General features: G+C 51.9%; 46 protein-coding genes across 46 annotated transcripts in view; 21 read left to right on the forward strand and 25 right to left on the reverse strand.

The window, feature by feature from the left end:
- Positions 1 to 1,563: 1,563 nt before the first annotated feature.
- On the reverse strand, positions 1,564 to 2,601 carry AYO20_02368 (hypothetical protein; the record flags this gene model as incomplete). Its single annotated transcript, XM_022640672.1, has 3 exons — positions 1,564 to 1,910; positions 2,003 to 2,183; positions 2,263 to 2,601. The coding sequence occupies 3 exons, from the start codon at positions 2,599 to 2,601 to the stop codon at positions 1,564 to 1,566; spliced, it is 867 nt and encodes a 288-aa protein (XP_022503321.1).
- Positions 2,602 to 4,639: 2,038 nt separating this feature from the next.
- On the reverse strand, positions 4,640 to 5,686 carry AYO20_02369 (hypothetical protein; the record flags this gene model as incomplete). The annotated part of the gene is made up of 1 exon (XM_022640673.1): positions 4,640 to 5,686. The coding sequence occupies one exon, from the start codon at positions 5,684 to 5,686 to the stop codon at positions 4,640 to 4,642; it is 1,047 nt and encodes a 348-aa protein (XP_022503322.1).
- An 8,501-nt stretch (positions 5,687 to 14,187) lies between these two features.
- AYO20_02370 (hypothetical protein) lies at positions 14,188 to 15,201 on the reverse strand (the record flags this gene model as incomplete). Its single annotated transcript, XM_022640674.1, has 2 exons — positions 14,188 to 14,489; positions 14,592 to 15,201. The coding sequence occupies 2 exons, from the start codon at positions 15,199 to 15,201 to the stop codon at positions 14,188 to 14,190; spliced, it is 912 nt and encodes a 303-aa protein (XP_022503323.1).
- Positions 15,202 to 15,962: 761 nt separating this feature from the next.
- On the forward strand, positions 15,963 to 16,400 carry AYO20_02371 (hypothetical protein; the record flags this gene model as incomplete). The annotated part of the gene is made up of 1 exon (XM_022640675.1): positions 15,963 to 16,400. One exon carries the CDS (start codon positions 15,963 to 15,965, stop codon positions 16,398 to 16,400), a length of 438 nt encoding a protein of 145 aa, XP_022503324.1.
- Positions 16,401 to 16,790: 390 nt separating this feature from the next.
- AYO20_02372 (hypothetical protein) lies at positions 16,791 to 19,000 on the forward strand (the record flags this gene model as incomplete). The annotated part of the gene is made up of 3 exons (XM_022640676.1): positions 16,791 to 17,469; positions 17,520 to 18,289; positions 18,362 to 19,000. 3 exons carry the CDS (start codon positions 16,791 to 16,793, stop codon positions 18,998 to 19,000), a joined length of 2,088 nt encoding a protein of 695 aa, XP_022503325.1.
- A 1,311-nt stretch (positions 19,001 to 20,311) lies between these two features.
- On the reverse strand, positions 20,312 to 22,611 carry AYO20_02373 (ATP-dependent RNA helicase DBP2; the record flags this gene model as incomplete). Its single annotated transcript, XM_022640677.1, has 5 exons — positions 20,312 to 20,511; positions 20,569 to 20,697; positions 21,172 to 21,279; positions 21,333 to 22,432; positions 22,562 to 22,611. 5 exons carry the CDS (start codon positions 22,609 to 22,611, stop codon positions 20,312 to 20,314), a joined length of 1,587 nt encoding a protein of 528 aa, XP_022503326.1.
- A 1,182-nt stretch (positions 22,612 to 23,793) lies between these two features.
- Positions 23,794 to 24,258, reverse strand: AYO20_02374 (hypothetical protein; the record flags this gene model as incomplete). Its single annotated transcript, XM_022640678.1, has 1 exon — positions 23,794 to 24,258. One exon carries the CDS (start codon positions 24,256 to 24,258, stop codon positions 23,794 to 23,796), a length of 465 nt encoding a protein of 154 aa, XP_022503327.1.
- A 522-nt stretch (positions 24,259 to 24,780) lies between these two features.
- Positions 24,781 to 26,654, reverse strand: AYO20_02375 (hypothetical protein; the record flags this gene model as incomplete). The annotated part of the gene is made up of 7 exons (XM_022640679.1): positions 24,781 to 24,816; positions 24,867 to 24,956; positions 25,024 to 25,129; positions 25,271 to 25,527; positions 25,589 to 25,864; positions 25,932 to 26,034; positions 26,086 to 26,654. The coding sequence occupies 7 exons, from the start codon at positions 26,652 to 26,654 to the stop codon at positions 24,781 to 24,783; spliced, it is 1,437 nt and encodes a 478-aa protein (XP_022503328.1).
- A 1,338-nt stretch (positions 26,655 to 27,992) lies between these two features.
- AYO20_02376 (60S ribosomal protein L7) lies at positions 27,993 to 28,732 on the reverse strand (the record flags this gene model as incomplete). Its single annotated transcript, XM_022640680.1, has 3 exons — positions 27,993 to 28,452; positions 28,502 to 28,668; positions 28,715 to 28,732. The coding sequence occupies 3 exons, from the start codon at positions 28,730 to 28,732 to the stop codon at positions 27,993 to 27,995; spliced, it is 645 nt and encodes a 214-aa protein (XP_022503329.1).
- A 974-nt stretch (positions 28,733 to 29,706) lies between these two features.
- Positions 29,707 to 30,474, forward strand: AYO20_02377 (hypothetical protein; the record flags this gene model as incomplete). Its single annotated transcript, XM_022640681.1, has 1 exon — positions 29,707 to 30,474. One exon carries the CDS (start codon positions 29,707 to 29,709, stop codon positions 30,472 to 30,474), a length of 768 nt encoding a protein of 255 aa, XP_022503330.1.
- A 78-nt stretch (positions 30,475 to 30,552) lies between these two features.
- Positions 30,553 to 34,140, reverse strand: AYO20_02378 (hypothetical protein; the record flags this gene model as incomplete). The annotated part of the gene is made up of 1 exon (XM_022640682.1): positions 30,553 to 34,140. The coding sequence occupies one exon, from the start codon at positions 34,138 to 34,140 to the stop codon at positions 30,553 to 30,555; it is 3,588 nt and encodes a 1,195-aa protein (XP_022503331.1).
- Positions 34,141 to 35,478: 1,338 nt separating this feature from the next.
- AYO20_02379 (hypothetical protein) lies at positions 35,479 to 37,996 on the forward strand (the record flags this gene model as incomplete). Its single annotated transcript, XM_022640683.1, has 2 exons — positions 35,479 to 37,159; positions 37,209 to 37,996. The coding sequence occupies 2 exons, from the start codon at positions 35,479 to 35,481 to the stop codon at positions 37,994 to 37,996; spliced, it is 2,469 nt and encodes an 822-aa protein (XP_022503332.1).
- Positions 37,997 to 39,133: 1,137 nt separating this feature from the next.
- On the forward strand, positions 39,134 to 41,795 carry AYO20_02380 (eukaryotic translation initiation factor 3 subunit C; the record flags this gene model as incomplete). The annotated part of the gene is made up of 2 exons (XM_022640684.1): positions 39,134 to 39,482; positions 39,538 to 41,795. 2 exons carry the CDS (start codon positions 39,134 to 39,136, stop codon positions 41,793 to 41,795), a joined length of 2,607 nt encoding a protein of 868 aa, XP_022503333.1.
- A 1,034-nt stretch (positions 41,796 to 42,829) lies between these two features.
- AYO20_02381 (hypothetical protein) lies at positions 42,830 to 44,232 on the reverse strand (the record flags this gene model as incomplete). The annotated part of the gene is made up of 2 exons (XM_022640685.1): positions 42,830 to 43,961; positions 44,081 to 44,232. The coding sequence occupies 2 exons, from the start codon at positions 44,230 to 44,232 to the stop codon at positions 42,830 to 42,832; spliced, it is 1,284 nt and encodes a 427-aa protein (XP_022503334.1).
- A 1,540-nt stretch (positions 44,233 to 45,772) lies between these two features.
- Positions 45,773 to 47,301, forward strand: AYO20_02382 (hypothetical protein; the record flags this gene model as incomplete). Its single annotated transcript, XM_022640686.1, has 2 exons — positions 45,773 to 45,887; positions 45,953 to 47,301. 2 exons carry the CDS (start codon positions 45,773 to 45,775, stop codon positions 47,299 to 47,301), a joined length of 1,464 nt encoding a protein of 487 aa, XP_022503335.1.
- A 1,244-nt stretch (positions 47,302 to 48,545) lies between these two features.
- On the reverse strand, positions 48,546 to 50,603 carry AYO20_02383 (hypothetical protein; the record flags this gene model as incomplete). Its single annotated transcript, XM_022640687.1, has 3 exons — positions 48,546 to 48,983; positions 49,033 to 50,188; positions 50,416 to 50,603. 3 exons carry the CDS (start codon positions 50,601 to 50,603, stop codon positions 48,546 to 48,548), a joined length of 1,782 nt encoding a protein of 593 aa, XP_022503336.1.
- A 1,537-nt stretch (positions 50,604 to 52,140) lies between these two features.
- AYO20_02384 (hypothetical protein) lies at positions 52,141 to 53,175 on the forward strand (the record flags this gene model as incomplete). The annotated part of the gene is made up of 1 exon (XM_022640688.1): positions 52,141 to 53,175. One exon carries the CDS (start codon positions 52,141 to 52,143, stop codon positions 53,173 to 53,175), a length of 1,035 nt encoding a protein of 344 aa, XP_022503337.1.
- Positions 53,176 to 53,872: 697 nt separating this feature from the next.
- On the reverse strand, positions 53,873 to 54,693 carry AYO20_02385 (hypothetical protein; the record flags this gene model as incomplete). Its single annotated transcript, XM_022640689.1, has 2 exons — positions 53,873 to 54,615; positions 54,681 to 54,693. 2 exons carry the CDS (start codon positions 54,691 to 54,693, stop codon positions 53,873 to 53,875), a joined length of 756 nt encoding a protein of 251 aa, XP_022503338.1.
- A 582-nt stretch (positions 54,694 to 55,275) lies between these two features.
- On the reverse strand, positions 55,276 to 56,388 carry AYO20_02386 (hypothetical protein; the record flags this gene model as incomplete). Its single annotated transcript, XM_022640690.1, has 1 exon — positions 55,276 to 56,388. The coding sequence occupies one exon, from the start codon at positions 56,386 to 56,388 to the stop codon at positions 55,276 to 55,278; it is 1,113 nt and encodes a 370-aa protein (XP_022503339.1).
- A 3,508-nt stretch (positions 56,389 to 59,896) lies between these two features.
- AYO20_02387 (hypothetical protein) lies at positions 59,897 to 61,890 on the forward strand (the record flags this gene model as incomplete). The annotated part of the gene is made up of 3 exons (XM_022640691.1): positions 59,897 to 60,169; positions 60,222 to 60,298; positions 60,351 to 61,890. The coding sequence occupies 3 exons, from the start codon at positions 59,897 to 59,899 to the stop codon at positions 61,888 to 61,890; spliced, it is 1,890 nt and encodes a 629-aa protein (XP_022503340.1).
- Positions 61,891 to 63,155: 1,265 nt separating this feature from the next.
- AYO20_02388 (hypothetical protein) lies at positions 63,156 to 63,992 on the forward strand (the record flags this gene model as incomplete). Its single annotated transcript, XM_022640692.1, has 2 exons — positions 63,156 to 63,372; positions 63,466 to 63,992. The coding sequence occupies 2 exons, from the start codon at positions 63,156 to 63,158 to the stop codon at positions 63,990 to 63,992; spliced, it is 744 nt and encodes a 247-aa protein (XP_022503341.1).
- A 728-nt stretch (positions 63,993 to 64,720) lies between these two features.
- AYO20_02389 (glucose-6-phosphate isomerase) lies at positions 64,721 to 66,436 on the forward strand (the record flags this gene model as incomplete). Its single annotated transcript, XM_022640693.1, has 2 exons — positions 64,721 to 65,220; positions 65,278 to 66,436. The coding sequence occupies 2 exons, from the start codon at positions 64,721 to 64,723 to the stop codon at positions 66,434 to 66,436; spliced, it is 1,659 nt and encodes a 552-aa protein (XP_022503342.1).
- A 902-nt stretch (positions 66,437 to 67,338) lies between these two features.
- AYO20_02390 (hypothetical protein) lies at positions 67,339 to 68,925 on the forward strand (the record flags this gene model as incomplete). Its single annotated transcript, XM_022640694.1, has 3 exons — positions 67,339 to 67,564; positions 67,687 to 67,931; positions 68,008 to 68,925. The coding sequence occupies 3 exons, from the start codon at positions 67,339 to 67,341 to the stop codon at positions 68,923 to 68,925; spliced, it is 1,389 nt and encodes a 462-aa protein (XP_022503343.1).
- Positions 68,926 to 68,991: 66 nt separating this feature from the next.
- On the reverse strand, positions 68,992 to 74,208 carry AYO20_02391 (hypothetical protein; the record flags this gene model as incomplete). Its single annotated transcript, XM_022640695.1, has 3 exons — positions 68,992 to 69,597; positions 69,674 to 73,119; positions 73,284 to 74,208. The coding sequence occupies 3 exons, from the start codon at positions 74,206 to 74,208 to the stop codon at positions 68,992 to 68,994; spliced, it is 4,977 nt and encodes a 1,658-aa protein (XP_022503344.1).
- An 817-nt stretch (positions 74,209 to 75,025) lies between these two features.
- On the forward strand, positions 75,026 to 78,162 carry AYO20_02392 (hypothetical protein; the record flags this gene model as incomplete). The annotated part of the gene is made up of 2 exons (XM_022640696.1): positions 75,026 to 75,133; positions 75,202 to 78,162. The coding sequence occupies 2 exons, from the start codon at positions 75,026 to 75,028 to the stop codon at positions 78,160 to 78,162; spliced, it is 3,069 nt and encodes a 1,022-aa protein (XP_022503345.1).
- Positions 78,163 to 79,377: 1,215 nt separating this feature from the next.
- AYO20_02393 (hypothetical protein) lies at positions 79,378 to 81,197 on the reverse strand (the record flags this gene model as incomplete). Its single annotated transcript, XM_022640697.1, has 2 exons — positions 79,378 to 81,027; positions 81,141 to 81,197. 2 exons carry the CDS (start codon positions 81,195 to 81,197, stop codon positions 79,378 to 79,380), a joined length of 1,707 nt encoding a protein of 568 aa, XP_022503346.1.
- A 1,251-nt stretch (positions 81,198 to 82,448) lies between these two features.
- On the reverse strand, positions 82,449 to 83,618 carry AYO20_02394 (hypothetical protein; the record flags this gene model as incomplete). The annotated part of the gene is made up of 1 exon (XM_022640698.1): positions 82,449 to 83,618. One exon carries the CDS (start codon positions 83,616 to 83,618, stop codon positions 82,449 to 82,451), a length of 1,170 nt encoding a protein of 389 aa, XP_022503347.1.
- A 721-nt stretch (positions 83,619 to 84,339) lies between these two features.
- AYO20_02395 (hypothetical protein) lies at positions 84,340 to 85,563 on the forward strand (the record flags this gene model as incomplete). Its single annotated transcript, XM_022640699.1, has 2 exons — positions 84,340 to 84,374; positions 84,555 to 85,563. 2 exons carry the CDS (start codon positions 84,340 to 84,342, stop codon positions 85,561 to 85,563), a joined length of 1,044 nt encoding a protein of 347 aa, XP_022503348.1.
- Positions 85,564 to 86,149: 586 nt separating this feature from the next.
- On the reverse strand, positions 86,150 to 87,203 carry AYO20_02396 (hypothetical protein; the record flags this gene model as incomplete). The annotated part of the gene is made up of 5 exons (XM_022640700.1): positions 86,150 to 86,160; positions 86,223 to 86,428; positions 86,503 to 86,585; positions 86,642 to 86,677; positions 86,736 to 87,203. The coding sequence occupies 5 exons, from the start codon at positions 87,201 to 87,203 to the stop codon at positions 86,150 to 86,152; spliced, it is 804 nt and encodes a 267-aa protein (XP_022503349.1).
- A 763-nt stretch (positions 87,204 to 87,966) lies between these two features.
- Positions 87,967 to 89,614, forward strand: AYO20_02397 (hypothetical protein; the record flags this gene model as incomplete). The annotated part of the gene is made up of 2 exons (XM_022640701.1): positions 87,967 to 88,823; positions 88,924 to 89,614. The coding sequence occupies 2 exons, from the start codon at positions 87,967 to 87,969 to the stop codon at positions 89,612 to 89,614; spliced, it is 1,548 nt and encodes a 515-aa protein (XP_022503350.1).
- A 1,567-nt stretch (positions 89,615 to 91,181) lies between these two features.
- On the forward strand, positions 91,182 to 91,821 carry AYO20_02398 (hypothetical protein; the record flags this gene model as incomplete). Its single annotated transcript, XM_022640702.1, has 4 exons — positions 91,182 to 91,194; positions 91,272 to 91,335; positions 91,370 to 91,598; positions 91,687 to 91,821. The coding sequence occupies 4 exons, from the start codon at positions 91,182 to 91,184 to the stop codon at positions 91,819 to 91,821; spliced, it is 441 nt and encodes a 146-aa protein (XP_022503351.1).
- Positions 91,822 to 92,748: 927 nt separating this feature from the next.
- Positions 92,749 to 93,532, reverse strand: AYO20_02399 (GTP-binding protein ypt2; the record flags this gene model as incomplete). The annotated part of the gene is made up of 3 exons (XM_022640703.1): positions 92,749 to 93,086; positions 93,149 to 93,416; positions 93,503 to 93,532. 3 exons carry the CDS (start codon positions 93,530 to 93,532, stop codon positions 92,749 to 92,751), a joined length of 636 nt encoding a protein of 211 aa, XP_022503352.1.
- Positions 93,533 to 94,716: 1,184 nt separating this feature from the next.
- Positions 94,717 to 96,800, forward strand: AYO20_02400 (hypothetical protein; the record flags this gene model as incomplete). The annotated part of the gene is made up of 3 exons (XM_022640704.1): positions 94,717 to 94,733; positions 94,787 to 96,448; positions 96,551 to 96,800. The coding sequence occupies 3 exons, from the start codon at positions 94,717 to 94,719 to the stop codon at positions 96,798 to 96,800; spliced, it is 1,929 nt and encodes a 642-aa protein (XP_022503353.1).
- A 1,193-nt stretch (positions 96,801 to 97,993) lies between these two features.
- On the reverse strand, positions 97,994 to 100,939 carry AYO20_02401 (hypothetical protein; the record flags this gene model as incomplete). Its single annotated transcript, XM_022640705.1, has 1 exon — positions 97,994 to 100,939. One exon carries the CDS (start codon positions 100,937 to 100,939, stop codon positions 97,994 to 97,996), a length of 2,946 nt encoding a protein of 981 aa, XP_022503354.1.
- A 3,996-nt stretch (positions 100,940 to 104,935) lies between these two features.
- AYO20_02402 (hypothetical protein) lies at positions 104,936 to 107,455 on the forward strand (the record flags this gene model as incomplete). Its single annotated transcript, XM_022640706.1, has 5 exons — positions 104,936 to 104,957; positions 105,009 to 105,071; positions 105,134 to 105,723; positions 105,776 to 107,308; positions 107,363 to 107,455. 5 exons carry the CDS (start codon positions 104,936 to 104,938, stop codon positions 107,453 to 107,455), a joined length of 2,301 nt encoding a protein of 766 aa, XP_022503355.1.
- Positions 107,456 to 108,139: 684 nt separating this feature from the next.
- AYO20_02403 (hypothetical protein) lies at positions 108,140 to 109,431 on the reverse strand (the record flags this gene model as incomplete). Its single annotated transcript, XM_022640707.1, has 3 exons — positions 108,140 to 108,629; positions 108,816 to 109,066; positions 109,324 to 109,431. 3 exons carry the CDS (start codon positions 109,429 to 109,431, stop codon positions 108,140 to 108,142), a joined length of 849 nt encoding a protein of 282 aa, XP_022503356.1.
- Positions 109,432 to 112,231: 2,800 nt separating this feature from the next.
- AYO20_02404 (hypothetical protein) lies at positions 112,232 to 113,839 on the forward strand (the record flags this gene model as incomplete). Its single annotated transcript, XM_022640708.1, has 2 exons — positions 112,232 to 112,376; positions 112,443 to 113,839. The coding sequence occupies 2 exons, from the start codon at positions 112,232 to 112,234 to the stop codon at positions 113,837 to 113,839; spliced, it is 1,542 nt and encodes a 513-aa protein (XP_022503357.1).
- A 396-nt stretch (positions 113,840 to 114,235) lies between these two features.
- AYO20_02405 (hypothetical protein) lies at positions 114,236 to 116,556 on the reverse strand (the record flags this gene model as incomplete). The annotated part of the gene is made up of 10 exons (XM_022640709.1): positions 114,236 to 114,399; positions 114,499 to 114,690; positions 114,836 to 114,955; positions 115,036 to 115,162; positions 115,243 to 115,632; positions 115,695 to 115,797; positions 115,847 to 115,863; positions 115,915 to 115,959; positions 116,020 to 116,121; positions 116,176 to 116,556. The coding sequence occupies 10 exons, from the start codon at positions 116,554 to 116,556 to the stop codon at positions 114,236 to 114,238; spliced, it is 1,641 nt and encodes a 546-aa protein (XP_022503358.1).
- An 849-nt stretch (positions 116,557 to 117,405) lies between these two features.
- Positions 117,406 to 118,880, reverse strand: AYO20_02406 (hypothetical protein; the record flags this gene model as incomplete). Its single annotated transcript, XM_022640710.1, has 3 exons — positions 117,406 to 117,613; positions 117,679 to 118,424; positions 118,605 to 118,880. The coding sequence occupies 3 exons, from the start codon at positions 118,878 to 118,880 to the stop codon at positions 117,406 to 117,408; spliced, it is 1,230 nt and encodes a 409-aa protein (XP_022503359.1).
- A 1,916-nt stretch (positions 118,881 to 120,796) lies between these two features.
- Positions 120,797 to 124,747, reverse strand: AYO20_02407 (hypothetical protein; the record flags this gene model as incomplete). Its single annotated transcript, XM_022640711.1, has 2 exons — positions 120,797 to 121,153; positions 121,199 to 124,747. 2 exons carry the CDS (start codon positions 124,745 to 124,747, stop codon positions 120,797 to 120,799), a joined length of 3,906 nt encoding a protein of 1,301 aa, XP_022503360.1.
- Positions 124,748 to 126,155: 1,408 nt separating this feature from the next.
- AYO20_02408 (uricase) lies at positions 126,156 to 127,123 on the forward strand (the record flags this gene model as incomplete). The annotated part of the gene is made up of 2 exons (XM_022640712.1): positions 126,156 to 126,292; positions 126,346 to 127,123. 2 exons carry the CDS (start codon positions 126,156 to 126,158, stop codon positions 127,121 to 127,123), a joined length of 915 nt encoding a protein of 304 aa, XP_022503361.1.
- Positions 127,124 to 127,306: 183 nt separating this feature from the next.
- Positions 127,307 to 127,896, reverse strand: AYO20_02409 (ribosomal protein L13; the record flags this gene model as incomplete). Its single annotated transcript, XM_022640713.1, has 2 exons — positions 127,307 to 127,798; positions 127,876 to 127,896. The coding sequence occupies 2 exons, from the start codon at positions 127,894 to 127,896 to the stop codon at positions 127,307 to 127,309; spliced, it is 513 nt and encodes a 170-aa protein (XP_022503362.1).
- A 332-nt stretch (positions 127,897 to 128,228) lies between these two features.
- Positions 128,229 to 128,841, forward strand: AYO20_02410 (40S ribosomal protein S16; the record flags this gene model as incomplete). Its single annotated transcript, XM_022640714.1, has 3 exons — positions 128,229 to 128,297; positions 128,367 to 128,438; positions 128,551 to 128,841. 3 exons carry the CDS (start codon positions 128,229 to 128,231, stop codon positions 128,839 to 128,841), a joined length of 432 nt encoding a protein of 143 aa, XP_022503363.1.
- A 393-nt stretch (positions 128,842 to 129,234) lies between these two features.
- AYO20_02411 (hypothetical protein) lies at positions 129,235 to 130,455 on the reverse strand (the record flags this gene model as incomplete). The annotated part of the gene is made up of 1 exon (XM_022640715.1): positions 129,235 to 130,455. One exon carries the CDS (start codon positions 130,453 to 130,455, stop codon positions 129,235 to 129,237), a length of 1,221 nt encoding a protein of 406 aa, XP_022503364.1.
- A 344-nt stretch (positions 130,456 to 130,799) lies between these two features.
- Positions 130,800 to 131,398, reverse strand: AYO20_02412 (40S ribosomal protein S14; the record flags this gene model as incomplete). The annotated part of the gene is made up of 3 exons (XM_022640716.1): positions 130,800 to 131,112; positions 131,200 to 131,272; positions 131,329 to 131,398. 3 exons carry the CDS (start codon positions 131,396 to 131,398, stop codon positions 130,800 to 130,802), a joined length of 456 nt encoding a protein of 151 aa, XP_022503365.1.
- An 802-nt stretch (positions 131,399 to 132,200) lies between these two features.
- The window catches only part of AYO20_02413 (hypothetical protein), a gene marked incomplete at both ends in the record, with an annotated part of 1,620 nt that continues 31 nt past the window's right edge, over positions 132,201 to 133,789 (forward strand). The window contains 3 exons of the mRNA XM_022640717.1: positions 132,201 to 132,250; positions 132,817 to 133,609; positions 133,665 to 133,789. The exon at positions 133,665 to 133,789 is cut by the window's right edge and continues 31 nt beyond it. Of these exons, the coding sequence (XP_022503366.1) occupies positions 132,201 to 132,250; positions 132,817 to 133,609; positions 133,665 to 133,789 (968 nt within the window). The remainder of the gene's footprint in view (positions 132,251 to 132,816; positions 133,610 to 133,664) is intronic.

Genomic DNA, 133,789 nt, shown 5'->3' on the forward strand with positions numbered 1-133,789 from the left:
AAAACAATAGCGGGGAATAAGGTCTTTTGGGATTCGGCGGAGGATGAGGGAGCACAGAGTAGCGATGAACCACAGGGTCGGAATCTAGATGCAGATGCAGATGATGGCATTGTGCTTGGTGAGTAGTTTGTGCTTGACCTGTGACACATCAAAGGCCGGGGAAACTAAGCCGTAGTGTTGCCCACTATTGAACCATTGAGCTAGCTTCTCCAGTTAACAACATAAGGATCCCTAGGGGCCTGAAGCAGGGTCCCCTCACCCCCATCACGCACCCCCTCCAGGCTCCAACTCTGAAGCTTCTAAGCCCTAGTCCGGGCGCCGTCGCGGGCGTTGGCGGTTGCGCCGGTGCTTGGAAAGCGAAGAGACTTCAGTGGTTGCGCAACCCTCACACCAGTGAATTTCGTGCATGTTGTTGGCCTCAGTCTAGACTTCAACAGCGAGCCCATTTCGGACGCCATCTTAGTTCCCTCACAATCGGCCGTCCCCCGCCAACGTTGTGTAACCCTCTGACTGCGTACTAAAAATCGAACCAGGGAATTCCCCAGGTTTTTGTCCTCACCTTGCCATGTGTTTGTTAGCCACGCCTTGAGAAATCCACTGGGTGGTAGGACAGCCTAAAATCGCGCCAGCAACACCATTCGAGATCCCTTGGCCCAACTTAATTCCTACGACACTCACCTGTATCTCTCTACAAAACATGATCATGCGAACATTTTTCTGCAAGACCAGGAACCAAGAACAGAATCGAAATGTTACCCAAGGAAAATCTCTGTTTATTCGCCATAATCACTTCATGCTCAAATAGATCTCTGATCTGCTTCCTGTCTGAACACGAACAGCAAGACCATCTCCTTGTTCTAATAACGAGTTGCGGAGCGCAAGTCATATCCAGCCTGAGCCTGGGTACCATCAAATGTACAATAACGGCGTCTCAGGGCACCGGTTTCCCCAACCCAATAGCAACTGGACAGATCCCCTTGATTCTCCCAACTTCGTTGGACTCGCTCGCATTGACAACCCATGCTGTTGATCGTTTTATCTTTGTCCCTCCCCTTCCAAAAGCTCTTCAGAGTCCGGGGAAGCCTGTGCAGATAGGAACAATTCCCCTGGTTTCTCATAATGCACTGGGTCCTCTTCAACAAAATGCATGCAGTCGGCCGATCTGTCATAATGTTCATCACCTCTCTCGAGAGAAACGCGTGGCGCTGTGCAAATGGTGATAAACCCATCAAACCGAAAAAAAAAACTGGTAATAGGAAAACGAGAACGAAAACAAGGAAACTCATGAGTATCGGAACCCGCCAGCCTATGTGACAAACTCCTCCCAGCATGCTTCCTCATCACGATACTTTTGACTTTGTCCGCATTTGCTCTTCCATTATCTCCTCCACTCCCACCTAGGGGTATCTTGGGTAAAAATGAGGTGCTGCATCATTCCGTGAAAAGCATGCAGCTCTTGGCATAAGCATTCTTGCGCCGCTCATCATCAAAAGCTGACTGATCACCGAGGGCTGAGGACACACCAGCCAGGCAGGAGCCAAGCTGCCTTGCCCGGGATGCGTTCTAGTATTGGCGTTGTTGGTAAACCTGGCCTTGTTGGGCATAAGGCGAATTCGGATAATTGGGATAGCTGTTCATCTGGGTGCTTCCTTGTGGATAGACCATACCGCCTTGCGGCTGTCCATATTGCCCTTGAGCATGTCCGTCGGCGGATTGGTAGCCAATGGGTGGAAGCGACGGTCGAGCTCCATTTTGTTGATAGCCTTGTCCAGGGACGGGATGCGCATCGCCTGGTGGACCGTCCACCTGGTTAGCCTGAGCAGCGACTCTCTGGCGCTCTTCTTCGGCCTTGCGCGCGTTTTCTTCTTCCTTCTTACGAGCTTTCCACTCCTTGCGGATCTCCTTGAACTCTGGGTCAAAAAGTCAGCCAAGCTCGATTCAAAACCACATGGTCTTGACAAAGCTGTAGGGAATCTGGTATTTCTCCGAGTGTGGAGCTCACCTTCCGGAGTTCTCTTGGTTCCATGCGACTGCATCGTCACGTGCGCGTTCAGATGATTGAGTGTCCCATATGCTTTTTCGCACCCATTCCAGCCACATTTGTACATGCGCTCAATTTCCTCGTACCTACGGCGCGGACGCTTATGTTGCTGCGCACCCGGGATAGGGACGAACGAGTACACCTGCACACATACACATTAGTTAGACCAAGAATCCTCAGTTTCGGGGATGTCGAGAACAGGAAAACAATGCGCGACGTACCTGACCAGAGCGGGATGCAGCTGATGTTTGAGGCGGGCCTTGGACGCCTGGTCCAGGATGAGGATACGGCGCGGGCATGCCATGCTGTGGTGGATAGCCACCCCACTGCTCATGCGGTGGTCGCTGGGGCATGTAGGGCGGGTGCTGAGGCTGGTACGCATGTTGCATGTCCTGTCCTTGCGGATAGGGCGAGTAGGGAGGGTAGGTCGGACTGGCTTGCGAAATCGAGGGATCTATAGGCACATCCGAGTTAGACCTCACATGGTGGGAGTTTGCGGTTGGAGTGCCATTGGGTGCCCCCTCTGGCAGGGACTTTGACGGACTTGTTGGTTGAGCCATTGTTCCAACAGCGCCTGGATGGTGCGACGCTTGGGGATATTGGCTGTAGCGCAAATGCTCTGGAGGAAACCCCGATGAACGCGCCGACGACGGAGTCAGACCGTAATCCGACTGCGGTGTGTTGTTGCTCGAGATGGTGCCAGAGCGCGGGTCTTGAGTGGCGTAGGTCGCGACAGACGACTGATCTATTGACAAAGAGATGGTTCTCAGAGTTTGCTCTCGCGGCAAAGATGATGGCTCGTTGCTGCTAACCTGACTGCGCGTATTCTGATCCACCTCTGTCCATCAAAGGTGTTTCTCGTTACCTGCCTCCCACGTGAAGAAACGCGGTTGATAGGTAAGGTAGCAATATGGTAGGAACCTCGAGGGTCGCCGGCGTATAATGTGACTGACCCAAAAGAAAGGTTGTGGATGACAGTTGGTCGCTCAAAAAAACAAAGGGCCAGTCCACACGTTAGAGGGACAGGGCGGACGATACGATTGAAGCAATCTTTAGATCAAAGACCGGCGTATTCTTTATTTTGAAGGCTTTCTAGACGAGGGTGCTCGAGAAAGTGACCAACCCTCAAAAGGCTGCGGTGGGGAGCAAGTTGTAACAGATGCTCTTGGATGGGGTTGGGTCGGGAGCGACAAGCGCCTTTTTGCACGAGAGACGGGCACCAGAAAGGTGCTTCCTCCCAGCGCTCAAGCAACAAAAAGAGACGGGTTGATCTGGACCAGGGGCGCTGTACCCTATCGTCGAACCGAGGGGGCGAGGATGGGTCGGAAAAGAGGGCTTTTAGCACGATCCTCACAGCGCTAGTTGCAAGCTTGAACTGAATGAAGAGTAGCCGTTACTTTGCTCGAGATGGTGCGGACCCCCAAGGACTAATAAAGAATTGAGATCAAAGTGCAGACGGGCCAAACTCTTGCAAAGAGTCGGCGAGGTTCTGATAGGTTTTGCCTTTGGACCCAGGGACCCTCCCCTGTTCTACGTAGCAGTTGAGTGGGTGGGCTCTTCTTTTTTGCCTTTGAACGTTGTGTCTGTTTTTGTTCTCCAACCACGGCGTGTAGACTTCACAGGTGACGTGACAGGGTAGTTGTCCCTCTTTTTTCGTTTTTTTCCTGTTCGTTGACGACTTGCGCCGGACAACCGTCTCAACTGGGACCTTGTGTCCGTGGAGGGAGTATGATCAGAGCTGCGGGTGGGTGACCGCTTCCCTGGAGTGGAACCAAGTGGCCCGGGTTGGCAGGCTTTTCACTAGAGGGTCCCACCAATAACAATGCGCTTGATAATGGGCGAAAGGAGCCTGCAGGAATTGGGGGGGGTTGTGTCTTGACTCGCACTCTCTTCTCTCGAACGTTGTCGCGCAGGGGGGTAGGGGATGCTGACCCTGGTCGATAGCGAGCAGGCTGCACCCAGCGCAGTGGCAGGTCTGAACCCACCGGCAGAAGGCGAGGCCGAGAAGGAAACAAAGTTTTGGAAGTCGACTTAAAGTGGAGTTTAGAGGGAAATTTCGGTGATAGTGTGAAGCTTCGAGCGTCCACTAGTGTCAAGTCGTGATGGCGCGAGGTGCGGTAACTAGCTCTTGAGGCAGGGGAAACAGTGGAGTGTTGACCTGTTGTTTTGAGGACAGGCCCACAAGTCTGTTCGAAGCGTCCAATGGCTCAGTTGAAGAGGGCGGGATGACTCTTATTGTTATTTTTCGGCCCTGCTATTTTTCTTCTGCTGCGGTGGCTGGGCGACGCGTGACATAAGGAAAGAGGGCTACAGGTATGAAAGCACAGGCGTCGTGGCGCTGAACAAGAGTCGGGTGAAGTGGCTTCTGGGGGGTGGGAGGGAGATGAGAGGTCAGATGTTGTTGGTTCCCAAGGTTGGGGGTCTGGCGGGTTGGCTGCTGAGTGGCTTCTTGATGCGCTTGAGACTGGGGTTCGCGTCGAGCTTGTAGCGAAAGAGGCAACGAGCGTGCGTCGGTGGACTCGTACCCTCCTCCAGGGTAATTTTCGTTAGTTCGCCACCAAGTGTATATACCTAACTAGGCTTTAATTGGCTTAGCTTCTACCACTTGGTGTGCATGCCATTCGCGTTTATCACGTCCTGACAGCGTTGTGGTATCTCGTCTACCAGTTGTTGTAGAAGGTCCTGTCCTATCGCGTTCCAGGCTTCATTCACTCGCTGGCGAAGTTGGTCGTACGAGGTAGGTGGCTGTGGGTAGTGCTGAGCTAGCCAATCCTTCATCTCGTTCCATACCGTCTCAATGGGGTTGAGATCTGGCGAAAAGGCAGGCCAGAAGATGCAGTTAATACCACGCTCTTGTAGCTCGTCTATAGTAAGTCTCGCGGCGTGGGCAGGAGCGTTATCCTGCATATATAGAAGCCCTGGATTTAGACGAATCCAACCCTGAATCAACGGAACTATTCGTTCACAGTAGGTCTCGGAGGTGATTGAACCCCATTCCTTCTCCCAGAAGAGAGAAGGACCCTTTATATTGGCGTTGAAAGAGCCCCAGAACATCCATCCTCTTGGACGTGGAACTCGCTCGACTATACAGTCTGAGTTTAGTTCCTCGCCAGCCTTTCGAGTAACGAACGTCCGTCGATGTCTATAGCCTGTTATCCACGTTTCATCGCTCCAGAGAATCTGATTCCACTGCTCTTTTGTCCAGGAACGATGTTCGAGTGCCCATTCGAGTCGTGCTTGTCGATTAGCCTCAGAGAGAGGTGGCTTTCGGAGAGCGATTCGGCGTCGATAGCCTCGTTGATGAAGAGCGTATCGGATCGATTCGGCGCTAACTTCTCCCTCAGGCCATAGTGCTTCTGCTACTTGTAAATAGGACATTCTTCTAGTCTTTCTTGACTGTATAACGAACTGTTCAACGTAATCCGCCTCTTCCTTAGTAAGCCGTGGAGGCCTACCTGCGTTGGAATGCTGTGGAGTAGCCCGTTGCTTTTGACAGGTATATTGAACTGCGCGTTGAGAAACCTTTAGAAATGAGGCAATAAACTCGTACGAATAGCCAAGTCGACGCATTAACAGAATCTCTCGACGTTGATCTCGTGTTAGACGCTTTCGAGGTGGTGTAGAAGGTGGTGTAGAAGGTGCCATATTGGCTGAAAATCTGTGGTATTACCTGGTATTCGAGAGTGAAATGCGCAGTCTGAGATAGAAAGGATGGACGCGTCTACACTAGTCCATAGATGGACTAGTGTAGAATTAGTGGATTGGTGGCGAACTAACGAAAATTACCCTGGAGGAGGGTAGGTAGGTTTGGGAGTTTCTCGTAAACTTTCAATTGGTGGAACAAAGGAGAGGCGGAAGAGATGTGGGAATCCTGCTCAAGTGATGGCGGATGGCGAGCATCTGAGTCCCCAAGCGTCCCAAGATTGAGTGAGAGTGCAGTCACGCTGCGGTCACTGCATGCTGATGGTGAATAATAATGCAGAACGGGTCAGGCGTGGCAACCACCGTGATTGGGTCGAGTGAAGTTGTGGAGGGGGCAGAAATGCAGTATGCAGATGGCTGGTCGCCGACCGGGGACACTTCCTGCGGTGGCCAGACAGTTTGACTGCAAAGGAAGGTTTATGGGTGGAGTAACATTACGGAGAAAGACGGGTCAGGATAGGCTACCATGGCAGGATCAAAGGGTTGAAGGATGGGGTCGATGATGTGGTTAGGTGGAGAGCAATGAGGTCGTGATGGCTAGCAACCCCCCCCCAAGGTTAATTATTGACTGACGAGATTGCCTCGTGCTTTGCCGTTGGAGCAAATTAGCTGGCGTTGTGATTGGCAGAAGGAACGAAGTGTGGGAGCAGTGGTGATTTGCAGCAGCTCCAACACTAGCCGACAACCCGACCGCATACCGAGGGACGAACAAAGGAAACCTGGAAAGAGGAAAAGGAAAGAGAGCCAAGGAGCCAGCAGTCTGGGAGCGGCGCACAGACCTGTGTGTGCCTCGTACGAGCCTACGAGGTACCTAGATACATGTCTAGGTACCTGTGAGTACTCGCTCCTAGGCCTAAAAATCTAAGCACTTACCTAACTGAAGCCTACTTGACACCCGGAGACCCAGAGAGCCGTCCCCAAACCCCAAGGCCTGCGAGTATAAATGGTGCCAACACTTTGTTAACTACTCTGTCCATATTTTTCCATTCTTCGTTAACAGCTGAAAAGTCTCAGCCTCTTCTCTGGCTGCAACTTGTCTCTTGCGGTTCTCCATGTTTCACACACGCACACAGTCAAGTCTGTTGTCACCGGAGTATTTCTCCAACTTGGAAGGGGTGAGGTGTGAGTAACAATCGGCGTTGTACCGCCAGTACTAGAAGGGCGTAGCTCACCATGCCACCCAACGCACAGGTTGCATGGATTCTAGTCCTATTATAGACTAGAGCTCTCTTGGCATAAATGACCCTTCCCTTGCTATCTCGATTCCTGGTGCAATGCAAATGAGACTCGCTTCTCCAAAGTGCCACATTGTTCACACAGCCCTTCAACCTTTTGGAATGTGTCTTTGTTTCTCGTTCCTTTGCCCCAAGGCGGTCTGTCCATGCCAATCATAATTCTCCCGCAGACCTAAACCTCCGATACCACGCCCCCCGAGTCCCAGGGTCATGCATTGCTAAATTTATTGTTCGTCACTATCGGACCCGATTCGTTCGCCCACCGAGTCAGGGTGTCCTGCTCCTCCTCCACTACACCGAATCAGAATGTCACCAGTGACCTCCTGTACTCCGTACAAGGACGAGAAGGATGTCAACCTGGGTAACAAATGATGGGACTGCAGGGTTGATCTTGTCGCAGCCATGAGTTTTCACACCCACCTTCCAGACTGAGCCCCTCCGAGTACATCACAGCGCTGTCGAGAAAACTGCCTAGTGACCAGATTCTCTTCCAATACCACCCTCGAGCGCGAGTAGCTCGTCAGGAGCCAAAATGCATAGACCCTTGCCTGCGCCACGCGTGTCCTTGTGATCCCTTGTCTTGCAATCGCAAATAGAAGGCTGTGATGATAGTTGGTTAAAGATGTGTAGGGACATTCAGTCTGATAGGCCAAGGTTTGCTACCTAACGGTTGAACCTCGCAAATTCGGTATTCCTTGTGGTTTGGATCTCGGTGTCAAGAGACTAACTACCACTGGAGCTAGACAAGTCCAACTGTGGCGCGTCTCCTCCCTTAGATAGAGAGCGAATTCTCTAGGTTGTTTAGCTTCAAGTTCCCCAGGATGCCTAAAATGCCTCCAGTCTGGCGCCAATCATGCCTGGATAGCCTGCTACTCTCTACCGTTTAGCGTGACGATCGAGGCCGGACTTCTTCAGTATTGCACATTGACAACCACAATTCAATATTGAGCAATAATGTCAATCGAGTTCACCAATACAAAAGCTAGCCTACAACTTGGTGATTTGAGGGGGCGATCCGCACACCGCCCGTTCTAGCGATCTTTTCTTCAGGACGACATTCGCAATGCTCCCGTGTCTGTGGTGGACCCATTTATGGGCACATTGCAGACCCGGTGTCGGCACACTCGACCCCCCCTTGTCATGCATGTCGGAGGTCCCTTGAAGTATGCCGTTGACGTTGGATGCCGCCACGCTTCACTTGCTGCATGCCTCCTGACATTTGAGTTTGATCAATTATCTTCCTGGTGGAACTTTTCGTCTGGAACTGCCTGTTGTCGTTGACGAACATAGACGATCCCAGTGTCAGGGTGACATACGTCCCCAGCGAAGTTGGAAAAAGTTTGGCGAACCTTCCTGCTCTCTGGCAAACGATCGTGATCCATCTGAGTTCGTCTCAGCATCAAGAGCCCGCAACGGAGATCTCAATGTTGTCACTACCCCAGTACTTTACGCAAGTATCGACCCTGTCTGCTGTGGCACTAGTTCAATGATATTCTGGCTGTGGATTTTGTAGACACTCACGTTCGGATGAAACGGATCAACAGGTGAATGTTCATGGATTTGGCACAGAAAGGACCCTCCCCCTTGACCATACCGTTTCGGAAGGGTCAGTCGTCCTGTATTTCATTTTCTGCGCTTTCAAAAGGGGCAGGAGGTCCTCTGGATGGCACCTTACTGGCGATGTTGGGGGTGGACGAGATTGGGTCAGCCTTGTGGAGGCCACATCTCCCCAAGTCAACGTCATGAGAGACTTCGATATGTACGAACTCGGCACAGCGCCTGCACGAACGCAGACACGGATCGGTGGTCGGTTCTGCTTCTCCTCATTACTTGGCAGATAGACAGTCATGGAACGGTACCGGTCCAGGCGTTTGAAAGCAAACGATGAGGTGGGAGGTCGATACTGGTACTGGCGGCTGTTTTTCAGATTGAGGCCACTAAACGTGACCAACAACACTTGAATTCGTTACCATGGCCTGCAGGGATGGTTTACAACTCGGTACATGACAGGGAAGAAAAAGGTTAGTCTCCAATGTCAAGTGCACCATCAACCTCAACCGACGGGTTAGTATACAGGATGATTCGTGGGAAGGACATTGAGAGACCTTCTAGGCCCCAACCTCTTGCATATGCAGGTTACGGCGCTACCACTGCAATCACCCCAAACCAGAGGCCAACATGGTCATTCCCATGCAACAGGGAAGGGCAAAAACAAGCGAGGGAGACGGGCCTTGCTCTGGGTACGGGCACGGGTACGGGGGACTGAGGACATACATGCAAGCGACATTGTGTCTTTGTTTTCCGAGACTTTGAGCTTTCGAGTCTCTACAATGGCTTCTACAATGTATGTTATTGGCACTCGAATTGATATCCCGCTAGATGGTCCAACTCTGGGGAGAGCCACGAGACGGCTTCTTTACCTAGGCTCTCTTTACCTAGACTCCTTCAGGGCACCTGTTTCGGGACCCACCACCAAATTATCCAAGACTCGTGGGGTGCAAGATTATGTGCTGGTGGGACAGTTCCAAGCTTCCCAGCTAGTTGCAAACTCAAGCCAGAGCTGGCGAGCTGACCACCAGGCGAGCAGCCGTGGGCTCCGATTTTCGGCTAGCATTTCTGATAGCGTCTTGGTGAGGCATCTGTTGGTCTCTTGCGTACCTGCATGACAATCACTAGGTGTCGCTGGCTACAACCACCGGCGTCCTCTGTCCACGAGGGAGAACAACAAGCCCGACAGAAGTGAGCCTAGCCACCCCACGCCGACTATTCGTACTACGGGGCAAAGGGGGGAACTTCCCAGGTCCCTCGACATGGGTTGTCTCGGGATAAGCTTTTGGTTGCTTCTGGTTGAGCAGGCCAAGGGGGAGGAAGTCGGGCAAGGCGGCACCATAGCGCTGGAACCTCCCAGACAAAATCACCAAGGATTATTATTGAAAGGTAACAAGGAGTTGAGGCCCGTGCTTCTGGAAAGCTAAAGGGAAAGCTCGGCTTCGATGGCAGGGGATTCTGACGCCAATGCAGACCCGTTTACCCACTTTGGTTCGGCAAACAGAAAACTGATACTTGGTACCTTCTTGATGCTGTCAACAAGACCTGACGTTTCGACATGAGATGAGAATGCCAGAAGAAGATGATGATGATGATGGGGAAAGGAGAGCGGCACTTTTGTGAGAGATGCTAGTGGCCCACACCAGACTAGGCCATCCATTTCTCGGGGACCAGCATCGGAGCTTGTCATCCTTCCCACGCTCTACTTGGTCCCTGCGAGGAGGTTTAGATGCGTTGTCACCTTGCAACCTGCGACCTGCGAGGGCCTCCATGACCATCCTCGGCGGAACAAGGTACCAAGGATACTGTTTGACCATGTTGCCCGTCACCTGGACCCTTGGTTCTTTGGAGTGGGAGGCCAGGACGCTTATCGACGACATGATGATACCATAACACCCCGCGAGCAACTTTGAGGGTGACTCGATATAGTAATGGCACCACCGTCCAGAGAAAAGCGTCTGTGTCTGGTGGTGGTATGCTCAACTACCGCCAGTCTACAAGGATGATGAGTACGAGACACTACTTGTACCAGTACTCGATACACCGCCCATCTCTAACAAATACGAGTACCTAACAATACCCACCAAAGTCCCCTTGGCATGCGCATTCTCCTCGGAATCAGCCAGGCTTCCAGTACTTGGTACCAGTACCTACTTTGGCAGAGCGATCCCAAGAAGCCTGCGTCGCTTTGCTCGGGTGCTCTCCGATTTCTCAAATGGTTTCATTTTTCCCTTATTCTTGTTAACCCAAAAGGCCTCAACCAAGGAGCTGGAGGCTGGAGGAGGGGGTTGATTCATTTCCATGACCCCATTATTTGGTTCACCAAGAAATTGGAATTGTTCATCAATGTACCCAGTACCTCGTATGGTACCCACACCTTGCAGAAAGTGGAAAACTTTCTTTCCAGTCCAACTTCTGTTAAAGGGGTGTGGATAAGCAAAAGGTAACGAGAACCGGGTTGCTCCGCAATCGTCAAGCCAGAGATACGAGATACTCGGCACCAACATGTGTGTTGACTCGATGGCCACTGAGAGGGACGGAGGGAGAGAGGGACCGTGTACACACTCCCTGTTTCGGTATAGCTTTCGCGAATTTCCTTGCTCCCTTCTTACGGAATAGGTACTCGTTCCTACTCGGTAGGTATACAGCCCCTACCTCTCTCTCTCGCATGCATCCCACAGGACTACTCGTGACTCGGTACTCGGGAGCTACATGACGGAGCAACGCCTTGTGTTGGAGATGTACGCATTTTATGAACAGCGCCGAAGTCGCATCAACGAGTATTTGCACAAGTACAAATACTGGCAACATGCATTGTGCATCATACACCGTGTATCTCGTACCCCATGTGGGACCTACGAGTCACTCACAAGCCACTACTACTACGAGCATCACTACTGCCTCTTCTTCATCACTTGTCCATCCCCCACAGCGAAGGCCGAGATATTGGCTACGCTACTCATCTAAGAGTATGAGTACGAGGTACCTACAGTACCTCCCGAGTCCCTAGTGTCTCGTCTCCCACTAGGCACGAACCTGCCCCCATTCTCAACGGCTTGCCTACCTACCTGCTTGCCTACGTACTAGGCGGATTTAGGCGCCCACCATCGACTCTTTCGAAACGGCTGGGGTGCGTGGGTGCTTTGTTTCAAAAAAGTTTAATGGGCCTCAAACCCTGAGACGCCGTCATGATGAGACGTGGTGCAGTGCCAGTGCCAGTGCCAGTACCGATGATTATTCTTGATTTGCAAGTCCGGCCTGCAATTTAAGCGAACGAAAAAAAGGGGCCGTTGGCGCCGGTGCCGGCACAAGAGCGACCAAGTCGTGGACAGCTCCCTCTCTCCCCGGGTTTGCACTACTACGATTAATTTATTACTGAGATGCGCTGATTCCCCATACGAGGACCTACATACCTACTCTAGGAAAGTACAGGATGATGCGACTGAGCTGAATTCTCAGCCTCATCCTTTCACAGAACGCCATTGTCAAACTACTCGGTACAGTAGGTACACTACCCCCTACGACACCCAGGCCCCAGAAGCCTTGTATTGTGCCTGAGCTTGCCAACCCAAACCCAATCCAATCCAATCTTAAATCACTCATGCAGTTCTCTAGTCGGTACTCGGTACGCGAACGCTGATCATTTTGGAAGAAAAACTGTTGAGCTCTCAAGCCCAAGAGGTGCCAGTGACAGATCAAGAGATCAACCAGAAGTGGAACCTCGCTCAAGATAAGGGCGGCATCACTGTGCCCAGTGCCCACTACATTCTACTCCTTAGGTACAAGGTACTACAACCAAGTAATGGGATGTCCTGCTGGGACGGGGACATGGGAGTCGTAGGTACCCATCATATCATGCCATCATGACAATCTCCTCGTCGAGGGATCGGCGGGTTGGTGTCTTTGTGCTAACTAGTTCCCTCTCCTGCCTACGAACGGTTCCGGCGATCTGGTGGGGAGCCCTCAGTACCTACCAACTACGTACTAGGTAGGTAACTGCAATTGAGAACCTCAACCCCCAGCTAGAGACAGCTACATACAGCCTCCAGCTCATGCTAGGAACCAAGAAGAACCCGCGTCAAACATGACCTGGTCTGGCCGTGAGGATTTTCTTTGGAAATAGGGCAGCAGACACATGCCTCGCCATACTATACAGTGCTATTATTAGGGAGGTGAAGGATCTGTTCTCGAGCTCGTGACCTATAGATGAGCAAAGAAGCCTATCCACCTAGTAGGCGGATAGGTACACAGGTCAGTAGGTAGATGATAAGAATGCTCTGTTCGAATCCTCTTCTCGTGGTTCGTGGTTCGTGGTTCGTGGTTCGTTTGTGATGGCTGCTTTCCAGGGGCTCTAGGTACTCAACCCCAGGGTACGGCGTTACATTCAACACCCAACCCTCAATCAGCAGAGGAAATCCAATAGCGAAGAGAAATTCGAGAATTTGAGACTCGAGACTGGGAAAAGTAAGAAAGACATTGGTTGTCGTGCAGTTTCTCTTCACCACATCACCACAGCACCATCTCATCTCGTTCGAGTATTTCGCATTGTGACATGGACATGGATATGGCTTCTACGGGGACTCTGCTTCAGGACTCTACCAGTACTCCGTGATATTTACGATAGCGCATGTTCGTATGTATGTATATATATATATAGATGGATAGACCCTCCGTCCGTCCCTCCTCGGACATCATCCTACGGGCAGGTAGGTCTGTAGGTGCATATGTAGGTGACTGCGCTTCACATATGTATCATCCCCTGACGACAAAAGGGGACATTTTGCTTTCCCATCTCCCTAGGTATTTACGTACAGTAAGTATCTATCAAAACCTTGAGCGACCAGCGACCAGCGACCAGCGTGGCCAGCCAACCGTCCCTGGGAAGAGCGAGTCAGTGAATCCATTACAACATACGTACGAGGGACAAGGTCATGCGAGGTCAAGATCAACAGCAATGGCAATGGCAATGGCGATAGCAATAGAAAAAGTCCATCCATCACACCTTTAAGTTTTAAAAATCGGGCAAGAAAAGAAAAGGAGAAGGAAGAAAAATATAACAGAACTGTTGCCAATGCATACCACCTACCTACCTACATAAATGTACCTAGTACCGTATCACACTCAATCTATTTTGTTTGTCATCTATTTTACCCATTCATTCATTCATTCATTCATTTGCCTCTCCTTCCATTCCCATTCCCATTCCCATTCCGATTATCTCTCAGCCTTCCTCGGCCTTACACAACCTCCCTCGCTTTCCTGGCTTCGCTCTCCGTCAAATACACAGGCGATCCCGGACCGCAAACATATGCAAACACAGGTCTACTCGAAGCGAAAGGGTCTCGAGCAGAAATAACTGAATTTCATCCAAACCAAACCGAACAAAAAAAGAAAGTGGAAAAAAGAACCAAAAAAAACTCTTGTTTACTACCTTTGGCGTACTTTAGCGCTAATTGTATAAAATACTATTATAACGCATGCGGTCAACGTTCAGTAACGTTCAATTTGATTTGGTTTGATTGCCGCTTGGGCCACGTGCGAGGTATATATAACATATATCATATATATCATGTGTGATTTACACGGCATGGTTCCGCGGAGATGCATCGTCTGCATCATCTTGCCCTTGCCTGGGTTCGCCTCTGATCCACAGTGTGCCAGCTATTCCACATCTTCCGCGTCCACAGGGAGCACAAACTCGATGCTCTCGCCGGCACGGCTCTCGCGACTTACCTGCGCCTCAACGGCCGCAAACTCGAACTCGTCCGGGCCAGCCACGCTGTCTTCAAGACCAAGGAATTGAGCCTCTGCCGTCTGGTCCTCGTCCACCTCCTCCAAAGGCAGGGGCGGTCGATCGTTGTCAAGGACTGTGCCGGAATAGACATCTCTCATGTCTTTCACGCTCTGGGTCTTCAGGTATTGGATTTTCCTAAGTTTGTAGGCTTTGAAGCTGTTAGCACCCCCTGAATTAATCGAGCAGGGGCCCACACGATGTTAACGAGGGAATGTGTAAAGTGTGCTTTTGTTTTCCCACGCGAACATTCAGGGAGAGGCTTGTGGCCTACCCAAGATGAAATCCGATTTCCCAAAGGACGCCTGCTTGCCACGGTCTCCAGAAATCGAGCCACTGACATGCGCTTCGACTGGCACACCCGCAGCTACGGGCGCAAGGTTCGCGCCCAGTTTCGCGGAGAAGAGGTGCCTCTGGCCGATCTCGCTGCTCACCGTCGCGCTCGACACGGCCATGATCCCAGTGACCATGTATAGCTCCTTGCGGAACTTGGTCTTCCGCAAGAAGTTCTGCACCTCCGGGTGCTTGAAGCATGTTTCGACCCACGAAGCCTTGGGGTTGATTTCCTGCGTCGCAAGCTGGTCGGCCTCGATGGTCCAGGTCAGCGTCTTGGTCCGTTCTGCGGTCAGATCCGCCGAGAAACCGAAGAGTTGGAGCAACGAGGAGCCAATCCCGGCCGACTTGGCTTTGTTGTCGGTGATGGTGACTGCGAAGTGGGATTTTGTGTCGTCGATGAAGAGCTTTGGCAGTGGCTGCCTGTCTTCGTCGTTGAGAGCATATTGAGGTGTTTTAGGGTCATGGAGGATGTTGCCCAGGCTGATTGGGCCGCCGACGTGGAAAGTCCACCGGGGCGGGAAGAAGTACGAGGTCTGGACGTTGGCCATCGACGACAGCGAGTTAGATCGAGAGTTCCTGCAAAGGCCTGCAATTTATCTGCTGTAGATAAATATTGACCTTGACATGAGTCACTAAAGGCCATGTCATGCCCGAAACGAGAAGCAACGCATAAGGCGGCCCATGGCATGGCTGCATCCAAGTCTTGTGACTTCCCCTCGAGCCACTGAACGAGCGTAGCGCCCGACTGATATACGTGAGGAGCTGCAGGTGAAGCGATGGCATCGATAGCGTTATCGTCTTACACCACTTCTAGACCTTCGCAAACGGAGGCGACTGAGGCTGAAGAGCGGGGTAGCTAGCTAGGCCGGTCGGTCAGTCGGTTGGTCGTTCGTTCTCTCTTTCGCGAGGCTGAACTTGGTGCTCACATACTCGGATAATCTCTCCAAGAGGATATAATAGACAGCCCATATCAAGGACAGGCCGACAAATCCTGAAGTTGCCCAGACTTCCGGTTCCGGCTCGGATCGTCCCCGTCGAGTCCAGTGTCGCAATACTCCTCGTATACAACCTGTGCGCGCACAGGCTCAACTTGCACAAGAGACACGGCCGAGCCTGGACAATATCGCCGACTACTTCAGCACCCGCCTGCTCGCTTCAACGACTTTAACCCGATGTTGACAATTTAGTGGTCGGCGTCGTTGTAAGGGCCTCAGCCGCTGTGACATTTCTTCCACAAGGCTAACTCCTGGTAGAATACTTCTCCCGGAAAAAGGCGATTGAGATACCGAAGCCATGATGTAGGAACTTTATGGCAGATCGATCCCACTACACTTACCGTGCCAATATAGCCCGGCGCCGCACGAGGGAATTTGTCGTGAGAAGCGACTCGGGCCCCAATGGGCAGCACCGAACTGCGTCCGGGCGACATGCTGGGGACGACTATCACGGCGAAACACACGCTCGAAGGACGGTCTATGAGGAGCGTATTGTGATTGACCCTGTGCCGAAGAAGCCGCCGGTCCCACCAAAGAAACCACATCTGATTAAGAAACCGGCCGTTGTGAAGGCTGGAACTTCTGGTGTTCCTGTCGCGCTAAAGTTGTCTGGACTTTGGGGCTCGGGAGAGGAACTTACGGTTGGCAGATTTCCTTCAGGTGGGCTCTTCCTGGATAGAAAGGTGACACGGTATGGGAAACCGCCTCCAGTTCGGCTGCCGCCATCAGATTCGAGTTCTGATAGCAATTGAGAGGATTTCATGACTGTGGCCTCACAACTAGACATCTTATTGTATGTAGAGGGGGGATTGAACCCTTCGATGATCAGTGATCAGACCCATTTAGAAGACACAGCATTCACCTTGCCTTGTATAGCTACGTGCAACTTTGTTAATATGATATGGATATCTTCGTAAGAGACGTTGATGCCCAAAGACGCAAATGACTCGTCGCTTCAGCCAAGAGACCGTCTTGGCATCCCTCCATGACTCGGCCTTATTGTCGGACTTCACGTTCTTTATGGTGACCAGCGTATCTCTTCATATATCCCGCTGATTGATGCCGTACCGGTCTTGACTGGAGAGGGATTCTATGCTTTTCTCGACGCGATTTATCGACAACACCTAATGAGGATGGAGACCATGAACCGAGGAGACGTGGACACTGAGGTTGACCTGACAAGGATCGAGAAACTGCGCCGAATTGAAAAGAAGGCCATCGACGCGATCGACATTCCAGACTGGGAGACTGTCAAGAAACATTACAGTGAGATGGACCGGCTTGTAAAGGGGTGGCTCGCACCGGGCGATCCCAATGTGCTGCTTATACAAACCCATCTCGCCGAAGCATTGACAAATCAGGGCATGATTGACGAGGCGATCGACATTCAGCATGACCTGCTCGATCGAATAGAAGCTGACACAGAGGTCGAAAAGGCTATCCTAAATCACGTTCTACATCTCCAAATTGCAGTCGTGGAAATGCTTCTTCTCCGGAATCGCGGCAAGGATGCATTGGACATCCTCCAGAACGCACTCGAGGTTAGTGTAGAAGGCCTTGGCCGTAAACACGAAACTACCGACTCGATACGAGAAAATCACAGCCGTGTACTTGAGTGGGAGCGGAGGAACATCCAGAAGCGGGTGGATCGGTTGAAAGCAAAGGCAAACAGACGCGACAAGACTGTGCCCGTCACCGCAGCTACTGGATCTCCGATCTACAGCCCTCAGACGACGCCAGAGATTCGACTCCCATCTTCTACAGCTGATACCTTCGACAACGAGGCCGTGGGCCTGGGAATATGCATTGCAGGTGATACAAGTGAGTATAGAACTCGACGTCTGTTCAGAAGGTCTCATCATTGAATCAAGGCTCCAACACGAGCTTCCCTCGGCCAAGAAGCTCTTCTGCACAGCTGCCCGAAGGAACTTCGCAGCCTGTTGCTTTCAGAGGACGGCCGATCCAGTCGCCGAGAACGCGACCCGAACCGCCTGCGAAACCGCTCGGCTTGCAAAGGGATCAACAGCCAAACGATCTATCGAAGTTCGCCAGCTTGCGTGGCTCCCAGACTCCCTCACTACGCGCTGGCGACCCATCGAGGCCTGTGGCAAATGCATCCCCTTTGGCCCCTCCTCAGCAGACAATGCGGGCGAGGTCTGCTGATCATGGTGGTCCGGAGACTTCGTCTAGCAGAGCTGTGATCCGTTCCGACACCATTGATCCCGACTTCTCAGATGCGGCTCTTCTAGCTTGTGATGAGACTGAATCTAAAGAGCAAGTCCCTCCCCGTCCCCGATTGACGTCGCTAAGCGGGAACAGCACCGATGAATGGTTCTCGGTACACTTGAAAGAAACCCATTCTTTTCTCGAAGGCTTCAGAGTCCTCAACTCAGGAGCGGGTCTCCGACCACGTATTGCTTTCCTTGACACAGGGCTCAACACGGAGCACCCGGAAGTGCAGAAACTTAAACAGAGAACTGCCAAAGAACGACGTCTGCGAGGCTTCTGGGCCCCTCCGTCGACGGACTGGCGGGCGGACCAGGACGAAGACGGCCACGGAACAACCTGTGCTATGGTTGCGCACAAGGTGGCGCCCAACGCCGACATTTACATCGCGCGTGTCTTCAAAGATCGGAAACATGTCAATGGAGACTACATCATAGAGGCCAGTCCTCTCTTCTTTCCCAAAAGAGCATTGCTAATCGACACTTAGGCCCTCGACCACGCAGTGAACGTCTGGCAAGTCGACATCATCAGCATGTCGTTCGCCATATCAAAAATTGACAAAAGGACGAAAGAGGCCATGTCTGCCAAATTTGAAGAAATCAAAGACAAGGTGTTGCTGTTCGCCGCCGCGTCCAATTCAGGCCGGAACGACGGCAGAGCGTACCCGGCCAAGCGTCCAGAGGTCATGGCGATCCACGCCGCGTACGGGGGAGGCGGCCCGTGGAAGAACAATCCCTTGCCCTCCAGCGACGACGCCCACAATTTCAGCACCCTGGGCATGTACGTGGAAACGCCCTACACGGGACAAGCGACCAAAAGGGTTTCCGGCACGTCGGTCGCTTGCCCCGTCGCTGCCGGCATCGCGGCGCTCGTTTTGGAGTTCTGCCGACAGCCACTCGTGAAGATCAAGAAGCCCGAGAGATTGAAGCACAAAAAGGGCATGGCAGCCATCTTCTCTCAGATGTACAACCGGTTCGAAGCCTCCAAGGCCGGCAAGGAGGAGGATTATTTCTACCTGCGCCCGTGGAAGTTGATGGTCGTCAAAGACACGGACGACGACACCGCCGCAGCGTGGCACCGGGTTGCCAGCCTCATCAACGAAGCATTTGGCGAGGACTACTACTAAAACTCAAGAAAATTTTCCTGCCTTGTTTGATCAAAGCGCAATCCTCCCCCAAGCCACGGGCCATCTTTTTGGCGCGGTGAGATCACATTTCTCCCGGTCCAGAGGAGACAACTCTCCCGGCCGTGGGAAGCGCTACTCTCGAGCCATGAACGCACCTCGAGGGTTCGACTGGAGCCAGTCACGGCTTCCTGCTTCTTCTGGCCTGACAGACACCCATAGACGAAACTAACTACATACCTCTTACAGGCCGAAATACGTTTCTAGGAAACCTCCCTCGCATTGGCCCCGAAAGGCGAGGAGGGTACAGCATCTATTCACCCATCTATCTGTCTACCAAGCAGGCTTCTTGGCTAGCTCAATCAATACCTCCATTAAAACGAAAGGACGGGAACAGGGATGATGATGATGCTTTGTGTTGTCGAATTCACCAGGGAGAATAGCCCTGAAAGTTTGTTCTGTGTGACTACTGAATACGACTGTACATATCTCATATCTACGGTCACTATACACTATACATCATACGCCATATTACACCATTGAATGCATGTCGAGTTTGTCCCCCCGAGTAGGAGCAAATGCGTGCCCTCGTGAGTTTCACTTTCCTAACCATTTAACGCCAATGTGAGACACATAACCAATTCGAAACTTCCCTACACCTTCGCGCGTTGGGCGGCTTCGGCAGCGTCCATATGCCTCGTGGTTATATGCCGCCGCCGAGGTGCCATGTATACTAAACATCCTCGCCTTTCCCCGCCTTCTACACAACTTACTGACCACGTGAATACAAAATCTCATCCATGGCAATGCACGTCTCTGATTTTACACTCAAGCTATGTAGCAAATACTTCTATCTCTATTGTTCTTTTGATCGATCATCACAATGCTGCACCGCTGGTGGGAAATCATGCCTTCCGTATCACAACTGTCTCTCTCCCTGTTCCAAATACGGTTGAGCCATGTGAGTCGTCATTGATACCAGCTCTATCCCCATTTTGCTCAACTCTTCTCAAGTGAGGAGCCCCAACTGCTCCCGTAACCCATCAAAATCCCATGAATGCATGAAACCTGCCGCCAGGGGTGAACAAGGGTCTCCCCCAGCTAATGGAAAATAGACGCAATCTATCTTTCCCCTCCCCGTGCTTCCTGACGCCTGAGCCTGATATGGCAGTAATGCACAAAACAAGTCTAGAGTCTCTTTGAACGATGAAGGAAAGGTGCGATGTCGGCAACTTGCGAGGTGAGCGCAACGACTTGTGTTCGTTCTCACCGTTTGCGTGTCGCTGCGAGCAGTTGACTCGTTCGACCTATCGTTTACCACCTGGACCGGCCAAGGGGCGCAGCGTTGGAAGCAGTGAAACCGCCACGGCCTCCACGATGACCGCCACGACCACCATAGCCACGGCCGCCGCCGCCACCGCCGCCAGAGTAGCGTGCCATTTCTGCGAGGCGAGGTTCGATGCTTTGCTTCGACTCCTGGAGGACCGAAAGTAGGTCACGAGCTTGCTTGGCATCTAGAAGGGAACAAGGTCAGCAATTTATATCCTGTGTGAGGGTGCACGAATACGTACTTTCTGTAGTGAAGAGCGTGATGGCTGTGCCCTTTTTGCCAGCTCGACCTGTTCTGCCGATTCGGTGAACATAGTCCTCCGAGTTGTTGGGGTAGTCATAGTTCAACACATGAGTGATATCTCGAACATCTTCAAGTAAAGGTTAGCAACTCAGCCATTGGTGGTCTTACGGGGCGCTGGGGACCATGTGTGGTCGTGTGAGCGGAGGTGCATGTCACTCTCTGAAGCTCGGAGCATTATCCTTGTGGTGACAAATGTCCATGTCCGGGAGATCGGCAAGCGTCTACGGTCCTTGGGGGCGAAAGATCCTGGATTTGCAGTTTGATCTGGTCAAAGTAAATGTGTCCCACAACCTACTCGTGTTGGACAAAGCAGATATAGAGATGTCAGGAACAAGAGTCCCGGCAAACTGCAAGAGAATCCAGGATTTCCAGAAAAGGACCGACGAGAACACAAAAGCCTGGACAAGTTACGCAACGCAAGAGCGTAACAAGCGGAAAGAGAGCGCGGCACCATTCCACACGACGGCAATGGTAAGAGGTACAAGATAGACAATATAATAGGGAAAAGGGACGGGGGAAGGGGATTGCTGTTTGTTCATACCGATACCACGGGATGCGACATCCGTAGCGACCATGATTGGGCTCTTGCCAGTTTTGAATTCGTTCAGGACCCAGTCACGTTCATTCTGTTGCTTGTCACCGTGAATAGCTGTCGACCGTTAGCTCATAATCAAAACAGAGGATAAAAGGGAGAAATCATACAGAGGGCGGGCCATCCGTCTTGACGCAAGAATCGAGTGATTTCGTCAGCCACACGTTTGGTGCCAGTGAATATGAGGACTTTGTTGTTGCGATCTTCCATGATCTGCTCAAGGTGCTTGATCATACGATCTCTCTTCTCGAATTCGGACACAACTTCGACGATTTGGGTAATTCGGTGATTGGCCGACAAATCCATCGAGCCGATATTGACCTGGATGAAGTCATTGAGATAGTCGGAGGCCAGCTGTCGGACTTCTTTGGGCCACGTTGCAGACCACATGCAGGTTTGTCGATCGGGACGGATTTGGCCAATAATCTTGCGGATCTGAGGCTCGAAGCCCATGTCCAGCATACGGTCAGCTTCATCGAGAACCAAGTAAGTGACGCGGCGCAGGTTCGTCTTTCCAGACTCGAGCATGTCAATGAGACGGCCCGGAGTAGCGATGCACACTTCCACACCCCTAGTAAGGTCGCGGATCTGCCCACCCTTAGGAACACCTCCATAGACGCAAGTGTTCCTAATCCGGGAAGATTTGCCAAATTTGGTGATTTCTTGCTGGATTTGAACGGCGAGTTCTCGAGTCGGGGCAAGAACAAGCACAATGGGACCATCACCGGGGGCAAGGAGTGGCTGAGCATTGATGTGAACGATTGCGGGAAGGCAGTAGGTCAAGGTCTTGCCTGATCCGGTCTCGGCAATACCGACGACATCACGACCAGAAAGAGCCATAGGCCAACCTTGAGATTGAATCGGAGTGGGTTTTGTGAAGCCTTGGGCCTTGACTTCAGACATGACATAGCTGGGGAACCCGGCTTCATCGAAGGTTTCGACTGGTCGTGGGACATTGCGACCTTGAACTGTGATCTCATTTTTTCTGCGGAACTCATCGACATCGCGTTGTGACCTAGCCGTAACTATGGGATCCTCCTTGTAGAATGACTTTTCGAATTTTGGTAGATTGTTCAGATCCCAAGTTTGCTGCTTCAGGCCGGCGCCCAGGTTGGACATCTTGTCGCCGCCGCCGCCGCCAGAGTATCCGTTGGATCCGCCGTAGCCGTTGGTGTATCCGTTGGAATAGCCGCCATGGCCGCCGCCGTAACTGCGGAATTGTTAGTTACGATCCAGAAAAAGTGAAAAATCAACCTGCGCCAGGCGATCCGAGACCTGCAAGTCGGGCGCGGGACATTGATGACGCAGACAACGATGAATTTGAGAGATTTTCACATACCCATTAGAATAACCGCCGTCTCTTGATGAACCGTAGCCACCGTAAGACATGATGGGCACCGAAATTTGTCGATTCTCTGTAAAGTCGGAAATGAGAGGGAAGGAGGGTAAGAATCAATTGGACGGAGTCAATTCTTCGTCTAAATGGAATGAGAGCGTGAGGGACTGTGTGAGAGAGGGAAAAAAGGGTTAAAGTGAACAAAGAGGTGAGAGAAGATTGTTGTGTAAAGAAGGGGGCGGAGGGTTGAAATTTTACAAATACAGCGAAGGCGAAAAGGCGAAAGGCAGCCGCAGCCGCCGCTAGCAATTGGCTATACCACAAGAGGAAAGTGAACCGATATATCTCTTGGCATGAAAAACCGACGTCAACGAGCGCTGATCTGACCCTGATTCTGCCTCTGACCGTGGCGTCTTTCAGTTCCTCAGAGACGAGGTCCAAGTCAATAGTGGTTCCAGTGATCAAATCATCATCTCCTCCTCTCTGTGCCATACTACGCCCCTCACCAAAATTAGTCGTGCCGATTGAAATCTCCTACTACCACTCGTCCAACCACGGTATTCGCTTTCCATCTCACCCCTCGCAAGTGGTCCTTTACATGGTAGTACATGTGTCTCGCAGTGCCTGGGCGTCAAGGCCCGAGACCAAAATAAGTCAGGTCGATCACTCAGGCATTCGGATGATTGCTACTGTTATGTCTGAAGCTTGTATCATAATCATCACCTACTCCGCTTCCACAGCCTAGTTTGTCCAGAACATGGTCCCAACAGGCACTCTACCTGCTACTGGTTTGATTGAATCACACGGACTACTCAACTCATGATGAGCCGAATAGAGCTTCCTTCGGCACCGAGACATCACAGAATACGAGCGGCTTCCATCCCAGTCTGAGGTCGACAATCCTCGTTTTCGCCATTGGAGATGAGTTGTGCGATGAGCTTTTGCACGTGCTGGAAGGAGCGAAGAGAGAACATGACTGCGTTGGCTTGATAGACCCAGACAGTGGAAGTTTTGAAGCACCAGCTATTCAGTGAAGCTTTTGGGGAGAAGGCCCATCCTGGGTGTAGCTTATGACTGTAGGAACATAGCCATGAATCAGTTCAGTGAAGCGGACTAGAAAACTCACTCCGTTCCAGAATGAAAGAGAACCCTGGCACTTGACTCATCCCCCCTCTGCCTACCATTAGTCCTCCTGTATGTTTCCCTATGGCCTGCCCTTTCTTCATGATTCAGACTCAGACAATCCCCCCCGGCCAGGGCACATCCCTGGCGCCCGCGCCCCAATTATCATGCCTCCCGTCGACATATGAGATCTTGAATTTACTCAGCTCGAGCCCCTCCTGGGGCTGGTCGAGGGTGACGGCGTTGATGGAGAAGAAGTCGTGGATGGTGCCCGAGCCGGCGGGGAACTCGAAGCGGCCCTCGCCGCAGACGTGAACGCCGCAAGTGCCGCAAAAGTACTTGTGCACGTCGCGCGAGCGAAACTGGTAGTCGCGCGCCTCGGACAGCGACGCGGGCGAGACCAACACAAAGTCCGAGCGCGGGAGGCGGATGCCCGTGAAGCCTTGTTTCAGGCAGATGGTGCAGTTGCACCGGCCCGCGGCGGGAGGGTCGCTCAGCGCAAAGGTCGCTTTGTACTTGATGAAGCCGCAGTGGCAGGAGCCTGTGAAGGTCTTTTTCTCCTCTTTTGGTCCGCTCATCTTTTTTCTTTGTCGGTCGTGGGGGACTCGAACGCTTGTGATGAGGAGGAGGTAGAGAAAGAGTTGTGGGATGCTGATGTGGTAAGTCCAAATTCAAGAGAAAGTCAAGATCGGAGACACAATACAAGCACCCTGTTATCACACAGGTTGATGAATATCTTATAAGTCTCCAACAAGCGGCCCCATGCAGATCTCCAAAGCTCCGTCTTATTTGAATCTGGTTTGGTGCAAGGCAGAAATGCATCTTAGCTCGCTGGTGCCTGAGACCCTGACTCGAAGCAGAATAATGTCCCCAACTGTTGGGCAACGAATACGATGAACTCTATATTTTCTCCATCAGACATGTTGAGAGATATCAGCCATGATTGGAAACTCCAGAGTCTCACTGACTGCCCCGTACTCGGTTCTCATTTCCCTCTACACAAGACCTCAACCTAGTCTGATCCTTGGTTGCGTTTCCTGAGAACAACTTCAACACCATCTTGCCGTACCATCCAGCCGCCACGAACCTTCCACTCCAAATCAGGACGCGCCAATGAGAACTAGTCCATAATTGAACTGTGAGTACAAACCAGAACCCGACAAACGCATCATGAGAACGAACATACCGTGTGGCGACGAAGCAGCTGCGGCACCAGCTTAGAAATCTCCAACATGGCAATATTCTTACCCAAGCATCCACGCTTTCCATAACCAAACTGTGAGCATAGTCAGTGTCTCCAGCATGCGCCAACGGGTTGTGTAAGGGATCGAGGAACTTCATACCGCAAAGTTGGCCCTTTCCATAGCCGCAAGTCGTTCCTCTGACTCTTCAAGCCATCGCTCTGGCCTGAAACTATCGCAGTCCTCGCTGTACACTTCCTTATTTCGTCTGTGGCTTGCCGGTCAGCAATTTCGAGAGGACTTGAAAGGGGTCGAAGATGAAGCAATAGAGATCTGACTGACGCCGTAACCCATGGGTTTACTCCCACAGTCGTGCCTTCGGGGAAATAATGACCCTCCAGGAAAGTACCTCCGCTTGGGACGTATCGTTCGAGGATAAGGCCAATAGGGGGATGCATGCCTGTAATTGTCAGAACAAGTCTCTGGGAGGATTCGGAAGAAGTGGAACTTGCGTATTGCTTCCTTGATGCAGGCCTGCAGGTAGGGTAGCTTGCTCGCCTCGTTCCACGTAATGTATTCGCTTAGCCGGCACTCTTTCTCTGCACAATCGAGCTCCGCGACGGCCTTTTGCAGAGTTTCCGGATTCTTGAGAAGATAATACATGACCTAGAAAAATGAGAACGCCATTGTCAGATGAATAGAAGACCAAGTGAACACGAAATCTCACCGCAGTCAATGCCAATGCGGTCGTATCAGACCCGGCTGCAATGTTGTCAAAGTTGTACAGCATGATCATCCTGTCCGTTACAGCCTCGGGGTATTTGGCTTGAGCTTCGAAACATCTCTCGAGAAAGTCGCGCTCTGTCTGACCCTCATTTGCCCTGCAAGCCACCCTGTCTCTTATTCGATTGAGTGTGAAAGTGACTATTGGATTGGCTGGCCCGTATTTCAGCATCAGAGGATTCTTCAAGAGAAACCGGTCCACGATTGGGATTTGTCCAGCCTGTAGAGTGTAAAAACGGTCAGTCTATCGCAAAAGAAATCGTGATGACAAACTGGCAATGATTTACCAACTGAAAATACTTGGTAAAGGCGCGAATGCCAATCATGATACTTTCAACGTCAGCTTCTGATTCGAGGAAGCCGATTTTCTTGCTGAACAGGATCTCGCCTCTACCAAACCATGTGAGCAAAAGCCTTGTGCCTAGGACGAGCACAACTTACATGACATCAAAGGCGAAACGGTACAGCCACAATCCCAGGTTTAGGGGCCTTCCGGAAGCAGCAAGGTGGTCCAGTTTAGATATAAGCAACGCAACAGTCGAGTTGACCGCCGGCTCAAACTCGAGGATTGTAGACATACTGTATGCATTCACGATAGGCTTCCTGATTTGCGCGTGGTAGGCTTCATCGCGGCTCTCAAACAGACCCGGCGTGCATCTACCTTCGTACCACAGTTCGGCGAGGGAATAAAACTTGGTCTTTTTGAAGTCTGACTTGATCCCATAGATGGTCGGTATGAGGTTTGGGTCAGAAATGGACACAACACGAGGACCAATCCTCACAAAACGTGAGTTGTGCTTTCGGTGCAACGAGATTTGTGTCTCGGCTGGGTTGGAAAGGAGGGTGTTTAGCACACGCCAAAGGTTCGAGAAGCCTGCAATGAAAGGCCCTGGGATTGAATTCAGATTTCCTCCATATTTGTTGATCAAAAGTCTGGCAATGAGAAATCCTAGGAGCAGGACTGTCCACGAAGGTTGAAAGAATTCGAGGATCTGCCCAGGCAGGGCCATTGAATCGGCGGAAACTGTTTGGAGAACCAATGTAAGGCGCTTTTTGTCCACAGGCTGCCTAACCTGGTAATATGCTGGCAGTATGGACAACACTCACAGACCGGGGTGCATATGAGCTTTGCGAATGAATTGAAGATCCCGGATCGTAGGATCCCGCAGGTCGTGGAGGCCAGCGCGCATCAAATACCCAAATCCTCCAATCAATGTTTCTGTCAAGGAATTTCAGACCTAGCATATAGTGCGAGGAGAACCGTGTGTAGTGCGTACACCGTAGTCAGTAGTAGTACATAACAAGATACAATCATTGTCAGTCGTCCCCAGGGTAGATATACCACAACGTCCAACAACGTTTGATGCATGTGCAGGTGTTGCTGAGAGGGCCCAACGTATTGAGTGATTGACACATGTCATCCAGACAGGGTGATATCACCCTCCATTGCATGGGTTGCGCATCCCTACCTCATTGCGGCTGAAGGCCCTGTTTGCCATCTGTAGACACTGTGTGAGTGGCCTTCTTACTTACATCGAGAAATTGTTTCTGCAAGTCAACTCGTCGCGCTTGCGACTGTAGCTGCAACGCATGGTGGCTTGACATGAGAACTCGTATTGAGGGTGACTCGTGACAAGTTGGAAATCGGGTTAGTGATGTGTCACAACGTCGAGCTGGGCACCTGGAATGTGTCCTGGAAACAAAGACCTATCAGTTTGCTGGACTCCTCGAGTCCAACGGCGTGATCTATTGCCTGTCAACCGCTACCTCAACTTCCGAGTAAAACATATCAATGGGCGGAGAAGAAAGCGTGGAACAGTGATGCTGTGATGCATGGCTTTTCGTCGCGCTGCTATGTGATGGAAGCATTAAAACCTGGGTTGAAGGCCATTGTAGAGGGTGGTAGGAGGAAGTAGCCCTTGGTTAGGCAGCACTGCAATACGAGGTCGCGTGTGGCAGCTTAGGATGATGTTCTAACATGCTCTTATGTATTGCTTATTGTGGTGGGACAACATCGTGATCCCTGCATCTACGCCCCGTGACGTTTCCCAAGACCTGGTCTCGGATTTCACGCTACTTGACGCTACTCCGCACATACAAGGACGACTAGTTCGAACGATGGAACAAAAATTGAAACAACAATTATCATGGAAAACTTGTCTCATCTCGTTTTTCACTGGCTTTCAGTGATACTAACGCCTAAACTGGCATGGCAAAAGCTAGCGCCGGTACCCTTTTCATGCATCGATTCATCGATCCATTGATGCTCAGAAGCCTACAAGCTTCAGACGCTGATCGCAACTAGAGGCCAGGAATCCGGGCCACGACTCGAAGCCCAGCTGTCAAATCTAGTTCATCTGCTTGATCAGAGCATTGATAGCCTCCTCTCGGTTACCCAGATCACCACCCTCGATGTAATGCTTGAATTTCCTGGCACGGAAACCACCGTTGGGGTTGGACAGCTTGAAGGGCCACAAGAAGTTGCTGGCCTGCTTGAAGTTCGGTCCAACAGTGAAGATCTCGTGGATCAAGTCTTCCATGCACACAATGCCGTATTTGCCCAGGTTGTCCTCGATAAGTTGGTTGTCAGTGAGCGCAATGCGTTGCTTGTTGATCTTTCCATATCCGCGCTTGTAGATGAGCTCGCGAACGGTCTTGAGGTTGGGATAGCCGTAGGCAATGTAGGGGTTGACAATGGTAAGCATCTCTTGCGTGGCTTTGGTCAACTTGACGAAGACACCATTGTTGATCTGGAGCAGGCGGAGGAGCTGGAGAATTTTGCGAGGCTTGGGGGCGATCTTGTTGATACTGACGACAGTTAGCAGTTGCTTTGCGAAGGCGAGAATGAAAAACTCACCCCTTGATTCTGACGACGAAAACCAATTTGGGTTGTTCATCAACAAAGAAGTTTCCCTGTTGCCGGCTCAGGCGAGCGACCCTGATCTTCTCTCGCTCGGCATCACGGTACTCTTTGACGTATGTCTCCGCACGCTTGAAGATGACGCCACGTTTCTCCTTGTTGGCCTTATCAAGACATGTTAGCCGATGTACGCCATCTCCAGATGATCACATATTGTGGAGGCGGCATGAATGTTCAGCCCCGAAAGATGGTATAACAAAGCGACAACATTGACCTGAGGTCTAGCCGCGCAGTGGTATTTATCATCACCACATTATTTTCCAGGCAAAAAGTGGACAATGGACCAACCTTTTTTCTCTTCTCGAGCGTTGCGGCACGCTGTTCTCTGGCCTTCTCCTGGCTCTTCCTCTTCTTCAACAGGGTCTCAGGTACCAGGACCTGGTCCTGCGTCGGCACAGATCTGTACGGGAGGGAATCGAATCAGTATAGTCCGCAGGTGGTGTAATCGCCGAGTCGGAACTGCAGCTATGGCGCGGCATTCTCAAACTGGATGTTTTGGCGTGAACTCGACGAAATGAATTTGATCAGTGAGAAAAGATGGGACTCAAAAAGTCCAAATCTTAAAACTCTCAACTGACAATGCCCCGATCGGAGATCAGGAAAGATTGTAGCTCCATAACAGGTACTCAGGTCTTGCGACCAAGCGAGCATGTCATACGAGCTCAATGTATTTCAAGGAAGAAGGGTTGATTCCTCTAACCTCAAAGCCCCGGTTGTTCCAAGCCGTGATTTCTCACAAGTCGGATAGGCATCGGGATGATCGAGCTGGAACAGCGGCAGCGAAACCAGCGAAAGAGGTGCGGACCATATCTGAGGATACCAACTGTCAGCAGAATGGTAAGAGAGACTCACGACTTCACAATTGGCTTCGTCATCGTGTTTGAAGGATGTGGTTGAACGACGGCAAGGTTGTGATGAAGAGTTGCTGAGGAGTAGGAACATCAAAAAGTTTCAACTGCGCCGGAATCAAATTCGAGTTGTGGGCGATTCCAAGTCTAAACCAAAAGCAGAAAGGTCACCTTTGGGTTCTTGGCATGTTTGCCCAACCATACACCCTTTACCCTTTTCCGTCTGCTGCTAGAGTGGTGACAACCAAGACAACCTATGCTCAGACTGATGCTATTCAACCTCAGATATCAGCAATGTCGACCAGGAGAGGGGTCGGCTTGGGTGCCTTCACGAATAGAAATGCCACTGCTCAATCCTACGCTACGCATGGCTCGAACTTGAAATCCGCCAACGCAGCCTCGCTTCAGGCACAGCTGGAGGTTTTCCAGTCTCTCCTCCATAACTTCGCACTCGAACATGCGGCGACAATCAAAACCAACCCAACATTCCGCGCAGAGTTCGCGCGAATGTGCAATGCCATCGGTGTCGACCCTCTAGCCGGCTCCAACATCAAAGGTAAAAAGGCGGATTCGCTCTGGGCCAAGGTCCTGGGGCATGATGTCAACGACTTCTACTTTTCAGTTGCCGTGAGAGTTGTGGAGTTATGCCAGGCGACGAGGGCAGAAAATGGCGGGTTGATTGGACTGAAGGAGTGCTGTGAGAGTGTGGCCAGGGGAAAAGCCATTGGCGGTGGTCTGCAAGTGTCAGAGGATGATATCGAGAGGGCTGTTAAGTCGCTGGAACCCCTTGGGTCGGGATTTGTTATTCTCACCATCGCCAACAAGCGGTTCATCCGATCGGTGCCAAAAGAATTCAACACAGATCAATCCACCGTTTTGGAAGTTTTACAACTACTTGGCAGTGTGACAGTGTCCCTGCTTCAGGTCAACCTGGGCTGGGAACGGGCTCGTGCCGAGACAGCCGTGCAAGATCTACTAGCCGATTCTTTGGTATGGGTGGACTACCAGTGTCCAGAGCCGGAATACTGGTCACCCCAAGGACTTCTAGACGAGAGTGATTGATGGAACTCCGGAGAAAGAGCCAAACAAATGCTTTGAAGTAGGTGATCTTAACGCTTTGATCGTGGGAGGTCTCTAGCTCTACTTCTTATATTCATCCTTCAGCACCCAGCGTCCGCGCCCTCGGCTCCCCTTTTCCAGCTTGGCAATCAGCTTCAAGGTCTCCTTGAACTCCAGCGTCGCCTGAGGAGTGGTGCAGAAGCGATTGAAATGGTCGATCAGCATCTGGGTGTATACACTCCCACCATGGGTGGTGAGGTAATCCCGGATGAGTTTTCCAAAGTCCTTGCCTTGAGGCAAAGTCGGTGTTGCACCTCTAGAAACTGAAGCAGTCGAGTCTGTCGATCTGGCAGGACTCGCTGTTCTTGGAGTGCTGTCTCTGCTCGGTGCAAGTCCTTGGCGCTGCTGCAAGTTTGCCAGGAGACTGGACGATTGAACTCCGCCACCTCTGTTCCGGGTATTGGAGCTGAATGCTCTCTGTGCCGTCGTCTCTTGAGGACGGCCAGAAATACCAAACTGTCCGGTCCAGGTGGGTGTCCCGATGGGAACCGTACGAGCAACCTCACCAGCACGTCGCAATTCTCTGGCCGCTTCGGCAGCCACCTTTCGTGCCTCGTGCTCAACCAAAACCGGATCAGCTGCGACCCTCTTTCCAGATTTTCCGTCGATAATTGCATCATGCTCTACCGCTGAGTGAATACCTGCTCGCGAAAAGATGCCTTCCATCATCTTGTCTTCGGAGTTGTTGGCACCCTCCTTGTTTGCCTGCTCCTCTTCCTCAATTTCTCCGACATATTGCTCCATGGAAGATATACCTGGCAAAGCCCCGATCGTGGTGTCACCTGCGATGCTTGTTGGCTCGCTTTTGTTGGTCATGCTACTGGTGGCGGGAGCATCGGGCGAGGTAGAAGGATGCTGGACCTGTGCATCCTTAAACAGGATGCTTGTTTCGGTTGGTTCTCCTTCATTCCCTAGACTGAAGAGATCATGCAGATCACTCAGATGGAATGTCTGCCGCTGTTTCGGATCCTTGAGAATCTTGTTCGTCAGGAATTGCTTGAATATCTGGCGATGATAGATCTTCTCTTCGATGGTACCTGCAGTCATGAGACGGTAAATAGCTACTTCGCGTTTCTGTCCCAGTCGCCAGGCTCTTTCTCGGGCTTGCAGATCGGTTGAAGGGTTCCAATCAGGATCGTAGATAATGACTCTGTCTGCACCTGTCAGATTTATCCCGAGTCCGCCGACCTTGGTTGTTAAGAGAAAGACATGCAGGCCTGGGTCCGTGTTGAACTCGTCAACCATGCTTTGTCGAAGTTGGATAGGCGTGTTTCCGTCCATACGCCTGTACTTGAAACCTGAAAGCGATCTTACATACTTCTCCAAAATGTCAAGCATGATGCGATGCTGAGCGAACAGAAGTGTCTTGTGACCAGTTTCCTTCCACAGTTCTAGGAGCGAGCCAACAACCTTCATTTTGCCAGACTTGGAGGGGTCGCCATAGTTATATCCCGCTTTGATCGACAGACGCTTGTGATCGGTCAGATCTGGGTGGTTGCAGATTTTACGCAGGATATCGACCCCGTAGAGAACTTGACGCTTGCCATTCATAATTGCATCCATCTCACCCGAGCCAATGAATCTCTTATATTCATCGCGCTGCAAAGGCGTCAGCTTGCAAAACAAAACCTGTTCGCTTTTTTTGGGCAAATCTGAGGCAACATCGATCTTGAAACGTTGCAACAAGTATGGACTAATCGCATCTTTGAGTGTTTCTGCGCATTTGAAGGCGGTCTGGACCTGTAAGTTGGACGCATTTGCGTATCCACCTTGTCGAATTGGTATCTCGAACTGGTTGCGAAAATTGACCAAAGTGCCCAATCGCATTGGGAACACAAAGTCAAAGAGAGACCACAACTCAATGAGATTATTCTGCATAGGCGTCCCGGATAGAATGATTCGGTTCGGAGTGCGTAACTCTTTGCAGTAGATGGTGATGGCAGTGTTTGGATTTCGAATTTTGTGTCCTTCATCCAGGATAGCATACTGCCAGTCGACTGGGATTAATAGAGGAGCGTAAGTCTGTAGACCAGAGTATGTTGTCACGAGCACACCTCCTTCCTCTAAAATTGGCCGTAGGACTTTTCGAGCGGCCTTCTGGGCCGCGTTGAGTGGTTGTTGTCTCCGAGTTGGATCCCATTCAATATCCAACAGTCTGTCTTCTTTGCTGGATTCGTTCCGCAAGTTGACCATACCGCTGCCGGAGGAATGCAGAATAGTGACTCGAAAAGGGGGCCACCAGCGATGAAATTCGTTGACCCATTGTTTCATGACGGTAGCTGGGCAGACGACAATGATGGGCTTGTCCAGCTTCTTGCTGTAGTGCAGGCCGGCGAGGAAGGCGATGATCTGGATCGTCTTGCCTAAGCCCATCTCATCGCCGATAATTCCTCCAACTTGTTGGGTGTACAGCTCATAGAGCCATTGCACCCCAGTTTTTTGATAATCGAACAAGCTGGGAAAGATGTCTCCCGGAAGCTTGTAGCCGTCATCAAAAAGAGTGTCTGGTATTTCAGGATGTGGGAGATATGCTTCTTCCTCTGCGAGAGTCTCTGCATCCTCCTCCTCTGTTTCACCCTGTTCATGACCATTTCCCGCAGTATTTCGCATTGCATGCCTACGAGCTCTCCGTCTCCGCACGGCCCACTTCTGCAACCTGGACTTATAGACAGATTCGTTGCCATCGTCGACCCCACGAAAGTCTTCGATCTCATCCTCGACGTGAGCAACCGTTTTTCGACTCTTTCTCTGTCGTTTTCCCGAGGTCGTCGGCATTTGGTCATCAGATTCATCTTCAGATTCCGAATAGACCTGGTCTTCGACTTCACCATCGTCATAAGACGATGAGTCTTCGTCCTTTGTGGGCAATTGATTGATGAGACGTCTCCGCTTTCGTGGCTGATCGGCTTGAATGTCGTCTTCCGTGCTTGAATCAGTGAAACCAGTGGCAAAGCCAGGCTGTCTCAAATTCCGGTGAGACATCGACTTTGCGCCTTCTTCACGAGGTTCGACATCGGCAGGAAGATCAGGTTCTTCCTCAGCATCGAGAAGAGCTCCCTGCAAAGTAGTCGAGGATTCTCCATGAGTTGTCAGGCCAAATTTAGAGAAGGGAGTGATTTTGCCAATCCTGATCAGATAGTCACGCTGAGTTTCGTTCGGCAAGCGTCCTGCGGCCAACGCGTCATGTTGACCTGCCATCCCTGCGTTATTCTCTCGATCCTTCATTCTCTCCTTGATTTCAGCAATATCATTATCCAGGTCCTGTATTTGACTCTGCATGCGGTCAATATCGAGGCGCAAACGTGCTCGCTGAGTAGTTCCAATGGGGCGAAGCATGTCATCTCTGGTCTTTTTGATCTGATTCTGCAACTTCTCCTTTTGTGCCTCGGATTTCTCGAGTCGCTGCTGGTCTCGTTGATGGGCTTGCTCAAACAAGAGCCGATCTGCCTCCCGGCCGATGTCTCGTTCCAGGTCATCCTGATCACGCACCTGGGCGTCAAGGTTCCGCAGACGGAGAGCTTCAGCCGACTGGCTGGATGGTAATTCGGCCATCTTATCGTGTTCAGCTATCGGATGGTGGCTGGTTCCTTGCTCACCTTCGATGTCCATGATCGCAAGCGTCTCGACTTTAGTGGCGCATAGTTCGGAGAACGAATGTCGTCATGACCACAGCGTGGAGATCTTGCTTGCCGTCTAAAATCTTTATACGCTTAAAGACTTTGACCTTAGATACCAGTAAAGGAGTAAGCGAAATGAAAGGAAAGTGACGTTATAGTGTTTTTATGTCTTAGGACAGATGGGCGCCACTTTCAGGCCTAGAGGGTGGCAATTGGAGAAACTGGTATGTACTCGCAGGACTCGGTAGATGCAAAGGGTAAGTGATAAATGATCCGACAGAAAGAATGTCTTTGCGCATAATTCTTTGTTTCGGAGTAGAGAAACGGGTGCAATGTGACTCTCTCTCTCTCTGCTATGAAAGTAGCTCTCAGAGGTCAGGAAGAATATTTCTCAAAAGAAGGGCAAAGTTCTACACCCTCGAAATCAGGCTGCCATAGAGAACTGCACCTCACACCGTCACTGCGTCACCGTAAATTTTGAGGTCCTTGAAATTGTCGGCATACCTGCCCAGGCCTGCCACTGCGGACAAGGTGCAATTTGGGCACCCCCAAAGCAAAAGTTTCAGCTGGAGGCTGTGACAAGCACCCCCCAATCATCAATAACGGGTGCCCAATAACGAGCGGTAATAGCCGCCTGCACTTCAGTCCTGGCTGATGCACACCACACCAGGCACTAAACTCGACAACGGACTCTACTGCTCACGTCGCCAAACATTCTCCCAGACTTCCTCTTGACAATTCGGTGCCATTTCATAGTCGTGACATTAGATCGGGATACCTAGACAGCTTCTCTTGCCTCACATTAGCCTGTCGTCGGCCCCATCGTCCTTCCACGGTATCTCTATCACCATTGTCGGGCTGACCAATTCCTCGAGTCTTTCTGCCAGCTCACCACTTCGAAATCCCTCCACCTCCACTCGAAACTGAGAGAAGAACGCCCTCAATTGTGAAGCGACCAACTTCTCAGCACCATGGCTTTACTTTAAGCCTTCTTGCCCTCCTTTACCATGTGTCGAATATCGCCCTGGGTCCACCAGTCTTTCTTGACTGCGCTTACGACTGTCACTCCGCCACTCTGTCTACCCCTCTGAAGGGCCAACGAACCCTGCCGATCTCGGTTCATTCACACCGCAAGAGAGCGCGTTTGCCAGGGTTTCAATAACTACATCAATCGTGCGTGCTTGATGCCTGTGTCAACGGGGTGATTGTGGCAGGACAAGTATCAAGAACCGGCAGCCCAGCTTTCAGCCCCATCGCGGCACGGAACTCCTCTTAAATACGGATTGTCCTGATTGCAGTAACTGCCAGATTACTGGAAGACCGAGCAGCCATGTCTACCAACACCACACCCCAGACGCAGTCGCATCAATATGAGCACAACGGCGAAGTCGACGTGCCCATGGAAGACGCAGATCCTTATAACCGAACCAAATATCCTCCGCGACCGACTCACCAACACCGCCTGTCCACCCAATATATTCCTGAGATCTCGACAGCTGCTCAACGCTACTCCCCGATGAATGCTCAATCAACTGGCCCTGGGTACGTTGCAAGTCCCAAATTGCCGAATCCTTCCTCCTTCTCCTACCTCAACCAGCCCCAGACGACGCGACAGTCTCCCCCTCGCCAAGGGAGCTACAACGCAGAGCGCTACACCGAACCTCCTACCCCAACCAGATACCCGTCCGATTATGGTTCCGCTCTCCAGAGCTCCACGCTGAGCCCCGAATCATATTATCCCACTTCTGCAAACAACACGCGACCTGCTCCTCTGTCCAGACAGCAATCCCAGCATCAGGGACCAGGACCCGCGCCGAAGTTCAGAAAAGTCAAAACCATGCAAGATCTCAACCCTAAGGTGAACGCACAACCACCTTACCGCCGGGCAAATCCAGAGGGTGGGTTCATTAGCCCATTGCAAGCACTTACCACCTATCTCCCAGCCACGTACAGAATATGTAATCCTAGCTTCAAATACGAGTCATCCCGAAATCCGAGGCGGGTTTTGACAAAACCGAGCAAGGGAACAAAGAATGATGGCTACGATAACGACGATAGCGACTACATTCTCTACGTCAACGATATTCTGGGGAGTGAAGAGGCGGGCCACAAGAACAGGTACTTGATTCTAGACGTCCTAGGTCAGGGCACCTTTGGTCAAGTGGTGAAGTGTCAAAATTTGAGGACCCAAGAGGTGGTTGCGGTCAAGGTCATCAAAAACCGCACAGCCTACTTCAACCAGAGCATGATGGAAGTTTCTGTCCTCGATCTGCTAAATCAGAAACTCGATAAAAACGACGACCATCATCTTCTGCGGCTGAAAGACACGTTCATCCATCGGCAACATCTGTGTCTCGTTTTCGAACTCCTCAGCGTCAATTTATATGAACTTATCAAACAGAACCAATTCCGAGGTCTCAGCACGACACTGGTTCGTGTCTTTGCACAGCAGCTGCTTAACGGGTTGACCTTGTTGAACAAGGCTCGGCTGATCCATTGTGATCTAAAACCCGAGAATATACTCTTGAAGAACCTGGAAAGCCCTATCATCAAAATTATCGACTTCGGTTCTGCTTGCGACGAAAGGCAGACAGTCTACACTTATATACAATCTCGATTCTACAGATCCCCTGAAGTTTTACTGGGGCTTCCCTATTCGTCTGCCATTGACATGTGGTCTCTTGGATGCATCGTTGTGGAGTTATTCCTAGGTTTGCCGCTCTTTCCTGGCTCGTCTGAATACAACCAAGTCTCTCGCATTGTCGAAATGCTGGGTATGCCGCCGACGTGGATGTTGGAGATGGGGAAGCAATCAGGAGAATTCTTCGAAAAGACGACCGACGAGTTTGGTCGTCGTACGTATCGACTGAAAAGTATGGAGCAATACTCTCGTGAGCACAACGTTAAAGAGCAGCCTAGCAAAAAGTACTTTCAAGCAACTACACTCCCCGAAATCATCCGGAGCTACTCTATGCCCCGCAAGAACATGAAGCAAGCAGAGGTGGAAAGAGGTAAGACTACACACAGGTTCTGCACGGAGGAAGATGCTGACACAAGTAGAAATGAACAATCGCATTGCCTTCACCGACTTTGTTCGCGGCCTGCTCACCATCAACCCCTTAGAACGCTGGTCGCCTCAGCAAGCAAAACTCCATCCTTTCATCACCCAGCAAAAGTTTACCCAGCCATTTGTTCCTCCAATGAATTTGAAGTCACCATCGAGCAAGACACCGGCGCCTGGCGTGCAACAACAGCAACAAGCTGAAGCACTTAGCAAGCAACGTGCCGCTCAGGCCGCTCAAGCTCAGGCACAAGCGGCACAAGTTGCGCATGCACAGGCACAGGCACAATCAGTTGCTCAGAACGCCTATGCGATGCAGATGACTCCTTACCCACAATCCCAAGCGCCACCAATGTACAACAACATGTATCCGGCCCATCCACAAGGCGCCCCGCCACCTTATCCAACACACTCGTCAAACTATCCTGCACAAATGGGCATGATGCAGCAAACTCCGCAGATGAATCCAAGTCACTACAATCATCAGCAAAGTCTTTACGCGCAGGCTACACAAAGGGCTGGCCGTCAGCGTGCCTCGACCATGGATCAACAGCAAGCTGGTATTCCTGCGGCCATTCAACGTGTTGCCAGCCATCTTGATCCGAACCAACCTATAAGACTTCAACCCAGTCCAGCGTACTATCCTCCTCCGGCGGACGGGTATGTGGATTCGCCCTCGTCTGCAAGAAGACGTGGCAGTCGAAACCAGAGGAACCGCGATTTTATCAGGACACTTGAAGATGGCGCAATGGGTGACAGTTTTATGAACAAGGCTCAATGGCACTGAGCTGCGCAAAATGAGGACATTCTCGGTCAGTTAGATTCGGCTTGATGCCGAAAATCAACAACCTGCAGTCCCCTTTGCGGAGTGGAAGAGAACGCCATCGGTGAACATGCTAGAACGCTGTGGCGCATGCAGACAGAAAACAACCACTCGCAACGAAATGCCAGCGCCAACACTAAGCTCTGAAGATCTGGTTGTGAAAAAGTGAGGTTGAGACAGGCCTTGGGCGAAGACCTGAATCTTTCTTGGGGACAGAAGACTGCATCATACTCCGATGGATCTGATGAAGCAGGAACGACAGGCTGTGATGGAGGAGCAATGCCTTTAGGGACATAACAATTTCAGGGTCATCAAGTCGTCGGAATGCTCCTCGGGCTTGCAACGATGAATGAGAAATGACATGGGGGGATGAAGTGAACACAATGTTGACATGGGAGGTTCATGGTGCAGTGGTTGAATGGAGGACGCTACAGGTTCATCATAGGACAAGACAATCAATGAGGGAATGTTGGGGTTGTATATTGTCATCTACCCAGTCCTGCCAGTCACGCCACGGTGGTACTCAACGCAGATTGACACAGTCTGGAACATTGGTAGGCCTTTTGTGAGACAGCAGGACGCTCACACTGAGCCAAAGGGACTGACCGGACAGGACGAAGCGTCCCAGCAGGCGTACCAGCGAAGATCCGTTAGACGATACGATCTGTATATCCCTCGTAGGATTTTCTCACATGTTGTCCTTTTCGCTGCAATGACCAGAGAGATTTGGTCTACAAGTATACAGAAAATACGGATTTCCAGTGACTCATAAGACTTTTTGAAGGCGTTTGAGGACTGGCGACATTGCGACAGTGTGTGACTATCACGACTACCTGAGGATAGAGTGTGACGCGTTTGACGTCAGACAGAGTGAAGCACTAGTCAAAGTACGCGATGCTAGTGCTCAGTTGTCACACTGACATTTGGTCATTTCAACCTGCTTGGCGGCCTTGGCACTCAACTAGAATTTTGAGAATCCTTGCCTCAAACTGCGGATTTACATAGTCGAACCCGATCTGTTCGACAACCACACTACATCAGCCTCAGTTGCTGCGTCGACATAACCATCTTCGCTGACAGTTGAAGCCACATCTGATCAAAATGTCGTCGCGGTTCTTTCACGGGGGCGACTCCGATAGTGAGAGCAGTTCTTCGGAGGAGGAAGAACTCTACAGTGATCGCGAGGAGGAAGAGGAAGAAGAATCCGAAGAAGAGGAGGAAGAAGAGGAGTCAGACGAAGAATCCAGTGAGGATGAAGGTCGTGGTACGGGTGCGAGCCGCTTCTTGAAGCCTTCAGGAGATGCCGGCGACGAATCCGATGAGAGCGAAGATGAGGATCGTGAGAGAGTGGTCAAGAGTGCGAAGGACAAGAGATTCGAAGAGCTAGAGAGCACGATCAAAGCAATCGAAAATGCCGAGAAGATCAATGACTGGGCTGTCGTTTCATCAGGTTCGTATCTGTCCGTGTGCCGTCTTTTGCAACTGTGCTGACCTGTGCCCTGAAGAATTCGACAAAATGAACCGACAAGTTGTCAAGGTCACTCAACAAGGCGCCACTCCGAAACTCTACATCAAAATGATCGCCGACTTGGAGGACTTGATCAACGAGACGAATGACAAGCAGAAGTCCGGTGCGAAGAAGATGAACCCCATCAACGCAAAAGGTTTCAATGCCATGAAACAAAAGATCCGGAAGAACAACAAAGAGTACGCAACTGAGATTGAGAAATATCGAGCAAACAAGGAGGAGTTTATGGAATCAGACGAGGAAGAGCCCTTGGAAGTCGAACAGAGAACCCGCAAGAACAAGGTTCAAAGACTCGATGCCATCGAAGCTGCCATAGACGAAGAAGGATTTGCGACGGTCGGTAGAGGTGGCAAGGCTCTTGTCTACACGCCGGAGAGTATTCTGAAACACCTTCGCACCATCATCGAGTCGAGAGGAAAGAAGAACACGGACCGGACCGAGCAAATTCGCATCATGGAGCGATTGTTGGATGTTGCTAGCACACCATATCAGCGCATACGGGTGCTCCTGACTCTGATTTCCACGAGGTTCGATGTCACCACATCCTCAGTCCAAGCCTACATGTCACAAGAGTCATGGCGAGCCGCAGAACGCGAATTCTCCACTTTGCTGCAGACCCTGGAAGATGAACCACAGTACATGGTGACTGAGGTAGCCGAAGAATGGGAAGATGACGAGAAACAACCCAATCCTGCCGCAGGCGAGATTTTCAAGATCCCCGGCAGTATCGTATCCCTTTTGGAGCGATTGGACGACGAATTAACACGCTCTCTCCAACAGACCGACCCTCACACGGCCGAATACATCGAGAGATTGAGCGACGAGCAGCTTCTGTACACCGACATTGTACGTACCCTCATTTACATCGAAACCATCAACAAGAAACTGGAGAAGTCCGAGAACAAGCAAGACAATATCAATCGCACCACCATTCGACGGCTAGAGCACATCTACTTTAAACCCACTCAGGTGGTCAAGATCCTAGAGGAAAAGACCTGGGCTGCCATTCCATCTGCCTTAAACTCGGAGCTCACGCCACGTGGCCAATTCACCGAAGTGGCCACGCTTGTGAGGACGCTCTGTAACCATCTCTTCGAGCACAGCGAGGGTATTATTCGTGCGCGTGCCATGCTCTGCGAGATCTACTTCTTGGCCCTACAGGATGACTACTACCGCGCCCGTGATCTTGCCCTCATGAGTCACTTGACCGAGAACATCTCATCGTTCGACGTCTCAACGCAGATCCTCTTCAACCGTACTCTGGTGCAGATCGGTCTTTGCGCTTTCCGTGCAGGTCTATGCTACGAAGCGCAAGGCGTGCTACAGGAGATCTGCGGTTCTGGACGGCAAAAGGAACTCCTCGCTCAGGGTGTCATTATGCAACGATATTTGACCGTTACACCTGAGCAAGAACGTCTGGAGCGGCAACGTCAACTTCCCTTCCACATGCATATCAACCTGGAGTTGCTCGAATGTGTGTACCTGACCTGCAGCATGCTGTTGGAAATTCCGTTGCTGGCCCAAACCGGCTCATCACCGGACGTCCGCAAGCGCGTCATCTCCAAGACTTTCCGCCGCATGCTCGAGTACACGGAGCGACAAGTATTCCAGGGCCCGCCAGAAAACACGCGGGACCATGTCATGCAAGCAGCCAAGGCTCTTGCTCAGGGCGACTGGAAGAAGTGTCAAGACCTGATCAGCAAAATTGGCATTTGGGATCTCCTTGGCCTCGAGAACAAGGAAAAGGTCAAGAAGATGCTGGCAGAACAGATCCAGGAAGAAGGTCTCCGGACGTATTTGTTCACTTACGCTCCGTACTATGACACTCTGTCCATCACGACTCTGTCAGGCATGTTCGAACTTGATCCGAAGAAGATTGCGGCCGTGGTGTCCAAGATGATTTCCCACGAAGAGCTTGCCGCTGCTCTTGACCAAGTCAACGATGCCATTGTCTTCCGAAAGGGCGTGGAGCTTTCTCGCCTGCAGAGTCAAGTCATCACGCTCAGCGAAAAGGCGATGGGTATCTTGGAGTCGAACGAGAAGGTGCTAGAAACGAGGACCGCGGGCATGGTCAACGCGTTCTCTGCTCAAGGACAGAGGGGAGCTGGTAGGGGTGGCAGAACCGGAGGTAGGACCGGGTTGCCCGGTCTACCGAGACAGGGACAACAAGGAGCGAGGAGACCTGGTGGGCAGCAATTCAGTGGAGGAGCGCTGGGAGGAGCGATTAAGGCTTGAGGTTGAAGCTCTGTACCGAGTACTCGAGAGAGCCATGACTGCATAAAGAAGCTGGGTTCATCATGATCATGGACATGGAGACGTGGTCATAAAGGACGACCCTCATGAGTGCGACGAGCTTGTCGTTATTTCTTCTGGGGAGGGCCAACACAAATGATAGATTGCTGATGATGAAAAAGGTCACGCATGGGCTGGAGGTTGAAGTGCATACACCCTTAACGATGCTGCTAGCTAGGAACTGGCCTCTGCATGTGTGCATCGGATCGGATTTTGACAAATAAAGATGCATCATCGTTGTCATGGACACGGATTTGCATCCTTTGCATCCCATCCATGTGACCCATCTATCTCAGGTATCCCATGTCTTGAAAACGAGAGGATAGCTACCTACCTACCTACCTACCTACCTACCTAGCTAGATAGATAGATCGATCCCGGAAGATCCAACATATTCAGCAGAGAGCGGTTTCTTCTACCTCCATCCCCCCTCAAGCCCCTACCCTATTTATACATGTCCCCTGTCAACGGATTCCCCGTCGGTGCCTCGCATGTGCTCGCCTCACGCGTGAAAATTCCCCCGTACTCACTGGTAACACCGAGGCGACTTACCGAGGACATAGCAAGTAACTACATAGGTTGAATAGGTTCCAAGTACAAAGTCGCCTAAGCAAGCGTGGCACGACTGCATTGTACTGCACATAGCATATCGCGCTCTCTCTAGCTAGCTAGGTAAGTAATGACATTGTAGGGCTTTGGATTTTGGATACTCGCACTCTGTACTCTACTCTACACCAAAGTGCTTGTCCTCGTACTGATAGAATCTGGAGTACGGGATGTTGAAGAAAAGGTCTGTCTCGAAATACTCTACCCGGTATTAGTGAGTAGTGAGTAGTGAGTAGTGTCACCAAGATGTACTGTCAAAAAAATAGCTTTTAGAAATCTAGAAATCTAATTATCTATGTGTACATTACAGACATTTTATCTTCGATTCGAATATACACGGCTCGCCCGAAGCCATTTCCTCTCGTTCTCTACTATGTAGCTTTTGGTTTCTCCCCCGCCATCGCCTGCTGTTTAAGGCGGGGATCTTCTCTGACGATGAGGAGTTCGCCCCTCCAAATCTTGAACAATGTAAAAGCAGCATTGATGAAGAACACCAAAATGAGGAAGATGAGCTGAATGACGGTGACGATCTTGAAAAACGCCGAGTCGAGATCGGTGCCGAGCAGCAGGGTCGCGGTCGTGAGCGTGCCCGTGGGGAAAATGATGGCGTTCCAGGTCGGGGCCCAGATGAGGTCTTTATTCGCGATGCGGTGTGCCATGGCGACGAGGGCGAAGCCTAGCCACACCGCGCCGAGGCCTGTCATTAGCAGCGCTAGGAAGATGCAGGTCGCTTGCATCGACGCGGCGGCTGACTCGGTCAGGAAGAACCCGCGGTGGTACCCGCCAAACATTCCGTGGCTGCTGGCGGCCGAGCCCAGCAGTTGCAGGGCCGCGGCCGACTGGCCCATGGGTCCGACGAGGATGAACAGGGTGGCGGTCATTGGGGGCGCGGGCCACCCTTTGGCTAGCAGCTGTTGAAAGAGGTAGGTGTACAGGATCATGCCGAGGAAGATCCCTACCCCGACAGCGCACAGGGACATGATGATGACGGGGACGGCGAGTCCTGCAGAGACATTGTGGGCGAAGCAAGCGAAGACGCCCCCAACGGCTGCTAACGTGGCGACTCCGACGGCGGGGATGATGACGAGAGTCGGGAGATAGCGGTCGAAGATGGTGTGCTGCTGGATCAGGTTGGAGAAGACGAACAGCAACATGCCAAAGCTCCACGTCGCTGCGATCCACCACATGACACAGGCCACGACGGTGAAGGGGTGGCCTCCCCAGGGTGCTTCGCTCACGGTGAGGGTGACGAAAGACACCAGCGTCATGAAGGCAATGGACCAGCAGGGGAACAGACACAGCTCCAACGTGTTGTCGATGAGTTCCTTGTACGCTCGTTGTCTGTACATGAGAAAGTGTAGAATGTAAATGACTGAAAAGACAAGGTAGAGGACCAGGTCGATCATGAATGCAATCGTTGAGAGCACACGAAGTCCCCGAAACTGATATGGCAGCTGGTGAAGGAGAGTTGCGATGACGCCGGCATTCATGCACCAGGTGAACCTACCGTGGATTTTGTTAGCATCTCTCCATAGCACCGTGGGATGAGGAGGGAGTCTATGATTGTGATTATGGTTATGGTCATGGCTATATGCCAAAGAAACCATATGCACAGGACATACCATATGGGACTAAAGTCTTGGACCAAAGCCCGGAAAGCGCTTCGAGTCAAAGGCCCGTTGTAGATCATGTCGGGATTCTGTTCCTCGTCGTCGTCGTAGGTGCCCGTGCACTGAGGCCGGGGGCCGTCATCTCTGCTGCTCTTTGGCTCCATGTCTTCGTGTACCGTACACCATGTATCACACAGCTGGTTGTTCTCTTTCTTTCTCTTTGGATACGGCCCAGCAACAAGATCGTCACAATGTCACACCCATCAGCTTTTTTTATTCGAGAACTCGCTCTGGCTCCGAATCGGACTGGAGACCCGTTCCAGTCAATCCGCCTTGCCGGGTACAACGCCGGCCGGGGACTCGCCGCCTCCGCAGAATCTGGTAAGAGGGAGCAAACATATTATTGTCATGGAGATGATGGATCCTTTGATTATTGGGGATCTTTTCCAGTCCGGCACCTCCAGCTGTCCATCAAGGGACATATCGAGTAGGTGACATGGGTGGGCATGGGGTTTAGCTGAGGTTAGTGAGGCTCACAATTGGCGATATCGCCAATGGCGGATGATGGCGTAAGGGATGAAAATAGCCAAGTTGCCCGATTTGTGCGTAGGACGTTGGGGGGAGCTTAACTGTGGTGACACGGGTGGCTGCCTCTCCAATTAAATGGGGAAATATTGCCAGAAACATGCCAGTACGAGTTACTTAGGTGCTCGGGTGGTCAGCTCGGAAGGTGCTTGGGGAGCACCCGGGAGGTACTTAGGTGGGTGTTTAGGTACTGGAAGTGCCTAGGGACTCTTTGGCGGGCGATTAGGGGGTTTGATGGGGAAGGGGAAGACTGGTGGCCATAACTCACTTCTCACTTTCTCACTTACCTGCATGGTAACAGTATTGTCAACTGTCATCGTCACCGATCACGCCCCAAACAACATCGAGGATATGGATTGTTACTACGACTCATATTACTATCACTCCTATTGCTTCTCCTCATCCACAGCTATCCACAGATTGCGTCTTTCCTCTCCTGTTGCCAAGTTGACCGCCTCCACCATGTTCTGACCCTGACCGTTTCACATTTCTTCACCCTGCCACGCCTGCCACGCCCTGATACTTCTCCTGCTTCTCCTCCCTCCCATGATACGCGAGCCAAGGCCTCACTAGCCAGTCCGTTGCCGTCTCCAGACTCACCGCTGTCCTCCTGTCCTACTGTGTCTGTGGTTTCGAGTAAGGTGGGCACTTGGCAACAGTCGATCGCTGAACAAGACTTTTTTCGCTCCAACATGAGACTTGTCACGAGCCTCTTGTTGTTACGGGGCTTGATCAATTCGTATGCACACATGGATATTCCACATGGGGATCCATGGTGCCTCACAATATGCATCATCCCCTCTGGGCATCCCCTACCTCTGGGTCCTTTGGGTTCCTACAGCCAAGTCGGTAAGCTACAAACAAACCAGGGGGATTTCATAGACGACTTGACATCTCTTGGTTTCCTTTTCTCGTTTCTTTCTTTCTCTTCTCATACCGCTGGTCGAGTAGAATTGGTTGGTTCCCGGTTTGGGTCTTGGGTCGAAGTTGAGGCTGGTTCCTCTGACAAACAATTTCTTTCGTCGTCTCCCGTTTCTTCACATCCCGTGCTGGTCTCGTGATAATCGACTTGGTCATATAACAATTGAAAAGTCGGTGGAAGGACGACTGTGATTGAAGATGCCTGCAACCACTCTCAAGAGACGCTTTGACAGGTCCAAGATTGCTCCATTGAAGGCTGAACGAAGCGAAGGCTTACAAGGCTTGGACAACCTAAAACTTGTCGAGAGGCAAAGTAAGTAGGCATCCAGTCCTCAATGCTATGACTTCTTTCTAGGTCGACGCTCACGAGTTGGTCAGATCTCCCTGGGAACAATCCTCCCCCTCCCCCTCCTCCTCCTCCTGAAGATCCATTGTCTAGTGATGACGACAATTCAGAGGACGAGGGCGCTGGGGAAACTTCAGGCGAAGAGGATGATGTCGAGCCGCTCAACCCGTTTGACCCAGGCACATCTACAACATCCCAGGATCAGGCATCGATAACTGGACTATCGAGCACATCAAGCACGTCCAGCGTCCCGGTCGCGTCCGCCTCATCATCTCCATCCACCTCGACAGAAGTAGCTCCGATCACCTCTCAAGGACTTCTTTCCTCTACTTCAGACCTTGTCGGCTCCTTTACTACAATTCCAACTTCCACTGTGCCTCTACCGGATACCAGCTCTGGACTGCCCTCAACAACATCGGTCAACTCGGCTGCTGCCTCCGAGACTGTGCGCGCTCAAGACCACCCTGTTGCGAAAGTGGCAATCATCCTCCCATCGCTGTTGGCAGGTGTAGTCGCGATCGCGGCCATCTACCTTCTCATGCGCTACTGCACCCCGCTCAAGGCGAGATGGGCAGTCTTTCGAGCACGCAAAGGTCGGAGATTACCTGGAGAGGAAGAAGATGGAAGGGTTTCGGGAGTGGCACCGCAGATGTCGGAGGCGTATGCTACGCGGACAGAAGTCGCACGGCCTTCGTCTCTGCACATCGATCCAACAGTAGCCACGCCGGCACCGTTACTGACTCGGTCTCTCAGTCGAACACAAACTATGCATGACAAGACAGCACACCCGCCCGCGTACACCGCTAGCGGTCTCGGACCTCATGCGTCCCAACTTCACGTGGAGGACCACGCTGGGCTCCGCAATCCAATTGCTCGATTGAGCCATCCGAATGGTCTCGCAAACAATCCCCCGACTCCTGTTGCACGCAACCATCCGCCTCTGCCGAGCCAGGTGCACGTCCCCGTAAACCCCGTGCCCAACTTGCCGTCTCCCATCAGCGTCGACGGCAGGGTCAGCATGGGATTCCCTCTACCACCAACGATGCCGTCAACGCCGCACTTCCCCGCCCCGTCGCCGCTCGAATCGACCTTTAGCTCTCCCCGCCGACCTCGCAAGTCCGTCACTCCGTCCGAGAGCATATCTAATGTCCCCGACTCGCCCTTCCCCTTCTCACCCGCACTCATGCCTCCGATGCCCGTCTGGAATTCTCGCTGGAGCCATAATTCGTCGAGCGTCAACGGGCGGCCTCCCCCGAGTGACGAGGGCTCTGCACAACCGCAAGACAGCTCTGGCCCCGGCCCGGCCGTGGAATCGGTGTCGCCGGTGTCTCGTTCTCCATCTCTGAAGAGCACACGTTCTTCTGCGGTGTCATCCTCTTAGACCGACCTTTATTGGCACAGGGCGGGATCTATAGCCAAGTGTATCTATATTGACCACACAGGCACACAGGCCTGGTATTTGTTAAGAAGGAACAACGATGCAATATGACGCCACTGATTCCGAAAGGAAAAATTACTACGGAGAGGGGCGGAAAGGGATGGAAACGACTTTGAAGGACCAAAAAAGTGATATCCGAATGAACCACGGGATGGTTTTGGGAAATGGAAAAATGCCTTTGGGTGAGTAGGTCGGAGGTATTTGTCATGTAACATTACGTCTATCGAGCCACTTCCTCGTATGTATAGAGTATGTCGATGATCTGACCGGGTCGGGAATCTTGGAATGAATGTGGAGGAACAAAAAGACTACTAAATCTATCTGGAAGGGGAAATAGAAAAAATAGATTTACTGTACCTAGGTACTTAGGTACCAACGACCAACGGAAAGAAATGTGAAAGTGACCTTGACACGGACGAGAAAACCACAAGTTCCCACAGTCCCGAACAAGCGAGATCGGAGTTGATATTGACACGAGGCTCCTGGAGATATATCGTGATTGGTCAGCCTCACATCCCCTATATTTGGTTCCCCATTACGGACCTTCATAGCAATATGTGAATGGTAAATGAGTTTTCGTCTATCGAAGTTCTAGGCTGGAACTGCATGGCTTCGGATAAGGGGCGTCTATCCGAGTGTATATCACACAGTACCTAGTACCTTGTACCGAGGTACGTACACGTGCTGCGGGATACTCGAATGAGTACCCCGTACCTACCGAGTACATGTATGTGTACTCGTTACATGTATACGTGCCCAAATAGATCTCGGGTCCTGCAGGAAGGGGACGGTCCGTCCGTTTCCCAAAACTTGGCACTGTTTCTTTTCCCGGTGGGAGTTCACAAAGTGAAATCCGCATCATGTCCGCCCGTTGCTTGTTTAACAGTGAGTTTCTTGGTTACTATGTGTAGGTCGTCAAAAAGTAGCCAGACAAGCTATCGTCCAGCCCGCCAAAAAAAGTCATTTATTCTGTACGTGAAAAAAACCGTGTATTTGCGCCTCATTTCTTGGTCCAGCGATCGTGCTCGATTCATACGCATTCATTCACAAGACACCTTCAGATGGAGAAAGCACTCTCGCACTCCGAGTGCGCTGCCAAAATCTGATACAAATCACATCATTTGCCACCCAGGCAATCCCAAGGCCTTGATCCCCCCTGGCACATGGCTGTCAAGCCCGCACTCGGATCACCGCTTTTTAACCTCACACGCCCATCCTTCGATTCCTTCGCCTTTCGACCCAACAGGCACATCGACATTGATATTTTCCATGCCCTTGACACCTTTCAAAAATTCCGAGTTGGACATTCCACCCGCGTTCGCACGGGCTTCGGGAGGTAATTCGAGCATGGGTGTCAAAAAATCGCTGATTCGCTTGGCCTCCTCAACAGAGAAATGATATTTCTCTCGGAGCACATCAGGCAGGGCCCAATGCCGTAGTCGATGGATGTTGCGCAGCTCGCCTTTACGGTTGAAAATCTCTTGTGACCATTTACCCGACAGGCACAACGACTTTGGAAACGGGCCGAGCAGTTCGATAATCTGCGCAATGTGATCGTCGTCTTTGCCATATTTCGTGCCAGATTGCGGGTCGAAGAGGTAATCGCCTGTGATGAGTTCAAACACCTGGACATTGTTAGTGTGCAAATTAGAAATGACACTGATCGTAGCGTACCATGCATGCCATGCTCCACACATCGGTGCTGGCGCCCCATTTGGCACCTAGGATCACCTCCGGCGACCGATATTGACGAGTCTGAATGTCGTTTGTGAAATGGTGACCGACCCAGCAGGCATTTCCCAGATCTGCAATCTTGACCGAGATAATCTCGCCCAGAGGCTCATTCTCGTTCTTGGCCGCCTTCAAGACCTTGTCGACATCCGATGACTTCTTGTTGTCGAGAGACACTCCCGCCAAATCCTTTTCTAGCGGGTCCGTCGTGCCTTCTCTCCCCTTGTCACCAACAGACTGCTCCTCACTTGTCTTACTCTCCTTCTCCTTCGCCTTCAGCTTCAGTTGCTCTATCATGGAGAGGCCGTCTGTCGATTTGTTTGAGACCGAATCATTAATCACTTGGTTCAGACTACTCGGTGGGTGAGGGTGGTGGCTCCCGAGTTTATCCAGATTCGTGAAGCTGGCGTTCAGTGGACTGGGGAGAGGCTGGCTTCCAGTGATGAGCGTTCGTCTTCGTCTCCGTCCATTTCTGTTGTCGTCTTTTGTCGATTCTTTCTCGTCTTTGACAAAGGCTTTGACAATCTGTTCCACGTCACCAATCTCAATCAAGACATTTTCCGGCTTCAAATCGGTGTGAATGATGCCGCACTCGCGATGTAGGTAGTCCAGCCCCAAAAGGACTTGTTTGGTGATCTGTTTGACCAACGGCATCGGAATACCTCGATGGTTCCATCTCTTGATCAGGCCCAGCAGATTTTCTCCCAATACCTCAAAGACCATACAAACGTGAACGCCGTTGGGTCCTTTGTGTTCGAAGGAATCAAGAAGGCTGACGACATATTTTCGACCAGGGTGGTTGGGGTTCGCTTGGACGACCTTGTTTAATAGTTTGATCTCGTCGATGGCAGTTTCTGTGTAGTGCGCGGCCGACCGAACTACCTTGAGTGCGACGTGTTTGCCCGTGGTTGTGTCTCTTGACAACCAGACAGTGGAGAAGTGACCCCATCCCAACTTCCGCACTACCACATATTTGCCATTATTGTATGTTTCGCCAACGTGGACGGGATGGTATCCGCCCTTGCAATAATCCTCCGAGTCTTCCTCGTCCGCAGTGGTCTCGGCGGGGTCGTCTTCGGAGGTGGAAGAGGACGGGGATCTGTCAATATGTGAGTTATTTACAGGGACCTTTGCGTGAGGCAGAGGCGAATCCATGGCGCTGAGGAAGGACGGATCAGTTTGAGGGCAGATTTAGTCGAAACAAGGACGAGACATTGCATCTGCGATCAATCACGATATCATGTACAAAGAAATGACAAAAGCGCGCGTGTGTGGACGAGGAATTGCAGGTGACATGATGAGGAGTGACTGGACCAAGTGACTTACTCTGGGTCTCCTGGAGTGGGGCTATCGTGAAGACTGGACGCATTCGCGTTCTCGCTTGTGATGATGGGCTTCAGATTGTCGCCTTTCCGTCGTTTCTTCTGCCCATTTCCGTTTGCTGCCAGGGCGGCGGTTGTCGCGACCTTCTTAGCCTGGCTGATGGCGGCTTTCTTGAGGTCGGTGCCATTCATCATGGCAAAGACGGCAGCGTTTGCGGCCAACAGGTTATTGGAATATTGAGAGCCTGGTCCCTTTGCAGGGCCAGCTTCCGATAATGGAGGAATTGTGGAAGATATTTCGAGGTTGCAGTCGAGATTAGAAGGGGATGGGCTTCTTTGGGGCGCAGTTGGGCCACAAGGGTTAAGCCCGAGCTGGCCTGGTGTGTGATCGTGACAGGATCTGCGAGCGTCCGCGGATTGACGCTGCGGCAGTGGCAGTTGTTACGGCGGCGTGCAGTGACCGGACGTTTGTTCCCAGATGGCGGTGGATCTCAGGCTATTCAGTGCCCGGGGTCGAGTGTTCGCTTCGGGGGGTCGGACCACGCCCTGTCATGTAAGAAAGTGCTGACGGCGCTGGCGGAATGATGTTATGTCTAAATCTGCGTGTGTGTTTTGTCTTCTCTTAGACTTGTCACGTTTTCCTGCAGACTCAAAAGTGCGCGGCTGCGGCTGCGGCGGTCTCACTCTTGGGATCGAGTCGAGCAGAGACACCGATGAGACGAAATGTGCGCTGGGAACTGCGTGCTGCGGGTTGGCGGATTTGATTCGCGGATTCGACAATAGACAACAGGGCACCCAACCACGCGCTGGGCGGCTATTCGATAAAGGACATTGAAAACGAAGATGGGGGCGACAATTTAGGGTCGAGGAACATGGATGGGCGACAGATTGCTGCCCGCCTTTCAAAGGGTGTCGAAACTTTGAGGCGGGAGTCGAAGGAAATTCAGGAATGACTGTACTTTGGAGGACGAGAACCGTTGGATTTTGATCGAATTGAGTCGGAGGACAAGGGACAGACTAAGAGCTGGGCAGATACTGCTGTATGATCCGGAGACGGCGGCGATGGTGATATCGATTCGAGCTTTCGTGGGACCTGCCAATGACGATTGATCCCGTCACTTGTAGAGCAGGAGACTTGTGTGATAATCACTGGTGAGCAACAGCAATGGTGGGGTCTCTTCGGGAGGTTTGTTTTGGGTGGGTTTGTTGCGTTTGATATCGATCGAGGGCGATGGAGGGGGAAACAATAGAGGCTCAAGGTGAGTACAGTGCTGTATTGCTCAAACGAAGCTTTTGTAGAATTCAATGCGATTCATGCCATGACTAAGTAGTAGGATTCGAGTGGATGTTCCCCTTCCAGTCTTTCCGAGCTCAGACATGATTAATGTACTGGCTATTTGTTTTCAATCATTGAGCTGCGTTCCCTGGGCAAGCCACCTGCGCCATATTGGGCAAACTCAACACCTACACTTCTCTCCGATCCCATCACTTCGCCGTTGGGTCACGACAACACCAGGAGATGCTGTGAAGGGAGTCTCCAGGTCCTCACTTGATGTCCTTCGAACTAGGCTTGAGGAGGTTATGAAATCTGAAAACGCACAACATGGACTCAAGAGCTAACGCGCGAGATCACAACCTCTCTCAATGAGACTGCCCTAGTCAAACAAGACCCAGCTCGTGCACTTCTTCTTCCAAGAGCTTCCCTCCTTGCAGAGCAGCTATTTACAAGATGAACCTCTTCTCACCTCCAGAATCTCCCTACGCACCTCCCTCTCTGCTCTACCAGCTCATATACCACCCTCTGACCACCTGCTTTACCTTCTTCCACCACATCTTTCTCTGCCTCCGCGGTCCACCGTACATCACGCCAAAGAATAAAATTCCCATCCGCGTCGTTTGCCTCTCCGACACCCACAGCCAAATTCCTCGCACAGCCATCCCCAAGGGCGACCTCCTAATCCACTCCGGTGACCTTACAAATAACGGCTCGCTCTCCTCCATCCAGCAAACGATAGACTGGTTAAAAACGCTGCAAAAGCCCTGGCACGGCTCCTCTGATGGATTTCGTCACATCGTAGTGGTGGCGGGGAACCACGATAGCTATTTTGACGAGCGCAGCCGTGGGATACAAGACAAGAGCCGTTCCTACCGGCAGCTAGACTGGGGTAAGATTCACTACCTGCAGCACTCATCGGTCACATTACGTTTTCCTGGTGCTCGCTCATTGAATGTCTACGGTGCTCCGCAGATACCTCAATGTGGAGGTAAGGAATTTGCGTTTCAATACAGCAGAGGTCAAGATGCTTGGAGCGGCACCATCCCCGAAGATGTGGATGTCCTGGTCACGCATAACCCGCCCAAATGGCACCTTGATCTACCAACCAGTGGAGGCTTGGGCGACGAGTTCGAGTTGAAGGAAGTCTGGCGCGTTAAACCAACGCTACATGCATTTGGACATATCCATTCTGGTCACGGCGTTGATCCCGTCTGGTGGGACGAAAGCCAGCGGGCATTCGAAGAGTTTCTGGCCGCAGCATATAACAAGCCTGCAGACACACCTGCAAGTCACCGCATGCCCTTTGCCGAGCTGCTGGATTTACCGTTATGGGTAAAAGGTTTCAAATGCACTGCTGCAGATGTGAGAGGCCTCCTGTGGACAAGGCTTTGGGGGGGCGCCCGCCAGGGAGGATACATGGTCAACGGAGCCCTGGCATATCAGACGAGTACCCGACTATTGAATAAGCCCAGAGTGGTGGATCTATAGATTCACAGTGCGAAGAGCCTTGCCTTGGATGGTATGCGCAAGCTGAACGAAGAAACGGTCGATGATATTACGAGTCCCATGCCCGTCTCAATCCACGGGCATCGATTGAGCCAGAGGAACCAAAAGAATCCATACACCAGATTCATGTTCAGGTACAGATTCATGGCGTCCCAGAGTTTTGTTAGACACAGAACAGCGAAAAGCATAAAGCATAAAGCATAAAGCGAGGTACATATGTGGATACAGGACTCGTGGTTAATCATTAATCGTATATTTTGACCTTCTCTGTGGCTTTATGAAAACAAGTTTCCAAGGAATTTCACTCTCCCAAGTAAGTACGAGTTAGTATCCAACTCCCGAGAAAGTTTTTGAGCCATCGTGTCATTGACATTTTGTCCGCATTTCCCATTCCCATTTCCAACATCCCGAGGTGATGGTATAGAAAAAGAAGAAGTAAGGGCATATCCAAGGTTACATAGTCCAACCCCCCTTTTCCACACTCCCACTCTCGCATAGAAGTAGCAAAGGGATGCCTTGACCATGTTCGTGTTGTTCCAACACCATACAGTTCGCAAGCCCTGCCTCAGATGAGTTGGCATGGTCTAGCCTTGGTGGAGTTCTTTTCATTACAAGCCCCGTCCGTGCGTCGTGAGACTCTGTAGTCTCTTGTTGTTACGTTTCATCTTCGTCGCCGTCTTTATATCCCCTCTCGGAAGGCGCTTTTTCTCGTGCTGATCGGACTCGAGTTTCCGTCTCCGCTGCCTTGAGTGTCCACGCTTTGGTTTCCCTTTGTATGTCCCTTTGCGGCTGCTGCATCCGATTCCGGCCTGGGGCTCACGCTCCTCAGCCGCGGCGTCGCTTCGTGTTGATCGCCAAAGGGGTTGTCTCTGGAAGAACTGCCTGGGCGACCTCGTCCACTCACATCAAGGTCGGAATACCCTGCGCTTCCTGTGGCGCCCAAGTAGTCTCCGCCCGAACCTCCGCGGGAGCCGCTGCCATAGGGTTCATTCTGCAGTCCCGGGGTTGGGGCCAAACCCAATTCCTGTTCTTCATATCCAGAATAACCAACTCCGGGTCCGTAGGGGTCTTCGTTTCCTACTCTGGTGTCCCATGCATCATCTTCCATCCCTCTGCCTCCCCTACCTCTGGAACCTCCAGATACCAGTCCATCGGCGCCACTTCCGGCTTCTTCATAGGCCCCTCTGGCCGTGCGTCTTCTGGTCAACTTGGAAAATTGGTCCCTGGCCCATTCCAGCGGTCCCGCGTGCCGAGGGGCAGGGTAGTTTGATGAGGCCTGAGGCTTGAGGAATGGGATGTAAGTTTTCCATGATTTGAGGGAGGGGGCGGGGAGCCCTTGTTTGCGGGCGCTGTATTGTGTGTAGGCCACCCATCCGACGACCGCGAAGATGAGAAGGAGGAAGAGGAGGAAGAAGAAGAGGCCTAGAAAGAGAAGAGTTTCGGTTAGTGCGGAAACCAGCGCGACAGCTGAAGAAGACCTGACATACCCCAACCACGCATGTTTGCGACAGCAGAGGGCTATTGTTCTGACTTCTGGGACCCTTCCGATATTCGAGAGCAAGGGGTCACACTCGTAGACGCCCCAGAATGTGCCTCTGTTCGATACAAGAAACCGATTTCACCGGCGTTTGATGAAGGCGCTGACTGTCGTCTCACTCACAAGTTCAGCTGAAGTGGTTAGGCGGGCATTGCTGCTGTTTGCTCCAGCCACCGTATTCCGACTGGACAGTTGAGAGGATGGATTGGAAGGAGGAAGATATTTGTTCTTCGGAGCGGTGCAATTGATGACTGACTGTGGCCCGGTTGGTTATTTGAGCTTCGGCTGACGAGGGAAACCTGCTTGACTGCTGGCTGCCGATGCGAGGCACAGCCCAACGTCAATTAGAACCTCAGCAGGCGGATACTCGGCTTGCTTGACCCCAAAAGGGTAAAGCGCATAGTGAGCATATCTTCACATGGCACTCACGTGTCGTCCGAACTCCGTTTCTCAAAAGGCTATCGCAATGTTACCAACACACTCTATTGCTCCGAACTCTAGGAAGATGATATGTTTCATTCAATTTCGAAGTCGCCTCGAATTCTCTAGCACACGAGTTCTACAACCCTCCTCGCATCAATGCCTGTAGCGGGGATCTTTGTAACTTCCACCCAACCGCCTTTGCTGACTGCGACGATCTTCCCGTCGATACAAATCATCCTCCACTGTTCGTCTTCTTCGTCAAATTCTATCCTTAATCCTTCGATATCTTCATACGTAACCTTTGAGTCCGTAATGTGTTGCCCGGATTGATACGCTAGATGCATTATGCGCATGATCTCCGAGGCAGGCTCAGCACCGATAGTGAGCAGCCGTAGGCTCCCATCAAGAGGTTTCGTGGCGGGTGAGATTCGAAAATGCTCCTCCAGGTTGGAGACCATCGTTGCCAGGATGTAGGAGTGCTGCAGTCCAGGCAGGTCTCTCCACTCGCCGTCTGCTTTCCGCCATTTGACCCTACCTCTGTACAGGTGAGCTTCTCTCAAGAGCTGCTCTGCTGCCATTCCGAACCTTGCAAGACCATGCTTGCGATATTCCGTCGTATCGCTCATTGCCACAAGACTGGCGTGTAGCCCCCAACTACAGACCACAGCGCCATACATGATCGGCCCATCCTCGCCCTCATGGCCCAAATCTTCCCGATCCTGGCCTTCATTGGTGACCAGCTGTGAGCCGGGACCGAAGCAAACCTGAAAGGACGGGAGAGATTTTGGTCTTCCTTCCATCATAGTCTTGACAGGGTCTTGAGCAACACCAGAACTCCACGCCAAAGCATTTGCAGTGCCCATGGGTATCAGGACAATGACAGGCTTGAGGAATATTGAGGGGGCTCTAATGTCATCATTGCGCCGGTTTAGAAGACTTGTAAAAGTGTTGACAATATCAACAATGCCGCCATCTCCTGACAGCAAGATAATGGTTTGCTTGACACCTTGTCGCGCATTCGCGATGAAAAGTTTCTCGGTCAACTCGATGATAGTCCTGGTTGACTTAGTTTCGTGCGTAAAGTAAACAGCGTCGAAGCTGTCGAGTAGTGGCTTGATTGATTCTTCATAGTATTCTTTTGCTTTGTGACGACCCGACAGAATGGAGATGACCACATGAATCTCACGATCGGAGAGCAGATGCGCCGGCAGGGCTTGTTGAGACGGCAAAGACATCTTGTGCAGCCTCGGACTCTATCACAAAGCCAGTTGGATCGACGATGCCAGGTTTCTCTGCCAACCTCTGGTGATCAGTACATTCTTCCCGAGGCCGTTGGCCAATCGACGACGGATGGAGTACCACAGAGTACTCGGTAGTGGCGTCGGGATGACTGTTCAGAGGCAGGCTCACAGAGACAGATCCCTAGAAGCCGTCACGTTCGAAGGGCCGGGACTCAGCAGATGACTCGACACAGGATCATACGAGTAAGAGGATGCTATGGGTGGGTAAGCGGCATAACAATGTTTGGGGTCCAAGCACATACCAAGTGATTGAGCTAGGGAGAAACCCGAAGGATTGACCCTTGGAGGCAGGAATTGATGGACAGGGAAATCCCAGTACTTTTGATCAGCGCCGTAATTTGGAATATGATAGACTCCTGACTGTATCGAGTCCTGCTGGTCTTTGAGAGGAGGTCGGGCTGGCACGTTGGTCCAAGAAGAGAACATGTACCAAGGTACCTCGTGCATAGTTCTCATACGAAAAGCTCTCGGCTCACCTGCTGCTTCCTGAGCGATCCAGTCGCTAGAGCGGGCACCCAGGACACATACCTAATCTTCCTGACATCGCGCCATTAATCAAGGCCATTGCTCAATCCAAGAAAAAATGACCCCAATCTTCAACAATTTAGGTTGTTACTCAGCCACGAGGCGTACCCCATCCACCTACCATCGGTGCCTACGGCGGCTCCCCTGGGTGATATGCTAAGATTTGCCGGTACCTATTGCGCCAGCCAAGTTGAGCTGGTGGAGGCGGAAGAAATGTCCACTGCACTTTTCTAGATTTGTTGCTGTTGTTGATAGGCGTGAACTCAGGCAGATCAAATGCTGGACCATGATTCGATTCTCACTATGGGCTCCAAAGTCCGACAAGCCTCTATCCCGTCGTGTCCGGGCGCAACGTCTCTTGCCCAGATGCTCAAAGATCAACCTGGAGAACCTCTCCCAAGTCGGATCGCGCTGTCAAGAGGACTTTGAGGGGGTGAATGTCAAGTTTCTGCGCGCTTTGCCGACGGAAGAAGAGCGGGTTCGTTGCGCCATGTGCAAGTTATTCATCGGAGCCCGGGCGTATCAGGAAGAAGCCGCACAGAAGAACTACAATGTCTAGGCATACAGCAGCGTGCTTCGACGACCGACACTGGAACTATGTGAAAAGGCGTCGCAGACACACAGTTGTATCCTTGCTGTACAACATGGAGAGGGGAGACGAAATTCGTACGCACCCAGGAATCTATACGACACCTCTGGGCGTCTCGTACGACTCTGATGCATTGGTGTATTTCGTGGGATATTACAGCGATCGAGCCAGCCTAGTTACTTGGCAATACCGTTCCTTTTCCAAGGCGCTCAGGATCATGCCGACCCCAGGTTGACCCTGGCGGAAGATCCCAACTACCGATTTGCTTGTGGTCTCTCCTGGGAGCTGTTTGTGAGCTCCTCTGGATCATTTCGTCAACAATCACTAATAAGGAGGACTGGTAGTAGTACACCGAGTATGGGAATGCCCAGCTGGTCCTGGGCTGGCTGGATGGGCCATGTCAGCCATTTCTCGCCTCACGATGCGGGTGGACTATGAGGATATAGCTATCTCCCGGAATGGGACATCGCTCCAAAGGAGGACTTTGGCCTACGAATATGGGTCAAAATCAATACGAATGGGACTTTGACGGCAATTGATGATCTATTGCGACCATTCCAGTCATGGTTCCAGACCCAGCAGTCAGAGAAGTCATGGTTACTCCAGAAATATCACCAGTGCTAAGGATCGACTCGATATTGATATCTACCCGGATTGCGCGGCGGAATGACGAAGGCAGTTATTTCATATCCGGCTCGAGAACCTGGATGTCTAACGTTGTGTTTTGGGAGTGCCCTCTCGAAAACAGTGATCTGCTTGATAGAATCATATCCGAGGAATGTATTGGTGTCGTTTTGATCATGAAGATGGCTGCTGGGATGGAAGAGGAAGAGAGCAAGGAAGAAGAAAAGAGTAAAAAGGGGGCCCTTAAATTGAGTTGACAGAGAGCCGTCTATATTGATCTTGTTGCTTGATAAGAGAGAAGGGAAGAACGAACACTTCGGATCAGTTTGGGTGTTGTGGGAGACATTTTCGTCCATGGAGAAGTGGCGAGAGTCGACTGAACTAATCTAGTATTCGAGTAGGAGAATCAGCCTGGCGGTGTAGCTTAGTACGTGCTTAACCGAGGCGCTTCACGTGGTCCTCAACATCCCAACGTCCTTAGTGGCCATCCCCTGACTACATTCCTCGCTGCTTGATCCACATTCCAAGTTGGGCATTATATAATTACCGAAAACATCAGATTGGCCTGGGACCTCACATCGGTTTGTTCCGTCCCTGTCAACATTTGCCGATCTATAGCCTACAGCTTTCCTACTGTGTGCTCTCTCAGGAAAGTAAGTCGGTGAGATCGCTGACGCCTTTCAACGAGGAATCATTACTGCGATATTTGAGTTTTTGTACGAGTGACCAGGCTCCTCCTTGTCCAACATCGCTAGGTACATTCGACTTCACCCACACCGAGAGAAGGCCTACACGTGACAGCTACAGTCAGACCAATCGGCTTCGGATGCGCGAGCAGCAGCGGACAACAGAATCAACAGTGAGGCTGACCTACTAGACCCCGCAAATGACTTCGCCCCCGCAGCCAGCGGCCGCGGTTTGCCTGAGGGATACGAAGACATCTTGGCGACGCAATGCGGCCGTTACTTCGAGTGCCCACCAATAATGTCGTCCGAGGGCACAAGGTACTTCATGCCAGAAAGGGTGGCCTGCTCGGTTTGCCCGAGACGAGCTATTACGAGACAAAGTTCGGCCTGATACTCGCGACACAGGATCCCTTGTGAAGAATGCTTCGCCGCTTTACCTTGCGCACAATTGCAGTGAGTGGCAGCGGCGCTCAACTTCCTTATCTGGTTGCATGTCTTCTCCTCACAGAGCTGTTGTGCTACGAGACGGTTCAGCTGACTGGGGGAGGAGAATCGGAACCATCCGAGACTGACAGGGGTTGAGGAAATCTAGACCAAGGACAACATCCCAAGCCTTTCCCCTCCTGACATTACTGGCCGATTCTGAGCGACAGAAATATTACAAACATTCACCCCCAGCCCAGGATGACAGCATTGTTCGAGCACTGCCCGCTCTTGGTATCTTGCTTCTCGAAGATCCCAGCCACTGAGCGCAAATCGACCGGCACCGACACAAAGCATCTTTAGTGCATCTGCAATGCCACATACTTATGGAATAATGCTTGAAGTGTCGCTCATGCTGAACACGAGACATCTGCATATTCTTAGGTCAGAGGAAGATGGAGGTAGGTATATATAGCTGTTACTTCTACCCTGTCCCCAAGTAAGCCTTTCCCAAGTTTCAACTACGCCCATCTACTTCGTACATCGGTCAGCTCGACTACAGATTCTAGATTGCGTCGCATTTGACTTCGGAAATATGACAACCACCAATGGAGCAGATGGTACACAAAAGTCGGCGCTCGTTGCCGCTGATGAGTTTGTTGGGCGGGACTACGACTATCTCATCTGTGGTGGCGGTACAGCTGGACTGGTTATTGCTGCCCGCTTGACAGAGAATCCAGATGTCACTGTTGGTGTTATCGAAGCCGGGAAGAGTCGACTTGGTGACCCGCTCGTTGATGTCCCCGCCATGTTCATACAGATGTTGGGCAACAAGGAGTACGATTGGGCTTGGGATACCATCCCTCAGGTAGAGACCAAAACCCCTATATCCGATACTCCTGACACTAACTCTTGTACAGCCAGGCAACAAGAACAAAGTCCACCAAGTCCCTCGGGGTAAGGCGCTAGGTGGCTCCAGCGCAATCAACTACATGATGTGAGTTTCCCGTTCTAGCGATGAACAGCCTCGCCGTTTAACACCAACAAAGGTATGTTCGCGGATCAGACCAAGATTACGATGACTGGGCCGAACTGGCGAACGACCCATCGTGGTCGTCGGCTCAAATGAAACAATACATGCGGAAGCACCAAACTCTGGAGCCCGTCGATGAACGAATAACAGACCGTTCTACCATGCCATTCGTTGGAGAGAACCATGGCACCAGCGGTCCTGTGCGGACTAGCTTCAATGACTTCAGGCTTCCCATTGAGGACGACGTGATCAAGGCCGCAGACCATGTCACCGGATTCGACAAAAAGCCCCTCGATCCATGGAGTGGAGATCATATTGGCTTCTTCAACACCCTGGGTGCTGTGGCACGCACGGGACCCAACAAGGGGATGCGCAGTTACGCTGCTAGAGGATACTTCCAGGCCAACGAACATCGGCCCAACCTCAAGGTCGTCACCGAGGCGCTTGTGGCTCGAGTTATCCTCGAAAATAAGCGGGCCACTGGTGTGGAATTCGTCCACAATGGACAGAGGTATACCGTCAAGGCCAAACGAGAAGTTATTGTTTGTGGCGGAACCATCAACTCTCCTCAGATTCTTGAGATGTCTGGCATTGGCAATCCGGATATTCTCAGAGCCGCTGGCGTCCAATGTCTGGTCGACCTGCCCTCTGTCGGCGAAAACTACCAGGACCACGTCGCTACTGCTGCAGTGTATCAACTTGCCGATGGCCAAATGTCCGGTGACTCGATCTACAAGCCCGAAGTCATGGAGGCGGCGCAAAAGGCTCTGGCTGAAGAAAAGGGAGGGCCCTTGACCGCGATCCAATCCACGCAGGGCTTCTTCCCCTGCACCTTGTTCCTGGAGGACGGCGAGCTGGAGGAGGTCGTCAAGTCAATCGAAAGCGCCAAGGCGAAGGCGACGCCGTTCCAGCGGAAACAATGGGACCAAGTCATCTCGCACCTCAAGAGCAACAAGTCGGCGAACCTGCAACTGGTCTTCATTGCCGTCACGGGCAATCTCGCCGAAGGATTCCGTAACCAGAGCGTCCTGTTCCCTCCACCACCCGAGGGGGCAAAGGACGGCGTCACCCTGGCCGCTTGCCTGCAGTACCCCGTCGCCCGGGGCTACATCCACATCAAATCCGCCGACCCAGCTGTTCCCCCCGAAATCAATCCTAACTACCTGGGCCACGAAGCCGACGTTGCCGTACTGGCCGCAGGCCTGAGATTCGTTGACAAGACGGCCTCGTCCGCGCCCCTCAAAGACAAAATCTCCCACCGCATCGCTCCCGAGCCGGACAAGTTCCCCCTCGACTCAGCCCAGTCCCGTCGCGCCGCCGTCCAGGAATACGTCATCGGCGAGTACCACAGCTGCGGCTCGTGCGCCATGGGCGACACAGTCGACTCGCGCCTCCGGGTCAAAGGCGTGCAGAACCTGCGCGTCGCCGACGCGAGCGTCTTCCCCAACAATGTCAGCGGCAATATCGCGAGCAGCGTCTACATGCTCGCGGAGAAGGCGGCGGATATGATCAAAGAGGATTGGGATTATGCCGCTCTGAACAAGTTGTCCAAGTAGACAATTATGCAGAGACGTCTTTTTTCTTTGAAGTTACTCCCTTCTCGCTTCTTCTTGGGAGTTGCACGTTACAAAGGCAAAATCACGAATCGAAACGGGATCATCAGGGATACGTGCGTAATATTGGGTCGAGTGGAAGAGTCGTCGAGCAGTAGGCCCGTCTAAGTTCAGCCGTGTCCACGTCCATGTCTATAGGGGTGAGTACGGGCAGGTTGGGGAGGAAACCCTCGGACGACCATATTCCTATTGATCGAACTGGCTATATCTATGCGATTGTATCAGGGTAAAGCTCTCTTGTGAATGGCGTGTATACCACGTTCTCCCAATCCATGGGGAATAGCATCTCATACGCCATTATCAGATCCATCTCCCGTATGTGTTTTCCATAACATAATCGCGATTTCTGGCCAATAGTTTCTCTGGAGACTGAGATGTCGGCACATGGGAAAGTGAGGAAAGCGGATGCAGAATTGTGATGCGTTGACGTCATTGAAACCTGTCCTGTACGCCGAAACCGTTTGCGGAGAACTAAAATGCTTGGCGTATTTGCACAATTTGGGTAAGTCCGCTCCCGAAATTACCTCCTCCATTGCTCCATATTCAACCAACTTCAACTTCAACTCCGACAATGTTTGCCCGTTCTCAACTCGTCTGCAAGCAAACACAGGCCAGCCGTTGCCTCTAATTTCAGCAGACAATGGTCTCGGAGCTAGAGTGTGCACTTGTTTCTTGGCATTGATCTTTCTTTGTGCTGCCTGTTCATGGTGCTCCCTTGACTCTCGTGTTAGTCTCAGCTTCCAGAACACATGTCTACATGTATCGAGGGAGTAGACCTATGTCTGCTCTTACCAATGATGTTACACGACATCGGGAGATTTTTTCAATGTTTGAATCGTTCGCGATATCCTTGGATTCGCTCCTTGTAAAATGGTCTGAGTATCGGAAATTGACAAGATTCGTGGTTTTGTTTCCCCAGTCTGTTCTTTGTTTGTACAGCCATGCAATCTAGAAACGGCTTCTAGGGTCCAGCTTCCAATGGCTCTTTATTCGGTTTCCATTTTCGGCACAAAGATGTCTTCTTGCTATTCCTGCAACCGCCTTAAGATGTCCAGACTCTACCCAAATTCTCCTGTTTCCTCTCCACCCACCGACCTGGACCCCGAGACATTGGTTTCTACGCCTGTTTATTGACAGTGGTTGTTGCCCGAGACACTCTCATACCTTTCCTGAAACTCAAGCGACTTGACGGGTTTCTTCAACGAAACATGCGCTCATACATCCCTCTCATCATCGGTGCCTGCTTGGCTATTGCTGCTCGAGGCTCTGCAAGCTACGCCGGAGACCGTCCGATCCTTCCTCGTCGTATCACCTGCATGCCCTCAGATTCTGGCGGATGCGCTAGTTGTGGCGCTGATTACGTCCAATGCGGTCCGGATACTTGCTATAACCCATCTGCTGGCGAAGTCTGTTGTTCAAACAAATGTAAGTCCACATCCCTTAGCATGAGTTTTAGTGTATGCTAATTCAAGCTAGATTCTTGTCCTGCAAGCGCCAACTGCTCTTCTACGGGCACAGGTTGCGATCTCAAGCACGGCTCGTTCCGTGATGCAGACTGCGATGACGACAACAAAGACCACGGTGCAAAGATGAACATTGTGTCCACCTCATCGACCACGGCTGCAACGACTCCTGCAAGTTCCTCTGTGACGAGCTCCAGTGACTCAACATCGACCACGAGTTACACCACCACCATCACTTCGACTACCACAAGTACCGTGACTGTCAGTATGACGTCCTCTTCTGCCGATGTTTGCTCTCTCAGTGGCGCTACGACTGGTCTACCCTTGACCACGACAATGGCGCCGTTTGGTAACTCCACCACGGTGGCTTTGAACACGACCACTTCGACCGTCGCGGTAACAAATGTATCCACGACCAGTCCTGCTTCTGTTTCCATCCCTATTAACGCGACGGTCCCCACGAAGAGCATTGTCCCTCCTATCAACGGATTCACGGGCGCTGCCACGGATCTACAGGGTCAATCTTCGACATCTTTGTTCGCACTTGGTTCTTTGGTGTTTATGGCTGCTCTCTTGGTTTAGATCACAAGTCTATGTGTTAGATGGAAGGGTGTAGGAATAGGAGTAACATAAGGATAATAGAATATGTTTGATGTCAGCATATGTCTCCCTATTTTGTTGACAAAGCCAATCCACACCTTACCATTTGGTAGTGGGCGCTTCCTGAATTTGGTATTGCGAATTAAGGCTTATTCATCGGTCGGATGCTGACTTGGCCATTGGTGCCACGCACTCGAGCTGCAGACAAGGACTTGAGGACAAGGACTTGGTGCAGTACGGAACAGCAGGGAGTGCAAGGGAACCAAAGTAACCAAGGCGGGCACGGGCGGGGCAGCATTTGATCAGCTCATCCTCATCCAGCCACTGAAGCACACTTGCATCATAGTTGGCTGCTTGAAACATTTTGCTTGCAAACTGCCCCTCCATCAAAACATCCGCCAACCGTTACAGATAATTCGAGTCGAACTTCTCTTCACACACAACACTACATAGTCAGCTCATTGATTTCTCTGTTCCTGCTTCCGTTCCTCTCAATCTCCTCGTGTGTCCAAGTAAGTCCCTTTGGACAAAACATCTTTCTCTAACCCGCGGCTGCTGTCGCTCACCTTCTGCTTTGGTTTTTTGGCATCAGAGCAAAGCTCTTGTCATTGCTCTCTTCCACCATCCCGCAGCTCCAGGTTCAATTGGCTGACTCTTTACGGTATCCCTCTACAGAAGCAGTCCCTCAATTCTCCTCCTATACTACCAAAATGCCTGGTTTCGCGCAGGCTACCGACCTCTCCGCATGGCAAGCGCTGGTTGACCACCACAATGCGGTGGGCCGCAACATCGTCCTCAAGGAACAGTTTGAAAAAGATCCTCAACGCTTCGAGAAGTTTAAGCGAGTCTTCAAGAACTCCGCAGACAATACTGAGTTGCTCTTTGACTTCTCCAAGAACTTCTTGACCGAAGAGACTCTGGACCTTCTTGTAAAGCTTGCAAAGGAGGCCAAACTTGAAGAATTGCGAGACGAGATGTTTGCTGGCGAGAAAATCAACTTCACCGAGAAGCGAGCTGTTTACCATGTCGCCCTCCGAAACGTTTCCAACCAGCCTATGGCAGTGGACGGAAAAAGCGTCGTCGAGGAGACAAATTCAGTCTTGGACCATATGAAGGAGTTTTCAGAGCAGATCCGCAGCGGCTCATGGACTGGGTATACCGGGAAGAAGCTCACTACCATCATCAATATCGGTATTGGTGGCTCTGATCTGTAAGTCTCTCGTCCACCCTCTGGCAGGTTGTGTGTGCGGAATTGACATTTTCCCAGTGGCCCCGTCATGGTCTCAGAGGCCCTGAAACCCTACGGAGACAGGAACATGAAACTCCACTTCGTTTCCAATATCGATGGCACCCACATTGCTGAGGCTCTCAAGGACTCGGACCCTGAGACCACGCTTTTCCTCATCGCCTCCAAGACCTTTACGACGGCGGAGACCACTACCAACGCCAACACAGCCAAGAAATGGTTCTTGCAAAGTGCAAAGGAGTCGGACATCGCTAAGCATTTCGTGGCACTGTCCACCAACGCCGAAGAGGTCAGCAAATTCGGCATTGATACCAAGAACATGTTCGGTTTCGAGAGCTGGGTTGGCGGCAGATACTCCGTTTGGTCTGCTATTGGTTTGTCCGTCTGCATCTACATTGGCTACGACAACTTCCACCAATTCCTTGCCGGCGCACACGCCATGGACCAGCATTTCAAGACTGCGCCTCTGCACGAGAACATTCCTGTGATTGCAGGCCTCCTGAGTGTGTGGTACTCCGACTTCTTCGGCTCTCAGACTCATCTGGTCGCGCCGTTTGACCAGTACATGCACCGTTTCCCGGCCTATTTGCAACAATTGACCATGGAGTCCAATGGCAAGGCTGTCACCCGGAGTGGCGACTACGTCAAGTACACAACCGGCTCCATCTTTTTCGGCGAACCAGCCACGAATGCGCAGCACTCCTTCTTCCAGCTTTTGCACCAGGGCACCAAACTCATTCCCACCGATTTCATCATTGCTGCCCGGTCCCACAACCCAGTGGAAGGAGGCCTCCACCAGCGAATGTTGGCCTCGAACTTCCTGGCCCAGGCTGAGGCTTTGATGATTGGGAAGACACCCGACCAGGTCAAGGCCGAAGGTGCTCCCGATGAGTTGGTCTCGCACAAGACCTTCCTTGGCAACCGTCCAACTACCAATATCCTCGCTGAGATGATCACTCCTGGTACTCTCGGTGCCTTGATTGCTTACTACGAGCACATGGTTTTCACCGAGGGCGCGATCTGGAACATTAACAGCTTTGACCAGTGGGGTGTCGAGTTGGGCAAAGTCCTGGCAAAGAAGATCCAGAAGGAACTTGAGACTGAGGGCGCTGGAGCTGACCACGACTCGTCGACGGCTGGCTTGCTTGCTGCTTTCAAGGCTAAGAACGGGCTGAAATGAATATCAAAACAAAGCGTTATGAGCGGGACATGGCTGACGGATAACGGGAAGAATGACCCAGGTGATGGTGCAGGATGTTTTCCTGGTTCTCTGCGGGGACATTATCGATTTGACAGGGTGACGCCGTCGTGTTGTACATCAACAACCCATTGACACTGACGAAGAAGGACACGATATGCCGTAATATTTCGAGGCTGTATGACACGCTATATGAGAAAAAGGCATTCAAATACAGTTCACGACAAAACCCACCATGTCAATGCGAGACGTTGTCTAGCAGCCTCATGATAGACACTCTAACCAACTTCTTTCAGCCGCCATGTTCCTCCATTAATCCACATGTGATAAGTATTTTGTCCCGGCTCGAGGCCACTGCAACTTTACCAAGCTGTGTAACCACGGACCAGGCCCTGATTCGTCTTGCCCATTGACTCGAACAGACAACAGCCACTCAGAAATTCGAACATGCCCTCCCCAGCACAGCAGATGGACACATCATCAGCAGCATAACAAGTGGGGGTGGAAAAAGGCAACCTTGATGCTGCCTGACCACCTTCGTCGCTTCTCAGCCTTATTCACTGCTGTTGAAGTGAAGAGAGCATTATTGAGCTGAGACTTTCACTCTCACAGACACCTTGGCTGGCACTGGTGGTTTTTGTCGTCGTGTCCTTCACCCTCCCTCTCTTCAGCCGCACTCCGTTGTTAGAAATATAAACATAACAACCGAGAAACAGATCGCGGCTTTCCAGATGCTGAGCGGGTGAGTGGGTGAGTTGTAGGTGAGCAGATCTTGTGCTTCGTCTTCTGTATCTGATTCTTCCTCCTCCCTCACCATACTCCAGCCTCATCACTCAGAGAGAAAAAGAAGTCAGGCCAACTTGTCAGCCTTGCCCACGCTTCCCATGGCTACTGCGCCGACAGCTCCTCCTCCTCTATGGCCCGCGAACGAGGCCAACGTGCCAAACACCTCCGAAATCGCTTGGTCCCGGATCACACCCTCGCCGTCCTGCCTGGAGAAGCTCCGACTACTGTGCCACAGCCAGAAAGAGCTGGAAAGAGCGGGCTACGTGACCAAACCGCTTAGTGCGGCTCAGATCGAGGCCAAGGCGAGATGCAAGCGGTGTGGAAGTGAGTCTGAGAAGTCTGAGATTGGAGACGCGAGGAGGTTCTTTTTGAGCCGCGCAAAGGGGGTCCCAAGGCGGGACGGGACGTCTCGAGGACATAGGCTGACTTTGAGAAACCTGGGACAGAACGAGCACCACGTCGTCGACCACAGCGTCAAAAGTCGAAAGCCAGTGCAGGTGTCGTGAACGGGGACAAGAAGACACAGACACAGACGGATCTGGATCTGACTCTAACCGCCAATGTCGACACCAAGGAAGAAGAAGCCATGAACGAGGACGAGGACGAAACTCCGAACACATCCACGGCGAACCCCAAGGAGAAATCTCCTCCCCCATCATGCACATATCACACGGGTGTGGTCAGGAACAAGGTACAACTCGAGACCAACCGAATTTATCTCACTTCCATATATCATATGTCTTCTGACCAGCAATCTTTTTTTTTAGGCCTTTACATGTTGCGGCCAACACGTCACAACTGGAGGTTGCATTGAAGCTCTTGAACATACTCTTCCCGAACCAGACGATCCTCTGCTGCACGAGTCCTGGCAGTTCTATACGATACCGCTGACTCCTCCACAACTGAACTCAGCCATCAACGCCAGCGCCAGCGCAAGTAGAACCCATCGTTCTCCTCCCAGCGGACCTCGAAGACGTGGCCACAAGCAAGGTCGAGGACAACAACAAGAAGGAACCAACCAACCTCGCCATCTAGAAGCGATCGCTCTCGACTGCGAAATGGGCGTCTCCGCGACAGGGGACCAAGAGCTGATCCGGTTGACCGCGGTAGACTTCTTCAGCGGCGCCGTGCTGATCGACAAGCTCGTCGCGCCCGCCGTGGCCATGACGCACTACAACACGCGCTTCTCTGGCGTGACCGCGGCGGACATGCGCGAGGCCGTGCGAACGCGCACGGCGATCCTGGGCGGCCGCGACCGCGCGCGCGAGGCCCTCGTCCGAGGAGGAGGAGGAGACCACCGAAGAGTCGGGCCCGACACCATCGTCGTCGTGCACGGCGGCTCCAACGACTTCTCGGCCCTGCGCTGGATCCACCCGCTCGTCATCGACACCCACATCCTCGAGGGGTACACGGGCGTCAAGACCGAGGGCGGTCGCAGCCTGCAGAACCTGTGTAAGCTGAAATTGGGCATCGCCGTGCAGGTCAAGCGCCCTCGTCTCCTGAGCTTTGGTCGGCCAGGAGTGGTCGGTAGCCAAAGCCAAAGCCAAAGCCAAAGCCAAGGCCGAGGCCAGACCCAGAGCCAGAGTCGGAGCCACCGTCCGCAAAAAGGCCACGATAGTTACGAGGACGCCATGGCCGCGAGGGAATTGCTGGTGCACTGGACCATGCGCATTCCTGATTCGTGATGTTTGAGAGTACAGACGTACGAACTCTCGCTCGCAAAAACCATTTTGTCCCAAGCTAGGCCTCCATCAGGCGGGCGCTTTGGAGATTTTGGACCAGGGGGAATTGGGGAATGGGATCGGATGGACTTGGATCGAAGCAACATGGTCGGCATCTGGTATCAGGGCGAGAACGAGGGAGCTGATTTCGAGCATGAAGTGAGAACGCGAGAGCGTGGGCAGACACATCCAGATACTCCTATCAGGGACGTCGTTGTCCGGGTACATCCAGAGATACATGATATAAGCCTGCCCCGACTGCTCCACCATGAATGTCTTATTGTTTATTTTTTCAGACATTAATGAAAGTTTCCACTGAACCCTCAATGCTGTTGATACTTGTACACTAATCGGCTCTAGTGCGTTTACTCTAGTTCTAATATCTAATCTCATATTCTGAATCGCAGGGTTGTGACACGAGCCCACTAGGATGATACCGCGATCGACTGTGCCTGCCCAGCTTCTGTTTCTCTGTCCATGATCCTGGCCATGGCGGAAGTGGACCGTTTTCCGGTCTCCTTGATCGTTGTCGTTGCCGTTGGAGTTGACTGTTCTGTAAGCCGCAATATCCAAGACCGCAGGCCACTCAAACGCCTCTTCCTTCTTCAGCAGGTACATTTGCGTCAGTCCTATCCTCTGCAGACAGGAATTGTACAGGAACGAACTGCCGACTACCCGGCGTCGATTCCAGTGAGAATTCTTTGCCTTGTACATTCGCAGTCTCAAATACATCTCCAGCCTCGCTGTCCTCTCCTTCTTTACGTCCATGCTTCTCCTTCGCTGCTTCGCTCTGCAACAAGCTGGCCCTTCGTTGTGCCTCCTCTTCATGCTTCTCACTCACATTCACCGCCAGAAAGCTCTTGGGCAGCTGCACTGTGTTGAACTTCGCCTTCAAGGTAGAAATCACCTCTTTCCAGTCCTGATGGTTTGTCAGCGATCGCCGCGGAGCGCTTCCAATCGCGTGCTTGGAGTCCAGGGAGACATCCAGAGGGTCGATCGTGTGGCAGCCAGGGGAGATGGTGATGCGTATCGAGTAGGTAGATTCGGCTGTCTCGGCGTCTTTGGCTTCGTATAGTTCAAAACAGATTTGGGAGAGGTAATCAAGTTCCGGGATGGTGGAGCGTTTGATCTTGGTGTGGATGCCGCCTTCCATGATGCAGTTGAGTAGAGTGTATATGTGTGATTCCTTGGTGAAGTAGATGAATGACTTCGCATCACCAGCGGCCTGTAGTTCTTCTAGATCGTCGACAATCTCACGAAGTAAGGGCAGTGATGTCAACAGGCCGATCTCGAGTTTCTCCTCATCACTGATACCATATTCCTGTGGGCCAATGTAATCGAACAAAATCTTGCTGTATCGGTACAGCTCTCTTAATCGACCAAGCTTTTGATCTTGCTTCGGCCGACCATCGCCAGATCCACTGAATAGCTTGAAATAGGAAGCGCCCTGCTCCCACGACATCAGAGGAGCCGCCGGGAGTGGTTGTTTGAGGACTGATTGTCTTCTGAATCCAATCTTTTGAGCAAGACTCTGTCTGCCCTCAGACGTCGCACCGTTGGACGAGACATCGTTTTCGTGACGTGAGCCACTTGTGGATTGCGAAATTTCCTCTGCTCTGTCGATTTCCAAGGACGCCCTCGACGACAGACTTTCGTCTTTCGCCATTTCGTCCAGGAGCGATTGACTGGGAGTGAATGCCCACTCGAGAAATTGTTTGTTATGCAGGGCATCGTACTTCATCGTGTCATACAACTCCGAGATCTTGCTCGGGTCTGCCTTTTCGGTGTCACAGAATTCTGAGAATAGCTTTTCCCATCTTTCTCGAAACAATTCTGCATCTTCGCCAGTGCACCATCGGGACTGAATCGAGGCGACGCTGATTGTCTCTTTGTTGTGCCCGTTGCCGTCTTTGCCATCTCCAGAGCCACTGATCGCGTTGAGGGAAGCCACAGCGCCGGTTGAAAGCTTTTTGAAATTGTGCCGCATTACCTGTCGATGGAACTTGAGCAGATCAACCACATTTTGCATGACAACATATGGCTCTGCAACATCCTTGGGCCACGCAAACGAGTCCGGGACAGTTCCTTCGCGAAGGAGATGCTTAAGCTTCTTCTTGACCTTGTCCATCACATCCTTGGCAGCGTTGGAATCGTCTAGGAGGTCTTTTCTGACTTGAATGAAATCTTCGGGCAGATCCTGGCGGTCGAGGAATGCCGCGGCCCATATTTGAGCACTCGTCTTGACACGCTTCTCTGAGCTCGTAAAGATCCGGACATCATCGACCACTTCCTTGTTTAGTAATTTGAAGTCGTCCCTCATATTGGTACCGAGATCCTGCGCCTGGTATCTAGCCGAATGCGTAGGTTCCCCTCCCCATTTCATGACCAGTTGCAGCTTGTCCAGGACAAGATCATTCTCCGCAGCTGAGAAACGTGAAAATGTGGCACCAGACATTGAGTCACTCCTTGTCTGCATTCGCCTCAAATCCTTTGTGCTAGACACTGATCCTTTTCTCTCATCATTGGAGACTGCGTCGAGCAGTTGGTGTTCAGCTTCTATCGTGGTAAGAGTGTCGACATCGGATGGATGCATCTCTTCTGGCTTCCTTTTGCGGAACATTGGTTTGATTTGTACCTTGGTGCCCGGCTGATGTATTTTCTTGGATAATGCATTTTGCAAGTTGCGTAATTTATCTGGGTCCTCAAGCTTGTCTCTCAGCGCAACCTTGATTGCCGTCTGCACGCTTGCCAGCGCAGCTTCACCCTTCAGAAGCACCTCCTCGTGATGACCCTTCAGCAGATCGGCAAACACTTGGGAGTGAGCTGTGAATTTTAGTTTTTGCTTTGGAGTCCGGTCGGCATGCCTGATGACTGAGACCACGCCCTTGAGCTTCCATGAATGCTTAGAACTTGGCATAGGAGCTGCAGGCCCTTCTTCCTTATTAGGTGCCGTGGTGCCTGGACCACTGTCAGCAGCATCTGGGGCTGCAAGAAGAGGTGATGGAGAAGTGCTGTCCTTTTCGCCCGCGGTCGGTACAACTAGAGTCTGAGTAGTCTTCTCAATGCTTGGTGGCGAACTCATTGGCGTGGTTAATGAAGAAGTCTTAGGTGAACCAGCATGTACTGGATGATGGTGTCTCGACGAATGCGGCAGATGTTGAGACAGCTTCGTCATACTGGGGGACTTCAAGATCGTCTTGAGTGCCGATCGAGCTGAATGGCTTGTCCCTACGCGGCTCTGAGAACCGTCGCCTCCATTCTCGACCTGCACTTCTTCCCCAAGGGCATTCTCGCGTTTCCACTTCTCAGCCAAGAAGATATTTCTCAGGATCTTTGCGCAGTCGTTGTAATAGTCCTCGTTATCTTTGACAAAGCTCCACCCGTTGACGTCGATGATAAAGCTCGCCGACCCTGTTCGCAAGAGGTCAAAACCGCAGATGCGTTGCCCAAAAGCCCGTGACACCTTGGCCGCCATCTCTTTCTCTGCATCGCTAAGTTTCGTAACGTATCTCAGCTCCTTGCCATGTGTATTACGTCGGACCAAACCATCCACGACTGGCGATTTCCTCGTCTCGGCATGGCAATAATGGGGACCTACAGTGTAGGCTTTGACGTCTTCGGCATTTTCCGTCTTTAAGAATTGCTCATAGATATAACTGCTGTTCGGTTCCGTGATGCACCTTGGAACGCTCAGGTCGGGGTCATACTCTGAAGACTTGTTGCCGATCTTGCGAAAAAGTCGTCGGGCGCCGCCACCTTGGCTCTTGGGAAAATAAATGATAACATTGTGGTCTTCTCCATTGACAGGCTTCTCGACAAAGGGTTTTTTGAATGGTTTCCCATCAACAACCAAAGTGTCTCCGTCTTCCGTCAGTTCAACGGATTTTGTAGTTGGAGTGCCGCCGCCTGTACCATCCTCTGCACCCTCTAGTACCACACCGGACATGGCTTTCACATGCTGGGCAAGCTCCGGCGACTCCAGCCTTGGTCCACCATCGCGGTTGACTTCTATCCTCTTCGGGGTAGGAATCTGCATTTGGTCCAGGATTTTTAGACACAAACGTCTGTCCCAAAGGACCTTTTGCATGGCCAAGTCATTAACGACAAATGGTTTCCGTAGCTTGACATATGCGATCGCCTTGTCGAGAGGAAAGCCGTCTGAGAAAAAAGAGATAAGATAGTCGCTAAGCTGTGTTAGAAGAACGACATTCAGATACGAGAAGACAGGCACTTCTTTGCTCTACTCACCATATGGGCCAGTTCTCAACATCTACCAAAGTCAGCCTCTCGTCTAGAGGGTGAAAAGAAGTAGGAAGACTTACCCTCGTCGAGAATTGCTTTATCACCAAAGACGATAACTTCAAATTCCCCTTCTCCTTGAAGGCGTGTCAAGATTTGACGACTGGGTCGACTTCTGGCCTTGACATCAAGAGCGCAAACCCCGATTCTGCCTACTGGCGTTTTGTTCTCGGAATTAATGCTCTCATTCCTGGAAGATCCTGCAGTACTCAAGCGTCGACCGGAAGCTGAACGGGGATGGGGTATCCGAGGCGGACGAGCAGGGAATGCGGTATCTGCACCATCAGACTTCCCGGCGATTCCAGTAGTTCCTGAGGATTGGCTGCTAGTCGCAGCAGGTAAAGCCATGTCGCTTTTGGGAGCATATGTAGTTGGGGAGGCGATATGAGATGACGTATTTGAGACTAGATCTGAAGGATTAGGAACGCTTGGATTGAAGGCTGGAGGGGATAGCACAGGCAGACCGGGCGCAATGGAAGTAGATGTGGTTGTAACGATCGTGGGATCATGGGCTGTTGTAGAGTTCTGGGCCGTTGGAGAGCTGCCGTAAGGTGTCCTGTCTCCTTCAATGCTTCTAACAGATTTGACAGAAGACGGCGGGCTCCTAGCACATTCCTCAGACTTCCTCACTGAGCGAATTGACGAAACAGAGGCCGATAGACGTCTATCAGCGCTAGGCTTGGTGTTCGGAGGCGGCATACTTATGCTCGAGCGGCCAGCGGAGGCCTTTGTAGTCTCAGCAGGGGCACCCTTGCGGACATCGGGATTCCTGTGCGCGGCCAATAAGGAATGGGTTGAAGGGGTGCGGCCAGTTAGTCTCTGGGTAGGGCGAGGGGCAGATGTAGTAGAGGAGCTGGTCGACTGAACAGCAGTGAGAACGGCGTTATCGTCAGTGTCGTTTTCAGAGGTGCTAGTAGGTGTTCGACGGAGGGGAGAATAAATCTCCATGAGGATCGATGATGTAGGAGGACAGTAAAATAGCCGAGAACTTCTTCCTTTAGATGGAGGAGGGAAAATGCCCCGACTTATCCGAGCTGAAGCTGTGGGGAAGAAAAGGTTGAGACTTTTGATAAGAGACCAGCTTTTTCTCGGAAAGAGTGGAGTTTCAAAGAATGACGATATCGAAGAATATATATTGGAAATAGCAAAGCGCCACGATAGAGAAAGGATTGTGGATTAATACATGTCTTGGACAAATGGACAAATGGACAAATAGACAAGAAATCGATCTCGACTCTCATTGGGAAGATCAGATCTTCGAGCTGTTCTTTGTCTGTGCTCCGTAGAATGCAGGCAAGTGTCAGCGCCCATGTTGACGAAGATGGTTGGATGGAAGGTCGCAATGAGGCGAAAATTTGTGTGCGGGAGGATGAGTAAGTGGGGGTTCGTCAGCCAGTGCTTAACCAGTGTGTCGCCTTTAGTGGTGCCAGAGCCTAGAACAAGCAGGGCTAACCAAATAGGCGCACCTAAGTGAGGGGCATTAGTTGCTGCTACGTCGCCCAGAAGTGGGCAGTCGCTCAATCACAGGACCTAACCAGGAGTGAACACAGGCGTGTACCGAGTGTTTTAGTTAACTCCCCACAGGTCCACGTCAGTGGAGGTTTCTGCCGGGCGGTGAGTGTCTGGCGGAAAAAATTTAGAGATTTGATCAACATTCACTTACTTACCAAGGTACGGAGTGCCATATAGTTTCCATGTCATAGTCCGCGACTTACACGACGAATACTTGCAGGCGAGGCAGGTAAAGGGTACTCTAATTCTACCCATGGACGAAGCAATCGAGCTGCCCCTCGCCAAAAGGCAGCGGAGGGAGCTGACCACTACCAAAGAAAAGCCTCCTCCTACCAGCTCCAGACTATTTGCGCCCTTCAGAGTATGTTGGATCTCCTACCTTCCACCTGACCCTCGCGGCTTGATCCGCCTTGCTCATTCTTTTCACAGACTCTAGGACTGGTATCACCAACCTCTGTTCCCTTCACCTCTGTTCCGCTAGGGAAGACAACCTTCCAGATCACCACCTCGGTCGGCGAGACGTTACACACATATGACTTGCGACGGGGCCTTAATCTCGTATTCCTTACTCGCCCGAAATGTCCTGGCACGATAACTGCCACCCATGCCTACCGAGACCGAGTCTTTGTCGCCTGGGGTGGATCACAGCCCAACGAGTCCCGAGGAGTCTGGGTTTTCAAGAGAGGGCAGTTGATAGGAGAATTGGACGTTGACGACACCCACGCACAAGAGATTCGGCAATTGCTCGTCTTTGGATCATGGATTGTTGGCTGTGGCACAGAGAGCCTCGAGGTCTGGAGTAGCGATTCATTGGAACACTATACTTCTATCCTTTCCTCTTCAACCTCAATCAACAATCGCTCGAGTGGTTCATTTACAGGTCAGGCCTGCACTCTGCCAACCCTGTTGAATAAAGTGCTTGTAGGCACAAAGCATGGCTCGGTGGAGGTCTACAATGTCAGTACAGGAAGGCTGGTCCACACCATCCTCGCTCCCTCCTCTCGCTCCGGTGGTGTTACAGCACTTGCCCCAGCCCCTGCAGTTTGCTTGCTAGCAGTTGCATATGCCGATGGCTCTCTCCATATCACGGATGTTGAGGCCGATGAACAAGTATTGGATCTGCGCCAGGCAAACAACAAGAAGCCAATTACCTCAATCACGTTTCGGACGGACGGGATGGGTGCAGGCGACGACGGCCGGAAGGAGGGTATCATGGCCACATCTAGCATTCAAAGCGGCGATATCACTCTGTGGGATCTCAATCGTGGTGGAAAGGTAGTTGGCGTGGTGCGAGGCGCCCATGAAACTTCCAGCTTGGGACAAGGCACTGGTGTGAACAAGGTCGAATTCCTCGCCGGACAACCAGTCTTGGTCTCTTCTGGGTTGGATAACGCTCTCAGAACGTGGGTATTTGATCAGAATCCCTTTTCACCCGTCCCACGACTCCTCCATTCTAGGAGCGGACATGCCGCGTCTATCACGAGGCTCATGTTCCTACCAGCAGCTTCAGACGGTTCAGACGCCGCCGGCAAATGGCTCATGTCCGCGGCTCAAGACCGAAGTTTGTGGGGGTTCAGTCTGCGCAAAGATGGCCAAAGCACAGAGCTCAGTCAAGGCGCTGTCAAGCATAAGGCCCGCAAGTCAGGTCTCCTCGCCGACGACGCCTCAGCTGTGGAGGATTTCAAAGCGCCACCAATCATTGATATCGCCTGTTCACTGAATCGAGATGGTGGAATGGGCACGGTTAGCGGCCCCATTTGGGCCAATACGAAAAATGTCAATGCAGAAGAAATCAGTACAACTGGCTGGGAAAGTGTCATCACGGCTCATGCTGATGATAAATTCGCGAGAACATGGTCGTGGGGAAGAAAGAAAGCAGGGCGATGGGCACTGGAAACTGGAGACCACAAGCCCGTAACCAGCGTTGCCATCACTGCTTGCGGGACATTTGCGATTGTTGGGTCAGCAGGGGGCAGTCTCGATATGTTCAACTTGCAATCTGGCGCCCATCGCCAACGATACCCGCCTCGGCTCACACCTGCTCAGCTGAAGCAGTTGAAATTACAACAAGCCAGCTCAACTCAGGTTCTCACTCCTCGTGGTCATCGGGACACGATCACGGGCATTGTGGTTGACAATCTAAATCAGACTATGGTCACCACCAGCCTGGACGGGACAATCATTTTTTGGGATTTTTCATCTGGCAAAATCATGGAACGAAGAACCCTCGACTCTGCAGTGCCCACTGCAATTCGATACAACCCTGTCTCAGGCCTTCTGGCCCTATCCTGCGACGACTTGTGTATCCGCATAGTTGACATCGAAACATACAGAGTTGTACGCGAGTTATGGGGTTGTATTGGTCAAATATACGATTATTGCTTCTCACACGACGGGCGGTGGATTACAGCTTGTTCAATGGACTCGGTTATTCGCGTCTTTGATATCGCTACAGGTCACTTGATCGACGCGTTCAAGACGGATGCAACATGTACCAACATGGCATTCTCGAGGACGGGAGAGTTTCTGGCCACTACTCATGCCGGATGTTCGGGGATATTCATCTGGACAAACAAGACACTCTTCAATCACATATCCACCAAGCAGATTGACGATGTTCGTGGAGTTATCGACTTGAGCCAGACGACCGCTGCGTTCAATGCTGCCACTCAACTTGCCATCGACGACGACGTGTCGGAGGACGAAGCTGTCGTTGATGGATTCGACGACTCTTCGGTGGTAGACCAGCTGGACAAGCGACTGCTAACACTGTCGCTCCAACCCCAATCACGATGGCAAACGCTACTCAATCTCGACAGCATCCGTGCGAGAAATAAACCTATCCAGCCGCCAGAGAAGCCCAAAGCGGCGCCCTTTTTCTTGGGATCAAGCAGCCTCACCAACGGCAGCAAGCCAGAAAACGAGATATCCATCGCCACCCCTGCCAAAGCCATCGACGATTCCGAGCGTTCGCGCATCTCTCGCCTCGCGTCCACGAATCAGGCACTCTCCCAACAGTCGCCACAACTCTCCTCGCTCCTCGAAGCGTTCTCTGCTTCGCCTCTCCACGACCCATCTCCACTGACAGCTCACCTGTCTTCTCTGCCTCCCTCGGCTGCCGACTTGGAAATCCGCTCTCTCACCATTCCCGAGATGCCTTTCTTTATTGACTTCCTCACCCACCAGCTCCGCCAGAGAAAGTCCTTTGAATTGGTGAATACCTGGATGAGCGTCTTTCTACGCGTCCACGGTGACTTCGTCAGCGAGGTCGACGACATCAGGGAGAAAGTCGTCGAGTGGAGACAAGCGATGGTCGAAGAGGAAGCACGCCTGAGCGAGCTGGTCGGCTACACGAGGGGGGTGGTTGAGTTCTTGAGGAGTGCGAGGTAAAAACAAAACCCCCTCCACAGCAACGTGGAACGAATATTGCTCGAACACTCTTTTCACGTGAAGAATAGTACCCCGAGTACTGCGAGAGTGTATGTATGTACTGTACATAACAATGTGACGTGTGAGTGACGAGCTAGCTATTATATAGCGTTGGAGGACATTAGCAGTGTTATGTACCTACATAGATAGGTATATATGTAAAATGGCCAGCTGGCCAGCTCCTGGCCAGCTACCTAGCTAGATAGGCTCTGCTCGTCCACTCCTCCCTTCTCTTCCATCCATTCATCCGCACATCCATTCACTGTTTCATTGTCAAGGATTCTGCTTCACTCTTCAAGACGTCTGTCCTTAGATGTCCTTTTCCCACGTCTGCGACATCTTCCGATGTAAAAGGAAACGTACGAGTCCATACATATCTTTCGATCCCGTCAAGGCGTCTGCATATGATACTTTCATATGTACATGCATCCGCCACTTAACTTCACTCCACTTCGCTCATTTCATTCATTCAAACCGCGACACATGCAACCAACCCCCGACGCCGATCTGTCTCATACATATCCCCAAAGAGACGTCTGACCTTGGAGAAAAGGATGGATAAGAGTGGAAAATAAATCACGACCCGCGGTGCGTGCTGTTTATAGGACAGTTCCACATGAACGGCAGAGTATCGAGCGCAGGAAGATGCGTCTTTTCAACTTGCGGAAATGGCTGGTCGCGGTCGTTGAAAGCGGTATGCATAGCCCGGTCGATGGTTGGAGGGGTTGATTGAGATGCGCAGATCGGTCGCAATTCTTGGGTTGGCAGGAGTCGCGAACGTGAATTCATTCATACCACTGTATACAAACCCGGCTGAAAAGCGGTCAGAGTATAAAACTCTTACCAAGCACCTGTCTATGGCTGCTGATTACCTGGCGGACCCTTTTCGACGAGGGAAATCATCAAAAGCCGGATGAAGCTGCAATGGACACGGCTCTCATTGACCACCATACACGGGTGGATTTGGCTAGGGCCGCTGGCCACTTTGACAAAGTTGGCTCATAAGTTGCTAGCCTATGTCAAGTATGTCTCGGAACTCGGATTTGTCACTGTGCTTGCTTCCTGTGACGGAGGTCGTTGGAACCTGTGCCGCGAAGACGCATGTCATGTGTCAGAATTACAAATAGCCTGGTGATCGGGAATGGGCCGCTGTCTGATTACAGACAGGAGACGGACTCACCAGACAGGATCGCAGAACAAGAAGATTGTCTGCAAGCGTTTCATCTGTGCTCTGATCCATTCCAACTGGCCTGGGCGCAGTATTACCGGTTCGGCATCATCCTCGGGGTCGGCGAAGCGGTATACTTCAAGCAAATGCGGGAATATAATCCATCCCCCTCCTGCCGCTGCCCTCATCCGGAAGTCACTGTGTTCCAGATCCGGGACGCTTGTGACTTCGCCAGTGAGCGGGTCTCGAGTGGTTTTACAGGGATACGAGACCTCCGAACAATGAATTGGGTTCGTTGGCACAAGCGTGTCCCCGATGTGAATGGGAATCGTTTCTAGCACAAGGTCGATCAAGGTCTGTATGGTCGAGTTTGCCTTTGCAAGGATGGCGCGGTATCTCGAATCTGTGAGGAGAGCAGGTTCATCGGCCAAGGCTTGCCGGACCATTTGCAACGTATAGATACGTCGAGTTGTATGTAGATTATAAACCTGTGCGAAAGTCAAATCAGACCAGACAGCGCATCTGTTGCCGTAGAAGCCTGCTTTGACGACAGAGGGGGCGACATCCTCGCGGGGCACGAATTGCGGCAACCAGTTGGGGTTTGGAATGTTTCGTTTCCATTCCATAAACAGGTCATCGATCCGAATTGCTTCGGCAATTATCTCTTCAAAGGCTTTCCGGCGCTGTCCAGGAGTCTGCGTCGAGCTATTCTGTCGTCTCAGGGCCCAGAGACGGGCTTGTGTATTGGCACTCTGCATCCCTAGTACATCGAGTTGTGAGGCAAGGGGGTCTGTAATTGACGGATGCGCAAAAAGCTGTGCTGATTCTGTGGGTATCGTCGTGCGTCGAGTTAATGCATGATTGATAAGAGCGTGCCTGCTTGCATTGGTAAGGCCCTGGCTGACTTTGGTCAAATAATTGGCATGGCCTCTGTGTTTGAGCAAAGCCAGGGCTCCAGTGTTGTGTTTACCGTACGTCGAAGGCCCAGGCACGTAGTGCAGGAGTAAAGCATCGTAGAGGTCAAAGACCAATATCGTCATGAGAAGCTCATCCATGCTGCTCTGCGTCGGATGACCGATGGCCTTTCTCGTTGCTTCTAGCGCTTTGGTGAAAAGTTGTCGTGCTGGCCGTGCGTCGCAACCTCTGAAGTTCCACATCATCGCAACATTGACCGTCACTGCTGCCGTAGCAAGCCTCAACGGTGAGTTCTCGGGAGACCTCAGGTACAGCGGTTGCCAGATCAGTGCAAGAGAGTTGTGAAGTTGAGGGTCGTAGATGGTCCCTGTGTAGTAGCGAAAGAAGAAATTGATGGAGGCAGTCTGAGGGTCCGGCTTGATTGAATCGGCGATTGTGAGATGAGTGTTGCCGGGTCCGGAATCGCCAATTTCGGAGGGAGGCACCTCCTCTGGCTGCTGACGATCGTCCTGGTCTTCCAGGCTCTCTTCTGTTGCCGCTGAATATATGACCCATTGAAGCGGGCCCTGGAGTCTCGTTGTTGACAGCGTAGTTGCAGTAAAGTCTGGCGAACCATCCCTGCTGGGAGTGCTGGCGCAGGAATCTGTCTCCTTTGCGGCATTCTGCTTTTCCACTCTTCGTATGACAACCTTATTTTGATTCCTATGTGCCCCGTCGAAAACATCAGCATAACCGGGACAAATCTGGCGTCGTCTAGTGCAGTTATTGCATGATGGTTTGCCTTGGTCACACTGCATCATGAGCATTCAAAATCGGTCAATTTAATTATCGGGGCAGCTGACATCCGCCGACTTACCTTGACCCGACGAGTTCTACACGCCTTGCAGCCAGCACTAGGCCCGTGATAGACCATTGTTAACGATGTGGCGGATTGCAGTAGATCAACATTTAGCGGAGGCGGGTAGTCGAGCCAGGCCCTATCGCAAGCATGTCCGGTTGTTTCTGTTATTTCTCCAATATATAAACATGGTTGTCGTTAGGCAACAAAATTCTGGGAATTGGTGGGCCAATTACTCAATGCAGCGCCAGCCACAACGATGTCGTTTTTCGGATTTGACGAAACAGACCATGGACCAATAGCGGCGGCTGCTGGTACTGTAGGGACAATTTGCGTCTCTCGCCTTGCAGATGGTGAACGTAGTTCTTTTGGAGGTAGATGGCCTGATCTGCTTGGCGTGGAAGGCCGGATGGGGATTCAGTGGCTGACAATATTAATATTTCCAGGTGCACTGATGGTCGGTACGAAATACGAAGAATAATTGCGCTCTAGCTCGGCTGAGTGTTCCCAGCTCCACCAGCACAGATCGCAAGACGTGATTGTTTCAGGTTAGGTTGAACGGTGAAGAAACCCCTGCGCCACGATTCGGCTATAGCAGATGCGCGGTCCGATGAAGACACGTTCAAGCTGCGATCCAATTGTGTAACAACGACAATGGAACCGATGGACAGATGAAGAAGAACTTTGATGCAAAGGAAGCGGGATGCTGAGTCTTTGTTAAGTTGATGGTACCATCACCACCGAACTTGATATCAGAAAAGACGATGACCTTTCGGGATGCAATAATGATATTCCGAGACGAGCAAAACGTCGAGGCGCTAGGACCAATATAGACAGGCCGTGACCCGCCGCAACATTAATCCGAAATCGGTCCAGACTTGGTTTGCTGTTTCGGGAATAATAGTCGGGACCGCGCTTTCCTCGTTTTCAACGGCTACTTGCCATCTCGACTCTTCCTGTCCTTAACCACCATCTCAACACTCGAAAATGAAGCCCATCACTATTCTGCCTCTACCTGGAGATTGGTATGGCCCTCTGTGATTGTCTCTCCACGACTGCCATACGCAAGAGACTGCTAAGATCAAGCAGGTCAGAAATTGCCCGAGGCAGCGTCACAAGTTGGACAAAAGAACACGGAAGCCTGTCGAGAACCCCACTTCCAGTATTCTGTGGTAAATGATCTTGATTTTGAAGACAATTATGAATATGGTATAAGGCGTTGATCAACGGTGTCAGTGCATCTAATCGTGGTTCAAAAGGTTGACCGTCTCTCGACCGATTGATCCCATTGTTCTGAGGACAAGTTCGCGGCGAACCAGAGATCGTCTAGAACTGGACAGAAAAAAGAGCCAGGAAAGCAATGGAAAAATACAGACGCATTTCTTGGTCGTAATATACAGCGGCCCCTCCATTGGACTGTGTCTGTGTAGCTGCTCCTTGTGTCGCTGACAAGGTAGCCGAAGTCGAAGAGCTGTTCGACGCGGTGGATTGCTGAGCGATAGGTCCAATCACAGAGAGCCCCTGCGATCCCGACGTCGTGTTCAGAGAAGCCGATTGCCCTCCATTCGTTGTCACATACAGCTTGTTCCTGTCCGATGCAGCTCTTCCCCAAGCCACGGCAGTCGGCCCGAGAAGTGAGCTAGTATTGCTGTTGATGGTGCCTGCTAACACCTGCTGTGTCCCGTTGCTGGCTATGCTACTCAGAGCGTTGACCTGTTGACAGATATAGGCCGTTCCAGCGTCATCCAAGATGAGATCGTCGGGCTTTGCGATTTGCGCCAAGGTCTCGGGGCTCCCTGAAGCAGTACCGTCGGCATTGATTGCGAGGCGGTAATACAGGTTTGACCCTGTGTTTGTATAATAGAGAAAACCGTTCTGATACTTCAAGCCATTTATTCCTGCCGCTTTGGAGGGACTGGGATCCATCGACGCATCCTTTATAGCTGTCGTGACACTGGCTGTTGCAATATCGACCTTCCAGACTACACCAGCGTACGAATCCGCCGCCAGGACAAATCCGTCTTCACCGTCAACATGTGTAAGACCATTTAGGACAGTGGCATCCGTGATTGAAGCGACTTTGCGCGGAGTTGGGGAGGTGACTATCTTGCCGGTGGGAAGCTGGTGAAAGCCCGTCATATCCACTTCGAACAGCGCAAATGACTGCGGAACGGGTTGTCTGGTCTGAATCGAAAAGTTGCCGGTGGTCACATAGAACACATCTGGCTGGAGCTCAGTGATGCCGTAAGAGCCAGACACGCCTGGAAAGCGTGTGACAAGAGTGGCATTGAGGGACGATTCGGGATCGATTTGCCATAATGTCGCCGCGGGAGCCGAAGTCGTCACAAGAATTTTGCCGTTGGCCCGCACAGCTAGATTCTCGACAAGAAAGTTGTCCAAGGCCGCAACGTGCTGGACCGTGTATTCGGTGGACGGTGGGGTTTGAGCCGCGGCGATCAGTGCAAAAGTGCACAGGAAACATAGCAGACAAAACATCTTTACTAGATGCAAGACAGAGACAAATAGAAAAGGAATGGGACAAACGAAGGAACAGTTGGCTGCCGAAGGGTCAACATCTTCGAGGATTTAGAGTGTCCTTAAATCATTCTCGCGTCTCCCGGGGAGGCTTTCATCTCCTGAGTGACATGCATGTCTGCGTCTAGTCGACCACTCGAGGCACTCTCCCAGTGCCCGAAGTTATGAGTTTGGGACTTCATTTGGCCCCATTTGGTACATCGCGAAACATGTCGCATCCCGGGCGCAGGCAAGACGGGTGGCTTGGCACTTCGTACACTAAACCCAAAACGGCAAGGCTGTACATGGTCTTTCCAACCTCATGTCCGGGTCGCAGCCCTGGAAATTGGAAATGGAGGTTTCAACGTCGGATGATAGATTCGTTGGAAGCCAAGATAGGTGATAGCATCCCCCATGATGCACATCCCTCTCTCACTGAAGTACCTGAAGAATCTCTCTTTCGCTTGTGGCTACATCGTCGACGTGTGAGGCTGAAGCCTAGACTGGCGCCGCGTGAGGGGGCCAGGACTAATTTTTGGAGCGAGCCGATGCGCGAAGGGGCGAGGGCTTAGGTATTGCTTGTGCCTCCTTCTTGCTCGTATACTAATCCCTCCCCGTCAAAGTCTCAGATCATCCCTTCTTGGATATGCTGATGCTCTGTGCAACATGGTTGGTTCGAGAACCTATCACACCAAGACACGGAATGGGTGTAGGAATTGCAAAAGGAGACGCGTCAGGGTATGCTACCAACCAGTCCTACTGTCCACAGTCGAGGCTATGACCAGTTGTGGACCAGAGGCTGGCTCCCCTTGCCGTATCTGTCCACCACCTTGATTTGTTGTACCTGCATGAGGCTGATCGATCTCTCCCCCATTGGCAGTGCAACTTGCAGGCGCCACGGTGTGGACACTGCGAGAGGCGCGGCGAGGAATGTGACTATCAGAACTACCCGGACGGCTCGGAACCCGCCTCGCATTCGCCAGAGCCTCCATCAAGTCTGTCAAACGCTGTAGAATGTTGGTCGAACCCGTCTCCGCCGCTGAGTCAAACTGCGGAGCCTGTCCAGCTCTTGTCGAGCTTTGTGACAACAACCGCGGCTACCTTGGCCTGGTTCGACGACACCCGGTGGACCTGGGAGATCGAGGTCCCCGGCCACGCGGAGAATAACGGCTTCCTGCGCCACGCAATCCTGGCGACGTCGGCTCTGCATATCTGCTTTCTCCAACCACCCAACCCGAGCGAGTATCACCTCGCGGCATACCAAAACTGTCGAGAAGCCACGCACCTCTTCCGATCCACCGTGACCAAAATCACCAGGGAGAACTGCATCGCAGTCTTGGCATTCTCCTTGCTGATATCCGTGTTCCAGCTTGGTTGTATGGCGACCATACCTGCCGACAGGGCTCCAGAAGAGGCATCTGCTCAGCTTGTCCATGCACTGTCGGCCTTGCGCGGCGCGTGGTCTTTGATCGGACAACTACATTCTCACCTCGCCGAAAGCCCCGTCAGTGGCCTTTTCTCCCAGCGCCGACGCTTCCAGTTTACGCCGCTGGACGAGAACCACCGGCAAGCACTCGCGCGGCTCGAGTCCCTGAACAGTGCATCCGAAGATCCTGGCGAGGTCCGCGCTCTCCGCACTCAGGCAATCCGCCTTCTTGGCAGCTGGCTTTCCGTCACGTCGGGCCAGCCAGCGACCTGGCTACACCTGGTCTTTTGGCCGTCCGCGCTGCCGGAAGGCTACATCTCGCTGCTGAAACAGAACGACCCTGTCTCTCTGGTGATATTCTGCCATTGGTCCGTCGGCCTCGGCCGTGGCTCCCCGAAATGGTTTCTGGCCGGATGGGCGCAGCAGACTTTGGATCTGGCCAGGCGCTTGCTCGGAGCCGAGTGGCATGGCGCGCTTGAATGGCCGACAAAAGCGAGATAGAGAGAAAAGCAATACGTGGGGGATATTTTATGAAGATTTGGAACTCTGGTCGAGTAGTAGGCGAGTTCGTAAGTCGTCCAAAAAAAAGGAAATCAGTTAGCAGGGTCCTATCTGCATGTACTTGTAAGAAAAGCCCCTTGTCAAGGTCAACCGCCAATATCGCATATCACGTCAAAACTGTTTCTACTTCCCAGCATGCCAACCGAAACGCTTTTGACACAGCATACGATACCGGGACTGCATCTGTCTGGTATATCGACATTGTCAAGGTGTTTTAAACTAACGAGGGACCGAGAAGTCTAGCCATATGATTGATTGACACGGGGTCACTGTCTGAACGACCAAGTACTAGCTCTGGGGTGCGTTGTGGTCATTCTCCTGAAAACCTCCATCAGGTTTGAATCGTCTCGATCCTCAAGGTCCTCTTTCCTTCTTCTCCAGGCCATGTCGGGAAAAGCCTCCAGAGACACAGTGCGATAGCAGCCCACTGGGTTCAAAGAAAGCCGCCACGACCCGGTTCGGCAGAAATCACTTTCTCGACAAACTGTTTCCCCCCTTTCCCTCCAGAGTGTAACCGACTCTCGAACTACTTGCCAACTGTGAGGTGCATGTTAGCTTCACTCAGGCTGCCCATACGGATTTTCTTAGGGGGCACGTACCTCCGGCAGCAAACACAGTTGCCGCGCCGTCGACAGGCATACATATGCCGCTGACGAACGCTGCCTCGTCGGAGCAAAGGTACACGGCGGCGTTGGCGACATACCCGGTCGAGGTGTTGAGCTTCAACGCTTCGCCTCGCGGGAAGGATGCTTCAAATTTCGCCCTGTTTTCTGGTGTGTCGTCGACGCCCATGAAGGATTGTGCCCTGTATAATGGACCAGCCAGTCAGTTATGTGGAATCTAACTAGAGACAATTCGAAAAACGGGGGCTCAGCTGACAGGTTGGTGTATGCTAGGATGGGGCAGACGGCATTGACCCGGACTCCAGCATGGCCGTATTCTGAGGCGAGGCCCTCGGTGATCTGGGCGGGAAGTCAGCGACAGTGCATGAGCTTTCAGGCGACGGGTGAGGAAATACCTTGTTTACAAATGCTTTTGTTCCACCATACCATACCTGCAATCCTTGTCAGCATCTGGATCCGAGGAGAGAAACCCTGTGGCCAAACACTTACCAGCCCGTTCTTGACTCGGATTCCTCCCACCGAGCTCACGTTCAGGATGGTGCCCGCCTTCTTTTCCATAAAATATGGCACCACTACGGCGACGCTGAGGAAGATGGACTTCATGTTGACACTGATCACCTTGTCGTACTCTTCTTCCGTGACCGTGTGCGAGGCTTTCTTGGGATATGTCGTCCCCGCATTGTTGACCACGACGTCGACCTTGCCAAATTCCTTTAATGAGGCTTCCAGCAACGCCGCCCACGAAGCCTGGCTGGTGACGTTTGTCTCCTGGAAGAACGCCGTTTTCTCGCCATGCGCGCCGTTGATCTCGGATGCGACTTTGGTCCCGGTCGTGGCATTGATATCGGCGATGACCACTCGCCCCCCTTCTTCGGCGAACCGCCTAGCCATGGCCTCTCCAAAGCCATGGCCGCCGCCTGTGATGATACACACTTTGTCCTTCAACCTCAGAGACATGATTTGAATGCTTCGTATGAGAAAATTGGTCGTTTGGTAAAGGGGCCAAAAAGTCGTTTCTTTGAGCGAACTTCACAAAAGTGTATCTCCAAACTCCCAAGACGGAACATCTCCAAATTTTGGGGACAATCATCCCATTACTCAAAGGGGTTTTCTATGCCGAGGAGTTATGATGTTGGTTTTGGGTTGTCAAGGCATTTGCAGCACTGAGGGGTTACTGGGGGACCATCCCGCCGGATATGTACCGAGTGTTTTTACGGCGAACGATGTCCGGGGTTGATGTCCATGCGGAGAAACGAGCATGCAGTCTTTGATTGGACTGTTGAAGACGACGAGGCTAGCAAAAAGTTGGAGGCCCGAGGCCGAACATCATGATCCATTTCCTGCGCTTTCGCCACGTGCAAAGACGACGGCGAAAGTCCGCGCTGCTGCCGACAGCGACCTGCCATCCAACAGCTTCTACCGAATACCTGTAAATGGACCTTTTTCATGTTTTGGGGAATTGGGGAAGTCCGGGGCCCCTGGGATCCATACTGGATCAATAGGATCGACAATGAAATCCACCGGATCAAGTCTCCAACTTGCGAGGATATGAACCAGACTCTCGCATCGAACGGCGATATATCCGTTCGAGGAGTCTTGGATCTCTTAGATCTCTTGGTACTCTTGGAACTCTTGGAACATCCTTTGGGATAGATCGCTTTTCGTCTCGTTTTCGGTGTGTAGACTGTTTTTTTGATCGCAAGATCCAGATCAGAACAACATGGCCGGCGGAACAAGATACAACTTCCTCATTGTCTTCTTTGTTGCGTTGGGCAGCTTCACCTATGGCTTTAATAGTGCCATCATGGGCCTTGTCATCGGCCTGCCAGCGTTCTTCCAATACTTCAATATCAGCCTCGACGACACTCAGGGCAACCAGATCACCGGAGCCACCAATGGACTCTATTCAGGAGGTGGCATCTTGGGATGTATCTTCGTGCCGTGGCTGCTCGACCGTCTGGGGCGTCGCCGAACGATCCAGGTTGCAGCAGCCGTGGCAATCGTTTCGGCAGCACTGCAGGGAGGTAGCGTCCACATCGCCATGTTCCTGATCGCTCGCTTCCTCAACGGTTTCGCGGTTGGCATGCTGGACACGTCCATCCCAGTCTTCCAATCCGAGATCTCTCCCGCTCGTCAACGCGGCCGCATGGTCGGTGCCCACGGCGTGCTGATTGTTATCGGGTATAGCTGTGCTGGTTTCTCAGGATTTGGAACATACTTTGCCACGCCCACCGTCAGCTGGAGACTATGCTTGAGCCTCCAAATTGTGGCACCGCTTCTGCTGTTCATTGGATCGCCCTGGCTTCCCGAGTCCCCAAGGTGGCTAATCGACCACGACAGGCTGGAGGACGGCTTCCAGGTCCTTCGCAACTTGCACACCCGACCCGAAGACCCAGAAGAGATCGTCGCTCGTGAGGAATTCCTCCAGATCCGCAGGCAAATCGAGCTCGAGCGTGCAGACAAGCTGAGCAGGAGCTGGGCGGCTCTGTTCAAGAAGCCTAGCCTGCGGAAGAGATTGGTCTTGGGATTCGGCACACAGTTCATCGCTCAAAGCACTGGTGTCTTGGTTGTCAATAAGTAAGTTGTCCAGCCTGCCCGGCAATGCCCATCCCAGCCATATTGGTATGGTCTTGTGTGAAGACCTGGCTTGAGAAAAGGCGCTAACGCCCCCCTGCAGCTATCAGATCTTGCTCTACAAGTCTCTGGGCATCACCGGCTCCCTACCTCTGCTATTGAACGCCCTGTATAACGGCGTGGCCGCGTTCATGAACTTTATCAACTCGTTGTTCCTTGACCGACTTGGGCGAATCAGAATCATGATCATCGGGCTGACTGGTTGTGCTTGTTCGTTGATCTGCTTTACTGCCATGGTCGCAACGTTCGGGGGAACAACGAACCAGGTCGGCAACGGCTTTGGAGTGTTCTTCTTGTTCCTGTTTGTCTTCTTCTACGGCGGAAGCATGGATGCTACCTCGTACGTGTATTGCAGCGAGATCTTCCCGACTCCGCTTAGGGCTCAGGGGACGGGGTTCAGCGTGGCGGGCCTGTTCACTGCCACCTTGATATACACTCAGACCGCACCAGTCGCTTTCGCGGAAGTCGGATGGAAGTTCTATATCCTGTTCATCATCCTACCACTGCTTGGTGCGGCACTGATGTGGAAGTTCTTCCCGGAGACGAAGCTCCTCACACTTGAGGAGATTTCGAGGCTTTTTGGCGATGAAGTCGCATTGGATATTAACCAACTGACCACAGAGGAGAGGATGGCATTAGACCGTGAGGTTTCCAAAAGTGTTCAAGGCGTGTTTGCGGTTGAGATCGAAAGCAGTGAGAGCAAATCGCCGGGTGATCGCATTGAAATGGCCTAAACTTAGAGTGGAACACGCCAAAGGCACACATCACATTTCAAGCGATCCAAAGATGTGCTACATAGAACGATTTTCACATAGACATAGACAGTGCTAGAAGGTTCCTGAGACAGAGACCTGCCAGATCCATCATGGTGCAGAAGGGGAGAGAGTCGGACAACACAGTGTAGGCTTACAATGAAATCAATCGACTTTTCGGAGACGGTTTGCTTTGCCAACCGTCGTGCTAGACGTAGTGGGATTCGGGGAGAGATAGCAGGCCTTTGGTGAAGCGTGGTGTAGAGTCTGCAAGAAAGAAGGTCTTGACTCACCTTAGCTTTTCGCGATCACCTACGTACCGCAATGTCGAATCTGTCAGTTGTTGAATCCTCGATAGATTTGGTCTGCAAGGGACGCTGATCCGCTGGTGTGAGGATAGAATTACGGCATGCTAGAATTGGAGCTCCAGACAAACGGTTCCAAACATCCAATGCCATCCATCTCTTGGGGGTTGATCGCTGAACCAAGGTTAGAGGTCGAGCATTCCATCCGTCGGTTCCATGGAATCAAGGAAAGCTATTGCAACACGGCACAGGTTTGGAGGTGTCCTTGAATGTCGCATGCTGGCCATGTATCGAGTCGAATACAGCATAAGCGTTCTTACCACCGAAGGAGCCGGACATGTTCGGGTTTGGGCCTCGAGGATATGCATTACAGTAATGTCAGTTCGGAGCCGCCGCTTACCCTTCGATACCTTTTGACGTCTTTCCCGTGAACACCACACCTCGAGGTGTTTGCTGTAAGGTATTACCATTCCTAATGGCTGATTTCTCCGGTTGGCATAAACAGGGTGTTGAGGGAGATGGTGGGCAAAACATCGCAGGGTTGAGGTTCCTATTGCCACTAGTATGAAGACTTGCGTTCACCGCACTTTGTGTTTCATGAATTTAGACTCCACATGTGGCACCAAAGTGTGCTGCAGTGGATGTCTTGATGGGAGAGTGGTCTCGGAGTCGGCTGAGCGGCGTGCAGCTTGTCAATTCACGCGTTCTGCCAAAATAGTTCGGGATTCTCTGGCATCGCGCGGTCTCCTAGCAGGCCTTTGAGTGACGGTAGGCGGAGCGGTTAGAGAAGGAGTTGGGCATTGAACATAGAGGCAACAGGCAAAGGATCAAGTGCTGTTGCGGCGCCGGAGGAGTGAAAGGAACAACGCAACAAGCGACGCGGTGTGGCTCCTGGCGGGTGTGGCGGGGTAGTTGCAAGTTGTCAGGCAGCGAGGATTTTTCGGCTGATCGTCATTTGAAATTACGAGATCCAACCCCCACCAAAACCACCGTCACAGTCACAGTCAAATGTCGATTGCCTCACGCATCGTCCTTCTCCTACTTATTCTTCGCACCTGAATTGCTCGGTCTCATCCTCCGCGGGTCTGTTTATCTCATCCTACGTCCTGCACGTCTTATATTCGATCCGCATCTGCCACGCGAACATCGGGACACCCCCTTGTTCCGACCTACACCAGGCAACTTGATTGACTTCTGTGCCATATCTGCTCGCTGCTCCGTTTATCACAACACCATCCCCAGCTATGTCTTGGCAAGGTAAGTTGTTATTGATGGGTTGGACCATATCCTAGTACACAGGAGTGCTTGCTGACTCGAGTGAATCCATGTCGTAGCATACGTCGATTCGAGGTATCCCAAACCCATGAGCCTGCGAGGCCAACTCCAGACGATCCGCATGTACACAGCTGACACGTGTTTATCTGTATTATAGTCTCGTTGGCACCGGCCACGTTGACAAAGCCGCAATTTTCAACGCTGATGGCAACTCCGTCTGGGCCTCGTCGCCGAACTTCAACGTTAGCCCGCAAGAAATGCAAGAGGTTGTTGGCGCATACAAGGATACCTCAGTGCCCAAAAAGGTGCAATCTACGGGATTGCACATTGCAGGACAGAAGTACATTGTCATCAAGGCAGACGAGACAAGTTTGTACGGAAAGAAGGTGGGTTCTGCATCCTAGCAAGGGTTCGCCGGAGGTAGACGGTGGAGTTGAACATGGGCTGACTGTTGGACTTCGGCAATACACACAGGGTCGAGAAGGCGTCGTCATCGTCAAGACGAAACAGGCTCTGCTTATCACACATTACCCTGAGACGATACAACCAGGCACGGCGGCAAACACAGTCGAGAAACTCGCCGCCTATCTTGTCAGTGTGGGGTATTGAAAGCGATGATAAAATGAAAGGCGCGGCAGAGAGATGCTACATACAAGTCCCACCGGCTCTCCCACAACATGCCGTTAGGTACCTGGATGCGGCAAAGATGACGGACACGACTACAAGGATGGACCGACCTTGGATCGGCCGATGATGAATGAATCTTCATTGCGGGGCATGCGCACTTCAAGAGCAGCATAACATGGAGTATTGAAATACTATTCCTTGGACTTTTTCTCCTTTTTCCAACGATGATCGTTCTTTGTCGTCGTGTTCTACCAGTCCAGTTACCCAAGTATCTTTGCCACCTACTATCTCACGTCGGGTGCGGCCAGGGAACTAAAAGACGGACAGAGAGAACAAATCGCCAACTGGTTCGCGAGAATTAAAACAACAAAAGCCTCATTTGCATGCGCAGCTCTACATGATCTGTTAACGAGCCCAAGGACTGTATAAAATGTATCCGGTCCCTGATTTCCTTGATAAAAACAACTCCTTTTACCCTCAAACCCCCAGTAGACATTTCCAAACACCGCAGTCGGCTGAACCTGTACCCTATCGAGTGAGCTGGAACACCTGGCGTGAGCGGCGCTCGGCAAGGACAATTAAAAGCACCGCTTGGGCATGAATATCTCCAGCGAAGAATTGGCTCGAACGTCCTCACGAATCGCGGTTCCTCTCAGATATGCATGGCTGAACATTAGGTCGGTTAACTGTAGTGTTGCTGAGACCCGGAAATCGTCCACCTGGTAAGAGATAGCTGATCATGCACAGATAGCTTCTGTCGTGTGGGAGGACGGTGCCGGATCGCTTCGGCCATGCATTCAAAGGTGGTTCTCCACAACATTCCCTCCAGACCGACTCGTTCTTCACGTCAGCACGAGGCCGCGATTCGGACGGACGTCCTTTAGATGTTCTCCCTCTGGTCACTTCGATTTAACAACACTTTCCGCCCATAGCGCCGTTCTGATTCTGGGCGACATTAACACCTCCACCGACACCTTGGCCACCTGATCCAGATCCACCCGCATCTTTCGAACTGTCAATCAATCGCTTCTTGCAGTCCGACGCTAATGAGTAAAATGCCTTTTCGATGTTGATATTCGATTTGGCGCTGACTTCCAGAAAGGGAATACCCAATTCGTCTGCGAGCGCTTGGCCTTGTTCCGTAGAGACAGCACGTTTCTCCTCCCAATCACACTTGTTGCCGATGAGGATTTTGTTGACACCTTCGCTGGCATGTTGTTCGACGTTGGAGAACCATGTCCTTATATCTAATGATAATAAAAGGTTAGAGATGCCATCCGCAACGACGATGGAGTGGATGTGGCCATACTGTTGAAGCTCTTTTCGTCCGTCACATCGTATACCAACAGAATACCCATTGCGCCTCGATAGTAAGCGGTGGTGATCGTCCTGAAGCGCTCTTGACCTGCTGTGTCCCATATCTGCAGTTTCACCCTCTTGCCGTCCAAATCAATAGTCCGGATCTTGAAGTCGATACCGATGGTCGTGATGAAGCTAGGGGTGAAGCTGTCTTCACTGAAGCGTAACAGGCAGCATGACTTTCCCACGCCAGAATCGCCAATCAAGAGGAGTTTTATCTGGGAGAAGAAAAGGATTAGAATAAGACATGCTGAGCGGTGACAGACTGGGTAAACACCCAGTGAACGAGGCATAAAATACATACTAGAAAGTCGTAATTCCGTTGACCGGCCATCGTGAGTATGCGAGAATGGAATAGAAGGGGTGAAGAGGTGGTTACGAGTTATCGTAGATGACCAAGAGAGTCCGGTCAGTCGCCTTCGAGGTGGCGGATTTATTCGCAGATGACCTGCTGAATCTCAGTGCGCCTAACTAACGTCGGCGGCGTAGAGGGGACCTGTCGACTGGGGAAGAGACTTGGAAGAATGACCAGGAAATAGGAAGCGAAATATTGGAGTATTCGGCAGCTTTGTGTCGAAGATGTAGCCTGTCAAGAATCAGGAGGGATGGGTGGGAGGTGGATAGATGCGACAGATGATGTCGCTCGGATGCGGATGTTGGAGGTTAGAAGTCGGAGTGACTCGTGGGAGGAGGAGCGCAGGCGATTTGCAAGGCGGCCGAGTCCTCACTAGGTCCCCAAGCCAGACAGGCCAGAACAAGATGCACGCGGGATTTCCGAGATGCAACGGGTTGACGGTTGGCGGTTGTGAGGTCGCAACGGTTGGAGGCGAGCAGGAGGCGGCCTAGTTCGTGCCTACGACAAGGAACTGGGGGGCTGGTACGGCTAATTTGTGGTACCTATGCTCGCTATGCTAGGCACCTCTTGGGTGCCCAGTGGCTGGTGCCGGCACCCACCAAAACCCCCCTGACAACGCTTCCCTGTGGCACCAATTCCAGGTGAAAGCCACACGAACTATCATCACTAATTCATACTTTTGACACACACAATGCAGCTGGAAGGGGAATGGTAAGATGTATATACCTCTTCGAACCCTCAGAAGTCGGGAGCCTTTCCTAAGTCTAAAGAGCATTACTGTGTTCTCGGTTGGTTGGGAAGCGTGGCAGACGGTTGACGAGGCTCAACGACAGCCTTGCCCTGTCAATAATATCTGTTCCACGAAGACGGCAGCATGTTTTTAGCGTGACGTCATTTAAAGCCCGGCTTGACGTTTTTGTTCGGGATGGACACCCCAGCTCCATGATCTCTGCGCTTTGTGGCGTCCCTATCTGCCAAACTCAGTAGCAATCGTGAATTTCCAAGGTGGACAACATCGTAACCCCATTAAGTACTGTCTCTATGATTCTCTCCGGCGCGATGGAACGCCCAATATGATCGGCTACAGCGGGGTTCTTTATTTTCTCGGACTGGGAATGCTATTCTGATCCGTGTGAAGACGAGACTCAGATCACTCTATAAACATGTCGTTCATTGACGAGTGAGCTCTTCTCCAACACCTTGTCTTGAGTGTCCCTTCTGACTCCTCTCTAGTGATCTACGGCGAGTCGATGCAGCTCTGGACAAATTCCAGCTGAAGGAGGCCGAGGAGAGAATATCCGCCGCAACTACCGAAGGAGAAAGAGTCGCTGCACCACTAGTTGAGGATGCTCGAACCGCCGAGCTCAAAGCAGTAGTCCGAGCATTATCGACAACTTCGAGCTCGAGGCCCCTTCTACGTCGTACTCGGCTGCGCAGTTTGCTACGTCAACTTGGCAGAAAAGAGGGGGAGCAGGTGGTTGCCGAGACAATTTCACCAGACATATCAAATCTAGAGTGGATTGCAACCGGCAAGGCAACAGCTCAAGTCTACGGCTTGATCCTCAATTCTCTCCTGGATCGAACAATTCCCTTAAGCGAGTCTATCTGGTACTGGGACGATATTTTGGGGTCCTATGGAAATATTCTCCTCTACACAATCCAAACATCGCCCATCAGATTTTGGGCGCAGGCGAAGGAAGTTTATGCTGATGCGCGACAGAAGTTTTGGCAGGGACATGACCTCACAGCCTCTGCGAGACAAGCTACAAGAACCGTGACTGAGGGTTGGCGTGAGTTCTATGGCCTGGTTCAAAACAGTATTCGAGAACGCTCCCTGGCCCAAGCCCAAACAAAGATCCTATCGCCCTTCTCCATAGCCCGTATGCAGGCACGGAGAAATCTCGAGCGTATACAACACCTCAGAAGGTCCAGTGCTGGATCAATTGGCAGAATTGTCAGAGAATGTCTTGTCTTTGGAGGGCCTCCAGAAGATCGTAAACACGGCGCCTTAATCCAAGTGCTGGAGGCAGAAGAGGACGACTGGCAGACTACGATAGCTCGAGCAGCCTGTCTTCTAGATAGTGTCACGAGGAGCCACGACGACATCGAAGAGTTCAGCTTTGACCCGCAAACCGCCTCCTCGACAGAAGTTGCCAATCTCCTGGTGAAAATCCTGGATGAACGCCTCCCGGCGCAGGAAAAAGAGGCAGAAGATTTGCGATTAAAATACGGCAAACCGTCAAGGTTGGTCCGCTACTGGATTCCTGCCGTGGGTTTGCTCCTCTCAGGGAGTACTTTACTTCGAATACTTGTCAACAGGAAAGCCGAAATTGCCCAATGGTTCCGAGACCTGGGCCAAACTACCATCGACTTCTGGACAAACTGGGTCATCGAGCCGACGAAGAAACTCATCGGGACGATTCGCCACGACGAGCAGAGCGAGATAGCAATCCAAAGTCGCGATAGTCTTCGGGCAGACAGGGAAAGCCTGGAGCGTATGGTGGTCGATTTTGCCATTCAGCATCCAGATGAAAAGGGTGCCAATTTCACCGAAGCAGAAATTGCCGAGCTCAGGGCAAAGGTGAAGGAAGGAGACCTCACGCCGGTGTTGAGGGCGTATGAGAGAGAGATGCAGAGCCCGATCAAGAACGCCATCATGGGCGATCTGGTCCGCACCTTACTCATCCAGGTCCAAAAGACCAAAGTCGACGTCGAGGTAGCCATCGGTGGAATAGATTCTCTGCTCAAGAGCCAGGAATTGCTCTTCGGCTTTGTCGGAATCGCTCCTGGAGTGCTCATCTCGTACTTCCTCTTTCAATGGCTGAGGAACGTCTTTGGAGGCCGCAAAGGTCTGCGACAGGGCATGAAGAAGGGCGAAACAATCCGTCTTATCAGGTACGTCAAACTCACGGTAACCTTCCAATCTCCTCAGCCTCTGTTTTCAACCACGGGCCCCTTGGAAAGTATCCCTTTCTGACAGAGTGCCCATCCCAATAGAAACATCGACCGCACATTGACCTCTTCGGACCTCGACATCGACCAAGGCATCATCTCGGAAGAAAACCACGGCTTCCTCCTCTGCGAGACTCACCTACTGCGCCAGCGCGCCGCACAAGTCCTGCCCCGGAGCGTGTGGCGCGAGTTCCTCGAGGACCTGGACGATCTCCTCGACGTCAAGCAGGGCGTCAATCGGCAGATTCAGGTCGTGCGGAGGATCGAATGGGCCTACGCCAAGTGGTTAACATGATGTACCTATCTATGTGTTTGCTGTACTCATCCGTCCCCGTCGATTCATTCCGCACAAATGGAATACGAGTGCTTGGAAAGGAAACGATAGAATCCAGGCTCAGACTCAGAACTCAGTGTTTTGACGTGTCGTGTGTGTGTGTGTGTGTGTGTGTGTGTGTGTGTGTGTGTGTGCGCGCGCAAGAAATACATACTTTCTGTCTGTCTGTGTACGGTTTGCTTTACCGTGATCATAGCCAGGAAAGAAGTACAAACTCTTTCTCTCCCTCTCTTCCTCCGTCCCCTACATAAGCCCACCGCGGTGCAGCCAGCTGCTCGCTTTCATCCCTGGCTGAGAGCCCAGAAGTAACCCAAAAAAGAGGACAGCCCCATCGAAAAATGACTGTCCCCAATAGATCCGAGAGCAAAAAACAAACAACAGCAAACTACAAAAATTATGTTCATCATATCGTGACATGGAGAAAAATAGCCCTCGCCTTGCAAACATGGCCAGATGCGTCTCCGGGTATCCAAACTTTTCCAACCCATTCATTCCCACATTCCCTTCCGCTTTGTCCTGCCTGCAGCTGTCCCTGCTCTGTTTCCCTGTTTCCCTGTTTCCCTGTTTCCCCCAATTTCCAACCCTTCATTTCCGGCCGTTACATGTCGATCGGGCGGATGGATGCCATACCGCTGCTTGGCTTCTGGCTTCGGGCTCCCATTTTTACCGATCTCACCCCGGATTGTACGTGGACAATCCCACTCCTGTTCTGCTCGTGAACAGTATCAGTATGTGGTGTAGCAACCTCGTGCCATTCTCCGGGAGTGTTGACCAGCCTTATCAAGCCACCACAGATCGCTTTCCTCCTTAGTTCTGCTCGGAGATATCGTCTGACCTGAAGCCCCTTCTGGCCTGCTATGGCCTCAAATAGTTCGACCGATCCAATATCAATGCTGAGGCTGTGTTTCCAACATCATCACAGCTATGTTGTGAAATAAATAAATAAGCAACAAGCGCCGACAACAAAACATATAGGCAAACCTAGAGATTTCTATCTCATGAGGTCTCCCTTGGGAGTTGTTTTCACCGTGTACATGCACAAGCTGGCCAGATGTACATCATCCTTAGTGCAGGAGTCGATGACGAGGAAGCATATATACACGGCTTCCATCCTTCTTTCAGGTAGATCGTCCAAAAGGACAGGATTTTGGGTGTTAATCTTGGAACAACTCAGCCGAAGATCGTCGGCTCGAGCAGACCTGGTTTAACCTCGCCCAGAACGTTTCTGCTGTGTAATTTGCCGCGTCGGATTTTCGACCCAGCAGCGTCATACCTTGGATACACGCCTCTGCTTGGTCGTAGAGACCCTGGTAGTCTGTGTGCGCATGAACCCATTTGTAATTCGGATTCGCAGGATTATCCCAACCCAGCAGCCAGGTGATGAAAACTTTACAAGCGCTCCCCATTGCGCGGACAAGAATGTCTGTCCAGGGCTCGGTGAGAATGGCGCTGCCGTTGCAAACAAAGTGGAATTCCGAGTTGTCACGCACAGACGGTTTGTGTTCGGACAGCGATGCCTGTGCAATTTTTGCGATCGCGCACGCATTATCATGCCGCAGCTCTGTGATCAGGTGGCAGGTAGTTCGTAGCCTACGTTGAGGCTCCATCGTCTTTTCTTCACGGTCGATCTGAGCGATCGTGTCTGCCAGTAGCAGGCATCCGTAGTGCCAGTGCCCGTCTAAAATGACGTACCATGATTGTACGTGCGGTTCGAGGGAGTTGTGTTGGCTGACACAGTCGTTCATGAACGGGCCGTATGTTTTATTCCACTGTTTGTAGACCTCGAGAGCCTCCTGAATGCACTTTTCGAGTTCCTGAGGTGAGGTCCGACGGAATGCCAACATCTGTAGCTGCGCCACTTTGCGAAACATGAGGACTTTGACCGGGATCGCTTCCTGAAGCACCAGAGCCGCCTCATCAAACTTGCAGGGCCACCGTGGCTGTGTTTTTCGGGGGCCTGCCCACTTGAAGTTCAGGAGGTAGTCTCCCCACAAAGCGCGTTTATCGTGGTCGGGGCTTTTATGGCAGGATAAATACTCCTCGTGATCGTCATGACAGTCGCCTCCAAAGTCGTCAATATCTTCCCGAATCATGGCGCAGTCCTCATCCGGAATCACCAATGGACGTCTGCTAATAGCTGATGAAGTCGTATCGCACATGACGCCGAGCCAAAACAGGAGGTTGAACGTCTGGTGGTCCTTGAGGGCGAGAGCGCCCATAGATCCATGCCCGCAGTCACCGTTCGCTTTCGATCGCAGCCTCCGGTAGCGCTCAATCTTGCGCCTCCACGAGAATAAATTTCGAACTGCCGTTTCGAGATAGATGGGTGGGGACGCCAGTGCCTCGAGATCACTTGCGTAAAAGGGATTCCACTCTTCGTTGACTATTGTGCCCATGGCAGGATCTGCGCATTGCGTGAAAGGTTCATAAAGGGAGGAGTTCTCCGAGCCTCGACGGCTGTTCGTCGAAGAGTCTGCCGGCGAGGTCTGCGCGTCTGGCTTTCCGTCGATCGGTCTCTGGGTAAGGGCGAAGATCATATACGCAAGGATCACCTTGAAAGAGTCGATTTCGGAGCTGGACTGGATGGCGGTTTTCGCCTCGTGCCAGAGGGTCTTTTGGATAATTCGTTCGCATTCACTAGACAGCATCGGCTCGTTGGACTGCCCTGATCGCGAGAACAAGCCCGTCATGTGGGTTTGACATGCCTTCATTTGCGACATGCCTTCCTTGCTTTTCCAAAACGAATTATGGGAGCCGTGGGACCACTGGCTGGCAAACGCCATGATAGCAGCATTAAGTGCCTTCGTGGCGGCACGGTTCTCCATGACGGACAATTCGCGTCCCCTCAAAAGGGAGAATGCGGAATCCAGACGCGAGACGCGCGAGAAGATTCGGTTGTCGCCCAGACGAAGTGCGGCTTCTTCGGCTGTCGAGGCAGGGCTTGCGTATGGTATGAGGTCTTGAAGCTCAGTCTCGTACGGACAATTCTTCTCCGTCACCCAACACGACAAGGAGTTCTCAAAGCTGTCGTGGTAGATGCGTAGTAGGCCACTTGCAATCATCGACTTCATTGCTGCATCGGCGAAATGGAGTTGACGAGTCGACAGGGGAGCTGTGGTTTGCCGAATGCCATTTGATGAGAGCGCCGAGCCATTCGGTGGTGCCTTGGGTCGCGTGCTTTCGGGCGAACCCCGATCAGTCGAGGTCGAGTAGCAATAACCGTGGGTGTTTCTGGTACGTTTGTTGCGTGGTGGCAATGAATCAGATTGGGCGGCTTCGTCCTCGCAGCTAGTCTCGGAACTAAAAGAAGTCAGACTCGGAGACGACTCGTTCTTGGAAGTTGTATTGCTGGAGTAGTTGGAGTTGGAAGCAGGTGAGGTAGACGACGAGTCGTGACGAATGAGCCCTAGGCCATTCCATCGTTCGTGGGTTGCGTTTTCTCTTGAAGAGGATTGATTCGAGAGGGGAACATCGCTGACAACAGGCAGTACGGGAGCCGCCGTGCCATTTGGCATTGGAGCAATCGAAGGTGCATTTAGGCTACGGTGCAAATCTCCACGGTAAAGCAGCCCCGACGCCGCCGAACCTTTCGTGAAGTCGCCGTTCCTAACATAAGTTGAATCGTAGGACTCATTAATCCCACTCTGAGCAGTGTTGTTGAAGGTCTGGGAGTTTGGCGCGAGTGGTGGATAGCTAATGGCATCCGCGAATGATGAATAGCCGTTAGAATATGTAGTTTGAGGGTTGATCTCTGGCAGCGTTGCCGGTTTGGTAATGCATTCGGGAAGACCGGTCGATTCCAACTTTCTCTTCACGCCTTTTGGTAATCCTTGAAGAGGAAGCGTTCGGAGCCAGTCGAATGTACACGTCTTGCTTGTTCTTGCACAGTTTGAGCAGGCTTCACATGTCGAGGCAGACGGGTCGAGTTGATCGTTCTCACGAAATGGGAAATTGACCACTCTCAAGGCGCCCGCGTCGCATGCTCTTCTGCTCTTGCGGCACTGATCACATGCTTGGTATTGTCGGCGTGAAGTTTTGGAGTATCCCGAACCGGTTGAGGTGCCAGCATGAACTGCACTATCGGAGACGACTGTAGCCATAGGGAATGACGATCAAGGTGATAACGAGGAAGAAACATAGTCTGTGTCGTCGGTGGAAGATGGGGAGAGGATTAAACGGCGAGGTTCAGTTGTCGCATCGCAAGAAGCGGAGTTGCACAGATCGGGACCAGAGGCCAGAGCCAACTCTTTCTCCACCAACAGCCCACAGCTCGATGACCACCATAGCTCAGCAGACGCAAGGATGCGAACTTGTTGCGTTGTAGGTGGGCACGGTGTGACCTGGGGAAGGACGGCAGGGCGAATGGCGAGCCGCAATCCGCTTCAGACCGCCACTAACTCTTGGGGATTACGAAAGGTGGAACGCTCCGGAGGTCTCAGAGCAGGGCGGGAGTTCTCGATGAGGATTTGTGCTTTCTGGCTGTGTGACCTTGGGCAGGGATTTGATGAGCTGGAGGCGACGAGGATGGAGAAAAGGATGGCTCAAGGCGGAAAGCGGGGGCTTTGGGAGGAGGTCGAAAGCTCGAGAAATCGGTTTTTCCGGGTGTCTTGGGATGCGTCCAAGCCATGATTCTGATGGATGACATGGGCTCGGGTGGGCTGAGATGGTGCCTGGCCAGCTTGTTGTGGTATAGCCACATGCAATAATCATCAAGGTTATTGCCCATTAGTTGGTCGACTAATGAGCGGAACACAAGCCCTGTTCAGCCTGCGACGGCCCCAGGGCTCCGCATTGCCCCCCCGAATCACTCTTGACTTGACAACTGCCACGGCTCTTGTCTCGGTAGGTTTCTCCATATTAATCTGCCCATCAATCCTGAGGGGGAATGGGTATACGGTAAGTGGCTAGTCTCTGATGGGTACGGTAAGGAGTATTGACTCTTCTTGGACAGATTACTTGCAGAGAGCTCAACGGGGTGCCCTCAACCGACCGAGCGATGTCCAACTGACCTCCTTGTTTTGGGCGCCACCACAGTCCACCGACAGCAAAAGCAATATCCATGGCAAACTTCCTGCGCATCCTAACAACTAGCTCATGGGAGTTACCGAGTTGTGGGGGAGGGTCCGGAAACCCTTTTAGTCGTAACTCTCTACGGGCGAACAAATGAGCCTCTCCTCAACTACCTACCTAGGCCTGCCACTGAGTGGCACCCAGGTGCCCTAAACCTGCTCCCCCTGTCCTCCTGCGGTCCGCCTAATCCAGGATGAGAGAAGAACTTGCCTCGCTGCGGGACAGTTGATGTTTGGCCTGTCAATAGTGGAAGGCGTCGACTGGCCCCACGACAAGGGCTTTACCTAGTTCATGGGGAAATGCTGCCAAAGAGTGCCTCAACCTGCACAATGCCACAAGAAGAGACGGATCAGCCGAAACCGAGACAGGAACCATTGTTTACAGCCGCCTGAGGAGGAATAAGTACCCCAGAAAAGGGCAAAAGAGCCAGGTCGACAGGTCAGATAGCGACCTCCCTCCTGGGGATTGCGAATGAGACTGTCAATACCACCCTACCGTCGCAACCCAGTCCCTTTTCAAAGATTCCAGGCCTTGCGTCTCCCACTCATCTGGGGCCTCACTTGTGCATGAGCCTGCAATTCTTGCCTCGCGGTAAACCCTTTGGGGTAGGGGGGCACTTCTCCTGGTTGGTTCCCACTGAAAATTACCTATCGACAAGAGGATGAAAGAGGCCAATCGTCTTGACTTGTCTAGAGTGCTCCGCCAACAATAGCAGCTGAGGTCCTAGTGACGAGTGATCGTCACTTAGGGTGATTCTAACGGGATGGTGCACTCATTCGCTGGGACGCCCGTGGGCCATTACGAGTACCAGCCTCGCCATCTTCTCAGATGCAGGCCTTTTCACACGATAGAAGTCGAGGCTACATGGTTGTATAGAGGCCTTCATTGGCTATGAGATGCTCCGGATGTCACTCTCCGCTGTAGCGACACCTGGCGACACCCCCTGGTGCCCCATTATGCCTGCAAGCAGCCACCACACTCCCAAAGGTAGGAACATTTATCCCTCTCTAAAGGACAAAGTTCACATGCCAAATGTCAGGGCCATCCTGCAGTACAGCTGTCCTGGACTCGCTGTATCTGGCCCATCCTAGCAGACTTTTGAATGCTCGGCAGTGGTTACCCCTTGGCAGACGAAGCCCATCTTGCGTTGATACCATGACTTACAATCCCTGGCGCTCCAGCTGTGCTCTCCTGTAAATTTATGCCTGTGGCCCGGTGGCACTATTCGGAGCCGACCGCATTGGAAGCTTCAGTAGATCGTGCGGACGAGACCAGGCCAAGGTTACTTTCCCTTGTATTGCGTCCGCAGTGACGAATGTGATCCTCATCACATATTGGAAGTAAAGCGTGTGAGGCCTGATGGTGCACATGAGGCAAGACAGTCATGTACTTGTCTTCATTTCGATCAGCTGCGAGACCAACTTCCTGTAGCTATCGCTAGGAGTAATTTGTGTATTACGAGGTGACCGATGCTTGACAGCATAGCAGCTCTTTTGCTCGGGAATCGTTCATCCAGGTTAACTCGAAACCTCAACATATACGTCAAATAATGTCCGAAGTCCTGTAATTTGGAAATCGCAGGGGAGAAACGTATGCGTACCATAGCCCTGCATGTTTTGTTTATCTCCTGGATGACTGTGACCCGTGACTGCGTCGGTCACCTTATGGATCATGCCCCAGGAGCCTGAAGAGTGGCCTTGACCCTGACCCTGACCACCACTGACAAACTTACTACCGATTTTCAGGAGGCTATCCATGAGTGCCGTGGTGGGGATAGTTTCAAAGTGCAAGCGGGACTTGGTCTTGGACAATCAATCAGTGATGATGGCCAAGTAAAATGAACAATAGTACTCACAGAATCAGCTTGAGAAGCAAGTTGACGCCCTCATACATGTCTCCAGCGCCAATCAATCGATCGCATTGTGAGTCAATGACTTAGTTTAAGGCGCTTATACTGATCAGATCAACATTCCGAATCCTGAAGTGCAGAGAGAGACGGACTACTTTATGCGAGCAGCGCTGAGTGATGCATGGAATCAAAAGGGGGCAGGAGGACTTGTGAGCGAATACCTCCTAATTCCTGGACCACCAGCAGGAATCAACTGGCTTGCACATTGGTTTGGAAGTACAGGCAAGCAAAGCGATGCCTGCTTCTTGAATATTTGAGGAGAGTTATCCGAGCATTTCAACCTCGTCTGATGGATTCACATGGACACGAACCCCATCTTGGCTAGTAAATCTTTTTGTACGGTCTTTGTCAGCACAGCAGGGTCGTCCATTTGAGGTCAGTGTCTGAATGAGAAGTGTCGACAAGGGGGATGATCCAATAGAGGAATACTATTGCCACCAAAATTACCTCATTCACGTTGGCAATCCTTGCTGCGTAATCCAAGGGAAGCAATGAGACAGAGTCAACTTCTGAATCACTGTACCCATCTCAAGGACCTCTCTTGAAGCGGTGCTTTCTTTTAGGCCACTGGAGACTTCCAAAAATCGGTGTCGTTAACAGGGACGAAGATTGAGAGAGCCGCCTTACAAAGGAGGACCTGAATACTTGTAGAAAGTGAATAAAGTGACTGCGCTAGGGTACCCCCTGTTGTTCTTCCGGCGAATCGTCTGGGCACCGAAAATGGGCCGAGCACGACTTTCGTTGACAGATTCTCGCCAGAGCTCTGCGAAGGACATTCGTAGTGACATCAATGACGGTTGAAAAGATCACAGTTGACGAGGTAAGTTTTATATTGTCGTGCTGATGCGGGTGCGCTTGCGCATGCGCGTGCTCTCGGATAAATAGTAATTCCGATTCCCGAAAACATCTTGTCGCAGCCGTTTGAATTTACAGTGCTCGCAAGTGAACAAACGAACGTCCCGCCTAGAACCCCTTCCCCAGAGCTCTGCCAGGCGCACTCGAGTGCTCTGATGCAAGTATCCTACACGAACTTTGCCCAAGTTACGGGTTGACCGAACAGAACTGCGCGCCTGTCGATTGATCGTCCGAGGAGGAAGAGTTGATCTCCAACAGAAAAATGTACAACCCGCCTTACCAAGGTTAGTCCGCGCAATTGTCTGTCGCACAAACAAACACTGACATGTGGACAGCATCGGGGCAATATGGCGCGCCGGGAGACTATACAGCTTTCCCCGGCGCACCACCTGGAATGGGTAAATTGCCCTCGAGTCCCCAGGAACAAGCGTGGCTAGAGTACTGACCAGTTTGTGCCCAGGTCCTCCTCCTGGTATGGCAGCCCCAGGCATGGGTGCTCCCCCTGGAATTCAGCAGCAAGAGGCTCACCAACCAGTCAGACCTGGCTCGTTCCCGCCTACGTTTCAACCCCCTCCCAATATGCCAAATATCAACTTCTCCGCACCCGTGATTCGCCTGGGAACCTCTGGTGCCTCCAAGCCCGACACCCCCGGTGGCCGTGAGGATCGAGAAAGAGGCGGACGAAGACCTGGCCTAGGCGCGGGACAGGGCTCGGATTTCCGTGGAGAGAGAGACCGGATCACCCAGATCCAGCCACCAACGAAGGAAGAGATCATCAAGACAATCTACGTCGGCGGCATCACCGAAGGGGCTGGAGGAGATGAAGGCATCGAACGGATATTGAACGCGGCAGGAAGTCTACGGAGATGGGTCCGAGCCACGGATGCCGACGGCAAGCCTTGCAAGTTTGGTTTTGCAGAGTACGAAGACCCCGAAAGTCTCAGTACTGCCATAGAAGTACTAAGGGATATTGAGGTTCCCGTCAAACGGCAGACTCCAGCTGAGGTGAAGGACGACGAGGATGTCGAGGTTGAGATGTCAAAGTTGGTGGTACGTAACGCGAAGGCACAAGTGGAGAGCAGTTGTACTGACGGGAATGCAGATTGTCGCCGATGAAAACTCACGAAGCTACATCGAACAGTGGCAAGAATCCCACGGTGGGAGGGATACGGAGCAAGTGGAAATGCGACTTGATCATGCTCGGAGTGCCCTGGACGCTGTCCTCAAAGATCTTCGCAATCCCACAGTTCAAGCACAGAAGGACGAAATGTCGAGTATTGACCGAGAGGGCGACGTCAGCATGACGGATGGAGCAAATGCAGAGAATGCGACCGGAGATGTGGTCACCATTCCCATCGCCATTGATGATGAACTCTCCGACATTCCAGCAGAAATGCGTGAGACTGTGGCAAAGGAAATCGCAGCATTCCGAGATCGGAGCAACCGCCGTGACCTGGAGCGTATGAAACGCGAAGAAGAGATCGAACAACAGGAACGGAATCGCATGATGAACGGTGATCGTTTCAACCGTCTCGCATCCCCACCTCCTTCAGCGCCTGCAGGACCGGCTGGCACAAACGGTATCCCGGTTGGTCCGAGAGGAGCACCTGCTGGGCCAAAAGGCTTTGGAGTGCAAATACCAAGAGAATACCAGAAAGGTGTTGTGTTTAATGGAACAACAATTAGCGGCGCTTCTGCATTTGAAGACGACGATACTGATGCTAGCGATGAAGAGCTCGAAAGACGACGCAAGGAGAGAAGAGATGCAGAACTTGAGAAACAATTCCTGGATCAGGAGCGTCGGTGGTTGAACCGGGAGAGATCACGGACGGAAGCCGTGGAACGCGTAAAGAAACGCGAAAAGGACGACGCTGGTCGCCTGGAGGAGGAAAAGGAAGCAATGCGCAAACGATTACACGACTGGAACGACGACACCGAGGCTTCTCGTAGAACCGAGGAGTACTATGCTGACCGAAGCATGTGGATCCGGAACCGAGCAAGCTTTCGCCAGCGTGAGATGGCAGACGACGAGGCAGATCGTGCAGCCGAACAACGAGAGCGGGCCCGCGAATTACATCAACGAGAGCGGGTGGATGCCATGGCAGACGATTTCCTCAGTCGACAGGAACGAGAAATGCTCAACAAAGAACAGGATAGACAAGAGGAGGACCGCGCCCAGCCTTCGCGCCGTGAACCTGCCCGCTTCAAGCTATCTCTGGGGGCTGCAGCGCAGAAAGCAGCTGCGCAAAGTGCGTCCCAGGTATCGAAACGCACCGTTGCAGATGTGGAGGGTCTTCTTGAGGATGAAGAGGAAGAATCCAAGGCTGGCACACGTAGAACGCTCATACCTATCGAATACGACGCCTCGACCACTGCCGGCATGTCAGAAGAAGAGCGCGCCCAAGCGGCTCGCCAGCTCGCAGCTGATATTCCTAATGATAAGGACGGGCTGTGGACATGGGATGTCAAGTGGGAGTTTGTGGACGAGAGTATCATTGAAGAGCGCCTGAAACCTTTCGTGGAGAAGAAGATCGTGGAGTATCTCGGCGTGCAAGAACAAATGCTCGTGGACGTGGTCGTCGATGCTCTCAGATCCAGGGGGAAGCCGCAAGACTTGGTCGGAGAACTGGAGGGTGTAAGTGCTCCGTGACTCTCGTGTGCTCATTGCAGATAACTGACTCGGCGACAGGCTCTGGATGAAGAAGCCGAAGTGCTTGTCCGCAAGCTCTGGCGAATGCTCATCTTCTTCTCGGAATCCGAGAAAAGAGGTCTCGCTGCCTAGTTTGGCGCAGACGGACGAATAGATGCACCAAAGCGCTCAATACGACCACCAGCAATGGCTCGCCAAATCGTCAGATCACAACATTCGGCCACGGCCCCGTTCGCCAATCGATTGCTAGTGGTTCACTAATGCAGATGGGTGACAGCCATTCTCCCACCGTCTGTCCTTGTGCCAGGATTGAAAGCAGGACGTAGGATATCTGCGTCAACGCCACCGTTATGAGACAGACGCTCCTATGAATGCGATACTGCTCCCGATATTCGAAGATCAAGAACGTGTCTTTTTCAGCAGACGATTGACTATCAATCATCTCTCTCAATCGACCCAGCCACCTTGATTTTCTCCCGATATCAATATGAGCGATGTGGTCCCGACCGCAAGGAAAATACATCTATGTAGAACCATAATTCTTGTCAAGCCAAGTTAACTGTACTATATCAACATGGTGATGTGTGTCTCGATGCCACAATTCACACAGTTCACGAGAAACAGGGATCTTTGGAGGACTATTGTGTTCTCTAGATGCTTGGAAGTGATTCCCTCATCATTCTACTGGGTTGGTTGGTTGGTTGACTTGTTGGCAATACTCTCATCTGCCTGTCTACATCTATCCCCTTTTCGTACCCTCCCGGTTCGTTTCTAGTCGCCCACCAGCATTCCCGCCTTGACCCCGTCGTTAGCGTCTCAGTCGTCGGCATCGTCGTCGCCCCATCCGCCCAACTCCCTCCCAACATCGCCAACATTCGGCCACCCCAGCCCCCCGTCGCTGGCATCCAAGCCGCTGCGCCTGACCATCTCGGGCCCACAGAACTCGACGCACCGCGCGGCCGCGACCTTGACACTGCGGACGACGTCCTTGATGCGCCTCATCCGGGGCGTTTCGTCGTCGGCGCCGCGCGCGCCCAGCACCCTCCCCAGACCGCGGACGTGCCAGAGGCTCGGCCCCCGCAGGCCCTGGCACGTGATGCAGGTGAACGCGACCAGCTCCGTCTCCAGCGGCGTCAGGGTCGAGAAGTCGCCCAGGTACAGGCCGTAGACGATGGCGATCTCGTGGATGCCGACCTGCGCGCGGTGCGGGCCGAACGTCGAAAAGATGCGCGGCCACAGCGTCCCGTAGATCGAGGTGATGGCCTTGACGCCCTGCGCGTGCAGCGATGGGAGCGTCAGGTTCGACCTGTACACTTGCACAGAAACCGGATGCCGGGACGGTGGTTAGCACTTGTATATTGAACGCTAGCCGGCGATGCGGGAGAGCGGAAGAAAGTCTCGCAAGAAAGGGGAAGGGAAGGGAAGGGAATGGGAAAGGAATGGCAGGAAACCTATGACTCGGAGGGGGATTGATGAGGGCAACGCAACGCACCACTGCTCCAGCTCCAACTCGCCGCGTTCTGCCTCTCCCTTCCCCTCGGTCTGCCGCTGCGCGAGGGGGATCAACGCCGAGAGAACCTGCGGCGCGCCAATCAGGACGATCTGCTTGAGGAGCACGTCGCGCAGTCTGTCGGAGAGGCGGGTCCGCGCTTCCGGCGTCGAGAAGGCCGTCTCGTGCGCGGTGACGTGCGTCCAGAAATCGGCGAGGAGTTGCGGTCGTGGCGAGACCGTGAGGACGGTGGCCTAGATGATGTTGCGTGTTAGAGAGAATTACCTTTTTTGGGCGGAGTGGAGTGGAGTGGAGGGGAGGTGTTGCGATGGAGGAATCTCTCTCTCTCGCGCGCGCGCGCCCGCCAGCATAAGGACGGGATTGAGGTATCCCATCCCGCTCGGGATATCGAATTGATATGACTTTTATCCCTCTTCTCGCTCTCTCTTTCTTTCTTCCTCCAAACAGTCCTCCTCTAATCTCTCCTCTCGAGTGGACAGGTTGAACTCACGATGATGATATACCAGCTCTCGCCCCCCACCTCTTCGAGCAACGACTCCTTGACGTCCCTGCACAATTCATCCCATTGTTCCTGTGTCGGGGACGACGGGGTCGACATGTTTTCTTCCTTTGTATTGGTTTTGGTAGTTTGGAAAGCCCCTGAGCCTTGTTGGTAAGTTTTTGCGTAGCAGATACGGAGATGGGATGAAGAGCGGCTTTTGTGAAAAGGGTTGGCAAATTATTATCCCCGAGGACGGAGGAGAGGAGATTTCTTTTATACAGAAAATAAAATCCTGCGGATCTTACTTCTCTGACTTCTGCTGGGCCTCTCGAACGAATGAAACCTTGCGCAAAGCTTGATAAATTCTTCTTCTATCTGCTCGGTACTTATTATATCTACCCCTACCTACACCAGTCTCACTCAGTTGAACTCCACGACCAGAAAAAAAGCCGGAAATCGGAGGATTGGCGTAAGCTCTGGCCTCCTAACATCTGCAAGAGAACGAAGGTGATCAAATTGTCTGTTCCTGTCTCTGCAAAGTCCGAGCGAGGTTCTTCGTCATTGTTGCATTGTCCAATGACTGAGCCGGCAAGTTTCGCGCCTTTGGGGATGTCGATGCGCCTCAATCAGGCCCAAGGATGCCATTCTAGCGACGTGCACCTTGCCGCTTTGTCCAAAACCCTCGATCCTACCAATAGAGCAGCGACGATGTTCAGCGCTAGGCTCGTCCCGTATTTGGCGTCTACTAGCACCAATTCCCAAGGATCGAACACCATATTAGCAGTCACGCAGTTGGCTCAACGACAGGAGAGACGAAAGCGTTTTCTGCTTGAAGGGCGTGCCCGATCGGAGATGATGCATGGTCGGTTGTTTATTCTAGACTGCAGATAGCCGCCATATATACCTATGATTGTGGTGAATCGGGAACAACACCGTCCTGTCTGCCGGTGGATTGTCCCACCTCTCAAACACGAGAACAGCAGGCTTCAGAGGGGCAATTGTTGGTTGCTGACTCCATGATACTCGCGCGGTGCAGGACCCGTCTTTGAGAAGACGAAACATGGGGTTGCTGACGCATCTGCGACCCATTGTCAAATATCGCTTGTGGAGTCCCGGGTGCTAGCCATTTGACCATGTGAAACCATCACGGACTGACTGGTGTCTCATGTCTCTCTGCATGTAGTACATGGTCGGCGAGAGCCGTGCGACTGCAAGTCAACCCCTTGAGAGCACCATCAGTTTTCTCGCGTTGTCGTCTCGACGACTGATTGAATTGTCAAAGTCTTGCAGAAGCAGGCATCAGTGGACGTCGAACAGCTCCGTGAAGCTGAGAACGAAGTCGATGCCTGGCTGACAGGCTAGTGCTCCAAAGCTTTGTCCAGAAGCAAGGCGCTGTAGTGTCACGATCCGAAGATCTTTGTCAGGAATCCTCCACCCCCACTTTGATTTGAGCTTGGAAATGAATCTCCCTTTTTCATCTCTTCGTCGATCCACCTCGCCATTGCTTTCTCATCGCCCATCATTCTCGTATCGACGAGCCGGTCTGTAACTCTTTCCGCTCTGCGCCCTCCGAAGCCCATCAACGTAGGCATGCTTCTGACTCCATATTCTACCCCCAGATCCATCATATTGCCGTTGCTCATGTCTGGAGAGTCCAACTCAACCTCTGCAAGAGCGAGAGACGAGTATTTATCTTCTGGCAACGATGATCGAGTTTCGACGAGTGACTTCAGCAGGGGTGTTATCGTCCTGCAGGGTGTGCATGTGGAAGTGGTAAAGAGGGCCAGCATCAGGGTGTTGTTGGCGGAAATGAGGCGAAGGGCATCGTGGAACTGCGGTGGCGTCCGGAAAGGAGTAAAAACACGGTTCTTGTGTGAGAGAGGTGCGGTTGTGCTGAACGATTGAGCGAGGGCTGCCGGTCTTCTGTGAGAACAATGGACCTCCAGCAGAGACAAGCCTCGAAAGTCCCGAGCGATTGAGGCCCAGAGGCGAGAAGAGGAAGAAACAGGGTGCTTCATTTCGCGGTTTCGTTTGTGAGTTATTGGTTGTATCAGGACCCAATAGAGAGAAGAAAACACAAGGTGAAAGACGCAGCGCGAGCAGTAAATTCATGGCGCAGCTGATGACATCAGTTCCGTTGGAGAAGCAAAACATTCATCCGTTTTCGGGCTCCAGAACCCGCCGTTTTACCACGACCACCATTTGGCACAGCTCTTGACAGTTGCTGCTTTCAATGTCAAGTCCTTACACGGAGCACATAACTTGGAAGACGGTGAACTTCAGGATCTTGTCAGGTGTTTAGGAAGGATGAGTGGGGCTCTCAGGATCTCTCGTTCCAGGAGTTACTGAGACGCGATCCCAAGTCAACCAACAGCTTCTTGTCCGATCCATCTTGCGCGGTATGGCCATTGAATCAATGACCTATCTCGTCCGCGGTTTTGGCTTCCAGCCTTGACTCCAGAAATTAGGACAGCTTGAAGCCGATTTGAACGAAACATCCCCAGATGAGACGAACCTACTCTCCCGATACAGGTCAAGGCTGGCTGGCTCTCTCCAATTCCGACTCTCCAATAAGCGGCCCAATTCCGACATTACGCAGGTACCTGGGAATGGACAAGTTTGGTAATATTCAGCCTGAATTGCGGCAATTGGAACTCTACGCGAAAGATGCGACAATGAGGCCCAGCCGGTGGTCGAGGTTGCAGACGTATACAAAGGATACAGTACCTCGCTTGAGGAACTAGGAGATGGGATCGGAACTTTCGAATATCCTACTAACCCTCAACAATCAAGACAAAAGAAGACCACCTCCCAGAGGAGGACAAGGCTACAAGACCGGTATGAGCCTAGAGGTTGTTATGCCTGCTCTGTAGTTAGGCTTTCAATGCCGGACTGCAACGACACACGACTCTCAACAATGAATCCAATCATCCCAGGCTTCGCGCCGGACCCCTCCATTGTTCTCGTCGGCGACACATTCTTCCTCGTGAACTCTAGCTTCCACATATTTCCAGGCCTCCCCGTCTACGCATCAAAAGATCTGGTCTCGTGGAGACACATAAGTAAGTTTCGTCTTGCCTGCAACTATTCTCTCGTGCGGTGTGAGGTCTGATGTATCTCTCCAACAGCAAACGCGTTCAATCGCCGCGAACAGCTCAGCCTCCAGGCCTCTGACACCAAACATAGCCCAGCTGGCGATTCGGGAGAGGTCATGTCAGCCACAGGCGGTCTTTATGCGCCAACTATACGCCATCACGATGGGGCCTTCTATGTGATTTGTACAAACGTGGTCCGGGGCACCGAAGAAGACAAGGGTGATAGGACCCAGAACTTCATCATAACGACGACTGACATTTACTCACATAACTGGAGTGATCCTGTCTTTTTCGATTTCGATGGAATCGACACCAGTCTTGTCTGGGATGATCAAGGAAGGGCGTATGTGCATGGCTCTGCCGCCCCTGGCCCAAGGACAACCATCAAGTTGTTCGAGATTGATGTCAAGTCTGGTGCAAAGCTCGGCAGCGAGACATTGATCTGGGAAGGTACCGGTGGTGACTGGCCAGAAGGTCCGCACATCTATCGAAAAGACGGCTGGTGGTACCTGGTCATTTCCGAAGGTGGCACTTTTGAAGACCACATGATCACCGTCGCTCGAAGCAAACATCTCTTCGGGCCGTATAAACCCAATTCCCACAATCCAATACTAACTGCACGAGGTACGGACGAATACATCCAGCATACGGGACACTGCGATCTATTCTGCGATAAGCAAGGCCAGTGGTGGTGTGTCTGTCTCGCAGTGCGAAAGGGCCCGGAAAGGAGATTTATCCTGGGCCGTGAAACGTTTATTACTCCAGGTGCATGGGCCGAGGGTGAATGGCCGACTTTGGAGCCAGTCAAGATGGATCCGGAGGCCGTATACGGTCGCAAAGTGGGCAAGCCAAGTGCCCTGAGCTCCGAGCCACTCGTGGACTTTTGTTATATTCGAGACGTGGATCTCGCCAGACATAATATCTCGTCTGATGGGAAGACTATCCAGCTAACATCCAGCGACGCCGACCTTTCTGACGCCCGCGGCCAAGTATCCTTTGTGGGCAAGCGACAGAGGATGCTCGCTGGACAGTCTTCCGCGACGCTCCTCGCACAGCCTGGCGGCTCCAGCGGCAAAACCGGTCTTGCAGTGTACAAGGACGAGTTCCGCTATGCTCGGACCTACCTCGACCTGGAGACGGGCGAAATGGTTCTTGAAGTCGTGAACACGCCAAAACAAATCTGTCGCCGAACTCGAAAGTCGTGCTCCGCAGACGTAGCAGATAAGGACATCGAGCTGCGGCTGGAGTACCAGGAAGACTCGTATAGATTCTCATTCAGCACGGCCGGCGACGATGACAGGATCAAATTCGACGCCTTGGACACGATGGACCTGGTCGGTCTGGACTTTACGGGGCCGATTGTGGGAGTCTTCTTGACGTCGTCGCAGGATGGGTGCCGCGTGACCTTTTGCGATCTGCAAGTCAATTGATGGAGTGCTACTTACAACGTTGTATTCGGACGGACGCTGTCTCTGGAACTGGAAGCGAGCGAAGATAATAATGCCACATCTAGTAGTAAATGTATCTAACTATCTGTCTAGATCTATTCCGCATCAGCATCAGCATCAGCATCAGCATCAGCATCAGCATCAGCATCAGCATCAGCATCAGCATCAGCACAGCACAACACAGCGCTGTCACTGCTAGCCTTACACATATCTAATTCATATAATCCGCCCTCCCTTAAACCACGTGAAAATAAACCCGCTTCATTCGCCTGGCACATGACTCCCAAAGAACTCCCTCGTTTCTCTAACCCCCACCTCTACCTCTGTCCACTTACACCTCAAGAGGGTCTTGAGTCTTGATCATGTACCCTGGGTATGTCATTCCAACCCCCCAGGCGGCCGCCTCGGTCCAAACGTGGCCTCCCACGCGCTTTGGACCTTGATCAGCACGGCTTCCTGGTTCGCGCGGGCGACGACCGAGAGGCCAAACGGACGGCCGTTGTAGGATAGGTACGAGAGAGGGAGTGTGGCGATTGGGTAGCCTAATGTCGAGAAACAAATGAGGGGAGTTAGCTCGTACATAGTACATATATGTAGATGGACGGAAGGGGGGGTGGGAGGACAGGGAGGTCCCAACATACCACTACAAGCCGCATAGGATATCAAAAGACTATCCGCCGGCGCCATGATCACATCGACCTGGTACGTGTCGAGAATGTGATCGATGCCCCTGTCTCTGGCCACCTGTCGGAGATGGTTCCAGTGCGCGTCGTACTCCTCATCCGTGAGGGATTGGCGGTACGCTCGTAGGAGGCGTTCCTGGTTCGGAGAATCTATTTCGTTTTGTTTTGGTGGTTCAGGATCAGTTCTTTTGAGTGGAGGGCAAGAAAGGAAAAGGAATAGAGTTGAGCCATGTCTGCTCTAAGCCGTGCTCTGGTCTGCTCTACTCTCTCGTCTTTCTTGGTAATTGGTACTTACCTGGAGTAAGTTCCAGATCGGCGTGTCGCTCATTGAACTCAATGAGATCCCCTAGGTTCCGAACCGTCGAGTTGACCCGTGTCTGGAGGTAGGCATTGATGGCCTTGACAAAGTCGGCAGCTGTAGAAGAGGAAAAGCGTCGTTAGTCTTTTGACGGTCAAGAAATCTCACTTTCATAAATCAGATCAGACTCCTCTCACCGGCGACCACAGTCTCGCTGTTTTGTCCATTTCTCTGGAATGCCTGAGGGCCGATCAGGGGAACATTGCCTGCGTAGGATTTGGCCAGTGTTTCAATCTTGGCGTACGCCTGACGGATCTCGGTGGTCTGTCACTTTGCTGGTTAGAAATCCTCGCCAGCATCTAGAGGCAGGCCGGCCGGTATGAGTAAGAAAGGTAGACACAAACCATTTGCCGCGTGGCACTTTCAACGGGCCGCAACCACGATTCCGGCAAGGTCCACACTTCGGGATCCAACGTCGCGACCGAAATGTCACTCCAGCTACCTGTCAATGCAGACGTGTAGCTTTTCGCAGGTTTGCGCTCAGGGTCGACGATGGCATCAAGCAGGACCGCGAGGTCGTAGGGGGTCTTGGTCATGGGACCCGCCGAGTCGAAGTTGGCCGAGATAGGGACGATCCCAGCCTGCGGCACGAGGCCGATCGTTGGCTTGATCGTATACAGGGCGGCTCTACCCGCTGGCAGAACGAGTGAGCCGTCGGTCTCGGTGCCAATGGAGAAGGGACTGTAGCCTGCCGAGACTGCGACCGCCGAGCCAGCAGAAGATCCAGAAGGGTTCTGATCAGGATGTCATTAAAGAGTCCACTTTGTGACTTCTTCTCCAACAGACAAAAACTCACACCATGGCTGTCTTTGCTGTCGTCTGGATCACTCGTCGCCCGTACGTAGGCCGACTTGACTTGTCCCCCGACGGCGGAGTAGCCACTGATTATATTTTCGCCTCTGTGCCGGGGTCAGCGCGGATGCAACAAGCCCTCACGGCAGCACGGACTTGTAGTTTGACAATTCCTAGATAAGGTCAATTAGTTGAGAACATTGTCGCCGGAGGACTTCACATACACTCAGGTTCGTCTTGCCGAGGATGATAACTCCGGCAGCAATCAGCTAACATGGTATCAGCAGGTGTTGTTTGCAGTGTATATGACATCGAACACAGAACTGTACCAGGTCGACGATTTTGGCGTTCTTCTCCGGCCAGGAATCCACGAGCGCATAGCTCCCGGCAGTCGTCTGAAAACCAAGGTCGGGGTGAGTGTCAATGTTGTCCTGGGGGAGAGTTATCAGAGCAGGACCATCCTAGAACGTCCTCGAAACCAGTACCTTGATGACAATGGGGATGCCGTGCAAAGGTCCTCGGATTTTCCCTTCAGATCTCTCTGTGTCGAGGATCTCCGCAGCCTTGAGGACACTCGCCAATGGCTTGAACCTGATCATGGCCTTCAGGCGACCATCGTGTCTCTGGATCTGATCTGTGTACAACCGCACAAGATCAACACTGCGCAGAGTTCCCTTGTCGAGTGCGTCTTGTAACTCTTTTAAGTCTGCGGTCAGCGGATTGAACCCCGCGGCGCCCAGTTTCACGGCAGTTGAAGCTTCCAGATCGGCCGATGAATACAATCGTACGCCTAAAAGGACTGCCGCAAAGAGAGCAACAAGGCTGAAAACGCTGGATCGGTCTAGGCGCCTGGCGGGGGAGTCCATGACGTGAGGCTGTAGATGAATGGACCTGGGGCTGTGCTTTCGTTGTGGAGGTTCAAGATTCCAAGAGTAATAGTTGAAACACAATGATTGGTTGAAACTACCTTATTCCAACCAGAAAGTCCTAGCAGTCTAAATACGCTAGTCCATTATAAGGCGGGGATAAGCCTTAGATCTAGACTAGTCCATAAACAGACTAGGTGCTCAAGACATGTATAGAATGATCAACCAGAACTACAAGTATACCTCGTATGTGTAGTCGAAGCAATGGCAAGCAACGTAAATGGTGCAATTATGTTCATCATCATGTGAGCCCAATTCCAAAGTATATCCTAGCACTTCTTTCACGTAATATTGTGCACGCTTGAAAGATTCTTTCTTTCTTCATCTATAGTCCCAACCATCGCTATGCCGCGCGCAACTAGAACAATCCATCGCGAAGAGGTCGTCCAAATGGAACAAGAAAAAGGGGTATCACGACCCTGAGGCCCATAAGAATCATGCAGCTCGTGATCAGCGACGCCTTGGAAAGGCTACCATCATAGTCCGGCCACTGAACTCTTTCACTCATATCAGAAGTGGATGAAACGAAAGGGTAAAAGAAAGATATGCACAAGAATAGAGCTATGGCCAGAGAGCCCACGACAACGGCCAGTCATAAGACAATGCAGGAGGATGTTTGATGCCTGTCAAGTGGAAGAAGTCAGTTTTCATATGTTTCTCTGGTATAAACGAGCATGTCTGTGACAGTGCCTGAGAAGCGCTTATAAGTAAAGGTACGAGACCAGCTCCCTTCTAGCAGCTTTCCCTGCCTGAACAATCATTTGGTCGCAGCAGATCTGCCACTGAGGTTTAACTTTCAGGGAGCTCAGTTGATTCAGCTTCAGCCCCGGAAGTCTCGAGCTCATGTGCTTCAGGCTCGGCAAGCTCAGGCCCTCGTGTGGTCACAGAGCGAGGCTCGAGCTGCGCGGGCGGAGTAGGTGCGATAGCATCACGAGTTTCCTGCTGATGTCGGTCTTGCTGCTCTCGCACTTTCGCAGCTAGCTCTGCTTCGTACTTACTTTAGAAATACCATGTCAGGCAAGGTGGGCTCAGCGTAGAGGGGAGAAGAAATGCAGAACTTACCACCGCGCTTGCTCAAGTCGGTATATCCATTCGGCCGTAATTTTCAAGCGTTCCCTCACGCCCGCAGCCGGCAGCAGGGCATACTTCTCCGTCTCTGCTATCGGTAGAACGCTTGCGAGCCAGTAAGGGAACGTGGCAGCATCTTCTGGTGGTTGTCCGTAAGCGGCAAGGACCCTTTGGTGTAGCCATCGTGCTGAACGTGCTTGTGCTTGACGAACAAATTCTAAACCGTACTCTAAGAGTTGCTGTGTCGACGAGTGAAGGAGTCGCACAAGGTCATCATCCTCTGGCTGTGTTGGCACACCCGTCTCCCGGGCCTCTATCGCCTCCTCCTCGTGCACGCTGATGTCATCAAAGCGTTGAATTCGACCAGTGAGATAGCCGTCGACCATCCCGGTTTCGACGACCCGAAATTTATACAAGCCTCTTGTTTCTAGGAGACTCCGACCATCGGCCAACATTTCGACTCGTTCGACGAACAAGACTGTCCCATACTCCTGCCAATGAGGGCCGCCTTGATGATATTCGCTGTGTGGCTTGTATGCCAACATTCCAAACTTGCGCGTGCCGTTTTCGAGGACGCGCCTGACCATTAACCTGTATCGTGGTTCGAAAATATGCAGAAACGTCGGCATCTGGGGATATACCAACGTGCACGGGAAGAGTGGTAGTTGGGTCTCTTCATCAACCATGTCTTCCTGTGCGGCAAGGGCCTTCCTCGCCACCAGGAGATCAGGAAACAAATGCTGTATCAAACGTGCGACTCTCTTATTGTTGGGTGTTGTCTGTTGGGTGTGGACCAGTGGTAGTAGACGACGACACATTGGGCAATGGTTGGTATGGTCCATGGCTCGGCAGAAGCACCTTCTACAGAAAGTATGGCCACACGAGGTAGTCAAAGGGTCCAACATGATCTGGTAGCAGACCTGACATTCGAGTTCGGGTCGGATGGCTTCCTGTAGCTTTTCCAATACCGTCGCATCAGCAGCTCGCACGGCCTCAGCGGTGTCGGTGTTGACAGTTGTGTACGAAACGGCGGAGTGGTAATTCAGCTCCCCCATATCTGCGAACGTATATGTCGCTGCAATCCGGCCACCTGAAATGACGTGTGAGTGCGGTGTGACTTCGGTGGAAGTGTCGTCGGGTCCGGAACTGTTCAACTTTTCTTCTAGCAGGAGAGGAATCTCAAGTCTTTCTGCCATATAGTTTGATATGAAGGCATTCACGAGATGCCCGATCTTGTTCAGTGTCACGTCGACCGCGCAATCGCCAACTGAATGTTCCGAGCCACAGCCATCAAATGGACATAAGAACCCCTCAGATCGACCTTCCACAATAGGATATGTAATGTTTTCCCGTTTGTATAGTGATGGGAGACATGGTCGACAAAGCGTGTTACCACATGGCAAGGTCATAGGCTCGTGAAGTGGTAGGGAGCACTGAGTACACTGGAACAACCTGACAATATCCCGTGCGTTGCTGTGCGCGTCGAACCCGTCCAGGGGTGTCGTCGCCGACTGCGGTCCATCACTCATCTGCGCGGGGAGTCAAATGTTGGTTTGTAAATCCCTACTCTTCCAATTGCTTTTGAGCCAGTCAAAAGAAGCTACAAGTATGATCCATATGTATAATCTCGTCGCGCCTGCGCCTCTGGCCTTGACATTCGAACTTTGTCGCTATATTGATACCTCTTCTCGAGAAGACCAATGACGGTTTGGATATCTGTCACCACAGTGACGCGAGACAGGTGATATAGAGGAACCTAGACTTAGGTTTGGGGGGAGGTAGATAAGCGATAGTCCGGCTTTATATCGTGGGTGAGGTGAATCTGAGGAGGGCCACCCTGCACAAGACCGTTTCGGCGTAGATGACAAGAAGTTATCAACTCTAGAGGAAGATTCGACGAAATGGTCAAGTCAAAGAGTCAACGACGTCGTTGACTTTGAGCAGATTTCAACCCGAGGTATGGTAGAACAGGGCAGCGTGCACTCCCATTCGTGATCCAAAGTGATGACCCGCACAGCTGTCAGGAACCAAAGAGGCATGTCAGTCGCAGCGGCTAATGAGGATACGAGAGAATATCGAGGGCTTTGGTGAGAGCCAGGCTTGTGGATACAGCAGACCATGGGCCTGGGGCAGCAGCAACGAACGCCTCCATCTTCCCTGTTGGAACGAACCAGGGCGAGTGATTGGTGGTGCGAGGGAAACAGGCAAGACAGTAAGATTTTGTTCGCCACAGTAGCGCGCAAGGTGTGAGCGATGTCAAGGGATATCGAGATCTGGAAATGGTGACGGGATCGAGAAAGTGGCCAACAACATCGACACACGGCGGGAGTTGGAGGGGGACCGATTATTGGGCACGCGTGGCACGGTACGAGTTGGAATGTGGTTGTGTGGGAGAAAGTGGAAAAGGTGCCCAGACCGGAGGGGGGCGACCGGTGGACGCCGACCAGCAGCCGAGGCTTGAAATAGCCCTGACTGATTGGTCCTCTCCCCCCCCCCACCTCAGTATTCGTCGTCATCACTGGCCCTGATGTCGACAACACACGTGACCAGTTTAACACGTGATTGATTGAACCCACGTGATACGGGCAATTTGATAGATGCCCTCCTTTACAGGCTCTACCTATATGCAGTCCGAGGTGCATCCAAGGCACTCATCTTCTGGAATGTTTGGTCCCTGGCAAGCGCTAAAAGTCATCGAATCTCTCTTTGCTTTTCTACCCCGCTTTCCTCTAGCTGGGGAATGGGCAGGTGGCGATACAAGGGAGACACCACCAAGGCATAGCATAGCAAACCTACCACCAAATGCAAAAGAACGCCATACCTTTCGTTTCTGTTTCGTTCCCACAAAGTATCCTGCAGGAATGCCATACCCAATACATCCATCCAGAGCTGTTGACAACAGAGCCGCAATACGCCACGCTATTTTGCCGAACTGATCCTCCCGCACACGTGTCCCTCTTCTCCATTTGTTCTAGGCCCTCCCAGACCCTATATTTTAACAATATTCGCCTTTTGGGTTTTGCCTTCCCAACTTGTTGTTGCTTCGCTTAGAAGCCTCCGAGTCAATCAGCGGTCCATATTCGACCATCCTCTGTATGTCTGTATGGCACAACTACCCTGTATCAGACTCGGTGGAGTCTCCCATGTCCTCGTCGAAGATGATCTTCCGCATTAGACCCTTGTTAAAGAGGTTGAGAATGTAGTGCCGCGCCTGCAGCCGATAGTGATGACTCTCCAGGATGACCAACGTTTTCCGAAACATTTCCGTGTCGCCAAAGTGGCTGGGTTGTCGCGCTTTGAGGGCATGAAGATCTGCGGCAGCCTTTTTGTACATGACTGAATTGCCCATCTCGACAATTGATTTGAGTATCTTCGCTCTGACCGGGTTGTCGTCCGTCGTAGCGTACTTGTACTTGACGTCGTCCTCGGGGGATGTTGACACGAGTACGGTGGCAGACCCAACCGATTTCTGTATTGTTAGCTACATCTTCGAGCATGCCAGACACGAACTTACCAAGCACAATGCCTCCAGATTACGGGGCAGACAGAGACCAAGGGAGCGCCCTCGCGGATCCACCGTCGTGTCCCACCCATTTTCGGCAAGCATCTCGAAACCGTGAAGGGTGCGTGATATCAAGCCTAAAACGAAACAGGCAGTGCCACGCATCGACAAAACGTGGGCACCTTCTGCAATCCTTACGATTGTGGTGACCACATCCGCCTCTTCCAGAAACGGTGCCCCGAGGTCCATTGAACCAATGTTGCCAACTGCCCACATGCACCCTTTCACCTTGGTCAGTATTTCTGGGTCTTCTTCCTCGAGATTGAAATCTCGGATCGTAGATGAAAACTCGTAGAAGTGCCCCGACTGCTTCAGCAGTTTACATCCTTCATGCGTCCTAGCAAGTTCTCGATAGAAGTGTGGAGGTGCTATTCCAACCTCATGTAGGTCAACGGTGGCATCTTCGTTAAAATGCACCTTACTGGTACTAGCGTCCATGTAGGCTCGAAGGATTGAAGCCTCCACGAGAGCCACATATGCATCGTTTCGGCCCAGGAACCAGTCATCCATTTCCTGCGTAATGTAGTCAAGTCCGCTGAGATATCGATAGCCTACAGAAGTCGAAAGGAAGCGCAGTAGAAGGGGGGCGCCAATCTCTCCGAGATGATCCAGTGATGGTCGGCATTTGACCACGTATTCCAGATGGCTCCTTTGATTACAAGCTTCCTCGAGAATCTTGACGGCCACTTCGCCGACCTCGACGTCTGGATCGTACAATTGTGTAAGAACCAGCCGAAGAGCCCAATGGGAACTGGAGCGGTCTTGTAGGCCGGACGAATATTGTACGCGACCTACCGCATATCGTCGAAGCAGCTTGGTGGCGAAGAGTCGGATATCTTTGACGCCGGAGGTTAGTGCTTTCGACAGAATAACCCGAAGATGTGTGTCCAGGGTGTAGTCCATATTCCCAAGGAGTGCTCGGATCAAGTCATCTCGATCTTTGAGTTCAACAAGGTGGTAGAAGATGTCCATCATATGCCACTGTTCCATTAGACGCATTCCCTCAGCAGAATGGCTTAAAGCGCCGAGCATGGCAAAATAACCTGCGCTGAGTGTCTCAGCCATGTGGTGCCGTTCAAACAATGGGTTAGATGAAGTAATCCCGCTGTGTGGATCGATCTGGGCAAGGCATTCTGCGATCTGGCGCAACAATTTGTTCTCCGCAAGGTACTGCACGCCCAGTGAGGTCTGAGTTAGGGTCCGCATCAGGGCGCAGCCGGTGCGAATGTAGCGCTGGTTAGGCCTGGTGTTTCGGATGGTGGAAAATCGATATTTGAAGGGTCGAAAGAATCCAACAAGTCGCTTCATGAATTTGGGAGATCTGATGGCCTCTTCCAGCCGTTTTGGATTGGTCAGAGGCCCTTCGACCAAGCCTTGGATCAGCTCCCATCTCCATTTGATGTATTGTGAATGACTCGTGACCTGGCTGTCGGCCATAGCTTGCCGAAATTGATCTCCGTCCATCATGGCAGTATACTTTGTTCTTTCAATAGTCTGAGGGCCGACGGCTAATTCATCAACCTGTTCGATTCTTCCGAAGGTAGAAACAGACGCCCTATTGAGTGCTCGATTGATGCTTTCGATCTGATAGATCATACCCATATTGATAGCCGTCATTTCGGTTCCAAAATCGACGCAACTGGGCACAAGGTCACCAAGGACCTGGATGCTCGAACTAATCGTTTCGGGCAGAGCATGGTGTGAAAGTTTCAGAACCTCAGTCAGCAAAAGAGTGCCCTTCCGTTTTAGAGCAGCATCCTCCTCGATTTTGATCAGATCCACCAGTGCAGGTATCAGACCTGCCTTCACCAATGCTGCCAGCACGAAGGCCGAGAAGTGATATGTTAAGTCAAACCTCCCCTCTGCGTTGTATTCTGCCAGCTGCCTTTGAGACGGTTGCTCCACTTGCAAAGTGTTGACTCTGCCGTAGGTTGTTAACCTCCTGCCGGCCAGAAACGAGGTAGACCACGAAGGTGGTTTGATGCGGAGGATGTCAAAAAAAAGCTCCAACACGATATCTCGAGATTGTGTGATGGGGTAGACCAGCGAGTCAATCAGAGATCGCAGAGGAGAAGCGCCATTCATCGATAGCAAGATGAAGCCGGGCCAAGTTTTGAGCATTGCTGCAATAGCCTGAGCACACGTTTTCAATTTTTCCTCATCGCCGCTGAGCAACAGGGGGTCTGTAAACGGAGCAAACATAGCCTCAAACTCCCGGCCGGTGTGTAAGTACTTGCGTTGCTGTGGATGGTCCAGGATGTGAAGAAAGCTAGCGACGAGACCTTCGGGTGCCGGGAAAGAGCCGTCTGCCAGGGCTTCGGTGAGAGTGCTCATGCCATTCGCTGCGACGACCAGTTCTGTGTGTTTCATAAGGAGCTCGGCCAGCGTCAACAGGCATATATCTCTCAGGCGGTCGTCATATGTTTCAGCGACCGCTACCAGACTTCGCACAACAGCACGGGAAAGCTCATAGACGCCGTCTTTCACGTCCAGGAATGCTCGCACAAATTTGACAGCCTGCTCACGTTCCAGCACAGCGTTGGCCTTTTTAACCAGTGACAGGATGACCAGTTCGTCTGTACGGAGGGTTCGGATGGTTTGCAACGATTTCCTATCAGCGATAGCGTGTCGAGTCAGTCTGTAGCCTGCTGCAACGACATCAGAACTTTCGCTGAGTAGCATCATCTGAACCCGCTCGCTGAAGACTTTCCAGGCCAGATCATACTTCAGACCAGGGTTGCGCTTCAACAGGTCGACCAGAGTATTTGCACGTTCGATGTAGTAATCCGGAGGCATCCCATCCGCTTCGAGTTGTTGGAGGGTTTCAGTAAGGACCACCGTGGGCGACTCGCTGTCGACTGATTCGGTCAGGTCCGGGCCCTGGTTTTGCCCCAAGGGAGGCGATTTAAGCGGGCTACCTCGAAAATAACTGGTAAGTCGCGTGTTCGGGGGAGTGGTCGGGGTCTGAGAGCGCATTATCTCCTGGTCAAGTTCTTGCTTCAGTTCGGCGAGTTTCCTGTTGGAAGAGCCCAACTCCATCTCGACCTTCTGTCGTTGCTCCTTGGTTTGTTTGTTGTTCTTGCTCAGCAACGCCTCGAGCATATTCTCCGTCCCGAGTTTTATTTTCATCTCCTTTGCAATCTTGTCGCGCACCGCAGCTTGCCGCTGCTCCGACGTAGTAAGAGGATCCGCATCCTTGTATTGCGGCGGCAGACGAGCAAAGGTCACACCTGCCACTTCCGTCTGCGGAGTAGTCCTTCCAGAATGCGTGGTATTTTTGAGATCCGTGCTGAAACTACCTGGAGGATTGGCAGGAGTGAATGCTGGGACGAAAGCCTTTTGGCTGAACTGAGCACTTCCGCCGGACAGTGAGCGTCCATCTTTCATGAAGGGTCTTTGAGAGGCTGAGAAATCGTCACTTTTCCTAGATGCATGGCGGATATTGAAGCGCCCTTGAGTGGGTGTCACCGAGTAGCCCGACGCTTGATCCGACGAGGCCATCGAGCCATGGAGGGTGTCGACCCTCTGCTAGGTGGTTGATTGTTTTGGGGCTGCGCAGGAGACACCCATAGGTATGTTTGATCGGTTCAGCCGGAACAGGATGAGGGAGCGTCGCGGAATCCGATATTGTGGAATTTAGGAGGCTGCGTCCTGTCTGCAGTTCTGATTCTGGTTGAATTGTTCATGGGCTTTTCGTAAGTGGTCTGTTTTGGATGAACCCAACACCGTTCGTTATCTTTGGGCGGCCTGGCACCGGGGACGGCTTTGCGGTTGCGCGGTTGTAGGAGGAGCAAGTAAACGTATCGGCGACAGGTGGTGTCGTACCGAGAATTGATGTACAAAGGATAGAGATGCAGACCAGTGTATCGACAATTGACATGCAGTGAGTTGTGGATTGACAGTAGTCGTTCGAGTCAAGATCCAATCACCAAGTCACAGCGAGATCGGGTGCTAAGACCTGCGCTTGTAGGGAGTGTCTCCCCCCCTGCTGATCCGTGTCCGTCCAAGCATTGCGGGGTCACTTTTTCGGGGGGGTGTTACGGGCAATACGGGGTGTTTAACATGCCCAATCCCAAATCTTTAAGAGCTTTAGGCTATGCTGGGCCCCTCGTGGCCCTTCGATCTGTCCCATCCCAAGTCTCGCTAGAGCACATGCAAAAAGATGCCTGAACGAAACATGCCTTGTCCCCAGACTGCCTGTCGTTCGAGGTCTCCTCTTTAGTGACGAACAAGTCGAACTCCCATCTGCTGAGCACCTAGTAAACGAGGCAGCCGTCAGATCGCTCATAGACCCAGACTTCATACTGACATCATACCGCTTTTTCAACGATCACCATAAAGATCAACCATATCGTAGCTGCGGTGTTCAGATACCAAATGTCTTGTACTGCATTGGACCAGCCACCAAACTATTACTGGGTAGCGCTCCCGCTCAGGCACGGTATCTCGGGATCTCCAGAAAGGAACATAACAGATCTATTGTCAGGTGAGCTCGACATCCCCATGTAGATGCTAGCCACCGATAAAGCATATGCTGTCGCCATTGCGCGGGTGCGCGTCTCGGCGACCTCCGTTGTTCATGAGCTCGTACAACAGACCAGTCTTGACCAAATTGCTGGCCGGCCACACCAATCGCCTCTGCTCGATGCGTCTATGATCAGCAGTTTTACAATATCTTTACCCATGGCCGCGCATGCAATTGGTGATTCTGGTCGTGGAATTTACTTCCCTGGCGTCATCCTCCGATAAGAAGTTGTAAGAAGTCTTGATATAAAGAATCTGCGGCGCCGACTCCTCTTTCCCTTGTATCTTATCCCCTTGTACTCACTCACAACAGGCGACCAAGATCAGTAGTAGCTTGAAGAATCTCAGTGTATCACGTCTACCACTCAAACACATTTTACTCAAGATGGCCAAGCTCGCTGCAGCTCGTTATGGCAAAGACAACATTCGCCTGTACAAGGTTGAGAGGGACGAAGCCACCAAGACACACACCGTTTATGAGATGACAGTCTGCGTCTTGCTGGAAGGAGAGATTGATGTATCGTCAGTGATGCTCCTCCGATTTCTACCACGCGTGATATACTGACATCGGTTAGTTACACCAAAGCCGACAACAGTGTTGTGGTTGCAACCGACTCAATGAAGAACACCACCTACATCATGGCAAAGCAGAACCCAGTCCACCCTCCCGAACTATTCGCATCCATCCTCGGCACTCACTTCATCAATACCTACAAGCACATTCACGCTGCTCATGTTAGCGTTGTCCAACACAGATGGACCCGTATGACGATTGACGGAAAGCCTCACCCTCACTCCTTCTTTCGTGACGGGAATGAGAAGAGACTGGTACAAGCAGATATCATTGAGGGCAAGGGAATTGAGATCAAGTCGGGTATCTCCGACCTTTTGGTGCTCAAGAGCACCGGTTCTGAGTTCCACCACTTTGTCCGAGACGAGTTCACCACCCTACCTGAGGTCTGGGATCGTATTCTCAGCACATCGGTCGATGCCAACTGGAAATGGTCTACTTTTGCGGGCCTGGATTCCGTAAAGAAGCATGTTTCCAAATTTGATGAGACCTGGACCAAGGCTCGAGAGATCACTTTCCGACTCTTCGCCCTCGAGGAGAGCCCTAGTGTGCAAAACACTATGTACAAGATGTGCGAGGAGATCCTCGCTGCTCAACCTCTTGTTCAAGCGGTTGACTATTCGCTTCCGAACAAGCACTATTTCGAGATTGATCTGAGCTGGCATCATGGCCTGAAGAATACTGGGAAGGACGCCGAAGTCTATGCGCCTCAGTCAGACCCCAACGGCCTGATCAAGTGCACTGTGTCCCGGGACGACACTGCGTTGTCCTCCAAGCTGTAGACAAGATCTGCTCGAGCGTGTTCGGTCACGGAGTTCTGGTGCTGGAGTCATGGGACAGGGATTTCCGGAGAACAATAAACAGGCTGTACATATCCCGAAATAATCCACCTATACATTGTCGCAAAACCCCGTATGCCTTTCTTTGTCCCTAGAACACCGTAAAAGTACTATTACATTCTCAGTTTATGAGCTCGCTTTCGTCTCCTGGTTCGCTGCAATGGCTTGCATGACAGGCCCTGGCTCGCCGCCTGTGAATGGCTTCCCTGCAAACTTCACAATATTGGCCTTGTAGGGATGGTTGGTGCCTTCGAAAACTTTCAACCTTGCCAGCCGTTTATCCCTCAGCCGGTTCTTTGGTAGCATACCCCTTACGGCTTTCTTCAACACCTCTCCGCCACCCCACTTCTCAATCATCCTCTCCATGCTCATCTGTTTTAAGGAACCCGGGCGCGTATTGTGGGTGTAGTATTGCTTTTGTTGGCGTTTCTTGCCTGTAACATGTATGTCGTGGCACCCACAAGCAACAACGTAGTCGCCGCAGTCGGTAGAGGGGTCGTAGATGGGTTTATGCTTGCCCATGAGAAAAACGGCGATGGAGGAGGCTATCCGACCGAGAGAGCGAGAATCGGAGCCTACATCGATATAGTGCCATGTTCGAGAGTAGGCAAGACGGGTCTAGCATCATGACAGGAAGGTTAGGGTGAGGTTCAGGTGCAGGTAATGTTTCTGAGAAACGAGGTTTCGGAACATACCTTGCCTATTGTTTGCGACATGGCCGGCTTAATGCTATCTTGACATGGAAGAGGTGCAAGGTCTGTGTGTAGCTTATCCCAAGCCTACCGCGATATCACAGGAAGCCTTCAAAATACTCGAAGCAGGTTGTTGATGAGCGTCCTACGTCCTATGGGAGCGGTAGAAAGAGTCCGCATTGAGCTTCGAGCCGGAAAATTGCATTAGTACCACAAATGGTTTAGTGCCATAATTCTTGGCGCATGCCCGCACTTTCCCTGCGAAAATCGTACACCACCAACTCCCAAGAACATTTTCACAATCGAGCAATCCACCCAACTGTACCAGCTCTGTGTAATCGCCGCCAGTCCCCAAGATGTCGGCTCCCCAGAGTGTACAGTGCTTCGGCAAGAAGAAGACTGCTACGGCGGTTGCCCACTGCAAGGTCAGACAAACCTGATGCGCAAGACGACTTTGAGATTGAAAACTGACAAGTCATTTGGGATTTCTACAGAAAGGCAAGGGCCTCATCAAAGTCAACGGAAAACCTCTCTCTCTCGTCCAGCCGGAAATCCTGCGTTACAAGGTATGATACTGGCTTTCGACCCCCAATCCCTCGCTTCGCAGTCCGTCCAAAACGAGCGAAGAGATCCCCAAGAAATGAACAAGTGGCTCATATTGTTTGTTTCAACTCTCAGGTCTACGAGCCACTCCTGATTGTCGGTCTCGACAAATTCGCCGATGTTGACATCCGCGTCCGCGTTACCGGTGGCGGTCATACTTCTCAGATCTACGCCATCCGCCAAGCCATCTCGAAATCAATCGTCGCCTACTACCAGAAATTCGTCGACGAGTACACGAAGAACCAGTTGAAACAGGCTCTGATGCAATACGATCGTACACTCCTCGTTGCCGATAACAGACGGTGTGAACCCAAGAAGTTTGGTGGCCCGGGTGCAAGAGCGCGGTACCAAAAGTCGTATCGTTGAGTGGGACTATGGCTGGGAGGAGGATCGGTCGGTGGTGGCTGTGGCGGTGGTAGTTGCGCTGTTATGTGGAAGGCACATGGAATGCTTGCGGTTGTGCTTCTGGTTGAATTGTGAGGACAGCACCATGATTGTCTGCCAGGGAAAATGAATGGTGCGAAGATGGAGACATCGAAGCTGTTCCCAAATACCTACGAAAGGAGCATCATACGGCTCGTCAAGCTGATGAGATCCGATTCCGCCTATTATGGGTCACTCATCGAGGCGCAAAGGCTTGTGGTCGGACATGCAGCCAACTGAAACCGGAATAAATTTCTCGTTCAAAAGATCTCTCATTGCAACGCTTGAATGATCGTTCGAATGTTACTCGCGCTGCTTTCTTACGTGATTCTGGTGTCAAGTCTCAACGATGACCGGCGCATACTCACCGGTCTCTTCATCCTCGTCAACGCCGTGCATGGTAACCTCGACTCGCTCGCCATCCTCTAGCTCAAACATTCCTCTCCTCAACATGTCCCTTTCACTCTGCCATCCATACTTTTCTTCGAACAGCCTCTCCAAACCATCAACCTCTCTTCTCAGCGAGTCTCTTTGGCCCTTGTCCACGTCATCCACCACCGCCCTGAACCGAGCCCACAGCGTCCTCAGCCAGGCGCTTCCAGATTCGTCCCTCAGCTCGAACAGCCCGCCTTCGACATCGTCCACATGCATTATCTGCAGACGCAGCACCCTAACCACCTGCACAAAGTAGCCTTCCGCTTCGTCCAGCGCGGTGCGGCAGGTGAAGAAGACGGTGAGGAGCCGCTTCCACTGCTCGAGACAGCTGTAGTTCGCGAGCGTGAGCACCATCAGGAAGCAGAACTGTAGCTCCCCGAGCAACTCGCGCGCACCCTGCGCTCTGTCTCCGCCGGCTCCGTGAGCGGCTTGCTCGATCAGTTGGCCTAGGTACCAGCTCCGATCCCGTGCCCTGTCCGTCCTGGCCCGACCGATGTCCCCGCCCGCCCACGTCTGCTTGAGATTGACCGGCAGCAGATCGAGGGGTAGTTGATGTAGGGCATTCGAGGCTTCGAGGTGCGAAAGGCCCGGGATGGTCTCGGTGTCACTGGGTGCAGAGGAGATTGACGAGATGATACAGTCTGGAGAGAGAATGCGTGTGAGAAGTGAAGAAGAGACGTACGTTGTCAGAGCGGGCCAGTCTGTGCTTTCTGCGCGGCCATCCTCGTCGGCCGACGCTGCTGCTGCTGCCGCCTCGGATACATTGTGTCCCTTTGATTCTCCTGCAGATAGCTCCGAAGTCGCGCCCTGTAATACCGCATAGTCGACTAATCCGCGGCCGTCCGAGACGGCAGCGATCGCATTCCGTGCGTCTGGATCATTTTGGTCCACCACCTGCAGGGACTCTCCGTCTCTGTTCCACCGCAAGACTTGGTTCGGGTTTGCAGAGTTCAAATTCAGCCATCTCCCATGTCGGATCGATAGAGAGGCATCGGTCCCAGTGTACAGAAAATGAAACCCTCGCGGGATTGTGGCGACGCCGTAAAAGTTGGGCGAGGAATTGAATGACACTAGATCTAAACCGACGAAAGTCTTGGGTGGGAGTGAGAGGATGATCAACATCGAGAAATTTTGTGAATCCATAACCAGTTGATCCTTTAAGTTGGGGGAGAGAAAAAAAAGGAGAGACCGGGCTGGCTACGAGGTGGAAAGTCTATACGGACGCGAAAGTTGCGATGAAGTTTTTGTCTTTTGATTTCATCATTGCATGCACGTATTCCTCGTCGCGATCATTTGACCGCAGAAGAGTAGCAGCATTGAAGACCAGGCACAAAGGGCCGTTCTTCGCGTATTTGAGTCCATCCTCCCCTTCTCCTGCAGAAGCATTTTTGGGCTGTTTCCCTCAGCGGCAAGCTGCTAACAGGGAATACAAGCAAAAGTAGTACACCCGAGTCCAGCGCACATGCTCACAGACGACGACCGCGACGACCGCCCTTGCGTCTCGTGCTGTCGGATGGCGTGGGAGTAACATCCTCGATTCTTCCAATTCTCATACCCGAGCGAGCCAATGCACGCAGAGCCGATTGAGCACCAGGGCCTGGGGTCTTTGTGCCATTTCCTCCAGTAGCCCGGATCTTGATGTGAAGAGCGGTGATGCCGAGTTCCTTGCACCGCTGAGCAACGTCTTGAGCTGCCAACATGGCAGCGTAGGGAGATGACTCGTCACGGTCGGCCTTGACTTTCATGCCTCCTGTAACACGGCAAATGGTTTCGCGGCCACTGGAATCACCCAGAATGTTAGCCTTTTGAACCATCTGCACCTTTCCCGATATACGGCATTGCTTCATTGTGGTTCTTTTCACTTACGAGAGATCGGTAACATGGACGAAGGTATCGTTGAAGGAAGCGAAGATGCGGGCAACGCCAAAGACGAGTTCACCTGGGCGCAATATTTAGCACAAGAATCCATGCGCAACTTCGCTCAATTTCACTGACCTTCTCGCACCTGAGGGCCGAGGGAGATGTTCTCGGTGGCAGCGCGCTCGACCTTCTTCTTGGGAGGCATTTTGAATTGTTGTTGTTGGTTGTAGGAGTGGACTGGCAAAAAGACAGGAAAGAATAATTTCGACGATTATGAGATTTTGATGGGGAAAACTGCTTGGTGCGTGGGAGCGGGACAGGTCCGCCAGCATATTTCACGCTAGTCCTAATCCTGTCAATATGTCTTGGCAGAGAATTGGGGGCATCGCTTTGAAACAACGCTCACCACTCATTGCGTTGACCAGCCCATCACCAATAATCTAGTTCCAATTTGGTTCTCGCCTGTGTCAAGAAGGACTCGATACTAGGAGCACTGATACACTGTTGATAACGACGATTCGATTATCGACTAGTACTGAAGCTACACAGGCACCAGAGGATGAACTGCTACTTGTAGTACATACATCGCTGCGTGGTCGCTCATATGTTCTAAAGGCAGAGCAAGGATCGAGGCAGAAATGCTTGAGCTGGCTGCCAGGTTATCGTGATCAATGTGTACCTCGTACAAGTAGGACCTTCGCGACTTTGAGTCGCGTGAGGGTTGACCCCAATCGTGCCAAGCCCAATTCTAGATGAGGATTAGTGTCTTGGCGTCTTAAAGAAAACTTTCTCCCGTTCTCATCCTCAACGCGACTTTCGTTTTGTTCAACAGCTCAAAGTGCTATACTTTCAACTGGTGTTAGGTTTAATGATCGTTACGTCGATGGCCTGCTGCGGTGATATATCTACTAATGTCTCAGTGTCCAATTGAGCAGAGTTAGCGACCAACGACGATTCCAAATTGAAAAGTCAACAACACCCGAGTTGTCCCTCCCGCGCCGTGAGTCATGGAGGGCATTACAGTCGGGATCATTGGGATGGGTGACATGGGCCGTATGTACGCAAGAAGATTCAGTCAAGCTGGATGGAGGTACGAGAATGCAGTGCATGTTTTTTGACAAGATAATGTGCGCTGAATGTCTGTTGCTCAAGGTATGTTGGCTTGTTTTACTTTCATTATCCTCCAAGGATGACTCTGAGTGCATTTGGCTCGAGCATGGTCGTTGAGATATTGCTTTCATCATTCTGATGTAGCATCCTATCCCAACGGCTGTCACTGATGTAAAAACCTCGCTACCTTAACTTTTTCTTGTCTGATGGTTATGCTATCTGTTGCTACAATCTATCACATCCAGTTCCCAGAGGATTCTTAGCTGACCTTTTTGCTTCGATAGACACGAAACCCTTAATGCTGTCCTCTAAAAACATAGAACTGATGGTTAGCCATGCAGAGTCAACGCTTGCGATCGACCAGACAAGTTCCAAACTCTACACGAGGAGTACGAGAATGAGGTTTGTGTCGTCAGCAGAGTTGATGAACATGATTGACCAAGATTAGAAAGGAATAAATATCTTGCCTAATGGTCATCTTGTTTCCCGAGCCAGCGACTGGATCATATACAGTGTCGAGGCTGAGCTCATTGACAAGATTGTTGCTGAATATGGGCCGTCCACCAAAGTCGGCGCCATTGTTGGTGGGCAGACCTCTTGCAAAGCGCCTGAGCTGGCTGCCTTTGACAAGTACCTGCCTGACGACGTTGAGATTGTTTCTTGCCATTCCCTGCATGGCCCTGCCGTAGACCCAACAGGCCAACCCCTTGTCGTCATTCAACACAGAGCATCTCAGAAAAGTGTTGATCTCTGTGTCCGAATCCTCTCTTGCCTGAATTCCAAGTTCGTCTTCTTGTCGGGGGAGAAGCATGACCGCATCACAGCAGACACGCAGGCAGTCACGCATGCAGCGTTTTTGAGCATGGGAACCGCGTGGGCGGCGAACAACCAGTTTCCGTGGGAAATCGATCGATATATCGGTGGCATCGAAAACGTCAAGATTAACATCACTTTGCGCATCTATGCCAACAAGTGGCATGTCTATGCTGGACTCGCAATTCTCAACCCGGCAGCGAAAACACAGATTCGACAGTATGCTGAGTCGGTTACCGAACTCTTCAAGCTCATGCTGGGTGGCCACCGAGAGGAGCTGTCCCGGCGGATCAAGACGGCTGGTGCGGCAGTCTTTTCCAAAGACGCTGTTGATCAAGATCTGTTGCTTGGGGATGATGTGTTGGACAAGTTCTCGCTCTCACGGAGACCCAAAGAAAGAATGCCAAACAACCACCTGAGTCTGTTGGGCATTGTCGATTGTTGGTGGAAACTCGGCATCGTTCCATACGACCATATGATTTGCTCCACGCCTGTGAGTATGTTCCTTGGCCTAGTTTTGTTACTATTTCTGACATTCCATCCCCTAGCTCTTCCGAATCTGGTTGGGGGTCACTGAGTATCTCTTTCGCAACGAGACCTTGCTAGATGAAGTAATCAACACGGCAATCGAAGATGACACATTTCGTTCGGACGATCTTGAGTTCACCTTTGC

The sequence above is a fragment of the Fonsecaea nubica genome (genome assembly GCF_001646965.1).
Source record: "Fonsecaea nubica strain CBS 269.64 chromosome Unknown Scaff10, whole genome shotgun sequence".
NCBI classification, from domain to species: domain Eukaryota; kingdom Fungi; phylum Ascomycota; class Eurotiomycetes; order Chaetothyriales; family Herpotrichiellaceae; genus Fonsecaea; species Fonsecaea nubica.